Here is a 144,179-nt window from a genome sequence, read left to right as displayed (position 1 = left end):
AGAGTGGCCTTGCTGTTCTAGGAGCTACAGTCTGGAACCGCGGGACCGCTACGGTCTCAGGTTCGAATCCTGCCTCGTGCATGGATGTGTGTGATGTCCTTAGGTTAGTTAGGTTTAAGTAGTTCTAAGTTCTAGGGGACTGATGACCTCAGAATTTGAGTCCCATAGTTCTCAGAACCATTTGAACCATTTTTTGTTATTAACTACAGTATTTATTATGAATTGTTAATATTAATAATTATTACGATCCATCGGTTTCTCTAGTAATTCTACATTTGTTTACATAAACAAAGATAAAAAGACAAGAAAAAAGTTTTAATTTCGGACGGGTATAATCGGCCATTGCCTCACCACTGTGAACGCCCAGACGTCATTCCACGGAAGTTATTTGCTACTTGGCGACAGCCTCCGATGAAACATTCGTCAACATGAGTATTTAACGCTAACTACTCTGCCAATGATAGGACAACTCTTAAGACATCAGGGAACGACTTCCGTGGCAGAGTTGTAGGGGGCAAAAACTGTAGAGGAAGACAGAGATTGCAACACATCCAGCAAATAATTGAGGACGCAGGCTGCAAGTACTACTCTGAGATGAAGAGGATGGCTTGTAATTATTAGACGAAGCGAGAACTTATCTTAAATCAGGAAGTTTAAAAACAGTACAAAATGTGACTGCGAGACAATGAAATGTCCGACTCCTTCAAAGGACTATATACAACTGGGGTTTGTTTAGTGACTCCTGAGTGCAATTTCCAGGAGGACTATCATAAAATGCTGTCCTCCAAATGTACCTTCTCACTAATTCCTTTCTCAAATTCGGACCTATGTTTGATACTACAAGACTTCTCTCGGCCAAGAATGCTTTTTGCCAGTGCTATTCTGAGTTTAAAGTCCTCCATGCCCTGTCCGTCATGGATTATTTGGTTGTCTAGACAGCAAAATTCCTTTACTTCGTCTACTTTGTGATTCTTAACTGTGACGTTAAGTTTCTAGTTCTTCTCATTTCGGCTACTTCTCATTACTTTGTATTCTGTACTCATTAGACTGTTCATACCATTCAACACCTCCTGCAATTCTTCTTCACTTTCAGTAAGAATAGAAACGTTATCAGCTTATCTTATTATTGGTATCATTTCATCTGGGATTTTAACCCCACCCATGAAATTTTATTTCAATTCTGTCATTGCCTCTTCGACGTATGCATTGAAGAGCAGTGGCGAAAGACTACATCGCTGTCTTATGCCCTTTTTCATCTGAGCTGTTTGTTCATGTGTTACTGTTTCCTGTAAATATTTGGTTTATGTACATATTGTATATTAAACTTCTTTCCCTGTAGCTTAGCTCTATTTTTCTCAGAATTTTGAACATTTTGCACCTTTGTATATTGTCGAACTCTTTTTCCAGGTTGACTAACCCTTTTAACTTATCGTGATCTTTTTCAGTCTTGCTTCTATTATCATCGCAGCATCAGAACTGCATCTCTGGTGCCTTTACCTTTTTAAAAGCCAAACTGATAGTCATCTAACAGGTCGTCAAGTTCCTTTTCCAATCTCCAATACATTATGCTTGTCATAATCTTGGATGCGCGAGCTCTTCAGTTGACTGTCCGATCATTCTCGCTCTTGGCGGCTCTTGCATTCTTCAGGAACGCATGAATGATATTTTTCCGAAAGTTTGATTGTACTGCCTGTCTCATACATTCTAGACACCAAAATGAATAGTTTTTTGTTGCCACTTTCCCTAATGATTTTAGAATTTCCGATGGAACTTTATTTATTGCTTCTGTCTTTTTTGATCTTAAAACTTCGAGAGCTCTGTTAAATTCAGGTTCCAACACTGATTCCTTGTCTCTTTCCTGTCAACTTCTGTCTCTTATTCTGTCACGTCATCAGACAAGTCTCCTCCTCTTAGAGGCCTTAAATGTACTCTTTCTACTCATCTTCTCCCTCCCCTGCATTTAACAGATATATAAAAAATATACAACGTATACGGAGACACTATTTTAAACGCAGAATTGCAAAATAGCAGCTTCATCCATCATCATTACCACATTACTCACATTATTCCAGAGTTCTACAAAAAGGTATTGTGCAGCCAGAGCGAGATATTTTAAACAGATTGATAAATACGAATAACCTCTTAACTGAAGATATTTCATATTATGTATTTTCTCTTTAATATAACATGTTGTCTCAGTTATAACCGACCGAAAATGTTGCTACGAATTGCTAAAATTGTTCTATTTTCCATATTCCTCACTAAATTCTTTGCTTTGATTTATAAAACAGGAGTCACGCAAGCTTTCATTTATCAGTACATTTGCCATAATCCATAGATTATCACATAATAAATAATTTTAATTGTGAAGTGGTTTGATTTTGGGAAACCGCCATTATGCGGCGCGCGCGTAACTTTTCATGAATGTTCTTCATACCGATTGGTCAGGAAGAGCAGCAGGTGTTTTATTCAAATCTGACAGCTACTGTACACGTGTTTGGGGCTGGTTTGTTTGCAATACGATTCCAAATGTATTTATTGGGCTAGTCAGTTCGTTTCGAGGGACTGGCTGCATGTCTGGGAGCCCCATGGCAGCTCCTTATGGCGCGCCATGGATGTAAGTTCCTCGCTGCTCCGAATGAACCAGCATCATTTGACAGTTACCAACTGACTGTTCTGTGCCTTTGCCTTTGCCTTTCCCTTTGACTTTGCCTTTGCAGATCCTTAAATTTCTCTACCATTCTTCTGAATACCATTCATGTCAGAAAATTGGATGATGAGCTGTTAAACTGATGTTCGATAATTCTCTCACTTGACGGCTCTTGTTATCTTTGGAATTGTGTAGATGATATTTTCCGAAAGTCTGATGGTTTATAGTCCCATACATTCGACACATCATCGTGAATGATCATTTTGTTGCCACTTCTCCCGATGATCTTAGAAATTCCTAAGGGCTGTTATGTATATCTTCATCTACATCGTACTTCGCAAGCCACCTAATGGTGTGTGATGCTAACTGAGCCCTCCAACCCCGTCCCACTCACGAATAGCACGTGGGAAGAATAATTGTTGGTAAGCCTCTGTAATGGCTCCAATTTCTCGAATTTTCTCCTCGTGGAAATTACTCGAAGCGTAAGTGGGGCACTCTTCCCGGAAGGTGCCCTCTCGAAATTTGAGTAGCAAATTTCTATGTGACGGACAATGCTTTTATTGTAACGCTTGCCAATGGAGTTTGTTAAACATCTCCGTAACGGTATCGCGCCGTCTAAAAGATCCGGTGACAAAACGCGCCTCTCTTCACTGGATCGTCTCTATCTTTTCTATCAGTCCTGTCTGATAGGTATCCCAGATATATGAACAGTATTCAAGAATCGGTCGAATAAGGGCCTTATAACCCACTACCTTCGTGGATGACTTACATTTCCCTAAGATTCTTCCTATGAAGACTTATTTGATCTTAAGTCATGCAAAGCGCTCTTAAACAATGCCTTTAGTACTAAATATTCCTTTCCTGTCACTTCACAAGACAAGTCCTCTCCCTCATACAGGTCTTCAGTGTGCACATCCCACCTTCTCTTCTCTGCATTCGACACTGGAATTCCCATTCTACTCTTAATGTTACTGCCCTTGCTTTTAATTTCACCGAAGATTGACTTGACTTTCCTATGGGCTGAGTCAGTCATTCCGACGATCATTTCTTTTTAGACTTCTTCACGTTTTTTATATAGCTATTTCGCCTTTGCTTCACTGACATTCTGGTTATTTTATTTATAAGTGACCCGTTTTCCTGTATTCCAGAATTTCCCCAACGTTTTCGTGCATCCTTCTTTCATCGATCGGTTGATGTATTTCTTCTGTTACCTTTCTTGTACCTATGTTTTTGTTTCTGCAGTATTTATTGCCTCAGAGATTTTCTAATATATCTCTTCGTTCTTTAGTACTTTTGTACGCCTGTCCCTTGCTCGTTGATTCTACCTGACTGGTACCTTAAACTTCAGCCTACTTTTTATCACACTGAGTTGTTAGCTGAGTTTACATCTGCTGGTGGGTACACCTTACAATCCAATATCTTATTGTGGAATCTGTGCCTGCCTAAGGTGTAATCTAACTGGAATATTCCTGCGTCTCACGACCTTTTCGAAGTATACCTCCTATTCTTGTGATTCTTGAACACAGTATCAGCTATTGCTATCAGAAATTTATCGCAGAACTCAGTTAGCTTTCGTCTTCTCTCAATCCTACAGCCAAGCTCATGTTCTCCCATGACCCCTTCTTCTGTTCCTTCTCCTACTACTGCATTGCAATCTCCCTTGGCTATTAGATTGTCGTCTCCCATTACGCACTGCATTACCCACTAAATATCCTCATATACTTTCTCTTTCTCTTCATCTTCTGCTTACGTCGCATGCATGAATACCTTTACTATTGTTGGTGGTGTTTGTTTGCTGTACTCTTCGCCTTACATTCCAATTCAGGACAAATTATATTCTCGTTAAGCGTTATCTGCTGCTGCAGATATTATCCTGTATTCGTATGCTTTCTTTCTTTCCATTCACTTCACTGACTCCCACTGTATTCAGGCTGAGCACTAGCATTTCCCTTTTCAGGTTTTATAGCATCCCAGCCACGTTCAAACTTTTGACATTCCAGTCCCCAAGAAGTAGTACGTTATCCTTTCGTTGGTTATTGATTCTTTTTCTAGTGGTCACCTCCCATTTGGCTGCCCCTAAAGGTGATCCGAAGGTGAATAGCAAGGAGTCTCTAACTAATCGAGAGGTCATCATGATACATTTCAATTACAGGCCGCACGTCCTTTAGATACACATTATGTGTTTTTCATGGAATGGCTTCCATTACCTTCTGCATCGTCATTCCATTCATCACCGTTGATTCTTGGGGTTTTTGGGGGCTGTCTGCCACCCCAAGTGGAAGAGAATGCACTGAAACTTTGTCCGCCTCTCCGCCCTCTTCCACAAGGTCGTTGGCAGAACGAGGGTGACTTCTTATGCGGGAAGTCCTCGGTCTTCATTGTTGATGATATTTTTCAAAATGTTTTCTTATTGCTACATAACAGCAATACGAGCTCTGTTACCATAATTTGTGGTACATTTAGATCGTGGTTCTCAGGATGGAGAATTGTGTGCGCAATGTGACACTGAATAACGTAAATCACACAGCACTTGTTCGGCCAGCTACGTCTTCTTTGCGATTCCCGGTCCACATTCAGTCGCAGCTCACAGCGCCTTCGTTATAAATAACGAGCCGCCAACAATCCCTCATTCCCTCAGCTAGCGTACGTTTCTGATCCTCGGTACAAGCAACGGATACGCTCCCCGCCTTTTGTCGATTTGTACGGTTCTATACCTATCGACTTAGCACAAGCCTCTGTGTAACAGAATACAGAGATCAGTGTACTCTAGAACGTCACAACTGACGACATGTCTCACGACACTTGAATTTCCATGGCGTACTGAATGCATAAACTGAAACTGCACAAATTACACATTTGTGAACATACAACCACATACTCACTGGTATCGATAATAGCATGGAAATATGACATAGTGTCAACAAGGAGCGGTGCCACATACAAATTAAGGCCGGCCGCGGTGGTCTAGCGGTTCTAGGCGCTCAGTCCGGAACCGCGCGACTGCTACGGTCGCAGGTTCGAATCCTGCCTCGGGCATGGATGTGTGTGATGTCCTTAGGTTAGTTAGGTTTAAGTAGTTCTAAGTTCTAGGGGACTGATGGCCACAGATGTTAAGTCCCATAGTGCTCAGAGCCATACAAATTAAAACTACACGATTTACACTTACTTTAGCTACACATAAAAAAGAAAACCCCTTTTATCGACAATAGTAAGGAGATTTTCCGTAGAGCCAGGAAGGAACGGTATGGTGATGTGACTGTGAAGCTGTGAATTTATACTGCCAGAAGGAAAGTTTCTGACACATATATTAATCAGCAAAATATATACTCAATCAATGTTTATTTTAATATTTATAGTGACTTTCTCCAGTAAACGTACAGTGCCCCTTTGTTCCGCTAACATGAGAGTGTTTATCACACCAGTTGGGTAATGGACGGTAGTAGGTGCCGACTCCTGCTTGTGAATTGCATAGACACACTGTTGCCCCACTCGTTACTCAGCATTATACCTATGGCACACCCTTCTGCCCATTCTATGTTTTCGTTACACTACTGTACTGCAACACATTTCTTAATATGTAGTAATATGGTTTATTAAAAGTTGTAGGTGTTTTGTGGAATTGCCTAAAAGTCCTGAGGAATTTGATTTTTAAACGTTCTTCAAGTTGTGTTTTAAAAAATGAAAGTCTCAAATAACGTAAAATTGTGTGCATTAATTTCGCAATTTCTGTCTTGCGAAATGTATAAACACCCACAAAATTGTATTACAAGTTATTGTCAAGTTGTTCTTTACATTTGTGTTTTTACTTTTACCTTGTAACATATCGGATGTAGTCAAATGAGCTAGATTAACACATTTTTGATTTTGGTAATTCTCTTTCATCTACGTTGGAAGTAACATTTTTTTCCACGGTATCCATTTAACGACCGCTGACTTGTGCACCATATCACATGAATGACTTTGTAGTCTCTCCCACTGCAGCCTCTGTACTGTTTTACCTAGTTTTATGGTACAGTCTTCTCACTACTAAGCAATTGCAGCTAGCTGCGCTATGTATCTTTTAGTTCATGATGTTTCAATGATACTTATAAGACGATCGTCGGTATTATTTGTAGTGTTATACTTACGTAATTTTTTACATTGTCGCCCCACATTTTCTCTTTTCCGATGGTTGATCTGAAGCTTATCTGCTAGTCAGATCGAAATCATTCATCATTATTAGCAAATTTATTTTCTTCGTTAGATTCTAGTATGTAGTAGCATCTTGCACGATGACTTAGTTTGATTAGACGTGTAACTCGTAAGCAGTACTGTGTTTTTCAATTCCCAGAACACACAATTATCCGTAAATCTTGGCAGGAATAAGTTTAAAAGGAAAGGTGTTTTACAGGTTGTGGTGTGGAGTGTGTTTCTGTTTATATGTACTTTAGATATGGAATACTAAACATTCATAACACAACAGGGTGGTCGACCTAAAATGGAATTAGTCGAGAGTGACTAATATGAAGTGTGGGATTATGGCGCAAAAGAATGAAATTAAATTTACTGTGAAACTCAAAATCAATAAAGTGGTGCTTATATACCAGCTCTGTACCTTTGCATCAACATCCTTAAAGCACCATCAATAAATTGAAAAAACATCATTTTCAGCCATATAAGATTGGGGCAGACGCACCCTGTCTGCTCCCCAAGAACTGTGGGTAAGGCACGTTATAGTATTCATTGCCTTTGGGTTGTGGCTTTCAGGTTTCTCAAGGGTGGTAACCACGACAGTCCTAAGACATAAAATGAAACTCAGAAACGTCACTGAGTCATTAAAATGTAGAATGGGGATCCTCATATTAGAATCAGGTAAATTAAAAGTACGATGACAACGATTAAAATTAACATACACGCACTTACCTGCGAAAAACAGAAAAACCTTCTTTACTGGACACTCCTCAAACCTCTGCAACTTAAGTTGCAACTGACGAATTGCAGGAACATAAAACTCCAAAATCGTCCACAAATAAGGAGCCTTGCATATGACACTTTATCGTAGACATGGTAATTTTTATGTCCAAAACAAAAAGATAACACTTACAACATCGCCTTGAGGAACATAATTCTCCTTCTGAAAATGATCTGACAGCGCGGCACCAACTCGGAACCTAATAAAGCGCGTAGAGAGGAAGGACCGTATCAAAATGAGGAGGTGGTCACGAAATCGCCATTGGTGGACCTTCCTCAGAATTCTGTGCCTCAGAGTAGTGTCATATGCCTTACTGACGCCAAAGAGTACACCAGTACAGTGATGTTTACGTAGAAAAGCCTGCTGGATAGCCGCCTGTAGAAGCGTCCAGTGGTCGACAGTGGATCGAAACCTCCTGAATCCACACTAAGAGCGGCCGAGGAGTTGCCTGGTCTCTAACATGCAGACTAGACAATGGTTAGTCATTTGTACCTGGGTCCTGCTACATAGCTCTTTAAAGAAACACTCTCATACATACTGGGACACGTCAGGATTTTTCTGTTTGCCATTATAAATTAAAACCCTCGAGTGGGATTTCCTTCGACACAGCTTGCAGATGTCGAAGCATGCTGTACCGGATTTGGTTGTGACCAGGTGCAGTATCACGAACCTCTGCCAGCGCAGAATCCATTTCACACGTGGAGGAAGGGCAGTTGTATGAAATGTTGGATTTCAGTCCCACCTGGCCCCTCTCTATGGTGACCTTGTAGTGCTAGAAAGTTGTATCCTGGCTAGAAACGGCAGTAGAAGTTGCAAAATGATATGCCATTATCTGAGAGTAGTCTCTGATTGGAGACACCCTGGTTTCAGCACTGCTACTTTTGGTAAATGAGTGTGTTTATTGGAAATCCTCCTGAAGGTTTCCTATACATCTGTAGAACAAGTGGAACAGTTAATACGAGTCCAGAAATTCTTCCCATGACCTTTTCTTGCCCTCCTTGTTCAAATGTCGAGCCTTGAGTCTCGTGACTCGACTGAGTTGTCTGGTGTTGGGCAGCATTTAAGACATCGTGGCATTACTGTGTGGCATTCAATGGTCCGCAAAGGTTCAAGCTGCCTCCATACATGATCCGACGAAGTTGGGATGGATAAGTTAGCAGAAAGGTGGATCACTAGTGTGATGTCGTCTACCCATCCCTGGGCACTGCCTTAGCGTTCAGATGCACCAGCTGTCAGAACACTGACCAGTTAGCTCAGCCAACCCTACATTTCCGAGGCTTCCTGTCAAGTAATGCTCCATCCATTAGGTGGATCCACAGTGGGAAGTGGTCGCTGGAATGAAGGTCATCAGTCGCTTCTCACTGAACAGAGTCTGCACGGGCTGAAGAACAGAAACAGAGGTTGAAGGCAGCGTACGACCTGGTAATAGACGAGAAATGGGTGAGGCTGCCCATGATGAGGATGCTCAGTTCCTAAGACATCATGAGGTTGTCAAAAACACCACTCATCGGATAAATGAGTTCGAGCCCCGTAATACAACATGGCCACTGAAATTACTCACTAGGAGTAAGAGACAGAGGATGAGATCTATAAGTCTGTGAGAGTCAAAGAGTCGACTGCATCCTGTGGAGGTAAATACAGTGAGCAGACAGTGATCTTCTGCCAACGACCCCCCCCCCCCCCCCCCTGCACCCCCTTCCACCCGTATAACCTCAATGGCTAGTGCTAGAAGATCAGTAACCAAGAAGAAAGTAGAGGAGTGGTGTGCCCCTCCCTTGGCTCTTTCCCCAGATATGTCATCCTCGTGGAGGGAGGCATAGCCCCATAATACAGAGCGTCAGTGGCTTTAAAATTTTTTTGTTGAAAATACAAGCACAGAGGTGCACCTGTGCTGGGAGTTTTAGTTCTATCTTATGATTCATGAACCCACTCATGTTCCACTGTGGTATGGAAACTATTTATCATGAGGTTTAGACTTACAGCCTTTCTCTCTTCTGGAACTGCGAGACTGCAATAGACAGAGGTTCAGTCATTGGGTAAGACGGTTGCCCCAGGATGGCTTCCCATTTCATTGCCTGCAAAGCACGCTCATTACAATTGTCAGGTCGAATGTCGAGGACATGATCTGACCGTTTTCCACATGTTTTTGCCTGTTTTTTATGCTTGCCGTTGCTTTTGTTTTGTTTGGAAAGCCTTGGTAGAAGCTACCGCAGCATAGGCAGAGACAGTGCTGGACTGTTTACTAGACACTGTCCTTCGATGTACTGGGAGCTTCACAGTGTCGGCAACTATGTTTTATCCAGCCTTCATTGGAGTGGCGGGACGGGGGTGCAGGGAGAGGGGCTGTGTTATATGAAATTACTGCAGCTTTGCAAGTGCACCATCAACGACGTGTTAGTGCTGACATTAGCAATATCCTTTTGTGTAGCTAGTATCATCGGCTGTTAAAAGTGGCTATTTAAGGGCGAAAGCGAAAGATGTGGTGAATGTGTGAGGCTGTATTGCATTGTAGATATTTTTCGACTCACCATATGTAGTGTGCAATGTTCCTTTAATCTCCTATACCCTCCTCTCTTCAAAGTAGACACTGCAGTCTCTAGCTGAGACAGGATCGTCGACAAACAAATTTACACACTTTGAAGGAAATAAACAAATGTCACCTTCGTGGGCAGCCTTACCACAATTGCCCCAAAGAACTGGCATTTAAAACAGCGCATTGCCCTGGGAGTTTCATTCAGTTGAAGGTAAGGGTAAAGGAGACTTTACCAGATCCTCATTCAACCATTTCACGATGTTTTGCAATGTCGACGATAACTTCCGCAGCCACTCATATTTAATTTTTTCTTTGGGAATATCTATAAGAAATCTATATGACATAACACCTTTACTGTAGTTCTATGTGTTCCGCAGCTCCGTTTCGATATTTCCCAAGGAATTTTTCTTTCCAAAGATTCTTTTCTTGCTGGGAACTACAACTTTCGTCAAATAGTGTCCCATTTCGCAATCGCATGAGAGATTTTGGAGTTCCAGCAATGGCCTATAAACCTTTATCGCTGTATAAAGGTGAAACTATATCAAAGCTGCCCTGTTTACGCTTAACCATTAAAAAATTTTTCGGAGTACAGGATGCATTCTGTTAGTATATACACCATAACTCTGAAAATTTCATCTCTGGGGAAGTGGTTATACGAAATCCATCGTTAGATTGGGTGTTTTATTACTACCAGCAGCCCATCTGCTCCGCTGCGGAAAGGAGGAGAAAATTTCAAGGGTTACATATGGGTCCCACGAGCAGCTAGGAAAATAAGAGTCCACTCAGACAGTGCACCGCATGCCTAAAAACCCTTACACTAACGATGTTTGATATTTTTCCGACAACGTGCCCAGTAAGGACTGTTCCACCTCAACAGCCATGAACGTCATCGCCACGCAACACACCTTGACACTGAGGATTTTTTTATACAGAGGTTTCTACCATCCTCGCGATCCAGGCACTTACGCCAAGAACCAATTCCCTGTGGCACACAACTTTCGACCGCCACACTGTGTAGACGTCACTGAAGCACACCCGGAGGTTACAGTGTCAGAGGTCTGGCGGCGCTTACCAGTTCCCAGCACAGGCGATCCAGGATCGCTAAGCCTGCAGCCAGCAAACGGATGCTAAGCCATTAAGGATAACTGCCTTATAGAATTCCCCTTTGCCACATCTTTTCAGCTACCTACTGGAACCTGCAGACAATCTACCTTTTCTTCCCTATTCTTTAGAGCTCTTAGCCAGGCGGCACAGTCATAATAACGCAAATATATGGAATATACAGAGCGATTCCGTGATGACAAACTTTCAGAGACGAGGGAGAGGGGTCAATGTATCAATTTGAAGAAATGGGCCGTGTCCTGAAGCTATCGAGTCGAAAGTTATAAGCGGAAATTATCCTGATACCTCTGGCAGTGGACCTTTTGTGTTACAAACTCTTTGTTTTTCATATTTTGGAAGGAATGAGTATGGACCAAAGGAATGAAAAAATGTACAGTAAACGAGGGCTCTACAGTGCATACCTTGAGAACCACGAGTACTTATTCATATTTTCTGCTGTGAACAAATGTGTACTGCCCAAAAGGTGCTCTTTGTTCTTAAATTAATCATTTATGAGCCCATGATTATCCGAACATTATTTCATGTTTTCGTCCATACTACCACTTGGCAAAACAGAAAGCAAAGCAAGAAATTGCAGTAGAAGGAGTCCACTGTCAGAGCTATCAGAACGATTTTCGCGTAAGTTTTCTATTCGGTCATATCCGAACCAGGGACCGTTGCCTCAGACTAGTACACTTGCCCTCTCCATCATCCCTGAAACGTTATAACAGCATCACGGTATCACGCTGCACGTTGAAACTTCCCATCATTGACGGAATCGCGGGAAAGCAATCGTGTAAGTTAAGGGTAAGAATGAATTTGCCACAGAATACAATCGAAAGACCTTCAGTTTTTTTATTGTCACGTGATAGATTTAGAAGTTATTATCCTCCTCTTCAGTTGTACATCAAAGCGATGTGAGGCATTTCTCCTTTCTGGTCATATCCTTCTGATACGCCCACGGAACGTGCTGGGCTGAACAAGTGATTGAGATTGTAGAAAGGCCAAATAAGGTGGCGGTGAGTTTCACTTCAAAATTGTAATTTAATAACACATTTAAACCAAAACGGCACATAGTCGAACCTTTACAACTACGATTTTCAAAATCCATCTCTTTCACGGCTGAAGGCCTCCAAACAAGAAGTCTTAAAAATTACTTATTCGGGCTGAAGGTCCTTGATTTACGTGAAACACAATAAATAATTTCTTTTTTTTAAGCGTTGGCTATATAATGTAACAGATTACCAGCGGGGGGGGGGGGGGGGGGGGGGCTGCCCTCGAAACAGTAACGTTCACTTAGGTGAGACAGGTAGTGGGCCCAACTACACTTCATCAGTCGGTAACCCAACAAATAGACAGTCACGGACCGACCGACCAAACGACTTGCTAGCCACCAATCGGTACATATACTCAAGGACCAAACTGTTACGAACGTGAAACTTCCTGGCAGACTGAAACTGTGTGCCGTACCGAGACTCGAACTCGGGACCTCTTCCGCGAAAGGCAAAGGTCCCGAGTTCGAGTCTCGGTACGGCACACAGTTTTAATCTGCCAGGAAGTTTCATATCAGCGCACACTCCGCTGTAGAGTGAAAATTTCATTCTTGTTACGAACGTGATTATCCACAACGAAATATGTATTAAGCTGTCAAAACTAAACACCGTTGGACAGCGGCAACAGGTGAGGAAAGGACACTGCCTGAAATTGCATTAGTGGCCAGGGCAGGTAACCAGAATACTAACGGCCACAAGGCAGAAAATTCCGTTGGTGAACTTGGATTGTAGTGAGCCAATGTAGTTAATTGCACCGCACGGCGGCTCAATTTCACTACTACTACCACTCGTTGTTGATCACGGGAAAGGCTCCCCAACAGTGAACCACCGAAACGAATGACACAACATGAACGGACGTGGCTTGGGTACTTAAGGCACCACTCAACTTTGACGTCCTGGGTCAGTGAGCCACGTAGCGATCGGACAGCTCCACAAACGCTCCGACACTGCGCAGGGACCGCCAACGGACCCAGCCAACTGCGCTGCACGGAGGTATCCTCCCTGGTCCGCACCAACCGACCGACTCCCCTCAGAATGCCGACAACATCTAAAATAGTCGTCAGCGGAAATAACGTCAACTACTGAAGAGCACTTGCACGAAGACGTGAACTATACCCAACAGTTACTAAGCACGTACGAAGACAATTCGGGACTAGAAGCACACACACACAGCCGACTCATGAACGATCGGCGAGCCAAAACGCGTCGTCCAGTAGGACGACAGGCCGACGATCCACCAAGACCATGGCCCGTCTCAAGTGATGCGTGGTGGCACTGCGCTCCAGACCAACACCGATTCAAAGGCAGGCCTCGGCGCTTGTTCGTGACGTCACGTCAGCTAGGCATGGCGAACGCCAGGTCTGTTGCAAGCATACTCATAATGGTGGTGTCTCCCTCCCTGAAACAGGAAAATGTGAAACTATTGGCGGTAGTTAATCAACACACATTGTTCTGAGAGATTTCTGCAGTTAATTAATTGTGCAATTCATTACACTACTTAACAAATAGTGTCCTCCTGAACTTAAATTTCCACCTGTTTTAAGGATTGACATACAAAAACAACTTCATGCTTCTTTACCTTATTTGTAAATCTGAGGAAGCTACGCTTGTACTGGATTGCTTTTACAAGAAACTGAACGTATTGGAGCTCTTCTTTAGGTATCTTGGTTGACTATGGAGTGAGGAGCACTGAATGTTAACGAAATAGCGACTGTACACGTTGGGGGAGGGGGTGGGGGACAGAAGAAAAGGCATAAGAGAGATACTTGTTTTATCAAATAAATTTTCTTTTATCTTATAAGGTTTCTCCTTTCAGTTGCAAGAGGGGAATATTTATCTTTTCTAATGGGCATGTTTAAAAAAGTTTAAGCTCAGCAGTGCTTTCGATGTATGAAGCTATTTTGTTTCCTGTTTAAAATTCCTTTCGTTGAAAACGACTGTAATCTAATGACCGGAAACAGTTGGACATTTACACGTGTAAATTAGTTCACATTTCCAGTAACGATGTCAAACGAAAATAAATAAATAAAAGAAACGAGTTAATCGTAAGGGGGTTGGGGTAAGTTTCGATAACAAAATGGATCAAGTAAATATAGTTACTTGAATGTAAAATTTCCGAAGCTTGCAATGGGGCAAAGCATCTTCTCATATTGATCTACGTGTGTTTCGAGAGAATACAGTAATACAGAACTATGATCTTCATTAGTAGCTTTACGATTGTAAGAAAATCTTTCATCTACATAAATCCGCAGAATCCAAAACAATACCAAACATTTTGTCCAAAAATAAGAGATTTATACTGATAAGCACGCCCAGGCGTTTCTGCCTGCAACAGACCTAGCAACCGCGCCTAGTTGCCGTGACGTCACTAACAAGCGCCGAGGCCTTGCTTTGAGTCGATTTTGTGCAGACGCGTTCCAACTGCTTGGCAGCCCGAACTCGCGATCCGAACTCGCTTACGACAGACAACGACCGGGAAGCAAAAGGAGTCAAGCAAAGATGCTGCGAGAGGGAATATACAGGGTGTTACAAAAAGGTACGGCCAAACTTTCAGGAAACATTCCTCACACACAAAGAAAGAAAATATGTTATGTGGACATGTGTCCGGAAACGCTTACTTTCCATGTTAGAGCTCATTTTATTACTTCTCTTCAAACCACATTAATCATGGAATGGAAACACACAGCAACAGAACGTACCAGCGTGACTTCAAACACTTTGTTACAGGAAATGTTCAAAATGTCCTCCGTTAGCGAGGATACATGCACCCATCCTCCGTCGCATGCAATCCCTGATGCGCTGATGCAGCCCTGGAGAATGGCGTATTGTATCGCAACCGTCCACAATACGAACACGAAGAGTCTCTACATTTGGTACCGGGGTTGCGTAGACAAGAGCTTTCAAATGCCCCCATAAATGAAAGTCAAGAGGGTTGAGGTCAGGAGAGCGTGGAGGCCATGGAATTGGTCCGCCTCTACCAATCCATCGGTCACCGAATCTGTTGTTGAGAAGCGTACGAACACTTCGACTGAAATGTGCAGGCGCTCCATCGTGCGTGAATCACATGTTGTGTCGTACTTGTAAAGGCACATGTCCTAGCAGCACAGGTAGAGTATCCCGTATGAAATCATGATAACGTGCTCCATTGAGCGTAGGTGGAAGAACATGGGGCCCAATCAAGACATCACCAACAATGCCTGCCCAAACGTTCACAGAAAATCTGTGTTGATGACGTGATGGCACAATTGCGTGCGGATTCTCGTCATCGCACACATGTTGATTGTGAAAATTTACAATTATATCACGTTGGAATGAAGCCTCATTCGTAAAGAGAACATTTACACTGAAAAGAGGATTGACACATTGTTGGACGAACCATTCGCAGAAGTGTACCCGTGGAGGCAAATCAGCTGCTGATAGTGCCTGCACACGCTGTACATGGTACGGAAACAACTGGTTCTCCCGTAGCACTCTCCATACAGTGACGTGGTCAACGTTACCTTGTACAGCAGCAACTTCTCTGACGCTGACATTTGGGCTATCGTCAACTGCACGAAGAATTGCCTCGTCTATTGCAGGTGTCCTCGTCGTTCTAGGTCTTCCCCAGTCGCGAGTCATAGGCTGGAATGTTCCGTGCTCCCTAAGACGCCGATCAATTGCTTCGAACGTCTTCCTGTCGGGACACCTTCGTTTTGGAAATCTGTCTCGATACAAACGTATCGCGTCACGGCTATTGCCCCGTGCTAATCCATACATCAAATGGGCATCTGGCAACTCAGCATTTGTAAACATTGCACTGACTGCAAAACCACGTTCGTGATGAACACTAACCTGTTGATGCTACGTACTGATGTGCTTGATGCTAGTACTGTAGAGCAACGAGTCGCATGTCAACACAAGCACCGAAGTCAACATTACCTTCCTTCAATTGGGCCAACTGGCGGTGAATCGAGGAAGTACAGTACATACTGACGAAACTAAAATGAGCTCTAACATGGAAATTAAGCGTTTCCGGACACATGTCCACATAACATCTTTTCTTTCTTTGTGTGTGAGGAATGTTTCCTGAAAGTTTGGCCGTACCTTTTCGTAACACCCTGTATTGATACGCGCTGCTAACGCCGCTCACGGTCAGGCAAAGCAGCAAGTCACTGACAGTAGTAACGTAAATTAACGTAGTGAAGTGGAAGTACGTTAAGAACAGGGTGTAAAATAGATGATGGCGAGAACATGAGCCACGCACGGCACACCTTCCTTTGTGAACACTTCGAAGGGCCTGACAATACAGGATTACTCGTTTGTCAGTCAAAACTACATATGTAAGCTCGTATAAAGGAGTTTCATTCATGGGGAGATGTGCAACACGATGGAATGGTCCGTGCTTCCTTAATGAAGTACAAAAATTCGTAAAATGCAATAGCATGAAACATGACAGGTAATGATTTGTCTTAAGGACAGATGAATCTACAACACAATTTTTCAGTCTCTCTGGTGGAAATATAATTGATTCGGCTACAAGCCGACAGTACGAATGTCAAAGAATACATAAAATTTATTCTTCCGCTTATTGCGGGCGATCGCCTTACCATTTTTTTTTTTTTTTTTTTGCTCGCAATTGGATTTCCCACTTATCGCCAGCTTATCAGTAGCTTTTTTTGCGAGCAATCGCATATCTTTTTTATTTATTTTTTTATATTTTTGTATTATTTTAATGAAGGTAGGAGAAACAGAAACCTTTATTATTCACAAATTACTTCATTATACATTATAAATGTCCTGGATGCAACCTCGCTACCGTCCTTAAATGCAGCATGAAATAACAAGAAAGTCAAAGTGAGGCCACTTCCGCAACCGTTAAAAAAAGTACTTATAGATACTAAAACAAAATTCAAAGGAACATTCCAATGCTAAGCTGGCAAGTGTTAGTTCTTCCTGGGTCACATACTCGCGTAGTTTTCCTTAGCTGATGCCTGTACTTGGTCGGTTCCACAATGACAGCACCGCCGCTAATCTTTGCGCACCCGGCACACCCCAAGTACATGGCGGGTCAGCAAAAACCGTTCCTAGGAAATATGCATACCAGTTACTCTACTTTCGCAATCGTAAGAGTTTTGTGTGGCCATCTTGCAAGTATTGCCAGAAATCCAGTACGTTCAGACGTGTGCCTCTATAAAGGGTGTAAATTTTAAGTTGACAAACCAGAATAACTCAAAATTAAGCTTTACACGAAAAAATGTGTAGAATCCTAAGTTGATTATTTTAGAGGGGTACATCTGCTGGTGCTAAAATTATTCCGCCACCCCAGCCCCCTGGGGTGGGGCGGGAGGCAACTTTAAAATTTCAAATGGGAACCCCCATTTTTTTATTGCAGAATCAAATTCTACATAAAAAACGTCGTACATTTTGTCCCAAACATTTGCTTTGATTTTTGGTAGTTGCCGCTGTAATTCAAGAAAATACATGTCCTCATATTTGCGAGGAAAATCTTTACAAATAAATAAAATACACTAATTTACTTCGTAAATTTTGATTCGCTAAAACTAAAACTCTCCCACTCTCCCTATAGGGTTTGAGAGAGAAGAATTAGAGTTTTACAAACATTGACCCACATATAAATGTTGTCCGCTGATTCGGGTAAGTTCTATTTGTTTCGTGTTCATGAGGCCACAGAACTTTTAATTATCAAACAAATCATCTGACTAGTTAACTAACTAACTAACCGAATCCAAATTTACGAAGTAAATAAGTATTTTTTATTAATCCGTAACCATTTTCCATACAATGAGGACATGGATTTTCTTGAATGACTGTGCCAACTACCAAGAATAAAAATAAATGTTTAAGACAAAATGTATGTAGTTTTTTATGTAGAATCTGATTCTGTAATAAAAAATAGGGGTTCCCATTTTAAATCTTAAAGTTGCCTCCAGCCCCACCCCAGGGGGCTGAGGTGGCGGACTAAATTTAGCACCAGTAATGTCCCCCTCGAAAATAATCAACTTTGTATTCTACAAATTTTTCGTGTGAAGCCTATTTTTCGAGTTATTCTGATTTGTCAACTTAAAATTTACACCCTGTATATGTAATGGACCGTCATACCTGTGATCCACGCCACTGCGTTCGTCTTATGACACGGAAAATAACATTTCCTCTGGAAAAAATACTATGGCGGAAGATATTTCTTTATAAATAGTGCGCCGCATCAACGATAGTATCTTCCTTGCTAGAGTCCAGACAGCCAACGCCTCGCCGCAGACCAGCCGGTGGACGTCCGTGTCCAGCATGCCGCGTTGCTGACACGTGGACGAAACCGCCAAATGTATTGCATAGTTTTTGTCATTCGATGGGTATTTTCGGATCACTACAATGCACCATGTTGTAGGTAGGTGGGGGTGGTGTACCGAGTGCCACCACTCTTGCCAATTAACGGCAGGATGTTCCGTTCCACCCTATTCCGGGCGATCTGTCGAAGAAGCAGAAGATACACGTCCTTCGATCTCGACTGTAGGTACGTCGGTAAATGAACTGGAATGTAACTGTGTTCAACGATGAACGTGAGTACTTACGTTATGAGGAATGTATATGGCCGACACTGACCGGGGGAAGATGCGTTGTTGGTCCTAGTTTTCCGATGTTAGTCCCCGTGAGCGAGTGATTCCAGTGGCGCCTTCATTTTGGGATACTATTAATATACATGGCACGGCCCTCCTCGTTCACTTTCACTAAACCAACACCCCTTTCTAGCGCTGGAAGGGTAAGCGTGTTTTACTGTACCTTAAAGAGCTGCCCCAGGCTTACATAGTGCCCAAAAGATACCTGAATCCTCATAACCATCGTGCGCGTCAAGGGGAGAAAGTGTGTCAGGTGGCACATCATGGGAGCGAGATAAGGGTTGACGAATGACATTCGCTACAGTATATCCATCGACCGTATGGCGTTTAGTCGTACTGACGTTCGAGCAACAGCTGTTCCTGCAGTCTCCTTATGAAAGGTGATACCCAAACATCGGAGGTTTTGTACCACATGTAAGGGTCCTCCCGCTCCTGTTTGCTGTCCACGACCCAAATGCATGAATTGTGATTTTCGGATGTTGACCCCGCTGCCAGCTGCCATCCCGTACCTCTGTAGCGAAACCAGTTTCCCCCTCATTCCGGACGAGGAACACAATGTCACCCACGTATGCTCTACTGATTTGGCTATCCGTACACGAATGACGGCCAGACCGAAACCTCTGTATGTCTGTATGTCTAGTACACCAAGAATGGACGATCGATTAGAAACCGGTATTACACTGGAGAAGATTCAGAACAATGAAGAGTTCAGTAGCGGTCGCCAACATAAAATCATTGTAAGTGATACATTTGAGAAGGAGATCCATACTTCACATTTACGAAGAGGAGAGGAAGAAAAGAAGATAGACATTGAAGAGGTCCTCGGAAGCGGGGAAAAGAAAAACCGAGAACTTTTAAGGGAACCGGGCAGGTTACATGTGGAAAAATGGCGTTTAGGGATTTCAGCGTCAGAAAATGCACCATTATTTTCTGTGATTGATAATGTCGCCTTTATTGTACCTATTTTCGTAATTAACTATCAAAAAAGATAATTTTAACATGTGTGAGTCCCTATAAGACATACATTTAAAAGGTACCGATGACCTAGCTGTTTGGTCACTTCCTCCCTCTTTTAAACCAACCAACCAATCAACCATACATTTAACATGCTCCTGTTCTTTGAAATGAAATATCTCCACCATCTCTTAACATGAGTTCATAAGGAATATTTTGTTTTATATGTTGTTTGTGAGGTTAAACTGTATGATGGATCACGATGTTCACTTTTTTTCAGTATGACGTCTGTGCGCTCTTCTTTATTATTTTAGGAGAACATCATTGTATTTGATATCGTGCTGTGGCCTGTGTTTTCTATATGGATATATTTTGTCTTTCATAAGGACACGGGCTGATGACTCAGGCTTACATCAGGGTTAATAGTCAACGCTCTAGTGTGCTGGAGTTGAAATTGTAAATTTGAAGTGTGTATAGCATGTCCAAATAGGATGGGAGCAAGAAAACGAAAATTGAAGTCACAAGTAAGAAGGCAATAAATGAGTGACAGCAAGAGACTTGCTGATGGTGGCCGAAACTTGGTGTCGTTTTCAACGGCAACAGTGTGCCAGCATAATCACACACTTCAGTCATTAATACCTTTGTGTAAGGAAGTGAGTGATCAGGAGCTGTTGAAAAAATGCCCACACGATCGAACCAGAACCTGGCTGAAAGCTTCAGCAACAGTTTATGTGAGCGTCTGGCAAAAACTGTGTTTGTTTTATTAAAAGCTATGCGACTAGGAGTCTGTAATGCAGCTTTGTGTTTCAATAGTGGAGCGATAAGCAGGACAGAAGATTCCAGTAAGCCTGGAATGAAGTCAGGAATGAACAATAGCGAAGTTCTTCTCCAGACTGATGAACAGCGAGTCTTCTAAGCAGATTCGCAGATCGCGCTGCAGAGGCGTCTTCAAAGAAGGCAAGAGTAATGAAAATACTTCGTAGAAATCAAGACCAACATAAGAGTGAAAGAAAAGGCTATGTAGCCTAGGTAACAAAAGAAATAAGAGTATTTCTTGAAATGAGTGTTACTAAGAACTAGGTTTTTGTCAGTTAGGAACAAGTTTCGCAAAAACTTTAAGAGATACATCACTGAGGTTTGGTACAACTATTTTAGACAATCAACCGTAAATTAGTCACAATTTTTACATGTTTAGAGTCCACACCGTAGATATTAGGTGGTTTGTGAGGGAAAACCTAATATTTTCTAATTATTTATATATAAAAATGAAATATTATAAAAATATATAATTGAGCTAAAGATATAATTGTTTTCCTCTTCTTAAAGTAGTAAAGGAGTTTTGCTATTTGGGGAGCAAAATAACTGATGATGGTCGAAGTAGAGAGGATACAAAATGTAGGCTGGCAATGGCAAGGAAAGCGTTTCTGAAGAAGAGACATTTGTTAACATCCAGTATTGATTTAAGTGTCAGGAAGTCATTTCTGAAAGTATTCGTATGGAGTGTAGCCATGTATGGAAGTGAAACATGGACGATAAATAATTTGGACAAGAAGAGAATAGAAGCTTTCGAAATGTGGTGCTACAGAAGAACGCTGAATATTAGATGGGTAGATCACATAACTAATGAGGAAGTATTGAATAGGATTGGGGAGAAGTTTGTGGCCCAACTTGACCAGAAGAAGGGATCGGTTGGTAGGACATGTTCTGAGGCATCAAGGGATCACCAATTTAGTATTGGAGGGCAGCGTGGAGGGTAAAAATCGTAGAGGGAGACCAAGAGATGAATACACTAAGCAGATTCAGAAGGATGTAGGTTGCAGTAGGTACTGGGAGATGAAAGAGCTTGCACAGGATAGAGTAGCATGGAGAGCTGCATCAAACCAGTCTCAGGACTGAAGACCACAACAACAACAACAAGAACATAACATAAAAATCACCTGTAAAATTTCATAACAAGAACATATATATAATTTACAAAAGGGTATATAAAGAGGACTATATTTTTATACTTAAAATTAATATTTTTAACTATTTATTTTCTATATTTTGATTTGGGCACCTTAGAAAAAAATTTAAACAATGTTGCTAATGTTACATATTACTGCAGTAAAAAATTCACTGAAATGCATTAAGATCTCTAAGAGGTATAACGATTTACTTTCGTAACTACAAGTGCAAGCTCGTGTATCACACGCGGTTCTACGCAGTCCACAGTTGGAAAAAATTGGAAGGGAATAAAATTGTGTTACAGTATTTCTGCAGTACACATAATTATCATAATTATTTTAATAACCACAACAACCAGCCACTTTTATAAGTACTTTTATTAAGGCTAATAGGCGTTTCAGGCTTTCACCCATCCTTGGTAGTAGCCTTTCCTGTCGTTGTAACTATGGACTGACTGAAGACTCAAATATGAACTACTCAAAGTAAAGATGGGTGAAAACCCGAAACGACTATTAGCTTCAATAAAAATATATAATGTAGTTGCTGGTTGCTGTATTATTAAAATAATATAACCTTCAGCCAAGGAGCTCAACAGCTAGTAAAAGCGGTAAGTTAATCGTAATAAACTAATGGAATTACGATATTTTTACTTGACTTAATGGTCAAATTGTACCGATAAACATCACAGAAAATTCGTGCACTGCTGTGAATAGGAGTTTACTTCGTCGAACTTAGAGTGTTCAACAGAAATCATCCCTTTAGTTAATTTAAATAGTAACTGCGCTCTTTACAATAACTTGGGCGAGTTTGTTTAAATGCAACAACTTCTGAGCGCTCGTCGCTGATCCACAGTAGTTCTATTGACGCAACGCCACAACGGTAAAGCCGCGCGGAATTAGCCGAGCAGCCTAAGGCGCTGCAGTCATGGACTGTGCGGCTGGTCCCGGCGGAGGTTCGAGTCCTCCCTCGGGCATGGGTGAGTGTGTTTGTGCTTGGGATAATTTAGGTTAAGTAGTGTGTGAGCATAGGGACTGATGACCTTAGCAGTTAAGACCCATAAGATTTCACACACATTTGAACACAACGGTACATTTCCGACTTATCTGGTAAATCTCAATCGCCCCATCCACGTATCGTACCCTACTTTAACGTTATCAGGTCGTTTTCCACTACACTGTATACTGTTTGCACAGAATTTTGTTATCGAACTGAGAGACTTATCGGAATACATTTTATACTGTATTTTCTTGTTCAGCACTGTCATACGGAATTAGGAGCCAACACCCGACTACTAAAAATGTAAACGGCATATAGCACTGTCGACTGGAATATCCCACGAGCGATTTCAGCCGCCTGTCGGTAAGGGTATTCTTTCTCAGCGTACGTTAGCTCATTTCCTTGAGTATATGTGAGCGTTGTGTCGTACGTGTATATTTAGAATGTAGGTGACTGTAACTGACGAGTGTATAGGATAGCGTCATGTTTGTGCTGCAATATGATGATGAGAGAAGGGAGAGAAACTACCCGGTGCTACCACAAAACCCCCTCCTCTCGAATAGCTCCAAAGGGGCCGCCAAATTCAACGTTCCCATCCGACCGACGGATCACCAACGACAGTGTCACATGCCCTACACTTCATGAAATATTGTGGTTAGGATGGCTCTGAACGCTGGGAGACTTAACATCTGAGATCAGCAGTCCCCTAGAACTTAAAACTACTTAAACCTAACTAACCTAAGAACATCACACACATCCATGCCCGAGGCAGGATTCGAACCTGCGACCGCAGCAGTCGCGTGGTTCCGGACTGAAGCGCCTAGAACCGCTCGGCCACCGCGGCCGGCTGCGGTTAAGATTTGGAATTTAATTCAGGAACAGCAAGCAACCACAGCTCCTCCCCTTGCCGACCAAATACTGGCAGTGAAAATTTCATCCACCTCCAAGAGGCGAACAGGCGTTTCTCCGAGTTGACCGCCACACTAAAAGCGTGCTTTAGCAACTCCCGGTTACGAAAGCGGGTGGTACCCTAATGCTGAGGCGACGCTACGCCCACAGCGAGACGAGACCACTCCACCTGCTGGAAGGTGGGGAAGAAGGGGCGTGGCTGTGCGTGCCTTCCGGGGCAGATAACTGCTATCGCTGGGTTGTTAATAGCTACCTGCAATCACGTGATTGCTGCACCTACGATACCGCTCCCCATCCACCATTAGTTGCTGAACCGATACGTCCACCCCACCTTACCCATCAAACAATTATGTAGCTAACAAAACACCGCAATCTCACATGAGAGAAAATGGTGCATAATACACCATTTGAATGGAAGTATGTGCACAATAAATGGACGAACTAATGTTTTTGCGTTTATCCTGCAGTGGACAATAAGTGACTTACAGGTTTATTCAACATCTTTTTTTTCTGTGACTAAAAACTTACATTTACTTGATCGTAATTGAAATTTTTTTGTCCTAGGGTGTAATTAATGATTGCAACTTATCCGAGAACTGCCCAAGTTACTTACGCTCTTACACCTTGCGTCTCAGCGTCATTAGTAAAACGTCGTTGGTTGTTGAGGTTTACACAAAGGGAAAGGGTTGAAACCTTACAATGTTTTTAATATAGCTTCATTACCACTGCAGTCATCCAGCTGCACTTAACAGAGAAAAATCAGAAAAAAAGAAGTGCTTGTATTCCTTGATTGTTCCATACGGTGACAGGCACCTTTACCTTCTGATATCTTGTCATACCACGCCCTACTTCCGCCTCCATAAATACACCTCCAGAGATGCTAATGCAAGCTCTCTACTCCCTGGATGTGGAATGAGTCGGTTAAGTACGCTTGGAATCCTACGTAATGGTTGTTGATTCTCATAACTGCTTGAACAATTCACCACAGAAAAACAATTAAACGCGTACTTACTTCGTCATTCCTAAATGTGCTTACTGCGATTTTACAAGTTGCTTATGAATCCACCTGCAGTCAATAATGGCTAGGGAAATCCTTTTTCTACAATCAATTTGACTTCCCATGAAATTTTCTGAGCGTTGTCAGTTTCATTGTAATGCGTAGAATCAAAGCGTATTTCATATATTTATTTATACAACACAATTGAAACTTCAGCCGCTTTGATGAGCGTGTTTTCAATATTTTTTTATGTTACAGATAAAAATATTATTGTCAGGTTACTCATTTAACCACAGTAGACCACAAACATTTTTACATGGCATTTCAGGAAGAGAAGATTCAAGATGAATTTCGTTAAGACGCTTTAGGGTGCATATCGAAACTATTGTGTTGCAAGTTCGTCTAAAAATTAGTTCTCCTTTTGTTTCTGTTAGATCATCAAAGGTAATGGCAAAGACACGCATCAACAAACACCATGTGGTTTGCTGATACGTTGTGTACACACGCCTTCTAAAGGCACCATGTCCACAATCTCTCTTCATTCAACAAGAAGTCCTACAATTTAAGAGATGTATGGTCTTACACAACATCTTTATCGGTTTGCTCCATTATTGGCACTTTACATTAAGTATAATTTCACAAAACAACGGTTCAGTTAGCTTAAAAATACATAAAAATTCGAAGTGCCTCATCAACATAATTAAGATCAATAATAGGCAGTATGAGTACTTCACTGTAATGTGCAAATGTGTATAAACTAACAACTTTAATGCGAAAAATGCAATACGTGTATATTCTCTGTTCATGAAAAAAAGGATGCGGTTTCATTCTTCGAAGTACGCGAGCCCTTTCGTAGCTATTGAGTGCTTGTATTAAAGTAATAGTATATAATATAGTATAATATAACGCTCCAGTTCCACATAAAACTGTAATTTACTCACAGAACAGGTTACGAATGGTATGAGGTTTCTAGTGTACGAAGTATATGTGCTGAGCACAGCTTGCTCACAAAGTAAAATGTGTGAAATCGGACAACGCACGTGGCTGATGGCTGACAAAAAATTTGCACCAACAGATTACTCACACCATCAGGTTTTATGCATTATATTCATATTAATCACGTACTCAAAAAGAAAAGCACATCGTAAAATAATAGTTGAACACAGACGGTATTCTTAGAACAGACTTATGTAAGACTAATGGCATATTGACTCAGTGCTAGAAACCTCTAAAATCCACTTTGCTTATTAAGCTTAAAAACAGAGAAAGAAGGTTAGGGTATATCGCCCCGTCGACGACAAGGTCGTTAGAAAAGGCGCACAAGCTCGGGTTAGGGAAGTCAGGGGAAGTTCGGTCGCGTTCTTTCCAGTAAAACCACCACATCATCCTCCTTTGGCGATTTAGGGCAGGTACTGAAAATCTGATTCCGAAGGTTGGATGGGTTTTAATATTCCTTACTTCCGAATGTAAACCTGAGTCTTATCACTGTGTCATCCAACAGAACATGCTTAAATGACGTTTCGATAGCTACTCCAACAAGCACACACTCTCTGATACTAAATCAACTAAAAGAAAGTAAACCGCAATTTGCGAAGCAGTCTCTGTCTATGACTGAGGCAGACTACAGCGATTCTTCGTCGTGGCACTAGGACTGGCCGGTGGCCAACCCATCTTCCTGGCCGCCTTTTATTCTCAGGAAATGTCAGTAATGCTGATTTGACAGCTGGCAGAGTTGACCTGGGACCTTCTTTGTAGGATTACAACGACGAAAATCTTCTGCTCCCCAATCCTTCACTGAATCCAGGACCTAGAGGACAAGAACCTAGTGTTCAGTCCGCTAGACCATGATGGTGACACACAAATCAAACACAACTAAATATCGTCAGCTCTTCCAGTACCCAGTCCACGCATTGCTAATCGCATCCGTACCATAACGCGAAGGAAATTTTTGAGTTGCACCTTCTTCTGTTATGGAAGTCGACTGCTGAATTGCTTCTTTGGCAGACAGTTTTAATAGAGGCATTTAGGCTTTTGAATGTATTCAGAGCTTCAGCTAGTCATTGGTTACAAACTTAAAGGCTCTCACCTGGAGCGCCTCTGTAAGAAAGGACACAGCTAATACACTCCTGGAAATTGAAATAAGAACACCGTGAATTCATTGTCCCAGGAAGGGGAAACTTTATTGACACATTCCTGGGGTCAGATACATCACATGATCACACTGACAGAACCACAGGCACATAGACACAGTCAACAGAGCATGCACAATGTCGGCACTAGTACAGTGTATATCCACCTATCGCAGCAATGCAGGCTGCTATTCTCCCATGGAGACGATCGTAGAGATGGTGGATGTAGTCATGTGGAACGGCTAGCCATGCCATTTCTACCTGGCGCCTCAGTTGGACCAGCGTTCGTGCGGGACGTGCAGACCGCGTGAGACGACGCTTCATCCAGTCCCAAACATGCTCAATGGGGGACAGATCCGGATATCTTGCTGGCCAGGGTAGTTGGCTTACACCTTCTAGAGCACGTTGGGTGGCACGGGATACATGCGGACGTGCATTGTCCTGTTGGAACAGCAAGTTCCCTTGCCGGTCTAGGAATGGTAGAAAGATGGGTTCGATGACGGTTTGGATGTACCGCGCACTATTCAGTGTCCCCTCGACGAACACCAGTGGTGTACGGCCAGTGTAGGAGATCGCTCCCCACACCATGATGCCGGGTGTTGGCCCTGTGTGCCTCGGTCGTATGCAGTCCTGATTGTGGCGCTCACCTGCACGGCGCCAAACACGCATACGACCATCATTGGCACCAAGGCAGAAGCGACTCTCATCGCTGAAGACGACACGTCTCCATTCGTCCCTCCATTCACACCTGTCGCGACACCACTGGAGGCGGGCTGCACGATGTTGGGGCGTGAGCGGAAGACGGCCTAACGGTGTGCGGGACCGTAGCCCAGCTTCATGGAGACGGTTGCGAATGGTCCTCGCCGATACCCCAGGAGCAACAGTGTCCCTAATTTGCTGGGAAGTGGCGGTGCGGTCCCCTACGGCACTGCGTAGGATCCTACGATCTTGGCGTGCATCCGTGCGTCGCTGCGGTCCGGTCCCAGGTCGACGGGCACGTGCACCTTCCGCCGACCACTGGCGACAACATCGATGTACTGTGGAGACCTCACGCCCCACGTGTTGAGGAATTCGGCGGTACGTCCACCCGGCGTCCCGCATGCCCACTATACGCCCTCGCTCAAAGTCCGTCAACTGCACATACGGTTCACGTCCACGCTGTCGCGGCATGCTACCAGTGTTAAAGACTGCGATGGAGCTCCGTATGCCACGGCAAACTGGCTGACACTGACGGCGGCGGTGCACAAATGCTGCGCAGCTAGCGCCATTCGACGGCCAACACCGCGGTTCCTGGTGTGTCCGCTGTGCCATGCGTGTGATCATTGCTTGTACAGCCCTCTAGCAGTGTCCGGAGCAAGTATGGTGGGTCTGACACACCGGTGTCGATGTGTTCTTTTTTCCATTTCCAGGAGTGTAGTTTGTTGTTCAAATGTGTGAAATCTTATGGGACTTAACTGCTAAGGTCATCAGTCCCAAAGCTTACACACTACTTAACGTAAATTATCCTAAGGACAAACACACACACACCCATGCCCAAAGGAGGACTCAAACCTCCGGCGGGATCAGCCGCACAGTCCATGACTGCAGCGCTCCAGACCTCTCGGCTAATCCTGCGCGGCCGCTAAGAGTTTGAATTAACTGCAATCGTCAGGCATTTTACTGATTTGAGATACATTTACTCCATTTTGGGGAGAAAATAAAACTAACTCTATCCGATCATTAGTTCCTCTCTCTATGCTCCACATTGTGATGGTCCACTGCCAATGGTAGTTGCAGGCCCGTGTTAAAGAGTAAAAAAACAGAACGCTTCTGAAAGTTATCCAGAAATTATTCAAATTATAGCGACTCCTGAACTGAGAACTGTAAGATACGGAAGTAATGGCTGGAAATTGACACTTGTTTTTAACTGTCAATCAAAGATATGCCTTTTTTCTGTATGAACGTTCGGGGCGAAAGATGAGCGATGGAAGGAATATAAAGCAAAGCTGTACAATGGAAGTGTACCCGAAAGCAACTCCATATAAACGGAAGAGTAAGTAAATGAAGGTGACACGGGGCTTATGATACTGCGAGGATAATTTTACAGACTACTGAAAGAGCTATGTCGATACAAGGTTACTGGAGTTCACGATATTCCTGTGGAGTTATTGAGATCCTATGTCACTTGTGTTCAAGCTGATATGAGATAGGTAAAATAGCCTCACTGCAGGAAGTACAGTTGCAAAGGAGACAGATCCTGCCAGTCATAAATATCACCTAAATTTCAGGTTAATTAGTCATGGTTGCTAAATACTAAAAATTACTTTAGAAGAATGGAAAACTCGGGGATGGTCTGTCTGTGTTCCGAGAACTGTAGAAAGTCTCGAAGAAATTCCGTTTCCATGACTTATCTTAGAAAACGGACTTAAGAAAGGCAAATCTACGTTTATAGCGAGGTAGTGTTACAGAAAACTTTCGACGGTGTTGATTGGGCTAAACTCTTCGAAATTCCGAAGACGGCAGCTACAAAATATAGAAAGCGAAATGATATTTACAACTTGTACAGAAACCAGACTGCAGTTACAAGAATCGAACGGCACGAAAGGGAAGTAGTAGTTTAGAAGGGAGTCAGACAATGTTATAGCCTCCCCCCGATGTTTTTCGATCTGTACACTGAGCAAGCAGTAAAGGAAACCGAGGAGAAATTTAGAAGGACAGTTCGAAAATAGGAAAATATATAAAATCTTTCAGGTTAGCTAATGACATTATAATTCTATCAGAGGCGGCAAACGACTTGTAAAAGAAGTGAAGTATCATACAAATTGTCTTGAAAAATAAAATGATTAGATAAGATCATCAAAAGAAAAAAAAGGATAATGGAATGTATTCAAGTTAAATCAGGCGATGATCAGTGATACAGATTGTTGCAACCCTTGTCCACAGTACGGGCAGCCCTTAGCGGCTCGCCATCTGACAAGTGTTCATGACGTTGCCTTTGTGGCTGAGATCTTTTTTTAATATGTGACTTGTAAGTACTGCATCTTTTCGAGTCAGTACAAACTTTAATTTTATTAATGTACTATATATACCTAATGTTTTAGTACAGTTAGTCTAATTCTGAAGACGGCGCTCGTAGTAGCGTCGAAAACAGGTCAATTTTGACTTAATATTTGTGACCGAGGGCTTATTTGTTACAATATAATTCTGACACGGTCACTGAACCTTAGCAGCTATGTTCAAAGTTTTCCTTACAATATGCCAACACATCTTTGACAAGAACACAGGACACTCCGCTATCCCTTGACCGCTCTAGTTTCTCACAAATTCCTCTTATATATCACAGTGGCACACCACGGACAACTGTGGTTGGTATTTCTAACAAGCGCCACCAGCATCGTTACCATTGGCATTTCACATGGCGAACAAAAGCAGTTTTTTAAACACTTACCTCACATGCATTGCTCTTTCAAGATAACTGATTTCTAATACTGCAACAGTTTTGATCCTCTATCGTCTGCGTAACTGGGACTCTATAGGTTTGAGACTACCGGCATACAAGGTGCGACAATAATGAGACTGATTTTCTTTGCAAGATGTGGCTACCCTGCAGGTTTCCATAGCCACAATATCTTTGACCTAGGTCTATAAACTGCTTCTAGTCCAAGCGGCACATCGATTCAACTGCTCAGTCGTGAGTTGTGCTGTAATAAGTTAACACGTGTTTGTGTCTCTCAGCACGGAAATGGAACAGCATAATATTGCGCAACGGTATGCCATTTCTTTTTGCGTTAAATTGGGTGACAACGCGACGACAACTTACGGTAAGCTTCAGAAGGCTTTAGGAGAGGAGGTTATGTCAAGAGCTCAAGTTTTTCGTTGGCATAAATGTTTAGTGAAGGTAGAACAAATGTTGAAGATGGAGTCCGCAGTGGACGACAATCAACCTCACCGACGGATGTTAACTTGGCCAGGATACGTGAACTCGTACGGTCTGATCGAAGATTATACGTGAAAATGATTGCAGAAGAACTGAACATCAATCTCGAAACGGTTCGTCTAATAATAACTGAAAATCTTGGTATGAGGAAGATTTGTGGAAAAATGGTCCCCGAAAATCTCACACCACAACAACGAGAAACACGGAAAAATGTGGCAGCCGATCTGTTACAGCAAACGGAAATCAATTTAGAATTGCTGAGCTGTGTTTTCACTGAAGATGAAAGTTGGTTTTTTCAGTAAGATCCTGAGACAAAACGCCAACGTTCGCAGTGGTGCTCAAAGGGATCACCCAGACCAAAAAAAGCTCACATGTCAAAGTCAAAAATGAAATGCATGCTTGTGTGTTTCTTTGATTCCAAGGGACTTGTTCATAAAGAGTGGGTTCCTGCTGGACAAACAGTTAACCAATATTACTACAAAGAAATTTCAGAAAGACTTCGTAGAAGAGTTCTTCGTGTTCGTGCCAACATTGCTGACAATTGGATTCTGCATCACGAGAATGCGCCATCCAATTTTTAACCTCAAAACAAATTTCAGTACCACCACAACCACCTTGTTCACGAGATATCGCTCCGTGTGACTTTTTTCTATTTCCAAGAGTCAAAACGACGGTCAAGGAGCACCATTTTCAAACAACACAAGATGTCCAAGAAGATGTGACGAGGATCTTGGAGGATATTGCAGAAGATGAGCTTCAGAAATGTTACCACAAATGGCAGAAACGCTGCGAAAAGTGTGTGCAATCAGAAGGGAACTACTTTGAAGGAGACAACACTAAAGTTGACTAAAACGGTAAGCAACATTTTTTTTTCACACCATTCTCATTACTTGTCGCACCTGGTATAAACCTTTGTTTCTTCTTCTGTCTTTTCCTTACTTCTCGACTGGGTTGCCGTTGTTATAGGCCTCTATGTTGAGGCAATATTATTGGCGGTTAGTGGTCACCATTTCCCTTAGACGGAATGTGAATACTCCATATCTCTGAGTGTAGAGTAAGTCTATATTTAAATGTGATTCTGTGTTCAAGTGTGACAGCGTTTCCTAAATGTTTGGGTAACGTGTATCTCAGGCAGGACCTGGGTACCAGTACAATATTTACCAATGTGTGGGGAAACCGTGTGAAAGCCACATCCAAGCTGACGACCAGTGCACGTCGTTAAACTTCGAGGTCTATTCGATCCGGGCAAATTCGTTTCCCCATATCGCAGAGTCAGAGCGTTATCGCCGAAAGCTGCATGAGGCTGTTCGCACATAATGCGGCTTTCCATGTGAGGATAGCAATGCCAGAAGACTCAAGTTTGCAAGACCTGCTGAAGATTTATGGCGAAACGTAAATGAATGTAAGATATTTCACACAAATGGGCGAAGAGATCCCCTGTCGTTAGATTAAATTATAGGCGACAGATCACTGTAAACACATTAGCTACGACAAAATACCTAGGAGTATCATCCGGAGCGACCTAAATTAGAATGACGACATTAAAAATAGTAAGAAAGGTGGATGCCACGTTGGGGTTCGTAGGAAGAATCTTAAGGAAATCTAATTCAGTCACGAAAGAAGTGGCTTAACACTTGGTAGACAACTTCGTGAGTCTTTTTCATCGGTCTGGGACCCGTACCATTTTGGATTAATAGAAAAGAGGGGCAATATCCAAGAAAAGAAGAGCGCTTCGTTACAGAATCGTTTAGTCGATGCGAAAACATAACGGAGGCGCTCAAAAATCTCTTCCCTGCGTGCCATTCGCTTTGACACGGAGAAGGGGAGAACAGGTAATGGAAGCACAAGTACTTTTCTCCACACTCCGTAACGTGGCTTGCGCAATACAGCTATAGTTGTACATATACAGGGTGTTACAAGAAGCTACGGCCAAACTTTCAGGAAATATCCCTCACACACAAAGAAAGGAAGTATGTTATGTGGACATGTGTCCGGAAACGCTTACTTTCCATGTTAGAGCTCATTTTATTACTTCTCTTCAATCACATTAATCATGGAATGGAAAAACACAGCAACAACACGTACCAGCGTGACTTCAAACATTTTGTTACAGGAAATGTTCAAAATTTCCTGCGTTAGCGAGGATACATGCATCCACCCTCCTTCGCATGGAATTCCTGATGCGCTGATGCAGCCCTGGAGAATGGCGTATTGTATCACAGCCGTCCACAATACGAGCACGAAGAGTCTCTACATTTAGTACTGGGGTTGGTAGACAAGAGCTTTCAAATGCCCCCATAAATGAGTCAAGAGGGTTGAGGTCAGGAGAGCGTGGAGGCCATGGAATTGGTCCGCCTCTACCAATCCATCGGTCACCGAATCTGTTGTTGAGAAGCGTACGAACACTTCGACTGAAATGTGCAGGAGCTCCATCGTGCATGAACCACATGTTGTGTCGTACTTGCAAAGGCACATGTTCTAGCAGCACAGGTAGAGTATCCCGTATGAAATCATGATAACGTGCTCCATTGAGCGTTAAGTGGAAGAACATGAGGCCCAATCAAGACATCACCAACAATGCCTGCCCAAATGTCAAATGTCAAATGAGTCGCATGTCAACAAAAGCACCGAAGTCAACATTACCTTCCTTCAACTGGGCCAACTGGCGGTGAATCGAGGAATTACAGTACATACTGACGAAACTAAAATGAGCTCTATCATGGAAATTAAGCGTTTCCGTACACATGTCCAAATAACTTCTTTATTTGTGTGTCAGGAATGTTTCCTGAAAGTTTGGCCGTACCTTTTTGTAGCATCCTGTAGATGTAGATCGTTGCATGAAATATCCGGAAACGGAGGGACTATCAGTCTTCCCCAAAATTGTTTCGAGAGGATTTGACGAGGAAAGTATCGCCTCTCATACTGATTGCTTGTTACATTTTCACGTCTGCTATTTCCAGTCTTTTACAATCCTACCTGTGTGTCTCTGATGTTCGGTATTTGATGTCATACTGACCTGACAATAACTACAACTGCTGGAGTACTTCTCTAGAAATGTTCGCTCTAATGTCGTGTAAGCAGTTTTCTTAAGGACTATTTGCAAACAAAACCACGTCTTCAATTCGCTTCGCCATGTACAGATTTCACACCCAGACAGCGAAGCAAATTCTAATTGGGGTTGATCGTGGCACCAGGCTAGTTCTTGCAGGCGACTGTAAACACAGCTGCTCTCCTGTTGAACTGATAAACAGCCCGTCACACGCCCGTCACATACATGGCGAAAAGAAGTATCGACAGCGGACATCCTTGACGGACCGACCGCATGACACTAATATAGCCCGCTACAGGGCCATTGAACAGCACTCGATACGTGCCACCTAGGAGGAGCCGCAAGACTATGTGTATAAACCTGTGGGGGAAGGCCATCAGTCGGAGTACGTTTTCGAGAAAGTCAAGACTCACTCTATCAAAGGCGTGGCCGACGTTCACTGTCACTAATGCACCGCAACTGCGGTAAGTCGTGGCCAGGGCTCTGACGTCACGGTAACCACTGAGTGCCGTCTGAATGTTGCTGTCACCATGGAAGCACGTTTGATCCAGAGAAATGACTTGAGGCATGACGCATCGAAGGCGAGTGGCAAGAATCCGGATAAAAATGTTGCAGTCACAATTTAACATAATTGACGGCCGAAATGTCCAACTCCGCGACCTCCCGATGGCCTGGGGAACGGGATAAGCAAGCCTTCTGCGATTTCGGGTGGGAGCGGAAGGTCAGGGTTCATCAGCTCTTCATACATCGCAGTCCAGCGTGAGCCTATGATGTCGTGGAACGTGCGATAAAACTCCAGCGGAAACTCGTCGGGACGTGGGGCTTTGTTCGCCGCACCCTTGTGAAGAGCATCAGCAACATCATCAGCTGTATTTTTTCGCTGTAAGAATCTCTGCAGCAGTCCCGTCAAGGGTACCTGTCAAGAGCGGAAGACATCAGTCGTTACCGCGATGTTCTGCTCCTCTGCTGGATAGAACTGTTTGTAGTGGTCCACAAAGGCATTTATGATGATATCTGGGACGTCATTCGACAACAATCTGACATGACGAGGTCGTTGAAAAGCTTTCTCCGACACCGCTGTTTCTCTCGGATAATATGATGCATGGGCGGGGGTTCTCCTAGCACACATCGTGATATCTTGCACGTACTGTTGTGCCTTCAAGGTGGTGACTCATAAGAGAAATTATCTTTACCTTAATCCGTTGAATTTCAACCTTTCGTTGAACACAGGGGGGCACGGTTTGAGAATTCCTGGAATTGTGAAATAGTATTCCATGGTATGTCGGTACCACAGCATTTTTTCTCGACCGTAATTCATCATCCAACGACGTAAAGCAGGCTTGGTGCAGTCGAGCTACCACCGGAGTGTTGAAGGATACGCTGGAAGGTAGCTCACACAGTTGTTCCACGTCGTCTCTACGACGTGCCTGCATTCCGGATCCTTGAGATGGGCAACAGTCAGCTTCCACAGGCATCGGCGCTCACCTTCCGGAGTGAGTGCAAATGTAGGCGGTATGATCGGAGAAGGCGGTAGGCCATAACTCAGCGTCAAGCGTGCGAGTTCCGTTTCCTTGCGAAACGTAGACACGGTCCAGACGACTTGCTGAGTGGCTGATGACGTACGTATATCTCCATGCACGCGGTCCCAAGTATTGGCGACGTTCAGCTCATGCACTGAAATGGAGATGTTGGTCCTTCAGGGATAACACACAATTGAAGTCGCCGATAAGAATAATATGGCCATAGTGACCTACAAACATAGAAGCGACCTGTTCTGAATAGAATCGCCACCGTTCCCGTTACTTGGCCGTGCCCGAGGGATCGTAAACATTGATGATTCGGACACAGCAAGACCCCTAACCGATGGTAGGTAAATCACGTCGTCTACCTCAATGCTTTCCTTTAAAAGAGTAGCTGTCTCCCTGCCACCGTCAGCACACGGCGTGAGGTAGAAAACATAGCCATGAATATTAGTAAACGTCGCTAGGCGAACTTCCTGCAGAAGGGCAACATCTAAGACTGACTCTCTCATTTCATGGAGCAGTTATAGTTTGGCAGGGACGCCAATGGTGTTGACACTGATGGAGCCAATCCTGTAAGCTTGTCTCGGAACTGGGACTACTGGAAAGCTCCGCAACAGCCTGAGGCATTACCGGAGACGACGATGTGTCAGTAGTAGGAGCCACTGGTGATAGCGGTCGGGGATCGCTGTGGAGAACTTCGACAAACGTCAGCGATGGCGTTGTCAGAGCGGTCGTGGCCTGCAGGTACCCAGACCGTAACTGTGTGATTCTGCGTTGCAGAAAGCTGGAACAGAGACGTTCTTCTTTGCCACATCTCGAGCATGTCTTCGGCTGGCCATCATAAATTATAACTGCACGGCAGCCACCAATATATAAGTAGGACGGCACACGTTTTGTTAGCTCTATGCCAATATGTCGTACTCCATTGAGAACCGGGTATATAGTGAACTGAATCCACTTTTCAGCTGTATGACTAATCACCTTTCCATATGGACGGAATGCAGATACCACTAAGGTACTAAAGGTACCTCGAAAGGGAGTTCAGTTACATGTATCGTCCGCAGTCCAAGTCCCGCATGTTAAACAGTTAAGTCACCGATGTGTTCATCAGAGTGACTTAAAACCACTTCGAGTTGCTCTTAGAATTTTGTTGCATGTGTCTTCGTTAACCAGTTTCCCGTATACTACACTGCTTTCTATAAACAGGTGGATGCCAACAAGATCGTTGCAATCAGTCTCGACTGGTAAAGCGTTGCATTTCAAGTGCTTTTGGTCGGGCATATTCAGGCGAAAAGCTAATCTTCAGCGTCAATTTTCTGTGAGCATATGCTGTTCTCTTTCGTAGGAAATATAACGCGCTAAGACGGCAGAGTCACATAAACAACTCCGCGAGTGAGCTGCGCGGCGAGGAATTAAACAAGACGTCCGTGACGCTAGCGTGCTGAAAGGCGACAGTTATCGAGGCAACGGAGGATAGTGCGACTACAGGGACTTATCTCTAGCACGCTGGCCGTGAGACCGACATTTCCAACTTACTGTCCACACACTACATGTCCCAAAGAACAGATACCATTGGTGATCTTGCAGTTGAACGGACATATATGGTAACTACATTGTCTCCTCTGCTTAATTTTCGTGTTACGAGTACGTGCGTCATTGCATGTTTCCTACGGGTACAGTATGACAAGTGATTCTATTTTTCGTGACGTGTGCGCCCCTAATTTTCCATCACATGTACTGCATTACCGACATGTTGTGCACACATGCGTAGGGACTTCAGCGTGCCAAGTAAGCCTCTGGCGCCACAATTAGTTCCCGCCTCTGGCGCCGATTTTGCCACTTGTTTTCGGTGGTGCGCTCCTCAAGTGATTGAATGCAGTGCACAGGGCCCTGTGCGAGCAGCCCACTGTCTGTTGTTACGATGTGTGGTAGAGAGGCTGGCATTTCGTGACTGGGTACCTAGAGAGGGAAACCCTTGAGTGAGGAGCACCATGGAATCGCGAGCAGCGACAAACAGCACCTGTGTACAGCAGTATGCATAGTCGGGCGTTACCAACTGTACTGCGGGCATCGTCTAGCTGGGGTAACGGACGGCAGCCGATAGTTAGTGAGGAGCATATGTCGGCCATTTTGCTGTAGGTAGTTAGTGGTAGTTGTTAAGAGTTTTGGTGACTACATTACAGTGCGATTGTGTAGCCTGATTGCATAGCTGTTCGAGTTTAGGGGGAAAAGCAAGTGGGCCGAGGCATGAATAGGAATTTCGATTGAGGAGGGAGGCGCACTGTGGTAGTCCGTGCAGTTGGCAAAGCCCCTGTGGCAGGGTGGCGTAGTGATTTGTGCATATGACTAGTGAGCAAGAGATTCAGGTGCGAATCCCTGCCTTGGTACAAACTGTCATCCCTCGCTTCAGTCTGCATATATACATCATTGGCGTTTGAGACTTGAAAAGATCTTTGGAAACATAGTTTCGTTTAATTGAAGCATCAGTGCCTGGGTTTCAGGCAGGATCGCCCATTTCGATTGATTCTGAGGTGCTATTCCAATACAGTTGGACAGTCTTTCGAACGATGTTAGAGTTTGTGGGGAACATTAAATGGACTGGGGCATGAACGGGAATTTCCTGTTATGACGGAGGTAGGGTAGGGGAGTCAGTGGAGCTATGCACAGCCACTCTGCCAGAGAGGCATATTGGTTAGTGCATCTGCCTAGTTAGCAAGAGGTTCAAATCACATCCTTGGTACAAATTTTTATTTGTCGTGTCAGTCAGCACATAAACATCATAGACATCCTGAAACGGTTTCTGGAACCATTTACTTTCATCTGATTACAGCATCAATGCCAGGGTTTCGGACAGAATCCCTCACTTCGTTTGATGCTGAGGTGTTATTCCAATACAGTTGCCGATCCTCTGCCACTCTGTTCGAGTTTGGGGGAATATCAAGTAGGATGAGGTGTGAATGGGAATTTAGACTGACGAGGAGACATACTAGTGTAGTCTCTGCGGTTGCACGAAGCCACTGTCCTAGGGCGGCGTAGTGGACATCTGGCCATTGAGCAGGCGACCCAGGTTCGGATTGCGGCCTTGGTACAAATTTCCATTCATCGCTTCAGTCCACATATTACATCACAGGTGTCTGAAATTTGAAAATAATTCTGGTACCATACTGGTTAATTCGTTTGAAACACCTACGCCTGAGTTTCAAGTAGCAACCCCCTTCCGTTCGATGCTGATGTGCTATTCCAATGCAGTCACACAGCCTTTCCAATGATGTTCGAGTCTATGAGGAATATCAAGTAGGTTCAAATGGTTCAAATGGCTCTGAGCACTATGGGACTTAACATCTATGGTCATCTGTCCCCCAGAACTTAGAACTACTTAAACCTAACTAACCTAAGGACAGCACACAACACCCAGTCATCACGAGGCAGAGAAAATCCCTAACCCCGCCGGGAATCGAACCCGCTACCGCCCGACCACGAGCTGCGGACAATCAAGTAGGCAGAGGTGCGAATGGGAATTTGCATTGAGTCGGGAGACGTCTAGTGTAGTCAGTGCATTTACGCAAAACCACGGTGCCAGGGCGGCAGAGAGATTAATGCAAATGCCACGGTGGCAGGAGACCTGGGTTTCTCACTTAAGTCAACATATAGATGATTGAGACTTTAAAAAGTCGGTGGAACCACGTTGTTTCATTTGATTCAGTTCTCTTTTTTATAAAGGACTTCGAGATCATGGGGAAATTGGGTGGGCAAAGCTACTGTGACGTGTTCTACACCTTTGCACTTCGTGGCTGTCGTGGCATAGGATTTAACGTTTTGATTGTGAAATTGTAAATACAGTACGACCGTTATAGATGAAAGTGTAATAACTATAACTTATTGTATCTTTTGCTTACCTGCATTTGCTGTGAGTATTTGCTTTACGGTATTTTCTTGTGGTAGATACTATAGCTGTATTTCTGTGAGGTTGTGTTGTCTGTAGAGACAGGGTGTTAGCAGTAGGTGGTAAATTGTAGATAATTATAGTGAGTCAATTATATATTACGGTTATTATAGTGCTCCTTTTCAATACATTAATGTGCAGAAGTCCGTTGTTCTTTACTTGGTGTCCGCTAGCAAAGTTGTCACTTTATTTAGGAGTCGTCCTGTGTAGCCTCTCTAGACAGAACAGCACTGTGTTATTTACACGATTTGTAGATCTGTCTTACCGTAAACTGTATTGTATAGTATTTTTGCTTATTGCTAGATAATCATATTGTATTCGTGTTTGGGTGGAATGTTGTTTTGATCTGTGCTAGCATTAAATTCCTGAAGTTAGTATTCTTGAAACTGCCAAGGCTTAATATTCATATACGCTCTGGTGTTGGTTCAATAAAAGAAATATTAGTTATAAGCCAACGCAGCACAACTCCCCAACAAAACTGCTTTCCACCCAAATCCTTTGCCACAACTTCCATGATAAGTATACTGCGCAGCAAGAGTGACGTGTTGTCGCTAGGGAGTACCTATTCCTCTTCGGTACCGATAATGGGTACATCACAGGTTGGGAGTGAAATGGGGAGGTAGCGGGAAACGCACTCCAAAGCTGAAGCACGCTGGACGTGCAGAATCTTGTTAGCAAATCGTCGAAACATCACAGAGGTTCACCGTGACATTCTTGCGGTGTAATGACCTAACGCAGTTTCGTATCCTGTCACAGCGAAATGGCGCCAACAATTTGACCTGGGGCGCACGGAGGAGAGTAATACTGACGCGCTACAGTGTCCTGATCTCACAACATACTGTTTACAACTTTTCGGTAAGCTGAAAGAACACTTTTGGGAAAAGATGTTTTCCGACGATAAGAACATTCAGACAGCGGTTCCTCAATGGTTTCGTGGCCAAAGCTCTGTTTTCTGTCGTCGAGAAATTGAAGGACTGGTAGGACCTTCCGACCATTGCTTTCAGGGACTTCACGGTAATGACGATAAGCAGTGTAAATTTAGTGCAAAATTCAATAAAAATTACTTGGTGCGCCTCGTGAAGTGTAACTTACATTTCGAAGTCCCCTCGTAATAGCTGGGCATGATAGTGTTTGGTGGGGCTCGAACGGCTTAAAGTTTACGGTGTTGAATGTGGTTTCAATTTGCAATTTCTGCCCAAATTGCATTAATACTACCATTCTTGAACTTTGGCCACCCTAACGTGTATTAGATTAACGTAAAAAATTTAAAGTAAATCTGTCAATCACTTTCGAGATTTTTGGTAACAGTGTTAGCAAAAAAATGGATCAAATGGCTCTGAGCTCTGTAGGACTTAACATCTGAGGTCATCAGACCCCTACAACTTAATACTTAAACCTAACTAACCTAAGGATGTCACAAACATCCGTGCCCGAGACAGGATTCGAACCTGCGACCGAAGCAGTCGTTCGTTTCAAGACTGAAGCGCCTAGAACCGCTCGGCCACCACGGCCGGCTAACAGTGTTTACTCTGTCTGTATTAAATACGTATTTTTATACCAAAAAATGTAGCTACAGTAGGTGTATACAAGTAACAATGCACGCTTGTCCGAAAGCAACGTCGTGTGAAAATTACAAATCAATCGATGAAGAACTCTGTAGATTTAATATTTTGAACTAGCAATTACATTTTTATTTATATAGCTTAGTGCAATATGTTGTAGACACTTTTGAGCCCATCTTGTTTCTGTGTCTGATTCAAATCCAATATTTTGTTCGAAGCTGTAGTTCAGCAGCTGCAGAATATTTCAAAAAAGATAAAAAGTCAGTCGTCATCTTTCTTGAAAATCCGTTATATTTTAATGGGGTGGCTAATCCATTGTGCGATACTGTACGGCAAGAAAGGAAGAATGAATTGATCGTTGGTGTTAATAACGATTATCCTCCTTTACCTCCTCTGCATTACTGCAGATGACGAGTCACTGAGCACATTTGTTCTGTGCATGCAGTACACGTGAGGCGCCTAGTTGTTTCCACTGCACTGTGTGGAATACGAAGGTTCTGTTATACTTCACTAACCTGCTGTCTTCAAGTTGATGTCCCCAGCGCAGTAAACAGCATGCAGGTCGTAGGTTCTGTATCTTGAGGCTGAAACTGGCTTTTAGCGAGGTTCTGTTCTGAAATTATGTATCACTTCATTGGGATGCCACTCACGTATTTTAATATAGCCACACGAGAAGACTACATGATCTTAACACAACACCTTCTGATGCAGCAAAGTACATGATCAATGTTTGCGAAAATGTATCTTTACACTATTTGTGGCACGTGTCTGTGCCTCATGATTACCGGAGTGAATCTTTTAATACTGAATACTGGCAAACACATCCTGCCACAGACAACATGACTGTACATCTCGACTGCCTAATCCAGAGTGACGAACAGGAACTTAATTAAAAATTGCAAACACATCTTACGACAGACAACATGTCTGTTCATCTCGACTGCCTAATCCTGAGTGAGGAACAGCCCGAAACACTTGGCGCGCCATACCAGAAAAGGTGTGACCCGAACGATTCCGAAGTGCTTCGTCTGCAATTTCGTCAGTTTTTTTTGTTTTTGATTTAAATTGTTTTTAATAATTCTGAAATGACTGATTGATAGTCAGCTGTTGAGAGATATTTATATTAAAAAGTGAAGTCATTCCAATGATTAGTTTAACTATTAATAATAAGTATACTTTAACGTTTTGGCGCCCTTGCTCCGAACACAGCAGCCAATCACAGAGCAGTAGCATTATGCAGGCGGTCTTTCTCACGGTAATGTTACCGAATCTAACATTTGTCACAAGTACCTCACACCATATTTCCTCATCTATATACTTCTTGCATCTCCACTGCTTTGGTAACAGCTTCTTGGAGCCTAGTGTGATTGCTGACTAAGCCAGTAATATTACAACTGATAGGGTGCTATAACTGTTTTTTGTATCTGTCTCGCTACTAGGTATCGTACGAAATTTCGGGAGGTGATAGCGGAAAGTGGTGGTGAATGCAGCTTCTAACGCGACGGCTGCAGGCTGGCGGGAAGGCGTGGCCCGGTTTGCGACAGAACAGCGGGGCGCATTCGCTATCCGCTGCCACTGCTGCTGCTGCTGCTGGTACCGCTGTCCCTCTCAGCGCCGCCGAACAACTTTTTCTGCCTCCGGAAACTTTCCAGAAGGACTCGGAACGACAGCCACTGAAATATTGGTGCAACACGAATGACATAAATTTTAGGCTCATTCGGAACTACAGCGGAGGAAAGAAGAAGCCGGGAAGGAGAGGAGATAGAACGACAGCGGGCTCGTGGAGAGCTCGCCGCACGGCGCCGCCGTCCGTCTTGCCTCGTCCCGGGCTGCTCTTCGCCCATTAGGGAGCTCCCTCAGTCGTCTGTAGTGGCCGCCTTGTAGGCTGCCACGCTATACGTATTCTCCTCACAGAAGTCTGGCTGAAAAGTCAGGCGATACTACTGTACGACATCACCAGCACGACATACAGGGTGATTCAAAAAGAAAACATTCCTCAGTTGTTGTCGCTGTGGTCTTCAGTCCAAAGACAGGCTTGGTGCAGCTCTCCATGCTGCTCTATGCAATGCAAGCATCTTCGTCACCGAGTAGCTACTGCAACCTACATCCATCTGAATTTGCTTATTGTATTTACCTCTTGGCCTCACTCAACGACTTTACCCTTCATGTTTCCCTCCTTTAGTGATCCCTAAAATGCCTCAGATCGCCTTTACAAACCGATCCCTTCTTCTAGTCAAGTTGAGCCAGAAATTCCTCTTCTCCCCAATTCTACACTACTGGCCATTAAAATAGCTGCACCACGAAGATTACGTGCTACAGACGCGAAATTTAACGGACAGGAAAAAGATGCTGTGATATGCAAACGACTAGCTTTTCAGAGCATTCACACAAGATTGGGGCCGGTGGCGACACATGCAATGTGCTGAAATGAGGAAAGTTTCCAACAGATTTCTCATACTCAAACAGCAGTTGACCGGCGTTTCCTGGTGAAACGTTGTTCAAATGGCTCTCAGTACTATGGGACTTAACATCTGAGGTCATCAGTCCCCTAGAACTTAGAACTACTTAAACCTAACTAACCTAAGGACATCACACACATCCATGCCTGAGGCAGGATTCGAACCTGCGACCGTAGCAGTCGCGCGGTTCCAAACTGAAGCGCTTAGAACCGCTCGGCCACCGTGGCCGGCGAAACGTTGTTGCGATGCCTCGTGTAAGGAGGAGAAATGTGTACCATCACGTTTCCGACTTTGATAAATGTCGTATTGTAGCCTATCGCGATTGCGGTTTATCGTATCGCGACATTCCTGCTCGCGTTGGTCGAGATCCAATGACTGTTAGCAGAATATGGAATCGGTGGGTTCAGGAGGGTATTACGGAACGCAGTGCTGGATCCAACCGGCCTTGTATCACTAGCAGTCGAGATGACAGGCATCTTATCCGCATGGCTGTAACGGATCGCGCAGTCACGTCTCGATCTCTGAGTCAACGGATGGGGACGTTCGCGAGACAACAAACATCTGCACGAACAGTTCAACGACGTTTGCAGCGGCATGGACTATCAGCTCGGAGACCATGTCTGCGGTTACTCTTGACGCTGCATCACGGACAGGGGCGCCTGCGATGGTGTATTCAACGACGAACCTGGGTGCACGAATGGCAAAACGTCACTTATTCGGATGAATCCAGGTTCTGTTTACAGCATCATGATGGTCACATCCGTGTTTGGCGACATCGCGGTGAACGCACATTGGAAGCGTGTATTCGTCATCGCCATACTGGCGTAACACCCGTTGTGATGGTATCTGGTGCCATTGGTTACACGTCTCGGTCACCTCTTGTTCGTATTGATAGCGTTTTGAACAGTGGACGTTACATTTAAGATGCGCTACGAACCGTGTCTCTACCCCTGCGAAACCCTACATTTCAGCAGGATAATGCACGACCGCATGTTGCAGGTCCTGTACGGGCCTTTCTCGATACAGAAAATGTTCGACTGCTGCCCTGGCTAGCACATACTCCAGATCTCTCACCAATCGAAAACGTCTGGTCAATGGTAGCCGAGCGACTGGCTCGTCACAATACGCCAGTCACTACTCTTGATGAGCTGTGGTATCGTGTTGAAGCTGCATGGGCAGCTGTACCTGTACGCGCCATCCAAGCTCTGTTTGACTCAATGCCCAGATGTATCAAGGCCGTCATTACGGCCAGAGGTGGTTGTTCTGGGTACTGATTTCTCAGGATCTTTGCCCCCAAATTGCGTGAAAATGTAATCACCTGTCAGTTCTATTATAATATATTTGTTCAACGAATACCCGTTTATCATCTGCATTTCTTCTTGGTGTAGCAATTTTAACGGTCAGTAGTGTATTTTACACCTCCTCATTAGTTACGTGATCTACCTATCTAATCCTCAACATTCAAATGTAGCACAACATTTCAAAATCTTCAGCCGGCTTGTGTGGCCGAGCGGTTCTAGGCGCTTTAGTCTGGAACCGCGCGACCGCTACCGTCGCAGGTTCATATCCTGCCTCGGGGATGGATGCATGTGATGTCCTTAGGTTAGTTAGGTTTAAGTAGTTCCAAGTTCTAGGGGACAGATGACCTCAGATGTTAAACCCATAGTGTTCAGAGCTATTTGAACCATTTTTTTCAAAAGCTTCCATTCTTCTCTTGTCTAAACTGTTTATCGCCCATGTAGCACTTCGATACATCGCTACGCTCCATAAAAATACTTTTAAAAAATCCTGACACTTAACTCTATACCAGATGTTTGTTAACTATTTTCTCTTCATCAGAAAGTCTTCCCTTGACATCACCAGTCTACATTTTATACCCTCCCTGCTGCGACCATCATCAGTTACCTTACTGCCCAAAGAACAAAACCCATCTACTGCTTTAAGTGTCCCAATTCCTAATCTAATTCCCTCAAAAATGGATCAAATGGCTCTGAGCACTATGCGACTTAACTTCTGAGGTTATCAGTCGCCTAGAACTTAGTACTAATTAAACCAAACTAACCTAAGGACGACACACACATCCATGCCCGAGGCAGGATTCGAACCTGCGACCGCAGCGGTCGCTCGGTTCCAGACTGTAGCGCCTAGAACCGCACGGCCACACAGGCCGGCTCTAATTCCCTCAGCATAACCTGATTTAACTCGACTGTATTTCATTACTCTCGTTTTGCTTTTGATGATGTCAATCTTGTATCCTCTTTTGAAGACACTGTCCATTACGTCAACTGTTCTTCCAAGTCCTTTGCTTTCTCTGACAGAGTTACTTAGCCATAGACAAGCCTCAAGGCTTTTGTTTCTTGTCCATGGATTTTAATTCCTACTCCATATTTTCCTTTGTTTCCTTTACTGCTTCCTCAGTACGCAGTCTAAATAACATCAGGGATAGGCTACAGCCAGCGATGGCGCGCTTCTTCTACTTCCGTTTTACCAGCACCTACCTGTGAACTCGTTGCAGCAGATCGCCGGTAGGAAAGCAGTGCAGAAAACCATAGTACTGCAACTCGCACCAGGTTGCATACAACGTAACTATTCTAAAAATCGGGAAAAGGTCTTCATTTGGAATGAAAGGTAAAAATACTGGCAACACTTCGGTATATTCTGAATTTGAGAGTTACAAGTTCACTGCCAAACCCGTGCTAATCCTAACACAGTCACGCACCAACCCTTTCATTCACGTTAGCAAGTTTATGGTAACGTATTTCCCGAAATCTGAACAGCCACTGAGCACGGATAATTGTTAAATGAAAATGCTCGCTACACTATTAAGTTTATCAGTGTCTAAAGCACTCTAGTTGTTAGTCACTAATCTGCTCAATATGCCACGCGGAATTACTGTCTTTTCTCATACACAAAATTACTTTAAAAATCCGTACTTGCTAAAACCATTCACCGGAATAAATTTTCCTTCACTTCAAAGCACTTTTGAAGCATGTAGCACACCTAAAAATGGCTAACTATAACATTCTTCGGAGCTCATACTACACACTGCCGTGCGATTGAAAGGCTGGGCTCCGACTAGTTAGACTGCTGTATGTAATCTCTGTCTCCAAGAGAAAAGAGCGCGAATAATACTCCGTTCTGACTGGTCTGTTTTCTTTAAGTTCAATAGTAAAATATTATTCTCCTACGTTAGTCCACGCTTTTCATGACTAACCAAGCAGCAGGCCGGTGTGGCCGAGCGGTTCTAGGCCCTACAGTCTGGAACCGCGCGACTGCTATGGTCGCAGGTTCGAATCCTGCCTCGGGCATGGATGTGTGTGGTGTCCTTAGGTTAGTTAGGTTTAAGTAGTTCTCAGTTCTAGGGGACTGATGACCTCAGCAGTTAAGTCCCATAGTGCTCAGAGCCATTTGAACCAACTAACCAAGCAACTAATAACACACTTTCTAACTGTACTGTATCCCGAAATAAATTTTTAACATTACGATGTTTTATTTATGCTTTACGTTATTAACTATTTTCATTTGCACTCGAATTAGCTTTCTTTTACCATAAACTTACATTACATATTATGATTCATAATTCCCTGTCGTTTGCATTTACACTGCCTTAAAATTTCTCACGCTAGTTCGTACATCTTTTATCAGTATAACAATGATCTACATATTTACTCTAGACCAAATTCACGGGTCATTCACACTACTAAAAACATATACAAATCTGTACAGACATAAATAAACAAAAAAGCGCCGGCCAGAGTGGCCGTGCGGTTCTAGTCGCTACAGTCTGGAACCGTGCGACCGCTCCGGTGGTAGGTTCGAATCCTGCCTCGGGCATGGATGTGTGTTATGTCCTTAGGTTAGTTAGGTTTAATTAGTTCTAAGTTCTAGGCGACTGATGACCTCAGAAGTTAAGTCACATAGTGCTCAGAGCCATTTGAACCATTTTTTGAAACAAAAAAGCATTCAAGAAATAAACATAAAAATTCACAGAAACAATCCTTTGACTGTTTTCTTGAATGGTTCTGTCCGCTAATGTATTCTGGTGGATGAAAATTATAACAACGTACTCGACTGAATCCGCTTCAGACCATCTGTCACTGTGCGCGCATGAGTCATTCTCCCGATACACAGGCTCCAGACAGGAGCGATAAAAAGGCCCCACACCTGAAGCTCTGTCTCACTCCTTTCTCAACAACTACTTCCCATTCGTCACCCCTCGGCTCTTGTAACTGCAATTTGGTTTCTGTACACGTTGTAAATAAAATTTCGCTCCCTGTATTTTATCCCTGCCACTCTCAGAATTTGAAAGAGAGTGTCCCAGTCAACATTGTCAAAAGCTTTCTCTTAGTCTGCAAATGCTATAAACTTCGGTTTGCCGTTCCTTAACCTATCTTCTAAAATAAGGCGTAGGGTCAGTACTGTCTCGAGTGTTCCAACATTTCCATGGAATCGAAACTCATCTTCCCCAAAGTCTACTTTTACCACTTTTTCCATTCGTCTGTAAGGAATTCCTTAGTATTTTGCAGCCATGACCTATTAAACTAATAGTTCGGTAATTTTCGCACTTGTGAGAACCTGCTTTCTTTGGAATTATAATTGTTATATTCCTCTTGAAGTCTGAGGGTATTCGCCTGTCTCCTACATCTTGCTCACTAGATGCAAGAGTTTCGTCGTGTCTGGCTCTCTCAAGGGTGTCAGTAGTTATAACGGAATGATGCCTACTAACCCGTCCCTTGTTTCAATTTAGGTCTTTCAGTGCTCTGTCGAATTCTTCACGCAGTATCATATCTCCCATTTATCTTCATCTACGTCCTCTTCCATTTTCATAATATTGCCCTCAAGTACTTCGCCCTTGTACAGAGCCTCTATATACCCCTTCCACCCTTCTGCTTTTCTTTACTTGCTTAGGACTGGTTTTCCATCTGAGCTACTGATATCCATGCAGGTGGTTCTCTTTCCTCGAAAGGTCCCCTTAATTTTCCTCTAGGTGGCATCTATCTTACCCATAGTGATGTGTGCTTCTACATCCTTACATTTGTACTCTACCCTTTCCCGCTTAGCCATTTTGCACATCCTGTCGATCTCATTTTTTTGACGTTTGTACTTCGTTTTGCCTGCTTCATTTACTGCATTTTTATATTTTCTCCTTTCGTTAAATTCGATATCTCTTGTGTTACCCAAGTGTTTCTACTAGCCCTCGCCTTTTTACCTTCTTAATCCTCTGCTGCCTTCACTATTTCATCCCTCAAAGCTGCCCATTCTTTCCCCCATTACTGTCAATTGTTCCCTTATGCTCTCCCTGAATCTCTGTACAACCTCTGGTTCTTACCCATATTTGAATTTGTATATATAACCCTGTATCCACCACGCTAGTAGTCCTATTTCTTCTGCCACCGAACTTCACTAATTCGCTCGGTATCTAACTTTAACCTATCCATTTCCCTTTTTAAATTTTCTAACCTACCTGCGCTACACTCCGATCCGTAGAACGCCAGTTCTGTTTCTCCTGAGGACGACGCCCTCGTGAGTAGGGCCCGCCCGGAGATCCGAATGGGGGACTATTTTACCTCCGGAATGCTTTACCCAAGAGGACGCCATCATTATTTAACCACACAGTAAAGCTACATGACCTCGGGAAAAATTACGTCTGTAGTTTCCCCTTGCTTTCAGCCGTTCATAGTATCAGGACAGCAAGGCCATTTTGGTTTATGTTACAAGGCGAGATCTGTCAATTATCCAGACTGTTGCCCCTGCAACTTCAGGAACCACACGTTTGTCTGGCCTCTCAACAGATACCCTCCGTTGTGGCTGCACCGACGGTACGGCTATCTGTATCGCTGAGGCACGCAAGCCTCCACACCAACGGCAATGTTGTTGAGGGGAGCAAGGAAGGGTTGATTTCAAACAAACTGTGGAAGATAGAAAGACATTGGGCCTGTCATTGGATGGCGGAAGGTTTTATGTTCACACCGACCCTATTGCTTACAGTCAACATGACCATCATTCGTCGCTCCAGAAACATCGAAACGACACTCAGTTTCATTTCACAGACGAACCAACAGGTCTCTTATTATTGAATCGGCAGGTTCAACAGTGTTATTTCTCAGCTGTTGAAGAGTAGCTGGTATAGGTCTTTTATGTACCCCGGCAGGAAAAAGTTGCAAGGTATGAAAGTTGGTGACCTGGGAGGCGGGATGGTGTTGTTCAGATAACTCCGAACCTCAAGGTGAATGTGAGGCGAGCAATGGACCCTTCTTGAAGTTGAGGGCACAACCAATTTTGCAGCATGCATCGCCGAAATATTGTGCCCGTTGGACACTGTAGACCGGCAGTACACCCGCGGATATTTTGATTAGGTTTTAGATTGTTAAGACATTTCCTGGGGCAGATGTGGACTCTGACCACAATCTATTGGTTATGAACTGTAGATTAAAACTGAAGAAACTGCAAAAAAGGTGGGAATTTAAGGAGATGGGACCTGGATAAACTGACTAAACCAGAGGTTGTACAGCATGTCCAAGTATGACATTCCAATCAAAGTTTACTCCTCAAAAAAGAGACGTCCATAAACTATGTGAACGTAAACGGCACAAAACATATTTAGTTTCGATGAGTCTTTTTCATATTCGACAGCGACGTCAGGATTTTGTGACTCCCAAATTCTTAGATTACAGTGGTTTACTTTACCAGATGGATGAAACCACGAGTCGTTCGGAATACGTGTCCTCTGCCATACCCTAGAGAACTAAAATATAAAATTCACATCTTTTGTTATGGTCACCGTGACGCAACTGCTGTCAGCATTATATGCAGGCGTCGTTTCAGAACACGTCACACTGCTGTTAATGGAAACTCAAGTCTCTAGTCTCTTCATGCTGTAGACATCCGATGGCTCCGTGTGAACGTTTTTGGATATGCCCGACATTTTCATGAGACGTGGATGGCCGACCAGTACTCTTCCCTATGCATATGCAATCAACAGGCTACAATTTCGTATGCCAGTTATAAATCTACTTATGAAGAGGCGGTCTCTTGCTGAACCGACGACGCAATGAACGTTGCACTTCAACAGTGGATTTACTTCGTGCAAATTTCAACACACAAAATGATTTCTCGTGTGGTGTAGTCGCTGGGCTGCTTCAAACAGAAAGCAGCGCAGCCCCGATGACCAGCAAAGATGTTTCTGGAGACCCCCCGGGCAGCGGTGGGATACCAACCTTTGTCCCGCCATATGGCACAATAACCAGGATTGATGGTCTGGGGTACCATTTCATTTCATAGCATTGCCCCGGTCCCCTCCCCCCTCCACCTCCCGCTCTTTGGTTGTCATCCGCGGCACCTTTACAGCACAGCGGAACGTCGACGGCATTATACGCTTCATTTTGCTGCCCTCTGTGGCAAGCCCTCCTGGGCTTACGTTTCAGCACGATAATGTCCGCCCACAGACGGCGAGAGTTTCTATTGCTTGTCCTCCTACTTGCCTTACCCTGCCTTGCCCAGCCAGAACACAGGATCCCTTACCAACATTTGGAGCATGGGCACGGCCCTCCAACTAGCTCGAGATTTTGACGATCTAACGCTACAATTGGATACAATTTGGCACCATAACCCTCAGGGGGACATCCAAAAAACTCTGTCAATAAGTACCAAGCAGAATGAGAGCCAAATGTGGATCAACGCTTTACTGACTTACCCAGTTTGTGAGGCACTTCCTCTTTAATAGATGACCCGATTTTTCTTCAATTACAATGATTTGTTTTTCTGACATGTACTTCACACCTACCGAATCCCGTCCAATCCAGATAATTCCTCCCAGATGAATCCTTTTCAGCCTTTTGTAGAGTTTGTTTCTAACTGTAGCGTCATAGTAAACATAGATCCCAAACATAAATGACATGACCATTTTAACTGCCCCTGGATTAGAAGTAAAAGACATAGACACCTTTCAGATGGGTGTCCGATAGCTTTTGTTTTACAGCATATTATGTACCTAAATATCAATGCCATTGTGGCACGGATGGCCGCTGTGACCGCTACGGTCGCAGGTTCGAATCTTGCCTCGGGCATGGATGTGTGTACTGTCCTTAGGTTAGTTAGGTTTATGTAGTTCTAAGTCTACGGGACTGATGACCCCAGATGGTAAGTTCCATAGTGCTTAAAGCCATTTGAACCTTGTGGCACGAAAAACAAACGCCTATAAAGTAATTTCTTAATTGAAGACAAAGTTTAACTTTTATGCAGGACTCGACGCAAAATAATACTTGCTTAAGATTTTAATTTTGTTCTACGGGATGACGATCAGGATCCACGAGCGAACTAATGTTTTGAGCTCAGGTCTTGAAGAGAGGTGAAATAACAGGTGTTTAATATACACTCCTGGAAATGGAAAAAAGAACACATTGACACCGGTGTGTCAGACCCACCATATTTGCTCCGGACACTGCGAGAGGGCTGTACAAGCAATGATCACACGCACGGCACAGCGGACACACCAGGAACCGCGGTGTTGGCCGTCGAATGGCGCTAGCTGCGCAGCATTTGTGCACCGCCGCCGTCAGTGTCAGCCAGTTTGCCGTGGCATACGGAGCTCCATCGCAGTCTTTAACACTGGTAGCACGCCGCGACAGCGTGGACGTGAACCGTATGTGCAGTTGACGGACTTTGAGCGAGGGCGTATAGTGGGCATGCGGGAGGACGGGTAGACGTACCGCCGAATTGCTCAACACGTGGGGCGTGAGGTCTCCACAGTACATCGATGTTGTCGCCAGTGGTCGGCGGAAGGTGCACGTGCCCGTCGACCTGGGACCGGACCGCAGCGACGCACGGATGCACGCCAAGACCGTAGGATCCTACGCAGTGCCGTAGGGGACCGCACCGCCACTTCCCAGCAAATTAGGGACACTGTTGCCCCTGGGGTATCGGCGAGGACCATTCGCAACCGTCTCCATGAAGCTGGGCTACGGTCCCGCACACCGTTAGGCCGTCTTCCGCTTACGCCCCAACATCGTGCAGCCCACCTCCAGTGGTGTCGCGACAGGCGTGAATGGAGGGACGAATGGAGACGTGTCGTCTTCAGCGATGAGAGTCGCTTCTGCCTTGGTGCCAATGATGGTCGTATGCGTGTTTGGCGCCGTGCAGGTGAGCGCCACAATCAGGACTGCATACGACCGAGGCACACAGCGCCAACACCCGGCATCATGGTGTGGGGAGCGATCTCCTACACTGGCCGTACACCACTGGTGATCGTCGAGGGGACACTGAATAGTGCACGGTACATCCAAACCGTCATCGAACCCATCGTTCTACCATTCCTAGACCGGCAAGGGAACTTGCTGTTCCAATAGGACAATGCACGTCCGCATGTATACCGTGCCACCCAACGTGCTCTAGAAGGTGTAAGTCAACTACCCTGGCCAGCAAGATCTCCGGATCTGTCCCCCATTGAGCATGTTTGGGACTGGATGAAGCGTCGTCTCACGCGGTCTGCACGTCCAGCACGAACGCTGGTCCAACTGAGGCGCCAGGTGGAAATGGCATGGCAAGCCGTTCCACAGGACTACATCCAGCATCTCTACGATCGTCTCCATGGGAGAATAGCAGCCTGCATTGCTGCGAAAGGTGGATATACACTGTACTAGTGCCGACATTGTGCATGCTCTGTTGCCTGTGTCTATGTGCCTGTGGTTCTGTCAGTGTGATCATGTGATGTATCTGACCCCAGGAATGTGTCAATAAAGTTTCCCCTTCCTGGGACAATGAATTCACCGTGTTCTTATTTCAATTTCCAGGAGTGTATATTTACAACAGCGATCGCACTAGACTAAATAGGATACACTTACCTAAATAATTACCTCCTCGAATTCTCCAGGGAGAAATAATTCCTGCGATCCTCTCTGACCATTCTGATTATTTATGTGACTTTAAAATACCCTCTGACGGCCGGGAGCACAGATATACTACACGAAAATTGAAAAATGCATATTAGAAGGCGATTTACTCTTAGAACAAATGCATCAAAGATGACAACAAGCCCTTCAATATAATTTACAAGCGAACACCTAGTCTGCATAGTGCCTACACTCAGCCGAACTTGCCTTCAGAAAACTTTTAACAAACTACAGTCGTGAAAATGCCTCCTATGGTAAAGGACGGTATCTTCTAGTCATTAACGCCTAAAACACATCGTGTGTAAAGTTAACGATCATCCGGAATTATACCCCTCTTTAAAGAAAATAAAAATGAAGGAATTTAACAACACGTGCTGAAAACCGAAAGGCTCCACAATACGCAACAGTGCTTTGAGCACTACGAGAGATGAACCTGTTCCAATATACCATTTAAAAAGGGAACGACAACTAACTGACAAACTTTATGTAAAGGAGTGGATTACTAATGCCTCCGAAAAAATTACCACCAGAAAAGAAATTAAAACAGAAATTTACATACATTTATCACATCTGTTCCCGTACACGTAAATGTGTAACACAGCCCTTCAGTCAATACTTGAAGAAATTTCACGTATCATAACAAGAAAAAACAGAATTATGTCAAATGAACATTTTAAGACCCATAAAGTTCAAGATGCAGTAATAGCATCAGACCCTATTCCTGTGTTTTTTCTTGTGAAGCCTTCTGATATTTTAAAAGACAGTTTTATTGCCACAACAAACGAGGTCCTTAGTGGCATAGACGTCCTTAAGGAGTTCTAATTCCACAATGGAATACGGTACCAAGCACTGCAACCTTGCGGGTGGTAAATTTATTGAATGTAGATTATAAACTCACTACCCCTTTGTATCACCAACAGATTAAAACTAGTGTTAAGAAACATCATTAGCCCCACTCATAAAAGCGCCGTTCCTGGACTGAATATATACGGTGTTCAGGAATATCCTGCAAAGCTTGTAACGGTTTCGCAGGATAAGGTGTACTGAGAAATAATTATTAAGATAAAAATTCGATACGTTGTTCCGTTTCCCAGTTAATTATCATTGAATGTAGCTAATCAGGCAGTTGCACGCCCAAAATCAAGCGGCCACCCGGGACGGTGTCAGCAAAACTGTTCTTGGTTTTCTTTTTTTCTCCTAAAGCCAAAGAACAGATCGATACAAAACATGAACATGCGAGGGTAATAACGATCGGAGTACAGCCGATGACGGAGCAGTCTCTTGCTCTGTCATCTGCGCTGCGAGATCAACTGACACTAATCGTACATGACGGGCTGCTTGAATTTGCGCGTGCAATGGTTTGGAATTTTTTCTTGGTGGTTATTTCGCAATGCAGCCTGCCTTGAAAAACCCTTAGAAGCTTTTCAGACTATTTCTTACCGCCTTCTGTATCATACAGTTTCAGCATACAGAGATCACATTGTTTATGCTACCAGAAGCAGGAGAAATAAGGATGTAATATTTCTATTGTTTTCAAAGATGCTGTCAGTATGATCATACATGAATATTTACGAAAAATAATGACGGAAACGGGATTCAGAATAAAATTCGTAAAAATTATTCAAAATGTTCTAAGGGTGCAACCTCAAGAATGATTTTTCAAAGGGCAAGGAGGTGTTAGTATTAAAATCAACAGGTTTCTGACACAAGGATTCTCGGATTCCATGGCCTTTTTTGCTAGAATCCTCGAACCCTGTTGCAAAAAATAAACAAAGACTATCAAGGTATAAAAATCGGCACGAGGGTAATGATTTTGAGCTCATATGCGAATGACCTAAGGATTTTTCCAGAAAAACCGTAAGGCGTGGATATCGTCTGCTCCATCCTTGTACAGTATGAGAAAAGCCTCAGGGGCAGTAATTCATTCTGAACAATCTATGCTACTGCCTCTGACGTGCTACGTGAGAAACTCAGGGCCCGAGTGGTACATCAAAGACGAGATCAAAATATCTGAAATGCTAATGACGGCGAATACAAAAAAGATCAAGGCTTTAAAATGTGGCACTGCGCTAAACTCTGCCCGGGCGATAAATAATCAGTTGTTACCAGAGAAGGCAGTATGTATTCAATACCTAAATCTTAGCGAAGGCGTGCTACGTAGCGCAGGTCTTATATGTAGCAGAGAACCTGGAAACAGCTGTCCAACACGCCACAAACTGAATGCTCTGGTGGGAAGCCATCTTGAAACTATCTATGGAAACGTGCGCGCTTATTACACACAAGTGCGGAATAGAACTGATTGATTTCCACACGAAGTGTGCCGCGCTTTTAGTGCATAGAACCAATTGCGTATGGCAAAGGATTCCAATAATCCCAGTAAGGCACCTTTTACATTATACCGGCCTCAATCCCGCGAGCGTCTGTTCAGATACAAACCCCTGTTTGTAAATTAGATTTCTTTCTAGAATATTACCTATACAGTAGTTAGACAACAACATGTGTCACAAAACCCCTAGACTTGTTGGAAAGCGAGTGACACAGACTGAAACGAAGAGTTATAGCCAGACTTGAGAAAATATTGCTCCCACGTAGAGGAAAAAAAGATGTTATGTGAACATTGGTTAGGAAACTTTTTATTTTCCCGTTAGAGGTCAGTATCTACAAATCTTCAACACATTAATTGTGGGAAATATGGAGGAAAAGAGCGTACAGTACAGTATGAAAAACTTTCTGACTTCAGTGTTCAAAATTCCCTCCGTTAACAAGGATACACGCAATTAACCCGCAGTCTCATTAAATCCCTGATGCGCCGATGTACAGTTGGTGCATTATATATTGCTTCACAACCTTTCACAAAACGATCACGAAGACTATGTACACCTTGTACCGGGGTTCCGTACACAAGAGATTTCCAGTGCCCCGAAAATAAAAGTCTAGTGCATTTGTCTGGACGGCCCGGAGGCCAAGGAAATGGTGGATCTTCTCCTGTCCATCTATCACTGAATCTGTTACTTAGATGCCTCTAACATTAACACTGAAATGAAGAGGAGCTCCTTCGTGCTTGAAGTGCTTGTTTCGTGAAACACGTGTTGTAACACAACAGGTAGAGTGTTCCTCAAGAAACAATGGTAAGTTTCTTCTTTGAGCCCGGATGGAAGAACATGAGGTCAAAGAAACAGTGACTAACAATACCGCACTACCGTTGACAAAATGTGTTTATTGATGAGATGATTGCACAATTTCGTGAGGATTCTAGGCAGCTCATAAAACTGAATAAGAGCGGAAAGAAAATTTAACCTTGTGGGTCTCCGTTCGTGATTTCTCCCTCGTCAATATAATTTTTTCGTCTTCCGACATTCTTTGAATTATTCACAACAACTGTTACATACTATTTGTTACCTATCATTCAAACCATTTGTGTTTCCGATGATTAACGTAGTTGTGAAGAGAAGTATAAAATGAGCTCTAACATGAAAATAAAGCGTATATGGAACCATGTCCATGTAAGATATTTAATTCCTCTATGTGTGAGGAATGTTTCCTGAAAGTTTGGGGGTACCATTTTGTTATACCCTGTGTGACACAGTGAGCTTGCAGTTCGCAAATATTTCCTCGTGCAAAATTGATCACGCAACTATCTATTCTCCCCACACTTGTTTGACGATCATCTGCTTCTTCATATCGGAAATACAAACTCAGTGAGGTGTACCGTAATCCCTTTTTCTCCTTGTGAATGATCACGTGTTTGCAAGTCACTAGAACGTCCTGCAAATTTTGCTTTCGGTAGTAAGGACTCTATGATATCCTTCAGTGCTTATGACCCCTGCCTGTCAATTAACACCGCCGGCTAAACCATTGCAGAATAATGTGCCTGCAATTATTTGTGTGGAACTAATGGAATCCCTTTGAATGTTTAAACTGTCCACAGTTCCGGAAATCACTAAGTCAATTCTGATGCCCGTACAGCTTCAAACGATACGTATGGAATCGATGTTGCAGGAAACAGTTGCAAATACTTTGTATGACAACAGCATCATAGTCAGAGGCCTTAGAAGAGAAACTGCCAACAAGAAATTAACACTGAACTTATGCACGAAGACAGCCTACGTCACTTAGTACGGGCCGCGCTCAACGCAAGTAAGATTGCCCGTTTCTCAGCAAATCTTATGTGGGGTCATATTTTTACTGCTTCCTTTCTGGTCAGTGTTACCTCCCATTAGAATATTGTATACTTTTTTTTCGGTTTACTGACAAGTAATCTATATTTTCTTGTCCATAGCTGTTCTGTTACTTACGGAGGGAAAAACGCTAGACAAGTACGAGTATGACTCACGCTCCAAAGATTCCGTACACATTTAATTACCCAGAATGAGATTTGCACTCTGCAGCGGAGTGTGCGCTGATATGAAACTTCCTGGCAGATTAAAACTGTGTGACCGACCGAGACTCGAACTTGGGACCTTTGCCTTTCGCGAGCAAGTGCTCTACCATCTGAGCTACCGAAGCACGACTGACGCCCGCTACTCACATATTTACTTCTGCCAGTATCTCGTCTCCTACCTTCCAAACTTTACAGAAGCTCTCCTGCGAATCTTGCAGAACTAGCACTCCTGAAAGAAAGGATACTGCGGAGACATGGCTTAGCCACAGCCTGGGGGATGTTTCCAGAATGAGATTTGCACTCTTCAGCGGAGTGTGCGCTGATATGAAACTTCCTGGCAGATTAAAACTGTGTGCCCGACCGAGACTCGAACTCGAGACCTTTGCCTTTCGCGGGCAAGTGCTCTACCATCTACGAGATACTGGCAGAAGTAATGCTGTGAGTATCGGGCGTGAGTCGTGCTTCGGTAGCTCAGATGGTAGAGCACTTGCCCGCGAAAGGCGAAGGTACCGAGTTCGAGTCTCGGTCGGGCACACAGTTTTAATCTGCGAGGAAGTTTCACATTTAATTATCTATATAGATATTTCATCCATGCCGGGAATCGAGAATAGCGGTGATTTTTGTCTGCTATCGATGTCGATACTAAAAAGTTTTCGATCACGGGAATTCCTAGACTTTCGGTATTATTTTTATGTGAAATTCCAAGTTTAAATTTATTGTGTGATTTCCCATTTTTTATAATTTTGGACTATATTAACGTGAATGCCATCTGGGAGGTTTAAATGCGTTGACTTCGTCTGTACTCACCCGTGTTGTGATTACTACTAAGATTTGGCGGAAGTTTCCAGAGAACAAACTGGCACAGCCGGCCATAGCCCTATTGCATCTGTCGAATGGGGAATAATTCAACGGATATTTTACGGGATATCTGAACCTAGAACCTCAACCTAAACTATGGAGGTGCAGTACCAGATCAGTTACCACTATTAGTTTCCTTTGAAACGTTACTGATGCTGTACGTGTCGTAGCCATAGACTGTCAGGGGATGTTTGTGCGTAGAATGAGATGTTCGTAAAGGAGCTGTGATGGTAATGCCAGCTTGGCGCAGTAATGAGGCGGTGTTAGGCAAGTCATCACTAGATGGCAAAGATATCATCTTCAGATGGCAGAGGAATTCACTTGACCATATTTCAGCCAATTAGCACGAAATATTTGTAAAATATATAGACAAACTTCCTCCTGAATCACTCTACTTCTGCAAACCAAGAAAAAGTCTCTGCAGTAGCTACCTGACGTATTTAACGGATTACGAATGAAATTTTATGTGATGTATTTAAATATAAGTTTTCCGATTTTTTCCTCAACTTCTGCTGTGAAAACTTGTTTCTTGTCTAATTTCATTATTCCGAGTCAACGGGAAGTTCTGTACAGGTTCTGATGAGAGAATATGCGAGTGTCAAAAAATAGCTGTATCTTTTGATTGCAATGACTTTAAAGCTATATTTTTTACACGGCCAGCAGACCGCATACTTGAATGTATTACATAAATTTCACCTTAATACGTCTACCGGTTCTTGAGGAAAAGGGATCTTAACGGTCGGACAGACAGACACGCGGACAGACGGACAACAAAGTGGTATTATAGAGGTTCCTTTTTTCCGACTGAGATACGGAACTGTAAAAACACTGTTCCACTGGTTCTGCACAAGGAAGACACATCATTGTCAGTTGTAACACTACACGGCAGGACAGACATCTTTAAGACAGATTACCGGATTTCCAGGTGCGCATATTTACTACATATTGAATTGCAAATCACGTAGTATGTAGATTCATAAAAGCTTATATTCTCAAACATTTCCTGGTTGATTTTTACAATGAAAGCAGCAGGAAACTAGGTAATTTTGCATACTTCGCTCCACTGATGCTGTGTGGGACAATTTTCATCGGTAATTCCAAGACACTAAGAACTTATCGCACAGAAACGTGTAGTGAGAATAATACGAGGGATATTCGGAAAGAAAGTTCCAATTGGACGCGGACTGGAAACCACTGTTAAAATCCAAAACGTTTTGTTTGCACTATTTAGCTACACTTTACAGCTGTTTCTCTACAGAGTCGCCCCTCCGACTTAAACATCTGTCGTAGCTGTGTGCCAACTTTAAAAAGTCCTCGTCGTACAAGGCATGCACCTGTGCTTTTCACCAGTTCTCTATGCTCGTCTGCATGTGGTCGCCTGTGCCAAATTGTTGTCTTCTTACCCAGGAGCATCTTCATTGTCCCTAGGGAATGCGGCCGAGAACTGTTATGAAGAACGAAACGCGCGACAGTTATGTTATGTGACCTGCACGACATCAGGCGTAGTCTCCCAACAGGTCCTCATACGTGGCAGGGGACACTATTTTCTAGGCATCTTTACGTGCTCACTGAGCCCTCAGAAATGAAAAGAGCGACGTGCCGCGATCGGTGGGCATATTAGAGACACCACCCAACACATCCAGGCGAAACTTCATTGATTTTCCCAGTAGCTTCCATTTCAAGACCAATCGGATCTTACTTTTCGAATAGCTCTCGTATTTCGTGACCATCCTCAACGCTCTGTAGCGAATTGTTTAAAACATTATGCATAGTAACAAAAGCAGCATAATACACTTACTCTCTTAAAATGTATCGTGAAGACTGAGACACATTTTCAGAATTATAGAAGCGTTCATGTACAGGTGGTCTCTCGTAAGAGTCGGTAGAGCACTTTCTCTGAGGTTTCGGCCAATACTTTTAATTTCGTGTTTTCAATATGCAACTGAAGTCGGCTCAAACGATACTGATTACCGAGGCTTTCACATGGAGCCCAGTGTCGATGGAAGGCATCGGTTTGTTTCCCATTACAAACATAATTATTTTTCGAGAAGAACGTTACGTGTAGAACAGTTCCAGATTATACAAGTTGCATTTTTAGGGTTTCATACCTCTATTGGTAAAAACGGAACATTTATAGCAACACTTTCTTGTCTGTCTGCCGGCCGCGGTGGTCTAGCGGTTCTAGGCGCTCAGTCCGGAACCGCGCGACTGCTACCGTCGCGGGTTCGAATCCTGCCTCGGGCATGGATGTGTGTGATGCCCTTAGGTTAGTTAGGTTTAAGTAGTTCTAAGTTCTAGGGGACTGATGACCACAGCAGTAAAGTCCCATAGTTCTCAGAGCCATTTGAACCATTTTTTTTCTTGTCTGCCTGTCCAACTCTTGGTTCCCCCTTTTTTTTCAGGAATGGGTGGAGGTGTTAATTTGAAATTCGTCACATACTAAGTCCAGCGTTCCCTTGGCGGTGTAAAACATTTAAATTTATTGGTCGGTCCGTTTATATAACACATTTTGATACTCGCATTATCGCTCGTCAACACCTATAGTGTACTTTCCGAAGTGCTACAACCATAGAAGTTACTAAGAAATAACCTTTCGTAACAATTAAATGAAAAAATCCAAAACCTGTTAACTAGTAATTTAAAGTCATATGTTGCCTTTTGTTGTCGTTCTGTCTCTCTGTGTGTCTGGTAAGAGCAGTTTTCCTCTCGAATGGTCTGTGCTATCAAGTAGAAATTAGTGTAAGATACTAAGGTCTACAGTCACTTAGCTGTATAAATAGTTTAGGCTAAGCTTTAAATCCATGCAATCAAAGGATGAAGCCATAAATGGCATAAATTTTGATTCTTGCAAACTCACCCATCCGAAGTTATAGATGAACTGTTTATATACAGGGTGATTATAATTAAAGTTGGACTTTCAAAACGCTGTAGAAATAACACCACTGATCAGAATGAAGTCAAATTGAAAGGGAATATTATCGGAGAAGGGGGAAAACGTATGGAAGAAGCAAAAAAGATAGTGCGAAAATTGACCAATAGATGTGTCAGAATACGTAAATGAAAACACCTGTCATGCGCACGACCCACTGAAGTCGGTATAAACTCGCCAGGTGCACGGCTTTTCCTCCTAACGCGTCTGCGACGTACACCATGACAGTCTCAGTGTAGGATCGTGCTCTGCTTGTAAAGCTGTATTACGAGAACGATGTCGGTGCACACGTCGCTCTGCAGAAGTTCCGGACACTGAAGGGTCTGAAAAAAGACGTTTGTCCGATGACTGCCGTGGGTTTGGAGAAAATGATTCCGAAATTCGAAAAGACGGGTTCTTTTGGTGTGAAACCTTGTAGATGGAGGGAACGAATTGATTTGACTTCAGTGGAAAAAATGGCTCTGAGCACTATGGGATTTCACATCTGAGCTCATCAGTCCCCTAGAACTTAGAACTACTTAAACCTAACTAACCTAAGGACATCACACACAAGCATACCCGAGACAGAAATCGAACCTGCGACCGTAGCGGTTGCGTGTTTCCAGACTGAAGCGCCTAGAACCGCTCGGCCACACCGGCCGGCACTTCAGTGGAAGCAGCGTCAAAAGCAATGTAGGAGGAGACGAGAGTTGGTGTTCAAACATGTAGAGTACGGAGAACATTGTCCGAACAGTGGGCATACCAGTGAGGACGATGCGTTTTCTACGAAACATCCTTCTTTGCTGTCCATTCAAAATTACACATGTGCACGAGTTGCTTCCTGTTGACCTGCCAGTAAGAGGCGCCTTTGCTTTAGAATTTCTTGCTCGCATGGAAGTGGACTGTAGTGTCGGTAGCTGGACCGACACCGTGATGTGGATTGCTGAAAAGGAATGCTAAACTAACGCTGTGGCCGATAGTGCACGAACGGCAATAAGCATACGGGCGTGAAGTCTGGAACATAAAAACTTATGAATGAATAAGAAGAAAAGTATGTAGATGCTTTTTACTTAACTTTTAATAATTCCTTGGAATACATCTCTCTTGAATACTCGTAAGCTATAGGCACTGATACAAATGGCTCCTTGTTAGTTCGTAGCCATTAACTTTGCTGATGGCTATTCTGTCTCTCGGCTAATGAGAGAGAAAGGCTTCGTACAACTGGGCGATAGCTAGGTTCGCGTACAACTGGGCGGTAGCTTGGTTCTCGTACAACTGGGGTCGAGTCCACTCTCGTATCACGAGACCTGCCTAGGTGGTGGCGCTAGGTCTGCGATCACAGTGGCGACACGCGGGTCCGACATGTACTACATGGACCGCGGCCGATTTAAGCTACCACCTAGCCAGTGTGGTGTCTGGCGGTGACACCACATTCCTCCCCCGCAAATCGGCGAACGGTCGTGAGATAAGGCTTCCGCCCGCCGTGGGGAGGACCACATGTTGACGTATGCGATGAGGTGGGGAGCCTAACAACAGGCGAGGCTGTGCCACCCGCACCCGGCCATCCGGTCCGAGGGGAGCTAGGAAACGCCTGCAAAACTAGTCCAGGGTGCACGCCAACATGCGGTGTAGGCGCCCGTAAAGAAACATGAGGGGCCGAAGTGTCGACCTCCATTGCGTCGGGGTAGCCGACGCGCGATGACGTCACGTGGTCCGGAGCGGGCGGGAGTTCCATGGCGGCGGACAGCTGGTCACGGGAAGCGATCGGCGGCGCGTGACCCTGGGAGGCGCCTGGCGGCTGCAACGAAGCGTCGAATGCGGTCGGCGCCGGCGGCGGCGGCTGCTGCTGCTGCTGCTGCGGCGGCGGCGGCGCGTCGCCATGGGGCAAAATGGAAGGCATCGTCGGTAACACCTGGGGATGAGGCGAGCCAGTAGATGGGTCCCCAGGGCGCTGACCGGACGGCACCGTCGCTGAAAGCAGACGGGGAGCGGCAGAACCCGAGCGACGACAGAGGCGCAGCTGATTGAGATGCCGACGCACCTCACCAGAGGCCCCCAAAACCAAATACATCGCGCGGCCGAGGCAGCGAAGAATGCGCCCTGGGAGCCAACGCCGTGAACCTCGATAGGTGCGATAAAATACAACGTCGCCTGGAGCAAAACCAGGAGTCTGCCGCTGCACAGGAACCTGATGCGGCGGATGCAGCAAAGACATCAAGGTGCGATGAGGACGACCGTGGAGCAACTCAGCCGGCGAGCGACCATCTCGGGGCTGAGAGCGATACGAAGACAAAAAGAGCAACAATGCGTCCTCCCGAGAATGCGACTCTTTCAATTTCAACATCTGTGACTTGAAAGTCCGGACCAAACGTTCAGCGGCACCGTTGGACTGAGGCGAAAACGGCGCGGATGTCAGATGTTGAATACCATTGGCCTGGCAGAATGACTGAAATTCTGCGGACATGAATTGTGGGCCATTGTCGGAAACAATAGTCTGCGGAAGACCCTCAATGCAAAAGATAGCAGACAACGCTTGTATGGTGGCGGAGGACGTCGTGGAAGACATCCGGACAACAAAAGGAAAATTACTGAAGGCATCGACCAGAACCAACCATCGAGCATTCCAGAATGGACCAGCAAAATCAATGTGCAAGCGTTGCCAAGGGGAAGTGGCTTTCGGCCACGCAAAGACTTTCCGCGGCGGTGCGGACTGTTGTTCGGCACACGCCGGGCACGAAGAACACATAGTCGTAATCGCAGCATCGATTCCGAACCAAGTACAGTGCTGACGAGCAAGTTGTTTCGTTCGCACTATACCCCAATGTCCATGATGAAGAAGCCGTAAAACAGAGGACTGTAACGAACGTGGGACCACGACTCTGGACTGATCATTATCAGAACGCAACAACAAAACACCACGTCGAACAAAAAGTCTCTCCTTGTGAGCAAAAAATCGGCGAACCAACGGATCCTCGATCCGAGACTTTGACAAAGGCCATTGCGTAGCAACAAAACGTAAAACAGTAGCAAGGACGGGGTCAGCAGCTGTGGCTGTAGCGACACGACGAAAATCAATCGGAAACGATTCGACCACTTCATCGGTTTCCGTATCAATGAACATGCAAGCAAGGTCGGAAGAATCGAATGCTTTATCCTCAGCAACAGGCAAACGGGACAACGCATCGGCGTTGCCGTGCTTAGCAGTGGACCGATACAAGATATCGTAGCGGTACTGCGAGAGGAAAATAGACCAGCGAATGAATTTCTGCGCTGTACGTGGAGGTACAGGCTTGGTCGGATGAAAAAGCGATGTCAAAGGTTTGTGGTCTGTGATGATGGTAAAGTGACGACCATACAAGAAATCATGGAACTTAGTAACACCAAACACGAGAGCCAAAGCTTCTTTCTCTATCTGTGAATAATTTCTTTGCGCAGACGAGAGCAATTTGGACGCAAAGGCAATAGGGCGATCATGTGAGCCAACTTTGTGCGCAAGCACAGCACCGATCCCGAAATCCGATGCATCTACCATCAACAAAAGGGGTTTCTGGGGATCGAAGGGCGTAAGGCAAGTATTAGAAAGCAACGCCGATTTCAACTGGCGAAAGGCGCGTTCACATTCCGGCGTCCAGACGAACGGAACACCTTTACGGCGTAAGCGATGAAGCGGAGCTGAAATGGAAGAGGCATTGCGCACATATTTATGGTAATAATTAATTTTACCCAACACACTCTGTAGCTGTTTCAGATTTTTAGGGGACGGCAAGTCTTGTATGGCACGGAGGTGCTCTGGACTCGGATGTATGCCTTGGGCATTAATGACATGTCCCAGGTATGGTAAGTCACGAGCAAAAAACACACATTTGTCCTTCCTCAAGCGAAGACCATTTTGCCGCAAGACCTGAAATAATGTTCGTAAATTCGCAAGATGATCTTCTTCTGTCTGTCCGGAGATCACTATATCGTCCAGATAGTTTGCCGCAGTAGGGACCGACGCACAAACAGTTTGTAAATATTGCTGAAACAAGGCAGGGGCGGATGCACACCCGAATGGCAGTCTTTTGAAGCGGTACAATCCAAGATGCGTGTTAACCACCAATACGCGCTGGGATTCGTCGTCCACCGGTATTTGCAAGTACGCATCGGCTAGGTCCAACTTTGAAAAATATTTTCCCGGGCACAGTTTAGCAAAAAGATCTTCCGGGCGGGGCAAAGGAAAAGTAGCAGTCACTAGCTGTGGATTCACTGTGGCCTTGAAGTCCACGCAAAGTCTCAATTTTCCGGAAGGTTTTGGCAAAATGACTAAGGGTGAGGCCCAGAGAGAAGCTTGCACACGTTCAATTACACCCTGTGATTCGAGATCGTGTAACGTTCTTGCGACCTCATCACGCAATGCGTGGGGAACATTGCGCGCCCTGAAAAATTTCGGTTGCGCGTTTACCTTCAGTTCTAAATGTGCTTCATAGTTTTTAGCGCAACCTAAGCCCGGTGCAAAAATGTCTGCAAATTCGTCACACAGCCGAGAAACACTGTCTGTAGGCACAGTCTGATTCACTGAGAGGACCTGATTTACAATAGACATGTTAAACAACTTAAATAAATCTAGACCAAACAAGTTCACTGCAGAAGAAGAACGAAGAACGTAAAACGACACAAGTTTTGGTTGTCCCTTGTATGTTGCAAGAAGGCTGCACTGTCCTAACACAGGAATTTTCTGTCCGGAATATGTAGTTAGCTTAACATTTGCGGCACGCAACGGAGGTGCGCCCAGTTGTTTGTACGTGTCGTGATTGAGCAATGAAACTGCAGCTCCGGTATCGAGCTGGAATGGTATCACTTTGCCTTCAAAGTCTAAGTCCACAAAAAGTTTATTGTCCTGCTGACGACAAGAGCGACTGTTTTGTGCAATTGGAACAGACACTGGTACAGAATCACTTGCTAATTGACGTGATTTCCGGCGACGTCGACGCACAGTTTTTGTGGGACGATCACTGTCACTGTTAGAGAAAGTGTCACTGGACGAAGTGGAATTAACGACATGAATGTCCATAGGCGAAGGTCCACAAGCCGGAGTGTCCTTGGTTCGATTCCGGCGCGAAGCAAAGGGCCTGGAACGATTGTGATTGTCTGATCTGAGCTTTTTCTGGCAAACACTTTGAACATGTCCTTTCTTATTGCAGAAAAAGCAAATAGCTTGGCGTGACGGGCAATGTTCACGCGAATGTCTAGTAGCACACCGCGGGCATGATTTCACTGCATTTGTGGGCCGGCGCGGCACACCTGGCTTAGCACGCGGCGGTCGCTGTGTGTCCGTGCGCGAGGCCCGGTTACCGGGCCGCGCAGCGCGTCCAGCGGGCCGGTTAATGTTACACACGGCTGGCGAAGTTTCAAAAGATTCCTGAGCACAGTCAAGTGTGTCCTGTCTATCCAATATGTCTATCACTTGTTGAAGGGAGGGATTAACTAGTTTCAAAATTTGCTCCCGTATGCGAACATCAGAAACGTTCTGTGCAATTGCATCACGCACCATTGTATCTGAATAAGAAAGACCACAGTCACATTCAAAGGCACAGTCCCTAGTAAGTCCTTGCAATGTTGCTACCCACTCCCTATTAGTTTGACCGGCCGTACGTTTTGTACGAAAAAACGTATACCGTTTTGCAACCACATTAACTGTTTCTTTGAAATAGGCATCTAATGCAGACAAAATTTCCTCGTAGGACAGAGTTGCTACGTCGCGCCGGGGAAACAATTTCACTATCACACGGTATGTGGACACACCGACACAAGAAAGCAAAAACGGCTGCCGCTCATTACCTGGAATTCTGTAGGCAGCCATGTGAAAGGCGAACTGACGAGACCACTCTTGCCAGGTCTCATCGGCTGCCACGTATGGTCGAAAGGGAGGTGCAACAGCGTTCAGTGGCAGCGGTAGCGAAGAAGCGGCGGCGGCCGCATCGGTGTGCAGCGCACGTTGACCCTGGACGAGCTGTCCAAGGGCATCCAGTAACGCCTGCGTCTGCTGATTCTGCAAGCGATAAAATTCGGACAGTACATCTGGAGAATGTGGCGAAGCCATGACACAAATAAATGTAAGCAATCAGAAATAAATGTAAGCAATCAGAAAAAGGTCCTTTTCCTTCGTCGCCAATAATTGTAGTGTCGGTAGCTGGACCGACACCGTGATGTGGGTTGCTGAAAAGGAATGCTAAACTAACGCTGTGGCCGATAGTGCACGAACGGCAATAAGCATACGGGCGTGAAGTCTGGAACATAAAAACTTATGAATGAATAAGAAGAAAAGTATGTAGATGCTTTTTACTTAACTTTTAATAATTCCTTGGAATACATCTCTCTTGAATACTCGTAAGCTATAGGCACTGATACAAATGGCTCCTTGTTAGTTCGTAGCCATTAACTTTGCTGATGGCTATTCTGTCTCTCGGCTAATGAGAGAGAAAGGCTTCGTACAACTGGGCGATAGCTAGGTTCGCGTACAACTGGGCGGTAGCTTGGTTCTCGTACAACTGGGGTCGAGTCCACTCTCGTATCACGAGACCTGCCTAGGTGGTGGCGCTAGGTCTGCGATCACAGTGGCGACACGCGGGTCCGACATGTACTACATGGACCGCGGCCGATTTAAGCTACCACCTAGCCAGTGTGGTGTCTGGCGGTGACACCACATGGACAATGATTGGCCACGGAAGATTTTGTGGACAGACGAAGCCCACTTCAATCTGACAGGATATGACAGTACACAGAATTGTAGAATGTGTGGAACGGAAAATCTACATGCAAATAGACCAGTACCACTACATCCTGAAAATGTCACTGTGTGGTGCGGGTTTACGGCATCAATTATCATAAGGCCATACTTTTTCGAAGAAACAGGTACTTCCGGTCGTGTTACCTGTACCGTCAATTGTAAGCACTACGAGTTTCTTTTTCCAACCACGTCATTCCAGCTCTCCAACAGCGTGGATAGGGTCATTCTTATGCAAGACGGCGCACCTACGCACATTGCAAATCCAGTTAAGCAGCTGCTGAAGCGCCATTTCGGAAGTTCTAGAATTATCAGTCACCATTTCCCTACAGCCTGGCCGTCCCAATCGCCTGATCTTAAACCGTGTGACTTCTGGCTGTGGGGCTATCTTAAAGCTGTTGTGTTCAGTGTTCTGATTGCAAACTTAGCTGCACTGAAGGCACCCATTGCACAACACATTCTGAACGTGATCCCGGAAACACTTCGATCACTTGCGGAACGTGCTGTTTCTCGATTTCAACTTGTTGCAGGAAACGGTGGACAGCATATTGAACATGTATTGTGCCAGTCACACGGAAATCAATAATCCAATTTGATTTTGATTCATGCTTTTTGTGCTGTTTTTGGCCTCGTGGCAGTTAAAAACCGATGTGAGTGATGCTTTTTATGTGGTTTTTGGCCTCAGGGCAATTAAAAACCAATTTTTCCCATACGATGGGATATGACCTTGCCGTGGTGGATGGACTTACGTAACTAACAGTACCACACCACACTGAGTAGTACAATTTGCTTAACGTCAAACGAACACCTTAGGCATCGTTGTATGATCCATTTGTCATATTTATTGACTACTATTAAATTATGATGGTCACGAGGGATTAGCTGTGCGGTCTAAGGCGCTGCACTCATGGGCTGTGCGGCTCGTCCTGGCGGAGGTTCGAGTCCTCCATCGGGCATGTGTATGTGTGTGTTTGTCCTTAGGATAATTTAGGTTAAGTAGTGTGTAAGCTTAGGGACTGATGACCTTAGCAGTTAAGTCTCATAAGATTTCACACACATTTGAACATTTGAAATTATGATGCTTACAGGACCATCTATTGCTACATTTTGTAACTATTTATTTTTCTTCTGCCATACAATTTCTCCCTTCTCCCACAATATTCCGTTGCAGTTTCAAGTCATTATGAGCAGTTATTTCTACGGCGGTTTGAAAGTTTAACTTTAATTATAATCACCCTGTACATGTCAGGCCTGGTGGGCTAGTGGTTAAGAGCTCTGGCTGGGTACCAAGTAGACGCTGGATGGCGGCTGGGTCGGACCACGGATTTTTCCACTTTTTATCTTGCCTTCACCTCTCAAAGATCTCAGGAGTCGTCAGAAACGACACGTGGTCCAGATTCCACGTTAAACTGCAAGTCCTCTTTCGTCGATTCGATAACAGGTGTAGGGCAGGGACTCGCAGGTCGCAGAAGATTTGCACTAGTCCATAAAGCCACACGCGATTGTTATTATCATCTACATACATAATTACGTTTTTCGCGGAACCCTCGAAGCGCAAGTGCCACTCGCAGTTGTTAGTTTGTTGATCGACGAGTATTAACACGGACAGTGACACACTAAGAGTAAGCAGTTCTTCACCAGCGATTGAGCAGCGCTGCTGCGTGGCAGGAGCAGTCAGCGTGGACCAGGCCGGTGCTGTCGCTGCTGGAGTACCTGTTATTCTTCGTGTTTCACTGTCCCTCTTAATACATATCGATAAAAGGAATATCACACTAGGCCGGGACCGCTCTATCGAATGAGCACGTAAGATAATGCCTTAGTCATGCAGAGAGAAAGTGTACAACCATAAAAGTATTTCACCACCTCCACATCTAATTACACTACTGGCCATTAAAATTGCTACACCAAGAAGAAATGCAGATGATAAACGGATATTCAATTAACAAATATATTATACTAGAACTGACATGTGATTACGTTTTCACGCAATTTGGGTCCATAGATATTGAGAAATCAGTACCCAGAACAACCACCTCTGGCCGTAATAACGGCCTTGATATGCCTGGGCATTGAGTCAAACCTTGGATGGCGTGTACAGGTATAGCTGCCCATGCAGCGTCAACACGATACCACAGCTCATCAAGAGTAGTGACTGGCGTATTGTGACGTCCCAGTTGCTCGGCCACCATTGACCAGACGTTTTCAGTTGGTGAGAGATATGGAGAATGTGCTGGCCAGGGCAGCAGTCGAACATTTCCTGTATACAGAATGGCCCGTACAGGACCTGCAACATGCGGTCGTGCATTATCCTGCTGAAATGTTTGGTTTGGCAGGGATCGAATGAAGGGTAGTGCCACGGGTCGTAACTCATCTGAAATGTAACGTCCACTGTTCAAAGTGCCGTCAATGTGAACAGGAGGTGACCGAGACGTGTGGTTAATGGCACCCCACACCGTTACCCCTGATGATACGCCAGTATGGAGTCGACGAATACATGCTTCCAATGTGCGTTCACCGCGATGTCGCCAAATACGGTCGCGACCATCATGATGCTGTAAACAGAACCTGGATTCATCCGAAAAAAATGACGTTTTGCCATTCGTGCACCCAGGTTCGTCGTTGAGTACACCATCGCAGGCGCTCTGTGATGCGGCGTCAAGGGTAACCGCAGCCATGGTCTCCGAGCTGGTAGTCCATGCTGCTGCAAACGTCGTCCAACTGTTCGTGCAGATGGTTGTAGTCTTGCAAACGCCCCATCTGTTGACTCAGGGATCGAAACGTCACTGCACGATACGTTACAGCCATGCGGATAAGATGCCTGTCATCTCGACTGCTATTGATACGGGGCCGCTGGGATCCAGCACGGCGTTCCGTATTACCGTCCTGAACCCACCGACTCCATATTCTGTTAACAGTCACTGGATCTCTAAAGCGAGCATCAGTGTAGCGATACGATAAACCGCAATCGTGATAGGCTACAATCCGACCTGAATCAAAGTCGGAAACATGATGGTACGCATTTCTCCTCCTTACACGAGACATCACAACAACGTTTCACCAGGCAACGCCAGTCAACTGCTGTTTGTGTATGAGAAATCGGTTGGAAACTCTCCTCATGTCAGCACAGCACGTTGTAGGTGTCGCCACTGGCGCCAACCTTGTGTGAAAGCCTGAAAAGCTAATCATTTGCATGTCACAGCATCTTCTTCCTGTCGATTAAATTTCGCGTCTGTAGCACGTCATCTTCGTGGTGCACAAATTATAATGGCCAGTAGTGTAAACACAATTACAGATAATGAAAGTTTCAGAAACAAACTGGTATTATTCCTATTCGAAAGCTCCTTCTACTGGATCGGTAAATTTCTTAACTGACGGTACCTGAGAGGCGACATGGTTACATTTAACAAATTCCTTTTTTTATCTAGATTTAAGAGACAGTACGTAATTAAGTAAATGTAGCCGTATTTTCACAAATAAAATGTGTGTTAATTGTAAACCTACTGATACGCTTCACGTCACAACGAACTGTCGGAGATATAATCCCACCACTCCCTTTTTCTTTTATATCTCTGCCTGTGTGGATGGTAATTAATTGTCAGAGTGACGTATACACTCTCGTCGCAGCGTGCATGTCAGAGGATCTCACGCAGAGGTTAAGGTTGGTCTTCGAAAAACTGTACACAAAATGGGAACGTGAACTTCACTGGTCACAGGAAGGCGGGTGGACAACAAAGTAATAAATGACCAAATGATTACAAGTAACAATTCACTTATCATGTTGAAAGGTGGCAAGTCTATCTGGGTTCGCCTTTCTTTCACTGTGATCATTCAGTTCACGAAGACATATGAAACGTGGGTACTTGTATCGCGTACTGACTATTTAGAACGACTGATAGTTATTGCGGATTAGTTTCATTAGTATCCTAATGCATGGAGTAATTAAAGGTAGCATGACTGCGTTTACGTTTTCTTGGCGAAACTGTGTTTACAGACGAAATAGGCGGCTTTTTTTGATGTCACTTCCTGCAACAATGATGTGCTTGGCCGCAGGTATGTGGAATGTGGTGGTCAAAGTGCACTGTCCTAGTTGCTCTAGATTTTTTATATCTTGTTTAAGTGAGTCACGACGGTCCGGAGTCTTGATAATTGATCCTGGTTTGTTTTTATGAATCTGCAGGTAGCAACCAGATAAATCCTGTGGACGTCTCAGCCGAGATCCGTTTCCAACGCGTGTGGAGAAAGAGTTTGTTGTTAGGCACGCCGACTGTTACGTCAAAGTTGGTGCCCTTGGGCACGTATTCCTTGTGACGGGTAGCGGTAGGACTGCAGGCTGTTCGGAGAGTGGAGAATTTTGTGTTTAGGGTATCGAAGCACTGAAACTTTATTATTGGTAGTATTAGCTTTTTGAGAGCGCTCCACATGGAGTGGTTTTGGAAAATCATACTCAAGAGAAGGAGAGAACATGCAAGCGGGCATAAGTCGTAAAAGGTGCTGGATGGTGTTACGGCCGAAGGCCACGATAGGCATGAGTATGAGGGTTCGGAACTTCAACGCAGAGGGCAAGACGGAGGTCCACCGTACTAGTTGACGCAATGGCAGCCGCATTACTGCCTCCAGGTGGTGTACGGTGAGCATTCCGCACCTCCGGCACATTAGGAATTTTTTATGCAGAAACAGAAGTACAACTTTATTCTGCTAATGCACTAACATGAGCTTGCATAATCAGTGCAATATGTACGTTGTACAGAAACCAGATGGCACTTATAAGAGTCGAGGGGCATGAAAGGGAAGCAGTGGTTGGGAAGGGAGTGAGACAGGGTTGTAGCCTCTCCCCGATGTTATTCAATCTGTATATTGAGCAGGAAGTATAGGAAACAAAAGAAAAATTCGGAGTAGGTATTAAAATTCATGGAGAAGAAGTAAAAACTTTGAGGTTCGCCGATGACATTGTAATTCTGTCAGAGACAGCAAAGGACTTGGAAGAGCAGTTGAACGGAATGGACAGTGTCTTGAAAGGAGAATATAAGATGAGCATCAACAAAAGCAAAACGAGGATAATGGAATGTAGTCAAATTAAATCGGGTGATGCTGAGGGAATAATATTAGGAAATGAGACATTTAAAGTAGTAAAGGAGTTTTGCTATTTAGGGAGTAAAATAACTGATGATGGTCGAAGTAGAGAGGATATAAAATGTAGACTGGCAATGGCAAGGAAATCGTTTCTGAATAAGAGAAATTTGTTAACATCGAGTTTAGATTTAAGTGTCAGGAAGTCGTTTCTGAAAGTATTTGTATGGAGCGTAGCCATGTATGGAAGTGAAACATGGACGATAACTAGTATGGACAAGAAGAGAAAAGAAGCTTTCGAAATGTGCTGCTACAGAAGAATGCTGAAGATAAGGTGGCTAGATCACGTAACTAATGAGGAGGTATTGAATAGGATTGGGGAGAAGAGAAGTTTGTGGCACAACTTGACTAGAAGAAGGATCGGTTGGTAGGACATGTTTTGAGGCATCAAGGGATCACAAATTTAGCATTGGAGGGCAGCGTGGAGGGTAAAAATCGTAGAGGGAGACCAATAGATGAATACACTAAGCAGATTCAGAAGGATGTAGGTTGCAGTAGGTACTGGGAGATGAAGAAGCTTGCACAGGATAGAATAGCATGGAGAGCTGCATCAAACCAGTCTCAGGACTGAAGACCACAACAACAACAACATGTACGTTGTTTTATATAATAGTTATGTTATGCTTGACTTTTTGATATAATAACCATAATCAGACCAGTATTACTATATGGGGCATTAATATGGAGAATAGATAAATACACGGAGAGAAAGATAAAAGTTTTTGGAACTAAAATCCTGCTAAATGTATTGAGGCCAACTTACAAGGAAGGAGAATGATGAAGAAAACTCACAGGCAGCTCAGAGAGCTATACAATGAACCAGATGTAGTTGCGGAAGCCAAGACAAGAAGACTAAGATGGGCCGGCCACGTCTATAGAAAAAATGTTCAAATGTGTGTGAATTTGTAAGGGACCACATTGCTGAGGTCTTCGGTCTTCTACTTAAACTAACTTTAACTTATGCTGAGAACAACACACACACACACACACACACACACACACACACACACACACACACATACACCCACACATGCCCGAGGGAGGATTTTAACTCCGGCGGGAAGTGCCGCGCAATCCGTGACATGGCGTCTCCAACTGCGCGGTTACTCCGAGCGGCACGGCTATGGAAGAGAGCAGGGGTCTTTACCCAGAGAAGTCTTAGAGAATAAGACGGAAGGACGAAGACCTCTAGGCAGGCCGAAAATGACATGATGAGACAAAATTGCCAAGGATCTTCAGGTACTGGGAGAAAGAGAAGAAGATTCCGAAGACAATATTGTGAAAGAGCTTACTTGAGGAGGCCAAAAATTGACTGCGGTTTGTGGGGCCAGGAGAATAAGAGTAAGAGTTACTGATATACTGTCGTCTTGACTTATTGACATACTGTAGTCCTCACGTTCATGACATATCGTTCCGTCATACGATACGATATAAGATGCATTTTGTCAAGATTCAGTGAACCGTGGAGCAGAAGATATGATGATAGCAACGTAGCTTCCAGAAACCGGTCCTCATAAGAGAGAGTATATAATAACGATATTGGCCGTTGGAAGTTGTACTTCTGTTTCTGCATTAATTTAAATCCCCCCCCCCCCCCCCCCCAGTTTGACAATGACAAGCACATCTCAGGAATTTTTAAGTTTTATTTTCACTTTCCTCAATGATGACTTTTAAACAGGAGCAGTCACAGTCCAATTTACAGAGCGAGGTGGCGCTGTGATTAGGACACTGGACTCGCATTCCGCAAGACGACGGTTCAAATATGCGTCCCACCATCTTCATTTAGATTGTCCGTGATTTCAGTAAATCATTTCAGGCAAATGCCGGGATGGTTCGTTTGAAAGAGCACGGCCGACTTCCTTCCCCATCCTTCACTAATCCGATGCGGCCGATGACCTCGCTATTTGGTCCCGTCCCACAATTCAGCAAACCAATCACGTCCAAGTTGCATTTGATGGTAGTTCGCAGCTTTGCAGTCAACAATTACTGTCAACTAATTAGTTTCAGTCATGTCGTGTTATATAGTTAATGTCAGAGTAGTATTCATTTTAAACACATTCCCCTGCTTTGTCAACACCGACAGAACACACAAGTCATTTCACTGTATAAGAATTGTGGATGTAACCGATCTCTTTTATGTCAGTTCATATCCAACGTCATTCTCTGTTGGTGCAGTAAATAGTCACTTAATATCTCATCTTTTATTTCAGACAATATTTTTACGTTATTCATTTATTGATTACATTCTTTGTGTGGGATCTGATAGGAATTATTTTGGAATATTATACATTTTATCAACAGCAGCTTCACTGCTAAGCGCCACAATCAGTCATCTGCATGGAAACTTCCCGTTGTCTAATATTTTACAGTTGCGTAACAGCAGGGTAATTGGGTGCTGTAAGATGTTCTGGGGTAGAACTTGGGTAGAGGTAAGCAACGTATCTTCCACCGAAACAGACTAGTTGTGACGTCAGTAACTAAAACGATAGTAGAAAGGGATTTAGAACGTCATAAGACTTAACAGCAACGTAACCACTCTCCTACAAAGTCAAAAAGCCTTTATTCCGAGCCTTTCTACCCGAAACTTCCCCCTTTTCCCAGAGCGTAATAAAGAACACAGAGTTATTTTAGCATGAACGGCTGGAAGACCCCGTAGGGTAGGTCCAGCCGCATAACTGGAAGGGATTTTCCTATTCTCTGCACCAGGAGGCATCTTTCCTTAGCGAAGCTTGTGAGCTGTGTGTGTAAGGGTCGCTGTTAGGTGTATATGATTGTAACAGTATGTGTGTAGTGTAGTGTCGTGTTCGTGGTGGTGTGATGACACAAGGGAGAGGGTGAAGCTCTTCACCGGCAGAAACCTACTTCTCTCGAAGAGCACCAATGGGCGCCCCGAGTTTAACGACCCCTTCCGGCGGACCATCAATAATTTCACATGCCCTCACATCATGAGACACTGCAGAGCGGTCTGGAATTTAACCATGACATTCTCGCAAAGTCTGGTGATCAGGGAGTTTACGCCAACACCACTCCTGTCCCCTCTGCCGTGAAGGCAAAGAGAAAATTTTCAACTTCTTATGGAGTACCGGGATGGTGACCCACCCACGTACAGTCCATGCGCGACCGTGTTTCAATTCTGACGGGCACCGCTGTATCCACCTCGGCACAGCCGTTGAGAACTACATACAAGCACCAAAACAGAAACAAAATACGAATTAAAATCAGACAGTGACAGTTGGCAACAGTATAAGGAGTATACAAACAAAACCAACAGACAGTAAACAGAATATAGACGTAGATGTAGACAGTGAAAGTGAAGCGTTTGGTTGTAATGAGTTCGGAAACGCCGAAAATCGGACACTGTGATGTACGCTGGCCACCTAAATACAACACGTATGGTATAACAAGATCCACAAAAACGAAAGTAGAACCACATAGTAATTTAACCTTCCGAATCTTACGCACGATACTGTCATCCTTTTCTATCACGAACCACAAAAACTATAATATAGTTACATAACTGGAATCATAATGTAGTTGTTACACAGGGTTGTCAGAAACAGTCTGAAAAGCTTCTACGGTGTTTCAGGGTAGGCTGTGCTGAGAAATAGTTGTTAAGAAGAAAATTCCATACGCTGCGCCGTTTTCGAGTTAATTACTAGGTCTACAACTTTGCTTCAGCCGTTTTTTCTTGAAGTTCGGGGCTTTATTGCGAAGAAGTTACAAAAAAATTAGGATTCATGGTATTGCCCATCGATGGTCACTACATTCTCCCTTAGCATTCTCCTATAGCATACGAATCCCCTGGTGGATGAACTGGGCGTCTTTTTTGGGGATCCATGAATACAGTCAACATTGCACTTGTTCATATGATCGGAAGTGCTGGTCAACCAGATTGTATGCCACTGATCAAAAAAGATGGTACTCTGAGAGCGCAACGTATGGAGAATACGGCGGGAGGGCTAGGACTTCTGATTTCAACGTTTCCGTGTGTATTTTGACGAGTATTGCGACATGGGTTTGAGCACTGACCTGCTGCAAAATTAACTTCATGTGTCTATCGCTGTGTTATGGCTGTTTGTGTTTCAATGCTGGGCTCGAACGTATCAATTGCTTTCTATAATGATGTCCTGTGACTGTCTTCGTCTGTTTCAGTAGCTACGAAAACGTCTTCCACCGCCATGCCGGTTTTCGACATCAAAATCACTGTTCTTAAGGCGTTGAAAACATTCTCTGTACGTTCTTCCACTAATAGTTCCCTCACCATTCGTCTTACCCAGCATTTTAAGAGCCACAGCTGCAGATTTCTTCATGTTAAAGAACAAAAATAAAACTTCCCGCAAATGGTGAGAAATGGGATCGCAAGTTGACGTACTTAATCGAGAATAGCTTTATGATGCAATCACAAATCGACTAATATTTTTATGGGATTATGTTTAGAAATGCCTAAGCTTATTGTATTACACCTATGACCAGCCATTCGAACCCCATTTGCCGCTACTGCCGTCTATTGCAAACGGTGGAAGCAAACTTGTAGACCTAATAGCATCGAAGTTAGCCGATGAGACTTGTGCCCAGGTGCAGTTAGCATCAATTTTTGTCATAGCGTACATGACCGCGCAAGAGACTGTTCACCCTTTGTTCGGGACCGATCCTAACTACCGTCTCACTTCCAAATTTTATATCGTCTCCTTTTCAGTTTTTGGAAACCAATCCAGAAACAGTTTGGCGACACCATCTCTGGCGGACTGCTTGAATTTGCACGCGCCACGGCCTGATTGGCTACCTTCAGTGCCAGTTAGCTCGGAAACGGCACAACGTATCGAATATTTCTCCCAACAATTATTTCCCGGCACAATCTACCCTGAAACTTCTTCCGAAGCTTTCCATAGTGTTTCTGAGCAGCTTGCATACATAAAATAAACATGTTACGGGCCACGGAAGGTGCTGAATAAAACAAAATGAAACGCATATGGCACAAAACAGACATTCTTGTATTTGCATAGACGGATCACATTTCGATAAAAATAAAACTCGTTGGTCAGGCGGCGTATGAGTGCATTGTCCCAACTACTACGTCACTACACCCTGCTACGCTCGTCGAGAGAAAGTGCAAAGTAACACCGCGAGCCTCGGTCGGGACGGGAGCGACAGATGCTGGAGAATTATCGCCGTTCTTTCCAATAGCGCCCAGAGATGACTGCCGCCCCGGAGCCGAAGACAAAGTGCCAACGAAGTGTCCCGGGCGTCGTTCCGGCGTCGTGATCGCCGAATCATAAAGAAGTAAGGGCCAGAGCCGGCGCCGGGCTGGTGACGCAGGTGAAGCGGCCCTAAAGGCGGCGGCGCGTGCTTAGCAGGTCGTCGCACGCTAAGCCGCCGCCTTAACGACCACAATTCGCTCGCTAACCGGCGCCGGCCGTGTTTAGACATTCCCTCTGCGCGCGTAGTTAAGCTCGCTCCGCCGTTACTGTCCAGATGTTTACGCGCGCCGCATGCCGTTCCACGCCCCGTTTCACACCGGCTTCTGTTCTGACAGAGGCGCTGCGGAAATGAACAGAGTCAACTACAGCACGCCAAGGGAGGTCAATAAAGGGAGAGACTGCTAGAATGACGGTTACATGAGTCGTATTGTCCACCGTAACTGGCAACACGCTTGACTCAATTTTTTTTATATATACTTATGGCCGCAGACATGTTCCAACTTGTAATCTAACCGTCCCACATATTTCTATTAAATTTGTCTTAGTCTCTTCATTATTTTCGAAGGCTTCGAGAGACGTGAGATATACAAAAGAAAAACTTTTTACTTACCTTCGTTTTCTCTTGTTGTTGGCTCCTGTTCTTGCGTCTAGGGTACATTCTTGTCACTGAAGTTTTGATTGTAGGTTCCTGATCACTAAGTAACTGGTCAACATTTGCCTGGATATTTCTTGAATATTATTCTTTGTCACATTATTTAAAATCACACCGTTTTTGCAATTTCCAATTAATATTCCAAACAACATTGTTAGTGTCGATCATATAAATACGTCTGTCTCCATCAGAGGCATGCCCATTACCATTCACATTCTGCGGTACTCATGACTCACCAAAGAGTTTACAAAGTCAAAGAGATTACATCCTTATTGAAAAAAAAAACAGTCATCACCAACATATAACATTATTTTATAAATGAGTCTAAAAACAAATTTAATGATTAGTATTAGATTGTGCAATAAACAATATTATATTTAAGTGTGCCAGATATTTTGTAAGTTCAAATATTTCTAAAGGAAGAGTAATTTTAACTGTATGTACATAGTAATACCAAATTAATTTATTTTTATATATTTTAATCTGAAATATCACACATTGTATACAAAATAATATGAATTTTTTAAAATTAAACAGCAGAGATAATGTTCACCTGTATGGTGGCAGAATAAATGAAGGTCAGATTCGCACCTTACATGAGAGCTTTATATATCACAACGAGAAGGTGAATATGACACCTAATGTAATTCGGCCGTTATGAGCAAATTTTCCTACCAGTATATAATGCAAAAAGGGATGAAAGTAAGTTGATGGTAATTAACACACCATTCCTACATAATGCATGTCTTTGAGCGGAAGGTGGAACACGCGAGTCATTTGAGTTTGAGCCGGCCGAAGTGGCCGCGCGGTTCTGGCGCTGCAGTCTGGAACCGCGAGACGGCTACGGTCGCAGGTTCGAATCCTGCCTCGGGCATGGATGTGTGTGATGTCCTTAGGTTAGTTAGGTTTAACTAGTACTAAGTTCTAGGGACTAATGATCTCAGCAGTTGAGTCCCATAGTGCTCAGAGCCATTTGAACCATTTGAGTTTGAAAGCCAGAGGGACAACGGCAGACCTGAATGCGAGGTGCAGGGGTTACCACAGAAACCACTTAAAGGGGTGGCAGGCAGAAAGCCAACAACCTGGTCACGTGACTCAGGTGGGAAAAACACATGTAGCAGCACATCTGCAAAGGGACAGAGAAAGAGCTTTACAAAGCTGTGTTTCATAATTCCAAAGGGATATGAACAAAACCAGTTATGCATTCCAATCACATGTCCAGCGATTGTGACACATGTGATGGTTAATGTACTTTAGACGTCTAGAATGGGCGCAAAACGTCCGATTGGGGGTACGCACTAGGAAGGATAAAATATTGAAGTTTTGACGCAGTTTAATAGAAGGGACATTGCGATTGGTAGAGAGAGTTTCCACAAAATAAGACAAACGCTGCTATTGGCCGAAAAAGGCTGTGATGTGAAGAACGAATGAACTCAGGTGGGGGAGGCAGTTGAGCCATGAGTAAGACAAGAGAGAAATTTTCGTGGACTCTTCTCTGAACTGGTGTCAAGTGCAGAATGGAGCGCTTAACACTTTGTACGATGGAGAGAAGAAAATTGTGTGAACACTGCATTCACAGTGGCTGAAATCCAGCTACAAATTAGCTGTAGCAAGTTTAGAGCCAACTGTGGAGAAACGAACCAGCAAATTAGTTAACTGTTCTTACAAGAACTGAGAGGGCACTATAATATGCACTCTGCTCCAACCATGTGCGTGTGTACCGCCACACACAATGGCTAGGGCTGAGTACATGTTTCCTCGTATAACGAGAAACATAGGGAAAGTTTCTGATGGAAAGTTCAGTAAAGGTTTGATTAGTTTTATAGGAATTTCTGCGGGAGAGAGCGGCCTAGCAGACGGAAGCTCGTTGCAGCTTAAGGTAAATACTGCATGCAGAGGCATAAACTTTGTCGGTTCACCAGCTTGCGTTCACTGTAAACTCGGGCGGCCTTGGGTAATCTATCGCTCAGTTTGTCACATTACTAACCATCCACTTCAGACTTGATTGTCATCCTCAATAGTACAGAGCTTTGAACCGGAATCGGACGATTTTCGTAGTAGTGACCAACATCATAACGTATGTGTAGGAACAATTTTGTAAAGAAACTTCTAATTGAACTTTAATATTGTTGTGTTTAGGAATATTTCACTGTTTGATGTTGGCGAGGTGCGTTATCCCGACAACTGTTTTTATGTTGCCAAATTGAAAACTGTGTAAAAGCGTGTATTTTTTTGCCAAAAATTGCGGCATTAGACATGTCATTTTAACTTACACAGTTTATCTCAATCAAAGAATAATTAACCACGCTACACACCTGTACAAGAATCGATGGTATAAATGGTATCAGTTATTTCTATAAAAAAGGTAATGTTTGAGGAGGGTGTCCCATTACAAACTTCTGAAAGAAACTTCGGGATTTTTTTCCTGTGTAATCTCTAGCTTTACTACGGGGTGGTTCAAGTAAAACTAGCCAATGAAATATTTTGTGCACCTTAAGATATGCAATCCACCAACTTACATCACCTGCAGATGGTGTGGAAGTTGGGTTGCCTCTCTCGAGGTGAACGAAATATTTCACACGTCAGATTTGATTTGACCACCTGTGCAGGCCTTAAAATATGAGTAATCCCCTCAGGTTTCCAAGGTCCTCCATTTGATCCAATTCGATGTCAGTCTTACCTGCGCTAAGGCTTAAGAAGTGGAATTCCAAACTGAGCAACCTTATCTCAAGAAACATTTGGCAGGACATCCAGTGTGAATTTCAAAGTCAGACTATATCTTTCCTGTCAGGTAAATCTCACTGGTGTAGAATTCATAAGGACGAAATCGATATTGTCTGTAAAGATCCAGAACTTAAGTGGACCTCAAACTTTCGCCTATGAATTGTATCATCTGGCTACAGCTTTCAATAATGGTAGGAGGAGTGGAACGTATTTCAGTTGTTAAGTGGAAGGCAGCCTTTTATTTCACGTAGATCCTGGTTTCATCTTCAACGTATGGGGTTTAATCCGTACTGTAATGGCACTAACACGGCAGAAGGTGACCTCAGCAACATCCCCTTTGCATGTGCAAAATGGAAGAGCAACAGACAATCGTTACTCTAACAGTTATTTGGGCTGAATCTAAAGTTTTCCCGCGAAACTTTCTACTTTGTAGAGCAAACCAGCATGCAATGAAGGTTTTCTTATTTTTAGAGCGGGAGCTTATGAGCACAATGTTGAGCGCCCCACAACACATCATCATCTTAATTTTACAGGCAGCTAAGATATCTTTGTAGTAATAACACAGCACTGGAAGCTACGTCAACAATCGTTTCACGCTAATATGCATTTTATTTGTACAATTATTTATACTTAGGGATCGAAAATCGGATCGCTGTTATTCCTATGGCTTTTCAATTCGCTTCTTAAATTTGTGCTGCCAGAATAACTATCTTCGTCAAATTAACTTGCGAAACACGTGTAAGATACCCATGTAAGGCATGTATTTTTATATTTAACTTTGTGCTACAATGCAGTTTAAGTTGTTAATATTGTTACATATTTTATATATCTTTCCCTTAAAAGTAACCAAAACCTGTTTTTCAGTGTTCTACACACATATGTCAATCAATGTTAGGCTTAAGAAGCCCTTGTATCCTTATGTTCTCATCAAATCACTTTATGTTTTGTACTGCATGTTAGTTATTTTGCTTTTATCTGGCTAAACGGCAGTTCGATGTCGAACGCTAAGCACAATAAAACAAAACGGAAACAACCAAATCGATTTTAAAAGAGTGGTATCTCTACAGAGTTTATTTATTATTCCACTGCGATGCTGCATTCAAGACTATTATCCAAATATATCAGTTGTACAAAGTACAAATTATATGTTTGCTATTAACACATAGCGCATGTAGGAAAAAGAAGAGAAAATGCCAAGGACCGTTGCGAATATATTAACGACCCAAGACCATGAGAATCACGTAGGGACACCCAATACCAGGTAACACTTCTGGTACTTGAAAAATGTCAGTAAACATCTCAAAATACCAACTGTATTACGTCATAGTGAGACAGAGATTTTGAAATCAAAGGTTCAATTGTAGGACACTGAAGCAGATACAGATACACATGAAATTGTTTTCGAAAAGGATTCTGTCTTGAGAAAATACTTCTTCTTACTCACCCAGTGAAGTTTCACCATCATCAGTGGGTTACCTTTATTTTCTGTAGAATAACATGTAAAAAATCGTATGATGATTCACAGTGTGCAATTGTGTTCGCTCTACCATAACAGGCAGAAAAATATGTACGTACCTTACAACACCGTTCTGTTTTTCATGTAACTCTCATGCGCAATACTGCTAATATTTCGCTACCGTTTGCCATCTGCAACTAATCATAATTTCTCTACTATGCGTTTTTCATATTGACCAAAGATCTAAGGCTTTACATAAAACATCATACAATTCAAAAACTGGAGCATACGTTTTACCATAAAAATGTTTATTTTTCGACAGAAAATAAAGCAATTTATCCTGGAAACATCCATCATGCCGTGGCAAAGCCGTCTCTCCGTCCTTTCTTCCAGGAGTGCTACTTCTGCAAGTATCTCAGGAGAGCTTCTTTGAAGTTTGGAAAGTGGGAGACGAGGTACTGGCGGAAGTACAGCTATGCGGAGGGGTGGTGAGTCGTGCCTGGGTAGCTGAGTTGATAGAGCACTTGCCCGCAAAGGTCCCAAGATCGAGTCTCGGTCCGGCACACAGGTTTAATCTGCCAGGAAGTTTCAAAGTAATCCCTCGCTGATGAAATTTCACTGAAGCGCGTATGGGTGAAAATTAAAAACAATGTGTGAGCTCTAGGCAGAATCCTTTTGCAAGACGCATATAATGTGAACCAAACAGAAAGTATAAAGAGAGCATTAAACTCAAGATGACATCGTAGATCAAGATTAAGTAATGATAAGGATTTAACTCGAATTTAACAGACGACCAAAGTAAAACAAAGTGCGATATTGAGGTTCTGAAGAATAATGTTGCACATACGAAGTTATCTGAGGCGGCAGAAACTGCGATACGGAATAGCAAAACAGACAGTTCAGTTCAGGAGGAGTCGGCGTCTCTGAAAAGGCTAATAACAGACAAATACAGGACAAGGAAGACAGCTGGAAAAATACTTGTTTTCATCGGCGACAAAAGCTACGATAAAAATGTGTTCAGAAACGGAAAAGAAAATACAGCAATGTTAGTCACTTAGAAACAAAATGAGTAGGAATTGCGAAAAAACTCTAGTGACAAGTCTGACATGTTAAGAACAGTGTTCTGTGTACTTGTAAGTACATTATGTCGGACGTAAGTGAATTCGAAAGTACACTGGTGTGGTGGGTGCATCCGGAACGAGGGTAGCCGAAGCGATTGAAACTTCCAGAGGCACCGTATCGAAGATTTAAAACGCACACTGTTACCATTTGCCTCTCAAGACTCAATAATGGCGGAAGTTCATTGCTGATTCGGCCAGCTACATCGCGGTATTTCAAGTGCCCCAGGATTAAGTTGCAAGGTAGTGTTACTGCCAAGACGTAGGTGACCATTTCGACTGATCAGGTCCGTTCCTTCTAACAACGTTTGTTCCCCAGTTTTGATGATGTATTCCAAAAGGACTTGGCCCCTGTTAAAACAGCTTGAATCGTCCAGCTCTGGTTTCATGAGCACTAGAATGAATCCCCCGGTAACCAGTCACGAATTTCAGTATTACTGAGCCTTTGTGGTCTACTTTGGAGCGAAGGCTGCGCAATTGCTATCGAGCTGTATCATCATTACCTGAACTTGCCAATAATTTGCAAGAAGAATGTTATAAGATTCCTTTGAAAGCCATACAGCATCTGTATTTTTCCATTCTGAGACAACTAAAGGACTGTGAGGCGCCTCCCGCAGGAGGGTCGAGTCCTCCCTCGGGCAGGGGTGTGTTGCCCTTAGCGTAAGTTAGTTTTAGTTAGTTTAAGTAGTGTGTAAGCATAGGGACAGATGACCTCAGCAGTTTGGTCCCATAGGAACTTACCACAAATTTCCCAACTCTGTATATCACAGGTCACGGAATGTTTTCAATTCCAGCCAATGCTATTACAGATAGAGCTATTAAGGTACATAGTTCTAACCTTTCAGGAAATTTCAACAGCGCTCACACTCCGCCGCCAAATATTTATCGTGGAAACAACCGTTAGGCTGTTGATAAGCTATTTGGGCGCTGATGACCCCGCTGTTTAGCGCCCGTAAACCCCAAACACACACGATAAGCTATTTCTTCTCGATATTGTCTCCTGCCGCAGTGCTGGTGTAGATAACTACACGAGAGGGTTGCAGCAGGTGACAAGCAGGAGAGAGATGTTGACTAAATTGGAACTGTGAAGTTTCGGAGAAATATGTTGGGGTGGGGAGAGGGGGTGGCTTTCGTGAAACGAATTAGACAATGTCTGAGTCCCAACAACCACGTAAAGTTTTCATGTCTTTGGATGTTTTACGAATACTCTGTTATCGTAAGCACAATAACTACTGCTTTAATTATTAGGGTTATAACCACTTATAACTTGTGCAAAGACATATTCTTTAGTGTTAAGGTACAATACGCTTGCTAATCTATACAACGTTGAGGCCGATGTGTTCCCATGTACTTTATCCGTATCAGCAACATAAATACTAGTAAAAAACGTCGTAAACAAGTCTGGACCCATCTCAATGTAATACTCAGTATGAAAAGACTTTTATGTGTTACACCACAGCATGAACTAAATTAGAAAAGTTTTTTTGTTTTTCTCGGAGGCCATCCTTTTCCTTCTTCCGAATTCTGGCACTGATGAAACTTCACTAGGAACGTAGACATTAGCTCTCTTTCTTAACTTTGCTTCTGCTGTTTAAGAACTGATAATTACCTCGTCACAACTATGCGTTCGATGTCGTCAGATAGAGCAGAACAGTATGTAGAATGAGGTGTGTGGTACTTCCCGATGTTTTATAATGGCATTGTCCTTCCCATTGCTGCTCTGCGGCACAGTAGACAGCTTGTCAATCCCCCTTCGACGAAAATGCCGCTGCTGAATTCATTTCCATTCATTGTCCCTGAACCTGTTGTAAGGGTCCTTTGTGATAGAAAATACGTCGGGGCTTATTCTGACAGAATGCAGGGATTTTAATAAGTTAAGTCAAAACTCGTAAGCATCCCGGTGGCGTCGAGAGGACAGCTCGCTCAAGATAAAGGAGTTCTATGAGGGGGGAAGAGGGGAGGGGACGCTGAGGAGAGAGAGAGAGAACGAATAACTGGGAGCGGAGTGACGGGGAAAATGGAAATGCCTGAGTCGGGGCCGCCCGCCGAGGGAGGGGTTTCGGGGTGCTAAATTGGATAAGATGTCTCAGCACGCTGCCTCCGAGAGCTTTTTTTGCTCTCTTTTTCTCCTGACGAGACGAGAAGATCCTGGGAAATTGGCGAATGGCATCCTCGTCTGGCTTGGGTTTCTGCAAGTGCTGCCCACTGTCTACTTGAATCGCACAATACCTCGTCCCGAACTGAATGGAGAAAGAGGAAGAGGAAACGTACTTGTTAAAGGATGGGGAGGCAAAATAATGACTGGAATGTGAAAATGATAACATGAGGTCTCCAAAAGCGAGGGGGGGGGGGGGGGAGGGTTTTACAAGAGAGAAATGAAGGCAGTGTCTTGTACCTAGGAACACATGATGCTTCCTGGTCACTGTTTTATTCTAGCGACTATTTTAGAATCACATGAAGCAATACGCAGTACAGACAGCCGTAAGGAGTTCCCATCATTTTCTACTGCTTTTGTTGTTTTGAGACATGAGGTGGTGCGGAGATGTAAAAATTACTTCAAAGTAAGTAGTGCTGTATATTAAAGATATGTGGACTCCACTGTTAAATCTTCAGTTGCAGAGTTCCTTGGTGAGTAAAATCTGTTCTTCCATATAAAGACAATTCGTTGTGGAAAGTTGCTATCAAAAATATTGAAAAGTTTTTGATCGATTTACTTCAGATTTTTATACAATATTCTAATAACAGTTGGACTGCTATAGGCTACAACTTTTTAAATATATTTTTACACAAATAAAAAAAGAGTACACTATAGGGAGAAGTTCTTAGAAAAATGTCTCTAAATGTTTTTGATCTATTTCCTTCAAAATTTTAAACGATAGTCTACTAAACCTTCGGACAGACGTAGGCTGTTAAAACAAACTGCGATAAAGAAAATTTTACAATAAAATGAATACCCTTAGCTGCGTACAGGCGTTGATATAACTCAACAGGGACAGTTGAAAATGTGTGCCCCGACCGGGACTCGAAGCCGACATCTCCTCCTTACATGGCAGACGCTCTATCCATCTTCTCTTTCAATCTAATAATGTTCGCTTCCCTTCGTTGCATCTGCTCGGGGCGGACGTCGTAAGACACCCGTTTTAAGTTCGTCATTGATCGATTTACTCTGTTTCTTACAGAGGGCAGCTAATCCTCTGACCGAACACTCTGAGCTACCATGCCGGCATCCAGCTGAGCCACCGGGGACATAGAGGATAGTGCGACTGCAGGGACTTATCTCTGGCATGCCTCCCGTGAGACCCACATTCGCAACTTATTATCCCGCACTATATTCATAGTGCCCCTGCCCATCATACTCATTACTCGCGGCCTTACTGCCGATTCCCGCCAGAGTATATATATATATACTTTAAACCAGACACAAATATTACACAAAATTAAAATGGAGAAAACGACAGACTGGACACAACTTTCACGAAGAATCCGAGAGGCCATGAAACTAGCAGAAGCACCACGCACACGGAAACACCGTTGGTGGAACCACACATGTGACCAAGCTATTGACCAACGAATCAGTGCATGGAAAAAATTTAGTAGCCATAAATCCCAGGAGAATTGGATGAACTTCTTGAAAACACAGAAGCAATCAAGCAAAATCATTCGCAGTGATAAACGACAGTATGACAAACGGCGACTGACAGAGATCGAATCGGACTTAATGAAGAACAATACAAGAAACTTCTACAGAACGTTCAGAGAAAATATGACTGGATATCAAGCACCCAACTTGTGCTTCAGAAGACCGGATGGAACCCTAGAAACCAATACCAAAAACAATTGTGACATTCTGGCAAAGTACTTCGAAAAACTGCTCAACACGGACCCCCCTATGGAAGAAATGATGGCAGAAACGAGCACATACAATCCAGATAGTGAACCTCCAACTCTAGAAGAAGTTAAAGAAATAATCAAGTCACTCAAGAATCGTAGAGCACCAGGAGAAGATGGCATCATCGCGGAAATCTGGAAGTTACAAGACCCAGAACTCACCAAAGACATCCACAGGATCTTGGAAGACATCTGGAAGACCATGAAAATTCCTGACGACTGGAAAACTGCCCTGATACACCCACTACACAAAAAAGGTGACAAGACTGACCCGAACAACTACAGAGGAATATCCCTAGTACTGGTCACATACAAGATCCTCTCTAAAGCTTTACTGAACAAACTAGAATGCAAGACCGACCACTTGATTGGGGAATACTAAGCAGGCTTCCGCAAAGGGCGGTCTTGTGCAGAACAAATTTGGAACCAGAAAATGATTTTACAACACAAACAGAACCCGATCATATATATATATATATATATATATATATATATATATATATATATATATTTGAAGATGGTATCTGTTCTTTCGGATACCATCTTCACATATACAGGGTGCTACAAAAAGGTACGGCCAAACTTTCAGGAAACATTCCTCACACACAAATAAAGAAAAGATGTTATGTGGACATGTGTCCGGAAACGGTTAATTTCCATGTTAGAGCTCATTTTAGTTTCTTCCACCTACGCTCAATGGAGCACGTTACCATGATTTCATACGGGATACTCTACCTGAGCTACTAGAACATGTGCCTTTACAAGTACGACACAACATGTGGTTCATGCACGATGGAGCTCCTGCACATTTCAATCGAAGTATTCATACGCTTCTCAACAACAGATTCGGTGACCGATGGATTGATAGGGGCGGACCAATTCTATGGCCTCCACGCTCTCCTGACCTCAACCCTCTTGGCTTTCATTTATGGGGGCATTTGAAAGCTCTTGTCTACGCAACCCGGTACCAAATGTAGAGACTCTTCGTGCTCGAATTGTGGACGGCTGTGATACAATACACCATTCTCTAGGGCTGCATCAGCGCATCAGGGATTCCATGCGACGGAGGGTGGATGCATGTATCCTCGCTAACGGAGGACATTTTGAACATTTTCTGTAACAAAGTGTTTGAAGTCACGCTGGTACGTTCTGTTGCTGTGCGTTTCCATTCCAAGATTAATGTGATTTGAAGAGAAGTAATAAAATGAGCCCTAACATGGAAAGTAAGCGTTTCCGGACACATGTCCACATAACATACTTTCTTTCTTTGTGTATGAGGAATGTTTCCTGAAAGTTTGGCCGTATCTCTTTGTAACAGCCTGTATAAATAAAATTTTGTGCTATGCTGGGCTGTGAAATCTTGCGGTTTCGCTTTCTTTGTTGCAGTCAGTTTTAACTACGACAGGTGGGCTTCTAAGCTTTTTGACAAACTGTTTATCTCATATAATTATATTCTTTCTTTTTATATATTACCTTACACAAAAATCGAACGCAAAACTGTGTACTGTTTTGTGTTTTGTTTTCTTCTTCGCAGACGATATTTCAATAGAAAACAGGAAAGTTGTATTTATGATTACTGGTTTACCATTAGGATACTACAACGGAACCTGGATCATGCGAAATTTTGTAATCCATCCCCTTTGGAGAAATACTATCACTGTAGACTTGTTATACTGGAAAATGTCTATTGTACTGCTAATGCCTATGATCCCAACCGATTTAAGCCATTCATTTTAAGGGACGTCAGTTCGCAGTCAACGATGTAATCAATGCTCACGGATGCAGACGTAGGATAGGAGAGGGGAAAGGGAATATTGATAGAGAGGGATAGGGAGAAAATGGACATAGAGAGTGGAAATAATGAGATGGACAGAGAGGGAGGGAGAGGGATGCGGAGAGTGGTATTGGAGAGGAGGAAATGGATAGAGGGGGGGGGGGAGGGTGCGCTAGTTCTATAGATTTTTAAAACTTGTTTCACCACGTGTCGACGCTAAGCTCTGCATCAGTCGTGCGCCATCTTGTATCTAAACGGAATGTCATGTACCATGGAGCACGTCATATTTGAAGGTAAACTAATTTTCTTTAACGTCGTAAGCATTTTCCCTGTCTTGAAAATGGAAATTTATATTGGTTTTTCAATAGTTTCTGATTTAAAATATTTTTAACTTGTAAATAGTTTGTTATAACACTTTCTCTTAATTTGTATTGACTTGCTTATTACTAGAGCGTAGCAGAGTTATAATTTAGCACATATACTTCAATTACAGTATCTCAAAGGTTATACATATTGCAACATTTTTAAAACATTACAGAATATTTGTTATTACATACTTGACCACGTTGTACCTTGGAACAGTTTTTCACATTTGAACAAACCTTATTTTTTCGGAGTAATTACTGTGATTTCAGAAAAAGACTGCTTCACACATAAAGTGATTGCTATCATTTAAAAATCGAATAAGAATAAATATTAAACTTCTGTTACACGGCTAGCTAGAGGAAAAAGTCTGCTAAGTGTTCTAAACTACAGCACTCTCCATTGCGTATGCTGACAATGATGTCACTGAATAATCAGCCATACAAAGGAGGCATAAACTGTAAACATGAAATAACGGATAATAATATTCTTTTGTATGAGCTTACGGTTAACGATTACGATTGTGACTATTGAGACTGTCCAACTGTTGGAGGTGGGTATGAAATGTCTACTTCTTTAAAAAAATTATTTCATTTATATGCTGATTTCCTTAACAGGGCAAGATTAGGGCCATCACGGCCTATCCTACTTCTAACCAGGCATGACATTCATTACAATAAGAACGTTATTAGTTACACCTAATATAGTACATAGCATTCAGAAATTATTAGATTACAGGAAAACGACTGCTTACATTGGTATATGAGAAGCGCAACATGCAACATAACAACGCTACGTTTTGTTTATTTCTTTAATTTTTGGCACTCATAATCTCATGTTGATTTGTTTTATGTTAATTGGCCATGAAACCATCTATTAACTGTTGGTAATCATACAACAGGTGTTTTTGCTTCATCAAATCTATGTTCCATACCAAATCATGTTCGGCATAAAAGTTTGTAAACAACAGATCACTTCCGTGGAAATAAATTTCCATCTCTTTAACGTGTTCCCTAATCACAAAAATTGGTGATTAATTCATCACGTTTTCCTTGCCTTGGGGTGTGACAGGTAAAAGGAGTGGCGGTGAGTGGCAGTGTGCTGCAGTGCATTCGACGGCTGGTTTGCACAGCAAGCAGCTAATTTTTGGCAGTAGGGCATTGACCAATGTTGAATGGGATCTCGGTTTAGCACATTTGCAGTTGTAAGTCGTCTCAAATATGCAATTGCCTAGAATGTACGGTTTTTAGAAACTAAATCAACGTTGAAGTTGCTTGCACTACTATTCCAACGATCGTTGCAGTCAAGAAATGAGATACGTTGAACTGTGATTGCATCTTTAAATATGAGACGTGAAAATACTGTAAATTATTGATTGTTCAGTGCTTGCACGACTATGCTTCAGTTAAAAGATAAGAACATATTACTTTTATCACTGTAAAGTAACAGGAAGATCACTTTATATACGGGAAAGTTGTTCTTATTTAGTTAAGAACGATACATAGGCATGATGTATGTAACGGATATTACTTCAAAACTTATCATTTCCTTTATCCAATGTTGTCTTGATAAGTCATTTTCTTATAACTAATTGCGGTGCGAACGTATGTGCAGTAACAGTAATGTGACTTAAAAGATATATAAATGAAACCCTTTTAGCACGCAGACAAAGTGGTTAGTTAATTTCTAAATGCTATTACTTGTGTTCTGAAAAATAGCCCCCCAAGTACACGGGCAACTATTAAGGTCTTGCATGACTATTACGTTCTACCAAGAGTAATGTTACTGGAAAAACTAGAGAAACGATTTTATGCATACTTGACTCATGTTTTTCTCTGAAGCTATAAAACTCTTAATGATTTTGAGTGCAAATACTAAAACAGTTGTCAGTTTTCCCTCATTAAGACGAGCGACCGATCCCTTTAGCTATTAGTCTGGGTTTTTCAGATTGTAAAAACCTCAAGGTACTATGTTACTGACGCTCGTTCCAGTATGGAATACGAGCCCTGTGGTTTGATGGATATTTAAAAGTCATTTGAACGATGACTAAGACTGCAGCGTATGTATAAAGTTTTACAGGACGACCCAGCCTAACAACTGCCAAATACTGGGGAGTAAAACGGTTGCCTTATAATAATCCAGTGAATTATAGGCCACCTTTTAACATTTTTTAAACTAAAAAGACTATAAAAGCATTAGTAAAGGTCAACGGCTTGAGTGTTCAGCAGTAGCGATATTAATGCATACTTTTGAATCGGTAGTGAGCGTGTAGCATTACTTAAGTGTAAATGACGTGAGCACGACACTACACACGGAACTTGAAGTCTCATTCGCAAAAATGTTAGAATCATACGTCTGGCTTCCTAATAAAGCATATTCAGTATTGAAACTGAAAAACAAAGTGCAATTTCATATGATAGTGTTACAAATAATAAAGAGGCACTACATATAGGCAGATTTAAACTATGGGCAATGCTCCCAGAGATAGAGTGGAGAAACAAGGAGAAAGAGGAATGTGATAAAACATAATTAATGAAGAGAGGATAAAAAGAAGAGACGTCACTGATTGAGAAAGAAAAAGAGAAGGAAACCTAACAGGGGAAGGTGGGAGTATTTCCTTTGCTATTTAACACAGATAAAACGTGACATACACATATGGCGTGATTCAGCTGCCCATAACCATGAATTTTAAGCAACATGAACGCCTTGCAATGCCAGCTTAGAGATTTTCATATTCTCTCACTCGCTACTCGCAAGGCATTCGTCCCAAAGAAAAAAATGAACGCGACCTTCTATAATGAATTCTACTCTGCTTTTGTAAATGATGAAAGTCTATGTGAATGCAGCTTGCCGCTAACTTGGTGTAATGTTTTGTCTGTACAGAAGTGTATCTGTCGCCTTTATCGCTCTTTCCCTCTCACACATAAATCGGTACAATAAAGTCAGGGCTTCGTGTTTTCTAGTTAGGCTGATCCGTGAAAAGACAGAGAAACAATTATGCTAATGGAGGATTCTCTCACTCTCTCTCTCTCTCTCTCTCTCTCTCTCTCTCTGTCCTTTATCTGTGTACAGTTTAAATATATTATTTACGTGAAATCAGCCTAGTAGAATCTCTGGTGGAGCCCTTCGTCTTAATATTCAGCGGCTGGCTTGTTATAAAAGATCTTTACATTTGTTATTATTATTAAGCGCTGCATTCAGTTGGGAAAATCGATCGTTTGAACAATTCGTTCAGTTTACGACAGATCTAAAATTTCAGATGTGGACGAAGCCTTTTTGGACGGTTTCAAAAAAACTCAGAGATTGCAGGCTCTCTTCGTCACAGCTGAAACTTCCCAATTAATTACAGGGCCCAGACAATCATCAATGGTTCAGACAGAGAACTCATTCGTCATTCACTCTAGAATAAAATGGTCACAAACCTTATTTCTGAGGAAAATTGTATATTGAATCCATTTCCGTACATGTTCCGTTTTCTGTTGGTTCCAAGTCTCATGTAATTTTCTTTTACAGGTTTTTCTTTGTCTTTATCCATCACGCTAGCGGCACAAACTTTCCTAGCTCGCTTTAGCGCGAAGAAGAGTAAATAAATCTCCATTAGCAATCCGACAATCTTCCAACCGATACTTCCGAAGCTGTTCCTCTCTCTCTCTATATAATAACCATGGAGCATACATTTCTGTACCTCTGTTGTTCCAAAGAATAAACGTGATAGAAAAATACCTTGGCGTCGACGAGCTGTCGGCGCATATATTACTAGAAAATCTGATCAGATACTTTTCAAACGTAAATACATGTGGATGATTTGGTTGACCATTATTAATTATTGCGTGGTAGAGGGTAATTTTCCGTGGGGAGATTACAATGCCCCTCGCAGCGAGCGAAGTTTGTGAGCTCAATTTTGATTCACCGAACACACTTCGCGAGCTATCTATTAGCGTGGATAACCCGGAAGTGATGATTGTCAGTCCTCCGACTGAAAAAGAATATTATATTTGAGACAGACGAAGAAAAGAAATGTTGAAGACAGAAGAAATGAAGAGACCGGTATCGCGGCTGTATTGCTTTTACGTGCATCTAGGTGTTATATTTGCTGTGCACAACCAAGGAAGATGATCTTTCATGAACTGATGTCAGGGTCTACCCATTCGGGAACTTTCTTAAGCAGGGTAACCTTGGAAAACCTCTTAAGCCTAGACCCCCAGCCTACGGTACATAGAAGATAGGAAAGCCTATAGAAGAAAAAAAATATAATTTTGAAATAGATCTCTAAAGGAAAGACAGGGATCAATTTGCATCACGATTTGGAGAAGAGTGGTTTGTGCCTCTAGCAAAAAAAACGTTTTACAATAAATAACGTGAATCCTCGTTTTACAATCTTGCTCCTGGTACAATATCTTGCGGTGCTAAACTCCCCCGGGTCTTGCATGTCCCCGACGTCCACATTTGTAGTCGGTCTTCTACGCGGCCCCCTCTGTAGTTGATCTTCTACGCGGCCCACAATGGGAAGAGTAGAAGGAACAGGGATACTCGAATTCACAAAAATGACTCTGAGCGCTATGGGACTTAACTTCTAAGGTCATCAGTCCCCTAGAACTTAGAACTACTTAAACCTAACTAACCTAAGGACATCACACACAATCCATGCCCGAGGCAGGATTCGAACCTGCCATCGTAGCGGCCGCGCGGTTCCAGACTGTAGCGCCTTTAACCGCTTGGCCACCACGGCCGGCTCGAATTCACATGCAACATTCATTCCAAAAGAATTAGCAATGACCAAAAGGAGAACTCTTCCTGTAAGAGAACTGATTAGGCTGCACCGTCCAAGATTCTCCTTTTTGAAAGCAAAATCCTTATGGCTTCATGGATCCTTTTTGTTACGACGTACTTCAAGGAATTCAACCATTAACTAATGATGTTGCCAAAAGCACCATCCGATTTACTCCCTTTTGAATACTCCTTTTGACTTTGCCTCCCCACTTGTGCTTATAAGTCCAAAAGTTCTAACACATTTTCTATCACTGATTTGTTCTTCGTAATTTAAAGGATTCATGTAACTTACTATAGATTTTGGATTCAAATCATCGAATAATGGAAAGTGTAGTTCATTTTATACCAAGACATCATCCATATTTCCTTGATAAATCATATAATTTAGCTATACTCAAAACTTTTTATTCTAAATACATATATTTCTTCGCTTGAGTGCTGAAATGTAAAAGTTATTAGCATTGAGGAATGCGGATTCGCTTCTTTCAATTACTCTCTGATTCATACGGTGTTCATCCATGCTCATATATGGAAATGGGTTTTTCACACAAAATTCCCAAACGAACACGAACCATTAAATTACTACTGACTCTATGAATATTACTTTCCTTAATCATTCATTAATAAATTAAAAACTCTTAACTTCTAATTATAACACCTATTCCTTTTAGAGTTCAACATGAATCAGTTTATCCTCGCGTTTGGTGCGAGTCTCTTACAAAGCATATCTGTATCGTCTATATCGATTTTAATTCTCGCGCCGACGTCAACTGTTTTGCGCGGGAAACTATCTTTGCGGCGTTAACCGTCACTCACGATTCACTACCACAACACATCCCTTCACACGTTTACACATGTAAGCGTTCACATGAGATTATATATGAATATTCACTCGGAACCTCTTTTGATTATTCCGCGTCATTTGCGGGAAACATTTCATTCTTCTTGAAGGTCAGTTAGATCCTTAATCATTCTTGATGACATTAGCAATGCTAAAGTTCTATGTTCACCCAAACCACAGGTGAAGCCTATCTCCACTATCTTCTTTACAACACTCGATAATAATATTTAGTCACTATTTCTATACTCTATGTCACTGATTAACTATTTCAATTTAAAGGTTTCTATCACTACACACACAGTTTATTGTTATGTTTTTTACGAGCGTTCATTTCTGTCACTCGGAACACCACTCCTCCCTATCTTCTAATCTTCATTATACTTTTTTAAGTCGTTATGAGAAAATAACCCTTTTATTTTGTTCGATCCCGGGTATGCTAACAGATAAGCCCCCGGATTCGGAATTTGTAGGATAATGTATGGTCCAGTATATAGTAACTCCCATTTCTTTATACTTTTCTTTATTAGGATGATTTGGTATGTCGTTTAACTAGTACCTTCTCTCCGACATGGTATGTCTGTACCCTTTTGATTAATTTGTCATATCGTTGTTTTCTTTGATCAGCCTTTTTCGTCATATTTATGATAGCTTGTCTTATTTTTTCTTCCCAAGGCATCTCAGTTTCCTGAGTTTTGGGGATATGGTCAGTCCAGAAGTTTTCCTCTTTTGCTCCGAACATCAATTCACAAGGTGTATATCCAGTTGAGGAGTGGGGCATGTTATTGTATATCTGCTCAAACTCTTCCACATAATTTGCCCACGCAGTTTGCTTATTATGGCAATACGTCCTCATAAATCGATTGAATTCTCTAAAAATCCTCTCAACCAAATTGCCTTGTGGGTGGTAAAATGATGTTAGTATATGTTTCACACCGACTTGAGACAAAGTCTGCTTCCATCGGAGTCCCGTGAATATTTTAGCATTGTCTGTTATGATCGCCTTAGGTGTACCAACATGTGGAAGATAATCCCTTATCAATCTTAATACAATTACTTTGGCTGTAGCCGCCTTTATCGGGTATAGCTTTACGTATTTCGCACACACATCGAGAAATGCCAACACATATTTAACACCACCTCTTGAAGTAGGTAACGGTCCACACAGATCGCATGAAATTAATTCTTTTGGTTCTTGTACTAATATTGAGCATAATGGGTGCTTAGTCCCTTTTGAATCCGGCTTTGTTTTTTGACATATTATGCATCTCTTTAAAACCTCATGCACTCTGCGCTTTATGTTGGGAAAATAACAGTACCCACTTATTTTGTCTGCACATTTTGTCGTACCGAAATGTCCCCAGGTTAAATGAGTGAACCATACAAGTTTCTCTATTTCTGCCTCAGGTATACAAACACACCAACAGACTTTGTTTGGCCTTCCACAGTGGAAAAATAATACGCCATTTACCAGCTTGTAATAGTTTGCCATCTGATCCGAAGGTTGCTGTTGTAACCTTTGAATGACACTTCCCCATTGAGCATCCTTTTTCTGTAACTGGGCCATATGCACACACAAATTGACGTAGTACGTCTTAAATGGATTTTCCTGCAGCAGCAATACAGGGAATTCCGAGGAATTATTTACTTCAATCTCTTTTGTTAAACCCTGCGGTGACCTTGATAGAGCGTCAGCAATAATGTTTTGCTGCCCTGAGACATGTACGATCTTAAACTGGTATTGTTGCAGAGCGAGCGTCCATCTATCCAGCCTGGGGTGTAACAGTTTACACGTTTGTGAAAACGTTAATGATTGGTGATCACAATATATAATAGTCTTCGACCCATATAAATAATAGTGAAATTTTTTAAATCCCCAGACGACCGCAAGAGCCTCTAATTCTGTCGTCGTGTACGTTCGTTCACAGTTGAACAAAACACGACTAGCAAACGCAATAGGACGAAAAGGTAAGCTGTCCATCTCTCTTGCGTACTTGGAAAAGGCACACTCCAAGACCCACATTTGACGAATCTGTTGACAAGTAGAATTCCTCTTGCATGTCCGGATGGTACAAAAGCGGTGCATTTACTAATTGCTTCTTTATCTTTTCAAATGCTTCTTGACACTCTAATGTCCAGAGCCCGGGCACATCCTTCTTCAGCATACTACTTAGAGCTGCTGCATTCATGGCCTGATTCGTTACAAATCTTCTAAAAAATGAGGCAAGACCCATAAACCCTTTTAATTGCCTCCTATTTCTCGGTGTTGGAAACTTACTAATCGCAATTAGCTTCTCCTTGGTCGGTAAAATTCCCTTTGCGTCAACTATATGCCCCAGGAACTTGATTCTGTTTAGTGCAAAATGGGATTTCTGTAGGTTAGCAGTTATTCCCATGGTTTTGAACACGTCCAACACCCGACTCAGTAAGGTAATATGCTCCTCCCAGGTCTTCGATGCAATAAGCATATCATCAACAAATACTGTTATCCTGCTTCTTAGTTCTGGGCCTAGAGCATAATCTAGAGCTGCTATAAAGATTCCAGCACTAATGTTGAGTCCGAAAGGAACTACAGTAAATTGGTAACTTCTTCCGGCATAAACGAAAGCTGTATATTTCCTTGATAACTCATCCAGCTGGACCTGCCAATACGAACTCCGCAAATCGATGCTCGTCAAATATTGGACATCCTGGAACCGTTGTATCACTTCGTCTATGTTTTCCGGATGTGTTCTCACTGGAATTATGATTTTATTTATTTCCCTGGCGTCGAGTACCAGTCTCACAGTTCCATTTGCTTTTGGCACGACCAACAATGGGGAGCAGTATGGGCTTGTAGAGGGTTCGATCAAACCCCATTTCAACATGCGATCTATTTCTTTTTGAACTTGAGCCTTTAACCTCCAGGGAACAGGATAGAAAGTTCTACAATACGTTTCGTGTGGCTTAACGTAGAGATGGCATATGTATCCCTTAATAACTCCTGGCCTTTCGTCAAACACGTTTTCATACACTAATAATAATTCTTTGAGCTGCTTCTTCTGCTCTTCAATAATGCAGTCGGATTCATTTAACTTCTCATACACTAATTGACCGAAGTCTCCTTTGACTTGGAACTCATTATTTACGTGCTGTTTAGAATTTTGTGCAGTCCTGATTACTTGCACACTGATCCCACTATTATATTTTCTGGTAAGGCTTTCCTTTTTCAACAAGTCCAACTCAATTTCTTGATTATTTACATTTAACCAAATTTTTCCTGTTTTAAAATCTATTCTGCATCCGTATTGGCGTAGGCTGTCGACTCCTATAATGCAGTCTACCACCAAATTTTTTACAACAAGGAATGTGCTTAATATTGCTACATTTCCGATTTCTACACTAAGTAGTGACTGCACTTTTACATTAGCCGATCTAGCCCCAACGGCGCCTATTATTCTGCAATTTTGAACTGGAAAAATTGGTACTCGTCTTATATTTCTGATCTTGTTGAATAGAGCCTCCGAAATAATATTCGTGGTTGCAGCTGTGTCCAAAACCGCCACTATAGGTACAGTCTCCAAAATGACTTGCACTTCGGCTACTGCCACCCGTTCCTTATCCTCATCTTGGAGTTCTAAGTCCTCGGTCAATTCATCTGCCAGTAATCGTCCATCATTATACGTGAGCATGGGTACACATATCCTGTTGCCCCTCAACCAATTGTTGACCGCTCCTCCGGGGCACGAGTGGGTCCTTACAAGTTTGTTGGATTTTGATTCGCCTGGTGGTTGACATCGTCCGTCACTTCGGTAATTACCGGTTGATTCGTAGATGTCCGTCCCCACTGATGTTGGTTATTTGAATCTATTCCCCCCGGTTGATTCCACTTTCTATTACTGTTATTGTTCCAGGCTTGCGGTCTGAAATTCCTTTCGTTCCCCCATACGGGATTGTATCGTTTCCCATTCCTGTTGTTCCTTGGATAGCCCCTCGCAAGACTATTGCCGGTATTATTATTGAGATTTTGAGGGGTTTCTCCACTATTTATCGATCTCTGTGCGTTCCCTTGCCTACCATTTGGCGGAGGTTCTATCTCCCTATATTGGAATCTGTTGTTACGGGCTTTCTAGTTGCTCTCTTCTATTATGTCTATATGATATAACATCGTGAGGAACGACTCCAAGTCTTTATCGTTCCCGTAAATTAATTGATTCCGGATGTTAGTTGGTAATCTTGCTTTAAGTATGTTTATTATGTCTGGCAAAGGCATAGGTCTGTCCCAATATCTAGTTTTGTTTATATACTTTTCAAAATACTTCCTAAGGCTTCCTTTTGAAAAAGAGAAAAGCTCTGGGTAGAGCACCTCCTGCCTTAGGCGTTACTGTACCCATTCTGACCAGAATTTTGCTAAAAACGCTTTCTCAAAATCGTCATATGTCGAGCAAACAGAAGTCATGTCCGAGGCCCAGATCGCCCCCGAACCTTGTATATACCCAGTCACGAAACTGATTTTCTGCCACTCCGACCAATTTCTGGGTAGCACTCCTCTAAAACTTCGGATAAAAACAATCGGATGGACCCCCCCTTTTGTCAGTGTTAAAAATCTGGAATTGCCGATGCTTTATCATTTTTTCTTCGGCATGGCAAAGGCTTTCGTAATCTTCGTCAGATAAAACTTCACGCGAACAACTAGCTCGTGGCAATTTAATATTCGAGTTACTCACACAAGTCGGTATCGTGTGCGAATGTGCAGTAACTGGCTCTACAGACGCTGCCAACTTCTGCTGCTGGCCGGTATTCATTTGTTCTGAGCCTTGTTGTGAAACGCGTATCGACTCTTCTATCGTTTGTTTCCAATGCTCGAAATCAGCACCTAACTGCTGTCGCACTTCCTCAAGTCCTTTCGCAAACAAATTCTCTTCCTGTTTGCCGCATAGACTCTGGAATGCTGCTTTAACATTTTGCTCAACGTTTTCACACATTAGCCTTTTGTTTTCTAATGTGATTTCGGATAATTTACCCGTTAATACATTAATTTGGTGGTCTATAACGTCTTGGCGTTCGGTCAGATGTTCAACACTTTCCTTTAGGTTCGTCTGCGTACGTGCCAATTCAGGAAGTTGCGCAATTGCACATGACATGGCATCTTGCTTTTGTACTAATTGCGGAACCATTTCCACCTGTTCCCGTACGGTATCTATCTTAATAGCCACATACTCTTTCATTTCTACACGTACGCGTTGAGTAGATTGCTCACATTGAGCTTTAACCAATTCTACACTCCTGGAAATTGAAATAAGAACACCGTGAATTCATTGTCCCAGGAAGGGGAAACTTTATTGACACATTCCTGGGGTCAGATACATCACATGATCACACTGACAGACCCACAGGCACATAGACACAGGCAACAGAGCATGCACAATGTCGGCACTAGTACAGTGTATATCCACCTTTCGCAGCAATGCAGGCTGCTGGACGAAGCCTTTTTGGACGATTTCAAAAAAACTCAGAGATTGCAGGCTCTCTTCGTCCACATCTGAAATTTTAGATCTGTCGTAAACTGAACGAATTGTTCAAACGATCGATTTTCCCAACTGAATGCAGCGCTTAATAATAATAACAAATGTAAAGATCTTTTCTAGCAAGCCAGCCGCTGAATATTAAGACGAAGGGCTCCACCAGAGATTCTCCTAGGCTGATTTCACGTAAATAATATATTTAAACTGTACACAGATAAAGGACAGAGAGAGAGAGTGAGAGAGTGAGAGAATCCTCCATTAGCATAATTGTTTCTCTGTCTTTTCACGGATCAGCCTAACTAGAAAACACGAAGCCCTGACTTTATTGTACCGATTTATGTGTGAGAGGGAAAGAGCGATAAAGGCGACAGATACACTTCTGTACAGACAAAACATTACACCAAGTTAGCGGCAAGCTGCATTCACATAGACTTTCATCATTTACAAAAGCAGAGTAGAATTCATTATACTTCTTGTAGGAAATTTAATGTAGTTAACCTCTGTACTGTGGTACATTTTCGATGTAGGCCGTAGTTTTCGAACTATTCAAAACAAAAACATTAGGTTTCTTGCAAACTCTAATTTATTGAAATATCTTCACGGAAAGACACAAAATGCAAATGAAAACCTCAATAATTTAATGTCGATTAGATGCTCAAAAAGGACGTTCTATGGATTTTAACTACTGAAATAGGTGTCTATTATGCATTTTTATGTTACAATAACGGAAATAAGGGCAGAATTGAAGTGCTGAAGAGAGTTGGTTTTAGATCCTGGTGTGTTTACTACAAAAGCATTTTGCGCCATCGACGAGAACAGGGTCATGAGAGCTAACAGATCAGGGTCTTACCTGAAAATCAGACCAGGCAGATTCGAGAATGAGAGAAGAGAAACCTAGAGGATGAGAAGTATCAGTATGGAGGATTTTAAAACTGCGGTAAGCTTATTACATGTAGAAGTACTGGACATGCTCAGAGGATGCGACACCACTTCAGTCATGGAATGTTGGAAGTTGTAACAGACCGTGTCCTGTCATAAAATGTACCATATCTGTGCTTGGGGACGTATGATTCATTTCTAGAAGTTCTCTGATGTTTGCAAACCGAATGAAAAATGGTTCAAATGGCTCTGAGCACTATGGGACTCAACTGCTGTGGTCATAAGTCCCCTAGAACGTAGAACTACTTAAACCTAACTAGCCTAAGGACAGCACACAACACTCAGCCATCACGAGGTAGAGAAAATCCCTGATCCCGCCGGGAATCGAACCCGGGAACCCGGGCGTGGGAAGCGAGAACGCTACCGCACGACCACGAGATGCGGGCAAACCGAATGAATATCGAGTTTTTTTGTTCCTCTGTGCCATTCTCGCTACCATTCATGTAAAGTCCAGTCTAAAATTTAATTAATTAGTTATCTATGAACGTGCAATTTCTTGCACTTTATCTACGTTGTCTAGCAGCAAACTGTAAGTTTCGACCAAGGTATCATTCTGTGCTGTCAGATGACATGCTATCAGACTGACGAGAAGAGCTTTTGCTTGTCAAGTACTGTATGCTCTGTAACGCTATACGTATGTAGGCGAGTTCATCGCTGCCTAGAATTGGTACACGGTAAGGTGAATTAGTTTGTGGCACTCTGTGGGCCCAGGGCTGGAGAGCGCGTGGGGACCTGCCTGCCTGCTGTGGCCGCTCCAAGCGAACCAGGTGCGTAAGCAATGAACCGGATGTGCGTTAATCCCAGGACAGGGAATTTTGGCGACAGACGGTCCTTTCGGAGGACAGACAATGCTTCAAGAAATGACGGAGTGTCAGACAGTCTTAAAGATGGCAAAGGAACAGCTGTCTGAACTTTGACAATAAATCACATTTACATATTGAAGAGTATGTCATTACATATGTGATCTCACAAAAACGATTGACGTCCAATGACACAACAATATTTCTGTGTCTTTAAAACTACTGAAGTTAATATTTCACAGCGAATAAACATTTTCACAATGAACCTCTGAATTAACGTCTTTTAAACACTGTATGCGGTTTCAACATGGAATATTCCCCATCACAGCAATTGGTGAAAGCTCATTTGTATGTTATTTATTTATTCATGTATGACGTCTTTTATGTCTGCTTCGTAACACAAATCGATGTCAGAACTTCATATCAACCACAATTACACAGAAAATGGATACCTCATACTTTATCATATTTCATTTAATGAAATGTTTACTGTTTTGCCAGTAACTTTCTTTAAATGTTGACAGAAACTGCAATTAAAAACTGTGCTTATTTAAAATCGGTCAGTCACATGCATTATCGGACATCACAAATAAACAGAGAACGAAAAGATGCTTCTGACAATCAGGCCTACATAATTGTTAAAACAGATGACAATCATTTCTCATTTAACATGAGCGCACTTGTGCAATAATACTGCCTTATTCATGGATAAACCTGTTTTTATAGTTTTTGTGAATGATCTGAGTATCATCAATGTTTATAATATTTCTTTATTTAAATATTGTAATATTTTAATTTAGTGTGGAAGGTGGCGAAGACGAGTTGAATGATGTTTGTTTGAAGGTAAAAACGATGTGTTTGTGGTGGGAACGGCCTTCAAGCACTGGAAAGGCAGACAGTGGCGAAGCACTGTGGCGGTCATGCAGCACTCTTCGAGTGAAGAGCTCAAGGGAGACCTGCCTCCGATAATGAGCGTGATTCTGTTGTATAGCTGATTGATTCTAGCCGGTGAACGACGGCTGCCACACTTTAACTTCTGGAAGGATTTTATACTTCAGGAGGTCCAAATGTGCTCCAGAGTAGGACTCTAACTTTTGCCACTTCATTTACGGAACTGAGAAGAGACAGAGCATGAGTCACTGTTCTTTGCATCGTGTGTGATAATTTGTAAATCATCATGTGGAATTCTGAATTTTTCTGAGCTGGTGACTGCAGGGTTGTAAGTACAGGTTATCATTTGCAGCGATTTCGTTGTGGAGTATGAAAGCAGATATGTGCAGCTCGACCCTATGACCTATTGTTTTTAAACAGAGCCATCATAGCCAGAGTACCTAAAGTATGAGTAAGCGCAGGTAAAGACGCAACTGGTTTTCACCTATGGGAAGCTGTTTGGTAGAATAACTACAAAAGCAGTAGCGGTTAGGTAATGCCGCAGCTCCCATCATCCTTAGGAGAACCTCTCACTGCTTACGTTTCAGAGTGGGTCTGTGTCGTACCAGACGGAGCCGTTGAGACAAAGCACTTGCTGCATAGCCTACAATGGCAATCTATATTGCATCGTGTACAGCTTTACAGCTTGTCTTGGTATGCTGGAAAGTTTCGTCTGTCGTCCGGGAAAAAGTCCTAATTACGTTAAGCGATGGTAAGTTTGCATGGTAAGTTTCAGTAAGTAAACTGTATTTTGTTAAGAGATCTGGAGCCGGACTGTATGTTAGAAGAGACTGTTAACGCAAAGCAATTGCTGTCCGCGACGTACAAGAGAGCCTCTGGCTCTGTAGCGTACATCCTACGTGTAGGGGAGCTGAATAACAAGCGAACAGTACCAGGTCTGGGCAGGCCGGGAGTGTTTACGTTTCACGTGTCACTGGGAGAGGCAAGGTGGAAGCGAGAGGCAACGTGAGAGCACCCGCCAGAGTTAGGCAAAGAAACAGTCACGTGGTGAGCAGAGGATTTCTCAGACCTCAACGATAGCTGCGAGAACAGTAATGGCGTCTCATATAGGGTATTGATAATGAATTTAAGCGCTAGCAGTACCAAAAAGGGGGAAACACTCTTATGAAATTTTCGCTGGCAGTCCCATAGAGATTTTCCAGCCGCCTAACCAGAGAGGATTTTGTTAGTTTGCGCACAATGGCGTCTTCCCACCAAATGTATGAGAGTAGTATCTTAAGAAGGAGTTCTCAGACCGTGCGTTACGGCTGCCAGGGACATCGCGGCCTCACAGTAGGATTATCGTGGCGGTCTCATAAAAATAATAATCTGGTTTATTTAATTTCTGGGTAAAGGAGCAACGTGTGTGCTTAAAGTTAAATCTAGCGGGCCAGTAGCTAAATGTCGGTATTGTAGATGCCAATCGAATCCTACAACATTGTTTTAGTGAGTTAAAATCAGTTAGAAAATTAGTTTTCTCGACTGAAAATCGTTTTTAATTGTTACCTGTCATCTGTGATTTGTGCCTATGTCTCAGTATGGACAATTTTTTGAATGTGAGTGCAACTTCTTGTAAAGTAAAGAGTACCACGAATGCCTCCAATTCATACGAACGGTACTCACATTCAACCTTGGATAAACAACGCGATGCGTTATGCAGCTCTAAAGATATAAATAGACAAAAATGCAGGAACTACGACGAGAGTCACTTGAAGTTAGGTTTTAAGTCTGCTGTAATGCTGTTAGAAAAGAAGAAAAACCACCATGTGTCATTGGTTCCAAAGTCCTAGCTACTGAAGGCATGCTTTAAGTCACGGGAGTTTGGTAAAAAAACAACCTGAATACGTTTCCTAGAAGTTAACGTATTACGTAAAAAGTTAATAAAGAAATACCTGCTCTTATTCGTTATTTTAAAGTAAAGTTTACGTACCGCACACTTCGAGTAAGATGTCATGAGCGATTTTTTTTTTTTTTTCTTTTGAAGAGGTGGAGCCCCTCCACGCCCACACCGGCATGATGGCCAACACAAAAGGTCTACTGCCATCTCTGCATAAGGGTTAGTATTCACTAAAGTGAGGTGTCGCAGGATGTGGGTACTGCGATGTTTGCGTACGTCTGGTTAGGATTAACCATTAATACGCGCTCATCTGGAGATAGATTGGTCGAAATCTGACGAAGGGTAGCGGTTTGAAGGGCAGAGGAAAAAAAGTGCCAAGGCAAGAGCCAAGGGAAAAAAACCTCTGCGAAAGTTAGGTCGGGCGGTAAGAGCAGTAGCGGTTGTCTTGCTGCCTGCGATAGGTTGTGCAAGGATAGGCTTTGTTAGTAGTGGGTATCATGCGTGTCGATACCTTGACGTTGTGCGTTTGTGCTGCTCGGCGGCTGGCGCTGGGTGCTGGTACAGAGTCCTCGTTCAGCGTCCTGCAACCTGCAACAGTTATATTTGTTATCGGTCTTGTGTCCGATAGGTCATATACCGGAGGCACAGTGTGAGGGAGTGTTGGGAGATTGTTCGTGCGTCTGTGGGCGAGCTCGTCGGTGTCCCTGCTGTGGCCTGTTGGTCGGCTCTGATAGCAGCTGGTAGTTGCCAGTCAGTATTGCTGATATGCAGGGGCTTACCGACGTTTGTCGCTGTTTGCGTATGTTAGTTTACCATAGGTGGTTATGCCCTAGCTAGCAGTGTCTTTGGTCGCTTGTGTTTCCACCTGTGGTTGTGATCGTAGTTTCCCAGAGTGAGGATGAAAGGATTGTTCGAGTGTCTCGAGTTCCTGTATAGTCGTGTAGCGTGTTTCTTGAATACTTCCTTGAGGGTATCAAGGCGGTATTCATGGTGAAGATCCACGGTGCGTGTGTAGCGTGGAGCATTGCTAATGATTCGTAGCACTTTGTTCTGTATGATCTGCAGGCGGCGCAGTCGTGTGGGAGCTGCATATCCCCAGACGGGAGCTGCGTACGTCATCAGAGGTCTAATCAGTGTAGTGTATAAGGACCTCGACACCCTCCTATTCAGTGTGCTTTCCCTGTTGAGCATTGGGTAGAGCTGTTTGAGCCTCGCGTGCGCTCGGTTGGCAACGTATTCGATGTGGTCCCCCCATGTAAGTTTCCGGTCCAGCCAGACACCAAGGTATCTGACTTTCTCTCGGAAACGTATTGGGCGTGTATGTAGTGTTATCGGTCTACAGTGTTGGTGTTTGCGCAGTAGTTTCGGTCTGCGTGTGAACAGAACTGCTTCGCACTTGTCGACGTTTACTTTAATACGCCATCGCTCCAGCCAAGGCTCAGCTGTTCTGAGTGCTGTCTGTATTCGTGAGTTGATGTTCGACGGTTTCCAGTCTTGCGCGAGGATGGCTGTGTCATCCGCGTGTCGCTGGGTAGTCATTAATGTACAGGTTAAACAAGATGGGCCCCAGAATGCTTCCTTGGGGTACTCCAGCTTGGATACCGTGTTGTGTTGATTGTTTATCCTGCACGTTAGTGTTGAAACATCTGTTCGTGAGATATGAGTGTATGAGACGTACGAGTCCGTCTGGGAAACCAGCTTCGCTTAGTTTGCGTATGAGTCCGTTGTGCCAGAGACGATCGAAAGCCTTTTCGATGTCTAGGAACACGGCCCCTGTGGCTTTGTTCATGTTGTAGCCGTGTGTTATATGTTCGACTACACGGAGGAGTTGTTGTGTTGTCGAGTGGTGATTCCTAAAGCCGAATTGCTCCGGTCTTAGGGTGTCGTTGGCGATGCAATGCCTAGTGATACGTTTTAGTATTACCTTCTCAACAATCTTGCTGAGCGAGCACAGCAGACTGATGGGTCGGTAATTTTGTGGGAGGGAGTGGTCTTTCCCTGGCTTCCTGAACATCAGGACCTTGGCCGCCTTCCAAAAGTCAGGGAAGTGTTGGTGTGTCAGGATGGCATTCGTTAGGTCTGTGAGGTATTCTACGGCTTTATCCGTGAACTCCTGGAGGACACGGTTTTGAATGCCATCAGGCCCAGGGGCTTTTCTAGCGTTGGTGTGCTTGATAGCCCATGTGACTTCATTTGTGCTAGCACGTCTGATTACGTCGCGCGAGGGCTGGGCTACAAGTCGTGTAACCTCCTGGTCCGTTTCAAGTGTGAATGCTGGGTCTGAAGGAACCAGATTCGGCATGAAGGACGCTGCAAGTGTTGTGGCCATAAGCTCTGCCTTCTCCGTCGCGGAGTAGGCTGGGCCGTCTGGTCCTTGTAACGTGGGAATGTAATGTTTCTCCCTGGTGAAGTGTCTGGCCAGCTGCCACACACCAGGACGTGTGGTATCCAGCCGAGCGAGTCTCTGTCCCCATTGTTCGTTTCTGAATGTTTGGATTTTATTCCGTATTATGCCCTGGAGTCTGTTGACGTGCAGTTTATAGAACGGACGCCTGGTACGCTGCCAGTATCTCCTGAGGCGGTTCCTCATTGAGATAAGGCCCAGGATTTCCTGGGGCAGGGCCGTCGAGTGTTGTCTTGGTGTTGTAAATGGAATGGCGTCAGTCATTGCGTCTTGGACGGCAGTTGTGAGAGCCTCCACAGCCTCATCGATTTGCTGTGTGTTGTTAATTTCGTGGGTGTCAGGAATGCGACTATCAAGCGTTTCCTTGAACAGTGTCCAGTTCGCACGTTTGTAGTTAAGCATCCTGCGTGGTTCAATGTCCTGCAGTGTCTCTTCCATGTGCAGTATTACAGGCATGTGGTCTGAGTCCAGATCGTTTTCAACCGTTAGGTTGAGTGTGCATGTGATGCCCTTTATGAGGGCTATGTCTAACACGTCTGGCCTATGTCGGGCCTGTGTAGGCACGAACGTGGGAACGTCCGGCCCAAGTATAATGTAGTTTCGGCCTAGTGCGTGTTCGTACAGTTTCTTGCCGTTGGAGGTTCGTATTCGTGAGTTCCAATCGGGGTGTTTTGCGTTGAGGTCTCCAGCGGCTATTACCCGCGGTGCCATGTTGAGTACTGTGCTGATATCGCGTGTTACTATGTTTTTAGGAGGATTGTATAGCGATACCAGTGTGGTGTTGGCTCCGTTGAACTTGACCCTAACGGCCGTAGCCTCCAGTCTTTCAAGTGCTGGGAGCTCGATGTTCGTGTGGTCTATGTCTCTGTGTATAATGATTGCCGTGCCGCCTCCCCTCCTGCCATCCGTTCGGTCGGTACGATAGACGCAATAACCTGGGAGGTTTAGTTGTTTGCGAGGCGTAAGCAGTGTTTCGTTCACAAGAGCGATTCGGATACCCTTTCGCTCCATGAACGCGGCCATCTCGGCTTTTTTGTTTGCGATCCCGTTGGCATTCCAAAACAGGATCTGTGTGACTGTGTTTAAGTCTGCGTTTCGGGGCTGGTGTGGTGTATTATCCATGTAGTAGTGTAAAGAGCGGTGTGATAGTGGCTTGGAAGCTAGTCCAGTTGAGCGTACCCGACATGAACTGCATAAAGAGTTGTGAGACACACCCCATAATCTTCGTGACTATTTCGGTGGTCGTGCGTCCGGGGAATAATGTTTCCATTATTCTCTGGAATGTTGTTGTGATGTTGGTCATGTCGGCCTGGGAGTTGTTGGTCGTGTTAGCGGCCGCTTGTTCCAGTGTTGGCGTTTGGTGAGGGCTGGCCTGCGAGTCGGTTGTTCGTGTGGCAGTTGTGGGCGCCTGTGTATTTTCTGAGGTGAGTGGGTGTGTTATGTGGGTTGTTGAGTTGGTGTCCGGGATGTGTTCGTGGGTGTTGGTGTTCTGTTGACTGTGTACTTGTTGTGGTGCGGTCGTGTTCCTCGTGCTGCGGCTGTTTCTCCTTCTCCTCCTCCTCTGGCGCTGTGGTTGTCCCTGTGTGTGTGCGTTTTCTGTAGCCTGTGGTGGGCTGCAGTTCGCGATCTCAGGGGGTAGGGTGGTGTTGTTGCTTGTTTCGTGCGGTGTGCCCGGTGCGGGTGTGGTGTCATTTGTTGTGCATGTCTGTTGTGTGCCTGTTGCTGGGGGTGTTTGCTGAGCGTGTTCTGAGCTCTGGGGCTCCTCTGACCGTCCCGCGCTGCTGGGGCTGCCAGCGACCGCTCCAGCGAAGGATAATCCACTTCTTACTGGGCGCGGGGGCGGTTTTGGAACTGTGATGGCGGTTGGTTTCGCATGTTTGGCTATTTTGCGCCTCAGAGCTGCTTTGTATGCAATGCACCCTCTGTAGTTTGCCGGATGGGCAGCACCACAGTTGGCGCACTTGCGAGGTGCTGTATTGGGGAGTTTGCAGCGTTGGGTTGTGTGACCGCCAGCGCAAATGCGGCAGCGGGGTGCGAGACCGCATCTGATACCCGCGTGCGCATAGCGCTGGCAGTTGTGGCATTGTTGGGGGGTGCGCGGCGTGTTGTACACCTCTACATTAACGACCATGTGAAGAAATAATTTTAACTTCAGCAGGTCGCGGGATTTGGCCGTGTCGGCCAGCTCCGCCATGTAGTTATGCGACGGTCTCGCTGTGCCGAACTCTGACATCCGGTTTACCCGAATGCACTCCCACCCGAGAGCAGAGAGTTCGTTGTGTACCGTGTCGGTCGGGGTTCGTGAGTCTATCCCCTTAATCACGTACTGTTGTGTTTTTTCCAAGACTGTCCTGTACGTGAAGTGTTCTACCTTCCTTTCTTTGAGAAAGTCCAGTAGATTCGTGTAGTCTGCCTTGTTCGCCACGTACAGTGCGGCGTGTTCCCCGGTGAGCTTGGAGTAGTATGTTGTGGGGCTGTGCTTATTGTTAAATTCTCTGTTTAGGAGACTTAGGTCTCCATAGTTGTGAATGATGACCGGTGGGAAGCCGGTCGCGGTGTTGTTAGTGTTCTGCGTAGCTGCGTGTATGTTTGTGGTTGCTGCAGTCGCAGGGTTGTTTGTGTTGGTCCCTGTGTTGTTATTGTTTGTTCGCGGCGTGGATGGTGTTGGCAGCAGCGCTTGGCCGTTGCCTCGTGAGTTTGTGGGCTCACTTGTTTGTGTAGTTGGCTGCTGTTTGCGCCTTGGGCCGACCTGCTGCCACGGCCCGTCTTCATCAGTGTTTGTTGTGTCCTCTGTCGGCTCTGGAACCGGTTCCGTCGGTGCCTGGGCCGCCAGAGGTGAAATAGGAGGCATGTCCTGTTGTTCAGCAGGTGCCTGTGTGTGTGGTGTGGGTGTTTCTGTTCGTGTGTTTTGGCTGCCCATCAGCTCTGCGATCAGCTCCAGCTGTTCCGCGATATGCTGGTCCTTCAGGGCAACCTGCTCCTGGAAGGTGGACAGCGGGACGGAAATGATGGCGGGAGTAGCCGGCATTACCGCCTCTTGTGCTGCAGCTTTGCTGCGGGTGAGTGGTGGGGAAGCACAGGAAAGATCGGACATCTTTGCTGTTTCAGGAGTAATTATTTATTTGGATAGGGAAGGATGGAACACGACAATTTTGCTCTTTTTGAGGAGCGACAATAATGCTTTTTAGCGAAAGCGCTGTGTACCTTGTCATGAGCGAAGAGAGTTGCGAGTATTTATGTTCGGGTCAAGGGAGCTGTCGACCTTAAAAATTTTAAAACCACTGTCTTAAGAATATATATCTGTATTAAGAACACTGTACAAAAAACTTATCACCGCAGTGTGCACGTACAGATTTATCGTTTAGCCTTTACAGGTGGCGCTGCTCAACCATGCGCGCACTGCCTCTACGTGAGCTTAGGGAAGTACCAGTTAGTGAGATACACAGGGTGTTACAAAAAGTTGCGGCCAAACTTTCAGGAAACATTCCTCACACACAAATAAAGAAAAGATGTTATGTGGACATGTGTCCGGAAACGCTTACTTTCCATGTTAGAGCTCATTTTAGTTTCGTCAGTATGTACTGTACTTCCTCGATTCACCATCATGATTTCGTACGGGATACTCTACCTGTGCTGCTAGAACATGTGCCTTCACAAGTACGACACAACATGTGATTCATGCACGATGGAGCTCCTGCACATTTCAGTAGAAGTGTTCGTACGCTTCTCAACAACTGATTCGGTGACAGATGGATTGGTAGAGGTGGACCAATTCCATGGCCTCCACGCTCTCCTGATCTCAACCCTCTTGACTTTCATTTATGGGTGCATTTGAAAGCTCTTGTCTACGCAACCCCGGTACCAAATGTAGAGACTCTTCGTGCTCATATTGTGGACGACTGTGATACAATACGCCATTCTCTAGGGCTGCATCAGCGAATCAGGGATTCCATGCGACGGAGGGTGGATGCTTGTATCCTCGCTAACGGAGGACATTTTGAACATTTCCTATAACAAAGTGTTTGAAGTCACGCTGGTACGTTGTGTTGCTGTGTGTTTCCATTCAATGATTAATGTGATTTGACGAGAAGTAATAAAACGAGCTGTAACATGGAAAGTAAGCGTTTCCGGACACATGTCCACATAACATATTTTCTTTCTTTGTGTGTGAGGAATGTTTCCTGAAAGTTTGGCCGTACCTTTTTGTAATATCTTGTATATGTTTCAAATGGACGTTGTACGTAAACAGGAGTAAATATAATACGGTGACAGGGTGACATATCGTGTTTGCCTGTGCCCATGACCAGGAGATTCGTGAAGTTGCAGGATTTGTTGGTGTTTCGCGGTGGATTCTTCGGCGTGTCAACAAGCAGTCGTGTAATACACATTGCCACGAAACACGACGTCAGAATTTTGGTGGGGAAAAGATCCTGACTGAGAGGGACTGGAGACGCGTTTCACAGATACTGAATGAAAGTCGCATTCAAACCCGACAGGAATTGATGCAGACAGCATTACGTGTTAGCGAGAGGGACAGGGATTGGCATGCAATTACCCGTCATAGTGTGTCACCTCGCAAGAGCCAATTGCTCACACAGGCATATAAAACTGCGGGTCCACAATGGGCTACAAATCATAGAACGTGGAAGGTAGGTGAGTGGCAGAACGTGATGTTATTCGCCCTTCTATACACAAAGGGGCCTAGATGGAATCTGTGGCTCTTTTCTATCAGTCAAGCTCTTGCGCGATGGGACGTTGTTTGTGGCTACTTGTAACGTCCAGCAAGTAACTAACATCCAAACAGCTGGACCCTTCAGGGAATGTGCAACAGAAACTCCACAACACTGTGAACTACAGTAGAGATGATGTGACTTGCAGGGATCTAGCTGACATTCCCAGTGGAGAACTGAAAACAGAGTGGTCCGAAGAAGGCATCGTTGATGTGCAAAACATAATGTAAAGGGTGGGTGGCGGTATAGTGAAAACAGACGCCACTATCAACAGTCCGAAACTTTCGGAGCATGTCAAGGCAGGTTTTTTTCGCCTCAACATGTAGCGTTAGTTCCCCAATCCAATGCGCAAATGAGGTCAGGCCACTCACCAAGGAGTCGATTGTTCGTATCCTCCAAAGCGTGTAAATTACTTTGGGGTTCACCCTGTCTGGAGTAGGGACTGCAGTGTTTTCCTTGAAGAACAGAACATCCATGAGATAAGATCGACAAAGCGCGTTCCGTACGATGAAGCCAAAAACACGCACAATGTCATACAGCAGACCTCGTTCGCAACCTCCTTTGCTTCCGTTCTTAAACAACTAGTCCACAAAACTGACGCTGCTACACAAACGGTGGTAGCTAGTATCAGCACTAGTACCTGTATTTGTCACTTGTGCTGCTTCAGTTCCTTCGTCGCCCGTACCTCTCACCAGAAGATCAGACAAGGCTTTGGTCGCCGTCGTTGCGGAACTCCCTGCTCTTCAAACAATTCAGTTCGCTCCACTGTGCAGCACTGCCACTATCTCAGCCATGGTTGTGGACCCAAAGTCTGCTCAGGGCAAAATATCAAAGCCTAAAGCAAAGACGCAGTAGCTGACCGCGATCGGAAGTAAGCAGCCTGACGATGTCGACGTTACGCTCTGTGGTATTTCTCATCATTCGTCTTTGGAGCCGATGGAACTCGATGTTCCCCTGGGGTTCTCCAAGACAGAGACTCCACCCACAATGAGCTCACCTCCCTGGCTACACCCTTGATAAATGGCTCCCAGACTACAATGGAACATAAATGGGTTCAGGATACATACGAAGGAACTGGAGATTCTGGCAGTCACTTCTCCTGTTGTGTTTGCTAGAAACACATTTTAAAGCCACTAACTTCCTTCTTCTACAAGCCTAGACCCTTCATCGAAAGGATGACCTGACTGCAGGCAAAGCCAAAGGAAGGCTTGCTGTCTTTGTCACTAATACACACCTCTCCTCTGCTCTCCCCTTGGTTACTGACCTACGGGCAGTAGCTGTCGCAGTTTGTATGGGTCAGAAGATCTGTATCAGGTCATTGTACTTACCTCCATCAGACTCGATATACTCTAAGGCTCTCACAGGCCTTACTGAACAATAGCTCCGCTGAGTCATTTTAATGCCCATTATGTATTATGTAACTATACTTGCTCTAGGGGCCGAGTCATGGAGAACCAGGTGGTGTCGCAGGAGCTGTGCATCCTCAATACAGGCATCCTCAATACAGGCAGTCCCACTCATTTGTCGGCTGCTGCCGGATCGTCCTTAGCCATCGACCTCTCTTTCTGCTCTCCCGCCCTTACAAGCTCAGCTCAGTGGGAACCAACTGGTGTCCTTCATTCCAGTGGCCACATCGCACTGCGGATCTACCGACAGGATTAGCGCTGCCTGAAGAGAAGCCGCCAAAATACGTGGTCGATAAGGCTAGCTGGACGCTGTTTAACCAGCTTGATATGTCTGCACACTGCGGCAGCGTCCATTAACAGCCTTACCACATTGCACGATTGGTCCATCATGCCACTGACGTATCCGTTCCAAAGTACTCAGACCATTTTAGGAGGCAACCAGTACTTTGATGGACCGATTAGTGCTGCCTAACAATCCGGGACAGGCGTGTCGCTTTTCGATGGCTTAAGTACTGCCCAACAGCAGGAAATCCCACACCCTTTCGGACAGCGAGAGCCAAGGCTCTATGCTTCGTCAACGAGACCAAGAAAAGGTCATGGCAAGTGTTCCTGGACTCCATCTACCGTCCCACTTGTTCACAAATGTATGAGAAGCCATCAGCGGGATTTATGATACACACTGTCACTCACCAACAGCAACAGTGCTGATACAAGAGTGTCTCCAAACAAAGCTTGGATATATCGCTCGGATCATGACCGAGCGTTTTGCAAACACTAATGCCAAAGCTATCCAGGATCTGGCGTTTCGCCACTACTTGCTCCTGTAGAGACGGGCAAACTGGACGTAAGATTCAACAATTCTGAGTCTTACAACTACCCGTGCTCCATGTAGGAGTTGGAAATAGCACTGTCTGAGACTCTTGATACTACACCCAGTCACGAACAAATCCGGTGCTGCATGCTTCGATATTTGCTTACAGCGTCAAATGGAATCCTCCACAATTTTTTTAAAAATTTGATATGGCAGACAATGCACATTCCCAGCTATTGGAAAGAGACAACTATGATACCTTTCCTCAAACCAGGAAAGGACTGCATATGTCTCAGTTACAGGACTGTCGCCTTAACGAGCTATGTTCAAAAATGGTTCAAATGGCTCTGAGCACTATGGGACTTAACATCTATGGTCATCAGTCCCCTAGAACTTAAACCTAACTAACCTAAGGACATCACACAACACAACACAACGAGCTATGTAGGAAAGACCCTGGAGCGAACGGCTAACCGTCGTTTGGTCTGACTGTTAGAGATCGGGTAACTCTTTAGTCACTAACAGCATGCACTCCGGAGACTTCGGTGTGCTGTCGCCAACCTGACGTCACCGTCTCAGTATATTCTTTGACGTGAGTAAGGCGTACAATATTACCTGAAGACACAGTATTCTAGGCCAACTTCATTAATGGGGCTTTCGTGGTCACCTCCCCATCTTCCTCTCTAAGCGGTTTCGTAGGTCCAGGATTGGTGACACGCTGCCAGATCATTTTGAGCAGCAGAAAGTTTTGCCTCAGTGCTGTCATTTAAATGTTGCCCACTTTGCCATAGCCATAAACAGTATTACATCTACGGTAAGGAATCAAGTACATTGCTCTTTATTTATGGACGACTTTGAAGTTTTCTGTTCTTCCTCCAGTGTTACAACAGCTACTCGTTAGTTGCAACATACCGTGCAAAGACAGGTCTTCATTTTTCTGCATATAAGTGTGTGTGTTCATTTCAACCTTTCTAGTCGTATTCTTCATTTATCTGATTTTCATATGAGGAACACCTTTCTAGGTTTGAAAGACTCATTGAGGTTTCTGGGCCTCCGTTTTGACTTCAAGCTACCCTGTTTGCTACACCTGAGGGTCCTGAACGCCAGAGCCCAGAGGACACTGAATATCACAACGTTTTATACGTCTTTCGTGCGTTTATGACTAGACTGTGGCTGCATAGAGCATGGATCAGCGAAGCCTTCTTGTCTGAAGATCATTGGCGCTATCCACCATGAGAGGATTGTAGGAGCATCCTCATACCGAGACTCTATGCTGAGGCTGGGCAACTGCCTCTCTCCCTCTGATTGGAGATCATCATGATGCGACAGGCATCGAAGTTTCTCGATGATCCAAATTCACCTGCACGTCACACTGTTGCTCTTGAGCCTCTGGAAGCCGATTTCTCGAGTCATTTATGAGGAACAAGACTGTTTAGGATCCACGTGCGGTGTATACTGGAGTCACTTGGATCGGGGCAAATACAAATCCAAAACAAGTATTTCAACCACCTGCCACCTCCCTTGCTTACTGGTGATACTCAAAGTAATTTTAGATTTAGTGCATTACATGATAAGTTGTGCTCCTGTATATGGATTAATACATTATTTAATGACATTTTAACTCAACATCAAACTTTACGCTGTCTCTACAGATGGGTCGAAACATGGGGACTCAGTTGATTGCTCTGTTGTTTCTCCTGATCGAGTGCTCAAGTCCGACGGTGTCAGTAGAATTGTTTTTATTATGTACGATCTTGCAGGCACTCGAGCAGATTTGAAGCGCTTTGAGTATGTACCGTTCCTCCGAGTGCCTTCACTCTCTGCAACACTTGTATCCAGCAGATAAACTAGTCTAGAATATCTACATCTTCCTTCATATACAACGGGTGGGAAAGGAGATGTTTTTCTGCTGGGCACCAGGGCACTTGGATATTGTGGGAAATGCAAGGGCGGGTCGCGACCGTCAGTTAGTTCAGTGTGCCGTCCCGCTACATGCCATCGTCTCGCTGCTGAGGTACAGAGAGTCACGCGTCGATGGGAGGATGAAAGGCTGGAAGTGACAGACAGTAAACTCGACCTACTAAAGCCCACAAAGTGGCCGTAGCGTGCCTCTTTCCAGCCACGTAGACAGGACGAGGTCCTCCTTACTCATTTTCGTATAGGCCGCAGCACTGCGATGCACGGCTTCTAGCCGCAGCAAGCGGACCCTCGAATGTGTGGTGCTTGTCGCGTACAGGTCAAATGCATCACATTTTATAATATTGTGTTTTATTTTCAGATCAGAACTCAGTGGTACATTTGTCGACAGACCTGCCCTCTGTTTTGACTTCCAAACAAACGTGGTCAGAGTTTTAAACTTGTGTGAATTGCCAAATATTTTTCTAAAGATTTTGGGGTGACTGGCTCACTTATGTTTTTTGTAAGTGGTCAGCGGACCACGTTTCCATGTGACATTGTTTTGTTCGTGTATCGTTTTACTTACGTTTTAATCGTTTGTATAGCACTTTCACCCATGCTCCGTTTTCTTAATGCATGTGAGACCGTATGGGTCACCGCGAGTGAGTGCATGAGTGTCGTTTTGTAGGTTTCATCGCACTTGATGACCTGTTGATTTAGCGATTTTATCCACATTCGTTTCTTTTAATGTCTGGCAGGACGCTGATAATCTCGCAATTCAGTGCCCGTGGGCTCAAAACAGACACCCATGACGTCCCCATACGACAGGTGGATCGCAGTTACCAGGGTCGAGTGCCCTCGCTTCAAGACAAACTGCGGGGACGTTTGGAATCCAGTCATGGACACTGGCATAAATTCTGAGTATGAGAAACCTTTCGCCCCCACCTTTCATTCTTGGAGGTCATTTACTTGCGTAAAATTCCTTTACCACCAGGTTTCCTCCAGCTTTTTACCACCGAGTCGAATTCCAACGGCTATTATGTTTTACCAATCTAGGCTACGCGGGATTAGGCGAGAGAGGGGTGACGGTGCACAGCGCCTCATGAAAAGTCAGATCCTTGTAGTCCATAGACATAGGTGACTGCAGTTACGTCTAGTGACAGTTTCGTTAAGCTAGCAGTAATAAGTCGGCGTTGCTTCACTGAGAGACATTTGCGTTATGGCTGCGTCTTTGTTTTGCTATAAATTCTGCTACGAAGGTTTCGAGGTCACAAAGAAAGTAAGTAGAAATCTGTTGTTTTAATGTGCGATGAAAGATCCCAGTTATATTCAGTATTCGTTAGCTATACTTTACGTTTCAATGCGGCATTGAGCAGAACAAAATGACTTATCCTAATGACACGTAAGCCGAGATGTGGTACCCCATGCTGCGTACCATTACCTCTGGCATAATTCACAACTGTTTGATTTTTACGGACGTTTTGAAGGTAGCCAGCATATGGAATTTATTATGCTTTTAGTACCTGAATCATTTTATTTGCATATGGTTCGGAATTATGTCCGAAAAGCTTGTAGAACTTCGTGGACAGAAGAATCGTTAGCTGCAGCGTGGCTGCCGTTAAATATGAAAAGAAAATCAGAGAAACTGAACGACAAGTTACACATTCGGAAAGGCTGAATATAGATGTTACAGGTGGTCCAAAAATGTCCATAAAAGCAGTGTTTAGTGAACGAAAGGAAACAGAACTTGCTGATCATTGGTTGATATTGGCGAAATCGCTTCATGATGCGAGTTGAACAGAACTAAAGCGGATTGCTCAGGAATTTGTTGAAGGAAACAGGTTAAAATATGTTTTCAGCCCTGAAACAAAATTGGCTGGGTAAGACCGGGCATAAACATTTTTGAGACGGCCTCCAGATCTAACCGTGCGGTAACCTGAACCAACAAGTGTGAAGTTAACTCTTGGATTTAATAAACAAGAGATACAACTGCTTTATGACAACATCATGACAGCTACTGAGGAGTATAAATTTTCTCCATCACAGAATTACAATCTCGACGAGACGAGAATTTCTACAGTAGAAAAACCTCCACTAGTCTTCGGTCGTAAAGGAGAGACGCTACTAGGAACTACTACAAGTTTTGAACGTGGCCGAACATAACAGCATGTAGCGCAATGAGTGCTATAGGCATGCTTATACCGGCCGTCTTTATTTTGCCCGGCGTGAGAATGTCGACCGCATTAACATGGGAGGACCTGCTGGAAGTATTTGCTGCTGTTCAAAGTCCGGGTGGATCACGGATGAATTGTTTCCAAGATGGCTTAGACGTTTCACAGAAGACACAATCTTCACTTTAAAATTCAGTGCTTCAGAAGTATGGTCGGTGGTTCCTGTCACAGATCCCTAATGAGTTATAATTGTTGCATCAAACACTTCCCATCGGTCGCAGCCAGTAGCTGTTTTTTTCTTAAGGTTGCTTACAACCAAGAATGCACTCTGTTTATGAGAACTCATCCATACCAAAGGATCCGCAGGGCAAATGTCCCTCTTTTGTTTGAATGTTGCTTACACCAAGGTTGAAGGAATTTTGGATGCTGTTCTGGATTTAAAAATACAGCAATATTTTCTCTCAATCCAGAGCTGCTCTCGGATGAGGACATCATTTCAACGAATCAGTCATCTGTGGAGGTAAGGACGCCTGAAAGAAATCAAGCAGTAGCTATGCAAGAGCCGGCCGGAGTGGCCGAGCGGTTCTAGGCGCTTCAGTCTGGAACCGCGCGACCGCTACGGTCGCAGGTTCGAATCCTGCCTCGGGCATGGATGTGTGTGATGTCCTTCGGTTAGTTAGGTTTAAGTAGTTCTAGGGGACTGATGACCTCAGATGTTAAATCCCATAGTGCTCAGAGCCATTTGAGCCAGGTATGTAAGCTTAGAAGTTGAGTGCATGCCACTGCTCCCTCAGTCTCCTACGAGCTACGACGAAATTAAGTATACCACTGCTAATTTCTAGTATGAATTACTGATGTAATGGGCCAGTTGAGTCAATTGTAACTTTCAGAGATATTCTGGTTTATAAACAGGCTTCTGTGCTAGTAACAGTTCACATCCGTGTAGGGATTTTTACATAGTCTTCGAATTATTATGGACGCACAGTCTGAGACTAACATTTCTCCGTAGCGCGTAAGTCTGCACACTTTCGTGACACTAAAACTAAAATTATCTACGTTGTAGCGTTGCATAACGTTCATCATCAATTTATTCTTTCACAACAGACGCTTCGACCCTTCTGCTGGGAACTTCTTACGGATCTTATGGTGTTCAGCTAATCTCGAAAATCACAAGATCCTGAAGATTTACCCAGTATAAGAATCGAAATGTCTGTTATGTAACTGCCTCACGACATAGAAGACTTCACCTTGATTTCTTGGTCGTGTTTTAGACTACTATTTTGTATTTCAATGATTCAAATATCTCAGTGATTCATTCATAGGTTTCCTATCGATAAGCTCAGGTGAGATTTTAATTTTACTGTTTACTGACATCGAAATTATGAATTACTTAAGTGAGTATCAGAACATTACTTCTGCATTTCCAGGAATTTGAACTGGCAATTAACTGATATTGTGAGCATAATTAACAAAGTAATAACAGCTTGCGGTCTTGTTTGTCTCACTGAGCATTAATTCGCCACGCGTGAATTTCATGGTCACACTTTGACAGTCAGCGAGCCACATTTAATCACGCTGTCCGTGCACAATTCAGTCGGCCCCTGGGTAAGTTGCCAGGCAGTGGTTTATAGTACACGTGTAAGAAGTTTATCTCCGATCAGCGGGTCGCAACCAGCTGGTGACCGATAAACAGCAGCTCATCATGTCGAATAAAGCAAGAAATCGGCATTTCGACTTCAACAGGGAATTAGTGTTGGTTATCAGCGGCGAACCTGTAAGGAATACTACCTAATGCACGATATAGCATATAGATTTCGGGCTTGCAGCCGGTCGTCGTTAGCTTCCATCCACGGTATTTCGACTGGAAAACTGCCAGCCATCCTCAGGTGAGCCATCGAAGACTGACGAAGACGCTTTTTTTTCTTTATTGTTATTTTAACACCTGAACAATCAGGTAGGCTGGCAGTGGCATGCTACGCCGCTCTTCAGCCATAGTGGTGACAAGAACAGTACAAGAACGGAGAATTAAAATGAACTGACGAAGACGCCCTCCGTTCCGTAATATATAGCGTGCAGCGAGTATTCCGCGCATGCGTCAAAATCATATGGAGAGACGAACCACACCGCCCACCAGCAGCGCCCTCGCTGGTGGAACTGCAGAACTCAGCTGTCTTCGGCGTTGAATTGCCGCGGCCATCGGAGTACTCTGACGTCTTCGTCTGGAGCAGATCTTAGAGATGACGGGGTTCCACGCATTGTCTAGCTGGTAGCCACTGTCACGGTTGATAAAATTGTCTGTCATGCGAATTTCCACTGATTCTTTTATGACGGAGTCCCAAAAGGATGTTGCTGTGGCCAAAATTGTTGTCTTGTCATACTCCATTGAGTGTCCAGAGGAAATGCAGTGCTCAGCAATTGCAGACTTGCTAGGTTGCAAAAGGCGGGTACAGCGCTGAAGTTCAGTGCAACGTTGTTCTACTGTTCGCAATGTTTGTCCTATATATGACATGTCACACTGACAAGGTATTTTATAAATTCCCGCCTTCCGCAATACCAGATCGTCTTTCACTGATCCCAGAAGGTCGAAAATCTTCGAAGGTGGACGGAAAATTACTTTCACTTCGAAACCGTGGAGGATTCTTGCAATTTTGAAGGAAATATTGCCAACAAAGGGAAGAAAAGCTAAAGATTTAGTAGACGTGCTCTCTTCTTTCTCCACTCCCTGTTTCTTTGGCTTAATTGTAAGTGCCTTGCTAATTTTCCGGGTAGTATAGCCATTCTCTTTGAAAACCCTCTTCAGATGGGCAAGCTCTTCAGGCAAAACTATCTGCATCTGACACTACATGAGCTCGGTGTACAAGTGTTTTAAGTACACTCATTGTTTGCGATAGGTGATGGCAGCTGGACGAATTTAAATACAGATCACTATGTGTGGGCTTTCGATAAACCGAATGCCCCAGAGAGCCATCACACATCCGTCTAACTAGCACATCGAAGAAAGGGAGGCAACCATTTTTCTCTAATTCTATGGTATACCGAATGTTCTCATGAATGGAGTAGAGGTGATCTAAAAACTCCATTAATTTTTCTTCTCCTTGAGGCCACACTACGAAAGTGTCATCCACTTACCTCTAAAAAGCAGTTGGTTTGAGGGCTGCTGATTCAAGTGCTCTCTCCTCAAAATCCTCCATAAAAAGGTTGGCCACCAAGGGAGACAAGTGGCTACCCATGGCGACGCCGTCAATCTATTCAAAATATTCTTCGTTGAACATAAAATATGTTGAGGAGAAAGCGTGGCGAAACAAAGCAGTGATTCCCGCCTGAAACTTAGTGCCAATCAGTGCCAAAGAGTCTGCAAGAGGTACCTTTGTTAAAAGAGGCACCACGTCAAAACTAACTAAAAGATCAGAAGTATTTAGGCGGAAAGCCCCCAGTCTGTTGATAAAATCGGCCGAGTTACGTATGTGATGTGGACATTTGCCCACAAATGGCCTCAGCAAAGATGCAAGATGTTTGGCTAAATCGTAAGTGGGGGCCCAATATTACTCACTATTGGCCGTAAGGGTAGTCCGTCTTTATGTACCTTCGGAAGGCCATACAGTCTTGGAGGTACGCTGCCATGCGGTCTTAAGCGCTTGATCATCTCTGGAGGCAACGAGGAAGAATTCAGGAGTGTAGATGTCTTCCGTTGTACACGTCCTGTAGGATCGTTATCAACCTTCCTGTAGGCGGAATCATTTAGAAGACTATACTTCTTATCCACATACAAACTGCGAGGTAACAGTACAGTTAAATTGCCTTTATCAGCCTTCAGTAAACTGTACTGTTTTCTTCCCTTTGTTGGCAACATTTCCTTCAAAATTGCAAGAATCCACCACGGTTTCGAAGTGAAAGTAATTTTCCGTCCACCATCGAAGATTTCCGACCTTCTGGGATCAGTGAAAGACGATCTGGTATTGCGGAAGGCGGGAATTTATAAAATACCTTGTCAGTGTGGCATGTCATATATAGGACAAACATTGCGAACAGCAGAACAACGTTGCACTGAACTTCAGCGCTGTACTCGCCTTTTGCAACCTAGCAAGTCTGCAATTGCTGAGCACTGCATTTCCTCTGGACACTCAATGGAGTATGACAAGACAACAATTTTGGCCACAGCAACATCCTTTTGGGACTCCGTCATAAAAGAATCAGTGGAAATTCGCATGACAGACAATCTTATCAACCGTGACAGTGGCTACCAGCTAGATAATGCGTGGAACCCCGTCATCTCTAGGATCTGCTCCAGACGAAGACGTCAGAGTACTCCGATGGCCGCGGCAATTGACAACGCCGAAGACAGCTGAGTTCTGCAGTTCCACCAGCGAGTGCGCTGCTGGTGGGCGGTGTGGTTCGTCTCTCCATATGATTTTGACGCATGCGCGGAATACTCGCTGCACGCTATATATTACGGAACTGAGGGCGTCTTCGTCAGTCTTAGATGGCTCACCTGAGGATGGCTGGCAGTTGTCCAGTCGAAATACCGTGGATGGAAGCTAACGACGACCGGCTGCAAGCCCGAAATCTTTTTGAACATTCAGTTCGCCGGGAAAATTTTAAATTTATTTCACATAGCGTATAGCATTAACTACAATAAGCTATTGCAGTAAATGAAAGGTTCAGAATTGAACTGAGCAAATCCATTTAAGCCAACCCTGAGAGACAAGGCTGGAAGGATAATCCAGTTGAATGAATTGTTCTTACGATATAAACTATTTTCACACTTTAGGTATCTATAGTAAGTATTTAAACTACAAATTATGCTCATTACATACACCAACTCATTACAGTTATTGCTTGGGAGGATTTAATTTAGCCATGTATATAACTTCATTCAGTATCCCTCTGAAATTTCCAGCGAAGTATTTGACAAGATTGATCACCCAGATTCGTTTCTTACATCGCAAAACATGCAGATCTGTTTTTTTTTGTTTCATTAACATACAGACGTTTCTCATCTTCAGTTATCATAGGATCGATGTTCAGAGAGCCTTTAATATTGTTACACTTGTCACAACTGCATACTAAATTATTTCTTAAAAATCTAGTCGTAAACTTTGTCATTGTCACTCAAGTTTTGTAAAGTTACTTCGCAGAGTTTTATTGTAAAAACAAGTTATGGATTGGTGGAATATATGGCGTGAGTAATTTCTTATAGTTTATTTTCCTACACATTTACTGGCCTTCTGGACTCATTCACTGTTTCCTATTGTACCTGTACCCTCGGTAATTTTATCATTTTCCTTAATGCAACATCGGAAATGTAATGGATCATAATTTTAAATCATGTGACATTTTTCATGTGACTTCTGACACTTCTGTACTCTGTCAAGTGATTCTGTTGAAGTGTAGGTTCTGTATAAAGCTTTGCAGATCACGTTTTATGATGCCTGAGAATATAGATCAAAGTAGGTTCGTTAATACTAGATTTAAAAAAATAAAGAAAAGCAGCTCCAGCTTTTGATCATACAATGAAATTCCCAACATTAGCTTTGTTAATTCCGTCATTCATCCCTGTTCGGTGCACTTCCGTCCCTTTGGAACACGAACACACGGTCAATCGTATGTATTCTCTGTTTGCGTCTACGTTTATTTGTTGCTTTTCCATCATATTATGAATCGGCCGTGATGTTCACGCAGTGGCATGTTAGAAATTTACAATGGAAGTAAATAAAACATAACCTTCTAAGTATACCTTAAGCCAAATGACAGGTATTTGGATTTCATTCTTTTTCAGTTGACTCTGTTCTTGACTTCTGCTTCATCAGACACATAAATCTCAAACTCAAGTCACACTGTTTAGTTACAAAACATTGAAACCACTAGGGATCTGTAAATGTAATTAAACAAAGATATTGGGCGCTAGGTTCACTATAACTCTGAAAGCAAACGAACTATTAGAAAGAGGTTTCACGCCTTAAGGTGATGAAAATTTAACTATAGACTTGATTCGAAGATGTAATGAAAAGCGACGTGTTTTTACAATATAAGGACAGGCTATGATGGAAATTATCCAAAATTGCACTTGGTTCTCTTTAATTCTGAACCCTTATAATAATTTATTCATGTGCGTCTAAGATGTGGTGCTGTAGAACGCTTCCGCGTTAACGTTAAATTCACTATCAAGAGTTTCAGAAAGAGGTTCTGTTCCTCAGACCTAAGCCTTATCATTTGATATTCATCTATGGGGCGCTGTGTAACCATATCAATTACTGTGTGTAGTCGTAAGACGGAATTTTGAATTCTATCCCCATTATACTGTCTGATTTTTCAGTAGCGCGTTTACCCTTAGCCGGGACAATCTCAGTTCACAAATGAGTGATCGTCGTAGTATGAGGTACGAACGATTACTCTTCAGCAGTAGTCTAGCAGTATTTCAGAATTAACTGTTCATTTGAACTTAGAATTAATACTCGCCCAACAGACTGACGTCTAGGTGCTTTCAGTTGTATCCTCTATCTGAGCTACTACGGCATACAAATAACTTCAAAACTCGAAACAAATATGAATATCGCGTTCTACAGTAAGATTAACTGAAAAAAATGTGGACTTCAAAGCATGTATTGTTTACGTTCCTGCTTGGGAACCCGTGGTTGTTATGGATCCGATAAGAATTGTAGACTCTCACCACTTGTTCGTATTCCTATGAGACCGAGTCACAAATTTAACGAAACACACAGTGAAATCTCGACGGGGTCGTTCCCTGCAGTGCCAGGCGGGGGACAAGACCAGAGACAAAAGTCAATGGCGCGTCCACGAGAAAACACAAACAGCGCTGCAAATACTGCACTGGCTTTCCACGTTGTTTCAAAAATATTTGTTATTAGATACTGACCGTAAAGAGTAGTTAATAGAGAGAATAAGCTTCATAAGGAATACTGCAGTGTTAAATAAAACGGAAGTGAGTCTCCTTCCTTTACGAAAATTATGGATCATAAATTTTAAGTGACAGGTTCCTTTGAAAGAATAACGATTCACATCACTTGCTTCGTTTAATGAGCTCGTAAGGAACAAGCTTCCTAAAAGTTCTTTGTTCCAACCATGCTCATGTTAGCAATTTCCACTTTTACACCGAAGTTTGCCATATTTGTAATTTTCCTCCAAATTAAACTATCGCACTCTAACAGTTCATGGCAGCTATACTATTTTTTTAGAAAAGTGTTTATTCTTCAGTTCCATTTGCACAATTTTTACAGAAGGACTAGTTTCGATACACCTGGATACGCTGGATAACCTACGTCTAGAAACGAAGTGCCACTAAAAGTGTACTGTGTACTATATCTCCAACTGGGACGGCAAGATAAACAACATATATAAAGCGTTTAATCACTCGCTGTTGTCCTGCCGTTCCACAGAAAAATTCCAAACTCATATTTTACCAACATCCGCAAGCTTTTTATATGCTTTAGGTGCGAGTCAACTGTATACGCTCTTTCTGTGCGAGATATGAACGTCTATCATAGGGTTGGAATATCAGGAAGCAAGTCTATCGAAATATCGCTAGATACCAGTAGTTACGTGATATTTTTAATTGATATTGGTCAAACCGATGAATTGGTAGTATAGATAGTTTGTGTCCATGTAATCGGCCACTATTATTAGTATTATTAATATTACACTCATCAAAAAATGTTTTTCATCATGCCAGTTCCCAAACTCCTGAAGACAAACGTTGTCTGTGGGTATTGTTTCACAGACATAGTCCCTTTGACTGTTCAGAGGCGTCACTAAACCCGCCCAAAGATGTAAACAACCATACATGAGCAGCGCCTATTAGTCGGAGAGGGTCAGACAGCCGCCAGCCGCTGTGGCCGAGAGGCATCAGTCCGGAAGCGCGCTGCTGCTACGGTCGCAAATTCGAATCATGCCTCGGGCATGAATGTGTGTGACGTCCTTAGGTTACATAGGTTTAAATAGTTCTAAGTCTAGGGGACTGATGACCTGAGATGTTAGCTCCCATAGTGTTTAGAGCCATTTGTACCATTCCGATAGATAATCAGTTCCAGTCATTCCACCAGGAAGAAGATACACAGATCGTTTTGTCTGTAGTCCAACAATGGCTAGACGGTAAATACCGCGGTTCGATCACGTCCGCATTGTTACTTTGTGCCAGGAAGGGCTCTCATCAAGGGAAGTGTCTAGGTCTCGGAGTGAACCAAAGCGACGTTGTTCGGACGCGGAGGAGATACAGAGAGACGGAAACTATCGATGACGCCTCGCTGAGGCCGCCCAAGGGCTACTGCTGCAGTGAATTACCGCTACCTACAGATAATGGCTCGGAGGAACCCTAACAGCAACGCCAACATGTTGAATTATGCTTTTCGTGCAGCCACAGGACGTCGTGTTATGACTCAAACTGTGGGCAATAGGCTGCACGATGCACAACTTCACTTCCGACATCCATCACGAGGTTCATCTTTGCAACCACGACACCAATCAGCGTGGTAGAGATGGGCCCAACAACAAGCCGAATGAATCGCTGAAGTGCTCCAACAACTGAGCTACCAAACCACGACACACGCCCCGTCCTCACACCTTTAATTCCGACGGTAAATGCTTCTACTGGCGGAATTAAAGGTGTGAGAACATGGCGTGAGTCGTGCATGCTCAGTTGGTAGAGGACTTGCCCGCGAAAGGCAAAGTTCCCGAGATCGGTCCAGGACACAGTTTTAATCTGCCAGGAAGTTTCATATCAGCGCACTCCGCTGTAGAGTGAAAATTTCATTCTAGAAACAACCCCAGGTTGTGGCTAAGCCATGTCTCCGCTATATCCTTTCTTCCAGGAGTGCTAGTCCTGCAAGTTTCTCAGGAAAGATTCTTTGAAGTTTGGAAAGTGGGAGGCGAGGTACTGGCGGAGGTACAGCTGTGAGGATGGGTGGTGAGTCGTGCTTGGGTAGCTCAGTTGGTAGAACACTTGCCCGCGAAAGGCAAAGGTCCCGAGTTCGAGTCTGGGTACAGCACACAGTTTTAATCTGCCAGGAAGTTTCGTTACACTCTTTTGCTCCGAAGTTGTTAGAGATGTCAATTATGTATTTTTGTATCCTCTTACCTGAAACTAACGTTAGTAGAAATATAAATTCTCGAAACCTCTTCTATTTGTACTTTTCGTTGATTTTTGTATGTTTGTATAGTGATTTTGTAGTGTGAAAACAAACAAAGGAAATGCTTCTCAAAAGTGATTTGTGGAAAGATTTTAAACCAAACGATAGTAAGAGTACGATGTGCAATCGGTGTGGGACCGGACTCCGAACCACTGATAGCACCGCAAAAAGAGTCTCAGCTAACGAATACTCTTTATTAGGGATAGGCGGCTGCGTACTTGTCGAGGAAAATAGCGTCAAAGATAGTCCCTGACAGAGTTGATGAACAAAGCAGCAACTGCTTCGACTTCGCCAGCTGCTTATTCAACTTACACATAAGAGGTATCGCCGCTGCTTTGGAAAATGTTACTTCATTTGCAAAAGGAGGAGAATTACGTTAAATAATAAATGAAGTGACATTTTAAGCTGTGGAGGAAGAAGGTTTCATCACTTCTACAAATGTCTTAGCTCCTTTGTCAAAATACCAACCTGGAAAAGATAACTAAAATTAATGAACGAAAAATACGAACTCCTTCGTTTGCAGTTTCAGCAGGAATTAAATAAGGTAGCAACATTAACATTAATCTCAGATGTAGGAATGAAATATATCACACAAATGTTTTATGGGTGTTACTGTTCATTATATGCTCCGTGATAGGGATGAAATAAGTTTAGCCTCTTTAGGACTTTTTCCAGTTGGAGAACCATATACTTGAGGCTATATTTATCATGGTCTGATAAAACGTTTCTGAGGTGTTCGAAACACCTCCTGATAAGGTAACAGCTGTAATTACGATCAGTGGAGCAAATGTGGTCAAATCTGCAGTGTCTACGTTTTCTCAGCAAAAGTACATCCATTGTTTTGCTCATAAATTAAACCTAAAAGTCATTCTCCTTTGTAGAAGGACTCGAAGACATATTCATCAAAATCAGAGCTCTAATTTATTATTTTAATCATAGTGTAACAGCGAGCGATTGTATGAGGAAGTTGACAGGAGATACTTCGGAGATAAAGCTAATTTCAGACCTTCCAACTAGATGGAATAGTAAATATCATGTGATTCAAAGGTTCTTGGAACTCACTCCTCATTTATATGTCTTTTCTGATTCATCATTCAAATCTGTATATCGTTTCAACAGGGGAGTTGGAGAACCTTACGGAAATCCTGGATTGTTTAAGGCCTCGCGAATATGCAACCAGAGAAATTTCTGGAGATAAATATGTTGTGAATATTACAATTCGCATGGAGCTGAATCGTGAGTGCCTGAGGATTCTTTGGTAAGGAAACTCATAGCAGGTATGTGTGTAAGTCTTTTTCCTCGAAATTAGTAGTTCATTTACGTAGATAATTCAAGGTGATATTCTTTTTAAGATCTTATTGAGGAAACAACCATGCGTTTCCAAGCGTTTCCTTTCTCTTGGCATATTATTGGGTCGAAGATTGAAAGGTGCCTACTTTTCAAATCCAACTGCTGAGGCTGAAGTTGTGATAATACTGAATAATATGCTGATTGAAGCTAATAGTGAAAAAGTATCTTCTGACTCTGAGACGGATGGTGCCTGTACGGCAGCCAAGATCTTAGAATCAATAATATAATTTAATATAACAAAATGTAATAGGATAAAATATGCAAAATAACAACTTAATAATTAAAGAAATAATTATTACATTTTTAGACATAGAATTTTCTGAGGAGTAGCCAATAAATGTTGTCCAAGAAACGTGGAAGATAAACAAAAAGAGTAATTCTAGACACTGAGGAAACATTTCCTGAATTACAAGTATTTGTATTAATTCCACCCCCTTGACAGTTAGAAGATAATCCGACCTCAAACTGGAGGGAAATGAGTCAACATAGTTCCAGCCAGTATCAGATATTTAGTAAACACCTGTTTTCTGGACTTCAGATTCAGTGGAAAAACAGTTTCAAAAGCGGTTGAAGCAATTTCTGCTCAGAGAAGCGGATAAAAAGCAGAATAGGACAAGAAATTAATTTTTTTAAGTTCTTTAGAAATTAAGTTTTGGAACTAATAATTTTATCACTTATATTACCTTTGTTTTAACAGACTTTTATTTCTGTAGTTTTTCCTGTCTATTTTTTTACGCTGTAGCTAAACTTTTGTATTTTTTGCTGAGATTTCTCTGCTTTGTATGTAAAATAATGTGTAATTCAATGTTGTTTATCTTACTATTTTACTAATTTATAAAACCCACTACCTACAATTTAAAATAATACTTACAATCATAAGCTACTATCTGAATTTAAAACTGTCTGGTGCCGATATATTGAAATATCAATGATTCTCATTCGATAAATCGTCGGTATCGAGATGTAGCGCGGCGATATTCGATTATAAAGCATATCCGTATTTGCCTTTTTATGTTTCAGCCCTATGGTGTCCTCATCTCGCGTTAAGACACGTGAACTACATCTACGTCTACATCTACATCTACATTTACATCTACATTTATACTCCGCAAGCCACCCAACGGTGTGTGGCGGAGGGCACTTTACGTGCCACTGTCATACCTCCCTTTCCTGTTCCAGTCGCGTATGGTTCGCGGGAAGAACGACTGCCTGACAGCCTCCGTGCGCGCTCTAATCTCTCTAATTTTACATTCGTAATCTCCTCGGGAGGTATAAGTAGGGGGAAGCAATATATTCGATACCTCATCCAGAAACGCACCCTCTCGAAACCTGGCGAGCAAGCTACACCGCGATGCAGAGCGCCTCTCTTGCAGAGTCTGCCACTTGAGTTTGTTAAACATCTCCGTAACGCTATCACGGTTACCAAATAACCCTGTGACGAAACGCGCCGCTCTTCTTTGGATCTTCTCTAGCTCCTCCGTCAACCCGATCTGGTACGGATCCCACACTGATACACTAAAGCTACTGTATATTGTTCAAACTGTACGGCTTGTGCATTGTTGAACGTCACAGTGAAAGCGCCGGAAAAGGCTATCAGCTCCCGAATGTTGCAGAAAACCAACGATGGGTAAGGCATGCCGTTGACTACGCCATACCTATACTACTGAGAAAATTTAAAGCGCTGGCATTTGGAGAGGACTGCAGAATGATGCTGTTGCCGCAAACGTATATTTCGCCTAAGGATTGGTAACATACGGAGGATGTAGGCTGTCGTTTTTGCCACGTTTTATTTGCGAGAGGAGCATGAAAGAATATGACTAGCAGTGGTACAAGACACATTGCGCTATGCGCCACACGGTGGTTTCCCGAGTGTGTATGAAGATGTAAATGACTCAAAAAATGGATTTATCACTGCAGAAAATTAGACGAAGAAAACCTCTTTCTTTCTTCAGTACATTATAATCTATCAGTAAATCATAAGTATTCTGAAGACTTTATTATTTTTAAAGGATTAACGTTTAACTGAAACAACTAAGGCGATTTTAATGACGGAATATATCCTCGTAGTGCTGTCACAAAACTATCGGCGTTGTATGTTCTTACACTGTCCAGCATTAACGTTTAACGGAAACAACTAAGGCGATTTTGATGATGGAATATATCCTCGTAGTACTGTCATAAAACTATTGCCGTTGTGTGCTCTTACACTGTCCAGCACGAATTAACTGCACATCTAATTGCTAGTTACTTATCGGAATAAAGCTACTGTATATTGTTCAAATACCTAACAGAAGTTACAGCGTGCTGGAAAAAGTTCAGTACCTTGTGTTGCACGAATTGCACATGACAAAACTGATGTCAGATCGTGCAGAGTCCATTAATTTAGGAGGTGAAGGCTTCTAGAACTCTAACATCAGTTATTGTACGGATTCACATACGCCGATCGATGTCGCCATGCTTCATTAGAGAGAAAAGAGTAACAATGGATCAGACTCTCCATACACGTGCTTCCGTAGCCAGTTGCAGTGCTGACTTCGAGAAACGATATCAAATTGGTCGGTCGATGCGCTACAGCTAGCTTGCATTGTTTCAACCAGAGCCGATTCTAGAGAATTTGTACATACAGCTCACTTCATTCTACTCACATACATGCAGCTGACCCAACACAACGAAGTGCTTTTCTTTAGTCGTCTTTTCTTTCCATCTGTCTTATGAATGGTTTAATATAGTCCGTCAGGAATTCATATCCGCCGCCAAATTTCTGAACTCAATGTACAACAACGTTATCAGTTTGTTGTGTACATAGTTCCGCGTAGTCAGCGTGTACACAACTTTCCCACTAGAGCGCGCCCAGCTAAGCACAACAGCGCAGATGCAGCGCTCGTCCGTCTCCACATTACCAGATGGCGCTGCCATAGAGACGGACCAAATTCTGCTTCCGCCGATCCGCGTATTAATATGTAACGCTGCCAATGAGATTGCTGCTAATGTAGAACCTTTTCTCCTCGCGGATCACACTCGTGCAGTGATACATGAATGCACAAGGTATTATAACAAGTGTAAGACCTCCGATTAGTCAGTCTGCATTTGTCTGCGCCACTGTAAACCAGTCTGTACCAGTCTGCACGAGTTCTGCATTTGTCTGTACCAGTCTATAGTCAAGTTTCAGTATGCGCCTATTAAGATTACCTTATTCCTGTACATAGCCATGAAGATAAATGTATAGACACTTTTGTCAAGTGTTAGAGATATATGTGAGAATAAGAATAATGTACCAATACCAAAGGAACTTCAGATTGTCAATTGTAAATAGCATCCAGAACCAAGTTAAGTAATTTTTATGTTTGTTATTATTTTAATAAATGTGTGTGAAAATTAGTCAAGTTCTGTTCAAAGTTGGTCACCGTCAATCTGCTACTCTAAGCATACAAGTGGCATTTCTATCGTCTGACCTAACGGTAGAAGATAAACGCGCCATGATAAGACGACGAGACATATTGCTGACACTCGCCTACTTCGTTAGAGTGACAAGTCAAATAATCTGATGGCGTGTGTACTGACGGTCTTACAGTATGCATACCACACAGCTACATTTTGGATATATTCTTACCTCTGCGTTCCCTGCAGTTTTTCTTTCTTAATCTCCATCTAGTACCTGGATGTCGTAACACAGGTCGATCAGCCTGTCCTATCCCGTAGACACTGTTTTCCACATATTCTTTTTCCGGCCGATTCTTCGAAGGACTTCTTGCTTTACGTATGTAACAGCATCCTTCTGAAATACCAAATGCCAAACGCTGCAGTTATCGTCTTTTCCGATTTTCTCAGACCGTTATACATTACCACACAGTCATATGCTCAAGACACATATTATTAGGAATTTATTCCTCAAATTAAGGCCTACGATTAATACAAATAGATTTCGTTTAATTAGAAACGTTCTCTTTGCATGTGCTTGTCTGTTTCTTACATCCTCAGTCATTGGTTGCAAGGGGAGCAGAATTACATACTGGGCCCGTTCTTCTCGATCGATATTACCCTCACCAGCGTCTTACAGCTGGCATCGGAAACGCATGTTTCCGACAGACGGCGGTAGCGGTTACCCAAGGACCCGGCAGATCCAAGGATGCGCGCAGCATGAGGCTGGCCTTCAGCGGCTCCGAATACGAGGCGCCCTCTGCCGCTGCGGTGTGGGATGGCCGGCGGCAGCTACACAGCCCGAGTTTCAGTCGCAGTCTTCGACAGTCTTAGGCAGCCTTCGTCAGTTCGCTCGTGCACTAGTAGTGGAAGCTTTACACTGGATGATGCTCTGTAGTTTGCTTCTTGTAATAACTGGACTTGTTTGCTGGCTGTTCTTTTCTAAAGTTTCTTCGCTATGCTTAGAGAAAATAAAATGTTCAAATGTGTGTGAAATCTTATGGGACTTAACTGCTAAGGTCAGCAGTCCCTAAGCTTTCACACTGCTTAACCTAAATTATCCTAAGGACAAACACACACACCCATTCCTGAAGGAGGACTCGAACCTCCGCCGGGACCAGCCGCACAGTCCATGACTGCAGCGCCTTAGACCGCTCGGCTAATCCTGTGCGGCGCTTAAAGAAAGCTACAAGCCAGTCTGTAGCTCATCTCTCCCGACCGTTGAAGAAGTACACAACAGTAGTACCTGATGAAGATAAGCGAGTCACGATGCCGAAACATCGTGCATGAACGACACTGATATCCGGCAGAATACCCGACGCCTCAAGATCTGGACCGACTGCCGGGAAAGTCTGAAGAATTATACATAGTAACGTGTTTAGCTTAAGTTTATCACTAATCCCATTTCTGCTGCTCCTCATTCCTTTCGACTTCCTTCGGTTCACTCTCAGTCCATCCCATTTTCGCTGCTCCTCATTCCTTTCGACTTCCTTCTGTTCACTCTCAATGCATAATCTGTGCAGAGAAAGCTTTTCACTGCATTCAATAGATTATGTAATGCATCCTTACTCTCAGTGACGATAATATAGTTATAAATGAATCTTGTCATAGGTATAGTTTTACCTTAAATCTTAATCTCACTCTAGTAATATATTACTGGTCCGACTACATTTGCTTTTTTTATTCTTTCACATGCTATTAAATCGAAACGTAACAGTAGAATCATTATATAAATCATTTTTTTGAGTGGTGGAACAAGGGCTACTAGTGGGGAAAAATTCTTGTGGTAGTTTTGAAATATCTCTTATGTGTTAGGAACATCCGAGTTGCCCCCTACATGCACACATGATGGAAGGCGGTATATGGATGTTTGTGTGTGTGTGTGTGTGTGTGTGTGTGTGTGTGTGTTTGTGTGTGTGTATGGATTCCTAAGGTACCAAACTGCTGAGGTCATCGGTCCCTAGACTTACACACCATTTAAACCAACCTACACTAAGGACAACACACTCACCAGTGCCCGAGAGAGAACTCGAAACTCCGGCGGGAGGCGCCGCGCAATTTGTGACATGGCGCCTCTAATCGCGGTCCCTCCACGCGGTGCAGTCCATGGACGGAGAAGAAGCGGTGACGGCGACAAACAACGAATAAGACAGCACGGAGGCTAGATATGCAGTATCAGTGCCCCGATCGCTGAGTGCTTATCAGAACAAGAAAGGACCTGGACAGTGGAGAGCATACACCACCACACTTGACGTACGAGGCACCAACGCGAGGTACAACGGGATTATCGAGGAAAGCGCCCAAGAAGAGGAACGTGGTCCATTATTGTTTTGTACTGACAGAAGCAGATGTTCTTTTTTTGTTTGTTTTTATGTTTTTAACCGTTATGTCAAAAATCCACTTATTTACTGTTCCCAGAACTATTTTATTGCAGTTTATGTTTGTTAGTGTTACACCAATATGTAAAAAAAGTCCACTTATTTACGTTTCCCAGAAATATTTTATTTTGCGAAAGTCATCGTCTCATATATGTATGTATAAAAAAAGACGGTAGAGCACTTGAAAAAAAAAAAACGATAAGAAAGCGTGACGGATTGCCGTCCTATGGTCCCGGGTTCGATTCCCGGCTGCGTCGGGGATTTTCTCCGCTCAGGGACTGTGTGTTGTGTTGTCTTCATTGTCATTTCATCCCCATCCGGCGGCCAGGTCGCCCAGTGATGTGGCGTTGAATGTAATAAGACCTGCACCAGGGCGGCCGGACCAGCCCCGTAAGGGGCCTCCCGGCCAATGACGCCAAACGCTCGTTTCCATTACCAGTGCAAAAAGAACATTGCATTCAAACTATGCACATACCAGTCTCTGTCCTGTATTCATTCCTGACTGAGGTATTATTTTATTTACGCCAGGACTAGTTACTTAGATTAGTATTGATCGATATCATTTAAAATCCTGTGAGCAATCAGCTACTGCAAAATATTTTTGTTCAGTGGTTCGCCGATTGACTTCTATAATCTGAGAGAATATATACTGCTACGTTACATTTGTTTTAGACTGTGTGCAGTGAGGTATCCCCTTTTTTCCATTCAGTGAATTCCGCACGCAACGCGAATTGTTTACTCTTAGAATTGATGCGGAATACTCTTGTCTCTTTAGTGTGTCTGGAGACGCTTAACTAAACTGCAAATGGAAGCTGACTCTCTGAAATGCAATCAGATCGCATAGTTTAAGGCCCAATGGAGGCCTTTGTATTGAAACACTGTTAATATCAAGGGGATGTTACGACCTTCATAGGCTGGTTCATATGCAAAACAAAAAACTTTTAAACTCTCATATTAGATTCAGGGTCTGACGGTTGGTATGTTTGCTGTTAAACTCTTTCACTCAGTTCAACCGTAGAACGCAGCACACATTTTCTTATTTTTTCGCCATTATTGCTCCAAACACAGGTTGAATAGTAGGGTAGATGGACCGTATCGCTTCCTTACGATCTCTCTAATATCAATAAGTCACTCGCGGTGTTCCACTGTTGTTATTCTGTCCAAGTTCTTGTATACATTGTGTATTATGTTCATAATATGTCCATATCTGTTTTTCAGAGAATTTCAAAACACCATGCATCGTTTTACGTTGTCGAATGCTTTTTGTAAGTTAGTAACCCAATTTTCCTTCGGTCTTGCTACCTTTGTCGTGTGTAACGATAGGGATTCCACTATCGCGTCTTTAGTATTTCTAATGCCAAATCTGTCGTTACGTAACATATTCTCAACTTTCGTTTCAATTCTTCTCTACAGCCCTCTTGCCAGCTACTTGCATGCATGAGCTGTTCAGCCGAAAGTGCCGTAGTTCCCGCGCTTATATGGCTTTTCTATCGTCGGAGCTAAATTGATCACTTTTCTTCCGAAAGTCTGATACATTATAGACGCTGATCTGAATAATCTTTGGGGTTGGCTCTTCCCACACACATTTTTGAAATTTCGCTGGAATTTTACCTGTAACTGGTACCTGCTATCTTATTTGCTTGCATTTAATTTAGAGCTATGCTGAATTCGGACTCTAGTATGCATACCTTAGACCTTGAAAATATTTGCTCATATCTGTTCCCACCAGTCTACATCTACATCTACATTTATACTCCACAAGCCACCCAACGGTGTGTGGCAGAGGGCACTTTACGTACCACGGTCATTACCTCCCTTTTCTGTTCCAGTCGCGTATGGTTCGCGGGAAGAACGACTGTCTGAAAGCCTCCGTACGCGCTCGAATCTCTCTAATTTTACATTCGTGATCTCCTCGGGAGGTATAAGTAGGGGGAAGCAATATATTCGATACCTCATCCAGAAACGCACCCTCTCGAAACCTGGCGAGCAAGCTACACCGCGTTGCAGAGCGCCTCTCTTGCAGAGTCTGCCACTTGAGTTTGTTAAACATCTACGTAACGCTATCACGGTTACCAAATAACCCTGTGACGAAACGCGCCGCTCTTCTTTGGATCTTCTCTATCTGCTCCGTCAACCCGATCTGGTACGGATCCCACACTGATGAGCAATACTCAAGTATAGGTCGAACGAGTGTTTTGTAAGCCACCTCCTTTGTTGATGGACTACATTTTCTAAGGACTCTCCCAATGAATCTCAACCTGGCACCCGCCTTACCAACAATTAATTTTATATGATCATTCCACTTCAGATCGTTCCGCACGCATACTCCCAGATATCTTACAGAAGTAACTGCTACCAGTGTTTGTTCCGCTATCATATAATCATACAATAAAGGATCCTTCTTTCTATGTATTCGCAATACATTACATTTGTCTATGTTAAGGGTCAGTTGCCACTCCCTGCACCAAGTGCCTATCCGCTGCAGATCTTCCTGCATTTCGCTACAATTTTCTAATGCTGCAACTTCTCTGTATACTACAGCATCATCCGCGAAAAGCCGAATGGAACTTCCGACACTATCTACTAGGTCATTTATATATATTGTGAAAAGCAATGGTCCCATAACACTCCCCTGTGGCACGCCTGAGTTACTTTAACGTCTGTAGACGTCTCCCCATTGATAACAACATGCTGTGTTCTGTTTGCTAAAAACTCTTCAATCCAGCCACACAGCTGGTCTGATGTTCCGTAGGCTCTTACTTTGTTTATCAGGCGACAGTACGAAACTGTATCGAACGCCTTCCGGAAGTCAAGGAAAATAGCATCTACCTGGGAGCCTGTATCTAATATTTTCTGGGTCTCATGAACAAATAAAGCGAGTTGGGTCTTACACGATCGCTGTTTCCGGAATCCATGTTGATTCCTACAGAGTAGATTCTGGGTTTCCAAACACGACATGATATGCGAGCAAAAGCCCTTCTTGAAGACTGGGACTACCTGTGCTCTTTTCCAATCATTTGGAACCTTCCGTTCCTCTAGAGACTTGCGGTACACGGCTGTTAGAAGGGGGGCAAGTTCTTTCGCGTACTCTATGTAGAATCGAATTGGTATCCCGTCAGGTCCAGTGGACTTTCCTCTGTTGAGTGATTCCAGTTGCTTTTTCTATTCCTTGGACACTTATTTCGATGTCAACCATTTTTTCGTTTGTGCGAGGATTTAGATAAGGAACTGCAGTGCGGTCTTCCTCTGTGAAACAGCTTTGGAAAAAGGTGTTTAGTATTTCAGCTTTACGCGTGTCATCCTCTGTTTCAATGCCATCATCATCCCGGAGTGTCTGGATATGCTGTTTCGAGCCACTTACTGATTTAACGTAAGACCAGAACTTCCTAGGATTTTCTGTCAAGTCGGTACATAGAATTCCACTTTCGAATTCACTGAACGCTTCACGCATAGCCCTCCTTACGCTAACTTTGACATCGTGTAGCTTCTGTTTGTCTGAGAGGTTTTGGCTGCGTTTCAACTTGGAGTGAAGCTCTCTTTGCTTTCGAAGTAGTTTCCTAACTTTGTTGTTGAACTACGGTGGGTTTTTCCCGTCCCTCACAGTTTTACTCGGCACGTACCTGTCTAAAACGCATTGTACGATTGCCTTGAACTTTTTCCATAAACACTCAACATTGTCAGTGTCGGAACAGAAATTTTCGTTTTGATCTGTTAGGTATTCTGAAATCTACCTTCTATTACTCTTGCTAAACAGATAAACCTTCCTCCCTTTTTTTATATTCCTATTAACTTCCATATTCAAGGACGCTGCAACGGCCTTGTGATCACTGATTCCCTGTTCTGCACTTACAGACTTACAGTCGAAAAGTTCGGGTCTGTTTGTTATCAGTAGGTCCAAGATGTTATCTCCACGAGCCGGTTCTCTGTTTAATTGCTCGAGGTAATTAATTCCTCTCTTAATTATACTACTGGAACCGAGTTTTCCACATGTTTTCAACATGGAATTCCTTCGCACTCTGGATGTTGATCCCCTTAATTTTTTCTTTTATATAAACCGAATCTTTCTATTCCTTCTCATTTCTCTTTGTGTCATTTCACTTTAGCTTAAGCCGGCCGGGATGGCCGAGTGGTTCTAGGCGCTAAAGTCGCATGTTCGAATCCTGCCTCGGGCATGGATGTGTGTGATGTCCGTAGGTTAGTTAGGTTTAAGTAGGTCTAAGTTCTAGGGGACTGATGACCTCAGAAGTTAAGTCCCATAGTGCTCAGGGCCATTTGAACCATTTGAACCACTTTAGCTTGTGGGATCTCGTAGTGACTTAGTCTTAAGTAATGAACTGTTGCATTCCTATTTTTGCTGGATGTACTACCTGCCATTTTCCATCAGTTGTAATTCATCTATCTTGTCGGTGTAACATCTGTGACCGCTCTTTCTAGGAATGTCCATTCTTCTTTAACTGCACTACCTACTGTGGTATTCGTTGCCGTACTATCTACAGTCTTAGAGAACTTCAGACTCACATCATGCTTGTGTACTTCTTTGTTCCACTTGTTTACATTTTGATTCTTCGTGCGGATTCTCTTAAGCTTACTCTCTTTTCATCCTTATTAAATAGTGAACTATGACTTTATGTGCTCCTGGATATGTCCTATCCAGTACTTGATTTCGGAAACTCTGTCGCACTGCGGTGTTATACAGTTCATATCTGCCCTTGTTTCCAGGCCATTTACAAACATATCTCTCGCTCTTGGCATCCTCGAACATTGTATTTGGTGTTACTAGCTGAAATACGCTAAAGAACTCATGAACTTTAACTCCTCTCTTAATCATACGACTGGAACCGAGTTTTCCAGTAACGTGTTCATCTCTTCTCTGTCCTACTACCGCGTTCCAATAACACATTGTTATATATTAATGTTAAATGTCCTCTTAGTTTCTCTCAGTATTTTCAATATCTACTAGTGGCGTCGACATATATGTTTGTGCTATTATTGTTTGTATTATTTTGCTTTTTATTGAAATGAGGAAAACCTGTCATGGAGCTGATTACAGTAAATTGCGTTAATTCCTACTCCCGTTACAGAGTTTTCTGGTGTAACTGATATTAACCTGTATTCATCTGACAACTGAAACGACGCATTTACGGTCATCAATACTGCACCTTAACGACATTCCGTTCACAAGTTTCTTATGCCACAGTTTAAAGTTTAATATTTCACTTCTTCATACAGGTATATTTCTGTCATGTCATATATTATACAAGGAGATTTTTGTGAATTTCACGGTTATTTACGATGCTCAGGAAACTTGTTTCAATTTTTAAGTACTGGTCAGGATTTTTATATTTATAGATCAAGTATCCAACTACAATACATAAAATAGTAAAGAAATCCACTGCTTGCGTGTCGTCGCAAGCAGTCTCTTCAACGAAATATCAAATATTTCCGGACCGAACAATATTAACATCGCTTCCACAACAGGCAACACTCTGCAACAAACGTTTAGACGTAAATATAAACACACATACAGTCATACACACACAGTGAGGTGTGTAGTACACAAAATGGTGTGTAGTACATGCTAAGTCCTTAACATAGGCCAAACAGAGAGAGATTTCCAGAAAGGATATAACTAACACGTAAACGCCGACTATACAAACAGTTATGCTAAATCAGCAAAAGTCACACACATGAAGGACACTGGGCACCCATTCCAGGATATCGCAAACCATCTTCACACAATACATCAAACGAACAAGGGACGCCAGATGGATCTATGTGAAGAACTACAAATTTTTATCCATAGCACATTACATATTAAACAGATGGTATTAAGGATGCAGGGTACTTTTCCGGCTCAATATTATGTAAAAATCAACACTTACGTCTTTCAGGCACTGTTTATAATATGTAGCTTTTACAGATTTTTTGTTGATATCGGTTAATGCAGCACAGTTTCTAATCAAATGGTAAGTATTTTGAATAATTTTGAACCTGCTTAGGGTTATTAAAAAATTACAAAGAAATTGATGCAATTTATTTTTCCAAAATGCTTCCTCAAATGAGATACCATTTATCCAATGTTATACATTTGAAGGAGACCAAAATTTTACCAGATATTCATAACATGATGGCTGAGGTACTAAATCTGTTTTATTCCACGTATTATGTATATTACAAGGATAAAAAATATCACGTATTTTTTTTTAATTTTTATAATTTTTTTCCTATTAAAAGTGTTACGAGTGTTGTCCGGAAAGTAAGATCCGATCGGTCGCGAAATGGAAACCACTGGAAAAATCCGGTAAGGTTTGCACAGATGTGCTGGGCAGTGTCTCTAGCATGCCCGTCGATCGTGTCGCGCCACTCTTTTCAGTTTTGAGTGAACAGTGAGCACGTAAAAATGTGTTGGGATTAGTGTTCCCGCCAAGTACGATGGCCTGGTTAGAGATTTCGCCTGTGTCAGGCATCCCACATAACACAACTGTCGAGCAGTTCCTTCTTGATGCCAGTTCTCGGCCGCACACTGCAGGGGCAATGAAGACACTCCTGCAGCGTTTCGGATGAGAAGTGTTCGATAACTCAAAATACAGTCCGTAATTGGCTCCCCCTGAGTCTCATCTCTACTCACAAGAACCGCTGGCTACGATGACAAATTTTTTTCACAGAGTACGAGCTGCAGACCAGTGCAGATAACTGGCCGAAAGCACAGGCGGTTGCTTTCTATGACGTGGATATTCGAAAGTTGATAGAACTCTACGACAACACTCGATGTTGGAGCGGCGACTATAGAGAAGTAGGTGGCAGGTGTGCCTAAAATATTTCTGGTTTTCACTGTGGTAAGTATCTGAACAACCTTCGGATTTTTTTCTATAATTTAGTTGATTCTGCAATAATGCTTAAGTCTAATAGATAAGTATCGACTATTGCAAGTTACAGAAAAAAATAGAGCAATGCTTTATAAACTTCAGGAAATATTTCTACCTGAATTCTGCAAAATACAGCATGCGGAAATTGCGAATAAAGATATGAGTACAATTAAACTGTGCCTCAGAATATTCCTGAAGCATGGTCTTCATCCTGCAGCATTTCATCATCTTCAAGCTTCCTCTTGTCATTCCTTTTAGCAGTTTTTGCTTCTTTGTTAACTTGAAGAGCGAATCTTTCAGCTGCATGCACTCATTGTCTGTCACGTGCAAGCAGTTGATCTTACATATTAGAGCGACAATTTATGCCTAAATTTCTCAGAACTTCCAACCTTCCTATCACTCCATCAAAGAAACGTTCTTCATCTAGAACACCAACATTTAGTGTATTTAGTCCTACAAAAACATTCATGGGTAATCTTTCCCATATGCAATAGTAGAAACTTTCATTTGTTTTCTGAGTGCCCCCATAAAGACATTTACTAAGCAAAACAGGGTCACTCAGGTCTGTAGAAATTGGTTTTATTTCTTTCATAATAGGCTCAGGAAGAGAATGTTTACGATGGTATCTTTGACCACTTTCTTTTGCTTTTTGGTAACCACACCAGGAATCGGCTCCGCCGCCCGAGGTAGCCGTGCGGTCTAGAGCGTCTTTTCACCGTTTGTGCGGCTCCCCACCCCCCATCCCCCTCTCCCCGATCCATCGGAGGTTCCTCACTCGGGCATGAGTGCGTGTGTCGTCCTTAGCGTACGTTAGTTTGGTTTAGATTAAGTAGTGCACATGCCTAGGGACCGATGACCTCAGCAGTTTCGTCCCATAGTCCTTACCACAAATTTTCAATTTCCAATCTGCTCCTTTACGGCAAAGTCCGTAAACAGGGTGGTCATCTGTGGACAACTTACGTAAGTAGGAGGCCCATATAGCTTTTCTCATTGCTATAACGTCATTCAGAGGAGTAGTTCGTCTAACGGCCAGTCAATAATAACTCTGAAGAAGGTCTAATTCAGTTTCTGTCAATCTGCCTCGGCCAGAAAGAGATTTTACTACACATAGCACCTTTCCTTTCATTTCTCTTCGTAGCTTCCAGATTGTAGCATCCATCCTCTTTTGCACATGTCCACAAGACTCCAGCTTTGTTACCAAGGTATCACCATAAACATTGAACTCATTAATTTTATTGAAAGCTTTAGAGTCCCCACCGCCTAGGCACTTCGTATATGTAACGTTATAAACGGGCACTGTCCTCAGAATTATTTTCAGAGCTCCATTACACTCCATGCGTCTACTGTAACCATTATAATTCTTAGAACACCGATGTTCAATATGTTCTTGAGTGTTACCGTGGCTGGTGTGGCAGTACTTAGATAAGCACTCAACATCAACAACTTTTCCATTCTACCGAGAAGGCCTAATTCAGTTTCTGTCAATCAGCCTCGGCCAGAAAGAGATTTTACTACACATAGCACCTTTCCTTTCATTTCTCTTCGTAGCTCCCAGAATCTAGCATCTATCCTCTTTTGCACATGTCCACAAGACTCCAGCTTTGTTACCAAGG

Source organism: Schistocerca americana, chromosome 5, assembly GCF_021461395.2.
Source record: "Schistocerca americana isolate TAMUIC-IGC-003095 chromosome 5, iqSchAmer2.1, whole genome shotgun sequence".
Taxonomy (NCBI): domain Eukaryota; kingdom Metazoa; phylum Arthropoda; class Insecta; order Orthoptera; family Acrididae; genus Schistocerca; species Schistocerca americana.
The sequence above is the reverse complement of the archived record's forward strand: the minus strand, read 5'-3'. Positions refer to the sequence as shown.